This window comes from Stegostoma tigrinum, chromosome 49, assembly GCF_030684315.1.
Source record: "Stegostoma tigrinum isolate sSteTig4 chromosome 49, sSteTig4.hap1, whole genome shotgun sequence".
NCBI lineage: Eukaryota > Metazoa > Chordata > Chondrichthyes > Orectolobiformes > Stegostomatidae > Stegostoma > Stegostoma tigrinum.
The window spans coordinates 401,889-545,426 of record NC_081402.1 but is presented as its reverse complement, the minus strand read 5'-3'; the positions used below and the strand labels follow the sequence as shown (position 1 = coordinate 545,426).

General features: G+C 44.4%; 8 protein-coding genes and 5 long non-coding RNA genes across 14 annotated transcripts in view; 7 read left to right on the top strand and 6 right to left on the bottom strand.

Annotated features, from left to right (window-relative positions):
- The window catches only part of LOC132207495 (uncharacterized), a 20,331-nt gene extending 7,705 nt beyond the window's left edge, over positions 1-12,626 (bottom strand). Inside the window, exons 1-3 of the long non-coding RNA XR_009443500.1 lie at positions 12,479-12,626; positions 11,405-11,486; positions 1-2,165 (exon numbers count right to left, since the gene is read on the bottom strand). The exon at positions 1-2,165 is cut by the window's left edge and continues 7,705 nt beyond it. This is a non-coding gene — a long non-coding RNA (uncharacterized LOC132207495). The remainder of the gene's footprint in view (positions 2,166-11,404; positions 11,487-12,478) is intronic.
- Positions 12,627-16,376: 3,750 nt separating this feature from the next.
- LOC132207484 (histone H4) lies at positions 16,377-16,698 on the top strand. The gene has a single exon (XM_059643173.1). The coding sequence runs from the start codon at positions 16,387-16,389 to the stop codon at positions 16,696-16,698; it is 312 nt and encodes a 103-aa protein (XP_059499156.1). The 5' UTR covers positions 16,377-16,386.
- Positions 16,699-17,620: 922 nt separating this feature from the next.
- LOC125449968 (histone H3-like) lies at positions 17,621-18,094 on the top strand. Its single transcript, XM_059643168.1, has one exon. The coding sequence runs from the start codon at positions 17,621-17,623 to the stop codon at positions 18,092-18,094; it is 474 nt and encodes a 157-aa protein (XP_059499151.1).
- A 20,752-nt stretch (positions 18,095-38,846) lies between these two features.
- Positions 38,847-41,070, top strand: LOC132207493 (histone H1-like). Its single transcript, XM_059643186.1, has 2 exons — positions 38,847-39,382; positions 40,582-41,070. The coding sequence occupies exons 1-2, from the start codon at positions 38,882-38,884 to the stop codon at positions 41,047-41,049; spliced, it is 969 nt and encodes a 322-aa protein (XP_059499169.1). The 5' UTR covers positions 38,847-38,881; the 3' UTR covers positions 41,050-41,070.
- A 16,949-nt stretch (positions 41,071-58,019) lies between these two features.
- LOC132207494 (histone H1-like) lies at positions 58,020-59,360 on the bottom strand. The gene has a single exon (XM_059643187.1). The coding sequence runs from the start codon at positions 59,319-59,321 to the stop codon at positions 58,683-58,685; it is 639 nt and encodes a 212-aa protein (XP_059499170.1). The 5' UTR covers positions 59,322-59,360; the 3' UTR covers positions 58,020-58,682.
- A 4,976-nt stretch (positions 59,361-64,336) lies between these two features.
- LOC132207490 (uncharacterized) lies at positions 64,337-65,535 on the top strand. Its single transcript, XR_009443498.1, has 2 exons — positions 64,337-64,486; positions 65,185-65,535. It is a non-coding gene; the product is annotated as an uncharacterized LOC132207490 (long non-coding RNA).
- A 3,574-nt stretch (positions 65,536-69,109) lies between these two features.
- Positions 69,110-75,097, top strand: LOC132207481 (uncharacterized). Its single transcript, XM_059643134.1, has 2 exons — positions 69,110-69,154; positions 73,931-75,097. Exon 2 carries the CDS (start codon positions 73,933-73,935, stop codon positions 74,362-74,364), a length of 432 nt encoding a protein of 143 aa, XP_059499117.1. The 5' UTR covers positions 69,110-69,154; positions 73,931-73,932; the 3' UTR covers positions 74,365-75,097.
- A 947-nt stretch (positions 75,098-76,044) lies between these two features.
- On the top strand, positions 76,045-76,549 carry LOC132207480 (late histone H2A.2.2-like). Its single transcript, XM_059643133.1, has one exon. It carries the CDS (start codon positions 76,106-76,108, stop codon positions 76,547-76,549), a length of 444 nt encoding a protein of 147 aa, XP_059499116.1. The 5' UTR covers positions 76,045-76,105.
- Positions 76,550-76,899: 350 nt separating this feature from the next.
- Positions 76,900-77,435, bottom strand: LOC132207479 (histone H3-like). Its single transcript, XM_059643132.1, has one exon. The coding sequence runs from the start codon at positions 77,433-77,435 to the stop codon at positions 76,962-76,964; it is 474 nt and encodes a 157-aa protein (XP_059499115.1). The 3' UTR covers positions 76,900-76,961.
- A 737-nt stretch (positions 77,436-78,172) lies between these two features.
- Positions 78,173-78,680, bottom strand: LOC132207482 (histone H4). The gene has a single exon (XM_059643135.1). It carries the CDS (start codon positions 78,671-78,673, stop codon positions 78,362-78,364), a length of 312 nt encoding a protein of 103 aa, XP_059499118.1. The 5' UTR covers positions 78,674-78,680; the 3' UTR covers positions 78,173-78,361.
- Positions 78,681-82,443: 3,763 nt separating this feature from the next.
- LOC132207485 (uncharacterized) lies at positions 82,444-135,157 on the top strand. 2 transcript variants are annotated; one of them, XR_009443494.1, is made up of 5 exons: positions 82,444-82,553; positions 83,546-83,627; positions 92,872-93,001; positions 103,600-103,815; positions 134,902-135,157. It is a non-coding gene; the product is annotated as an uncharacterized LOC132207485 (long non-coding RNA). The 2 variants fall into 2 exon arrangements; XR_009443493.1 differs by lacking the exon at positions 134,902-135,157 and having other exon boundaries at positions 103,600-105,355.
- On the bottom strand, positions 89,049-98,589 carry LOC132207487 (uncharacterized). Its single transcript, XR_009443496.1, has 3 exons — positions 98,328-98,589; positions 96,887-96,952; positions 89,049-91,552 (listed from the first exon to the last, which is right to left on the bottom strand). It is a non-coding gene; the product is annotated as an uncharacterized LOC132207487 (long non-coding RNA).
- LOC132207486 (uncharacterized) lies at positions 98,601-111,045 on the bottom strand. Its single transcript, XR_009443495.1, has 4 exons — positions 110,865-111,045; positions 110,203-110,323; positions 106,106-106,357; positions 98,601-101,150 (listed from the first exon to the last, which is right to left on the bottom strand). It is a non-coding gene; the product is annotated as an uncharacterized LOC132207486 (long non-coding RNA).
- Positions 135,158-143,538: the final 8,381 nt, after the last annotated feature.

The following is a 143,538-nucleotide window of genomic DNA, read 5'->3' as shown; positions in this document are numbered from 1 at the left end:
GTCCCAACATTCCCCACACACTCGGGAACAGCAGTATGTACCCACAGCACAGCAAATCCCCCAGATTCACATCCCTCTCTCCCTGGGAGAGAAGCCATTCCTCCTTCTCTCTGTTTTCAATCTGTCCCACCCCCTTCTCCTGAAATGATGACCTCTTGTTCCAGATTGTCCCTCATGAGCAAGCATTCTCTTTCCTTCTCCTTTCCATCTTATATCCCTCAGTGAGATTGCCTCTCATTCTTCTAAACTCCAGAGATTACCAGCCGAAACTGCTCAATCTCTCTTCATAAGACAAACCCCTTACCTCAGAAAATGAATTGGACAAAATCACCTTGTATTTGAATAGTATACTGGATGTAGAACACACATCTCAAAGTGAGCTAGCCATAGTGGCGGAGAGGTCTCCAGCACAAAAAAAAAGGCCCACTGCGTCTGTGCTAGTCAAAAACAACCACCTCACTATTCTCTAATTCCATTTCCCCAGCACTTAGCCCATTGCCTTGGCATCCCAGCTGCACATCAAAATCCTTCTTCAATGTGATGTGGGTTTCTGGCTTTCCCATCTTCACAGGTAGCGAGTTCCAGATTCCCTACCAGTCTCTGGGTGAAAACGTTTTCCCTCACTGGTCCCTCCATCAAGGAGGAAAAGTTTCTTTCTGCTTACCCAACCAATGGTCCCTCATCATTTGATAGATCTCAATCATGTCCAGCGTCTCAATTTCCTCTGCTCGAAGGATAAAGAACCCCAGTCTGTCCAATCTCTCTCCATCAGTGACACACTCCAGCGTCTAAGGCAACATCCTGGTAAATCTGCCTCTACACCCTCTCCCCGTGCATTTAGATACATTTTGTCATTAAAATGTCTTTTCTTTTATTTACAGCTCACTGTGATGTTGCATCAGGCAGGAAACACCGAAGTTATTTTGCAGTGAAAAAGCTGGCAGTTCATTTTTAATCAGCAAAGTTACGTTTTTAGCAGGGCTCATGTAGACTCACTGTTGTCACATTACAGAGAGAGAGAGAGAGAGAGAAGAGCAACAACAATTGTTTTACTGTCTAACCTGAGGGTCACCACATCTAAGGCATAGGGGAACGATCATTCACAGCAATCTCAACCAGTGCAGAAACTAAACCACATGTTTTCAGCACAATCAGACAGTCAACTGAGCTAACCAAGCCCTACATGGGGAAAACACTGGGCAACACAATGGCTCAGTGGTTAGCACTGCTGCCTCATATTGTCTGTGTGGTTTCCACCGGGGGCTCCAGTCCTCTCCCGTTGTCTACAGATGTGCAGGTTAGGTGGATTGGTCATGCTAAATTGCTCATAGTGTCCGGGCGTGGTAGATTAGGGAGATTAATCATGGGAAATGCATGGTTACAGGGACAGTTAGCAGCACGGGTCTGGGTGGAATGTTCCTCGGAGCGTAGGTACAGACTTGATGGGCCAATGGCCTAATTCTACACTGTAGGGAATCCACTACTGTCAATGTTTAGCTCAATAGTGCGGGGCAATTTATTCTGATCTGAGCACTGCACTTTGATAAGATTCACTTTCAATTTCAAACTAATCGGGAGGTAATATCTAATTCTGTCAGACGTCCAGGGTATACTCCGAGGACTTGAATTTGAACCTTGCTGTGTCAGGTGATGGATTTTGAATTCAACTTTAAACAAAACAGATCTGGAGTTAAGACTCGAATGATGACCATTGTCAGGAACAAAGAACCATCTGGTTCATTAGTGAAGACTGACATGAGAATGTATTTCTTCTCTAAGGGAGCTAGGAATCTTTGGTACTTCTTGCCACAGAGAACATGTGTATTTGTGGCAGCAGGGGGAAGGCAGATTTAAGGCTGGGATTGACAGTTTCTTAATTAGCCGGGAATCAAAGGAAAGGGCAGGAAATTGGACATGAAGAATGGTGTATCAACCACAGTCCTATTGAATGGTGGAGCAGGCTCGGGGGGCCATTTGGCCAACTCCCATACCTGTCTCTGATGGCCCTTATGAGAGTGAAATTTGCCGTTCTTACCGGGTCTGCTCTGTCCATGACTCCTACCCTTTTGTGAACTCTTCATTGCCTTCAGGCCAAGCAAGTCAATCCATTCAAGGACATTTTGAGACTGTCATCCACTTGCCACCTTGGCAGAGCTGGTCACATTCTGTTCAGAGTACAGAGAAATAACATTAGTCATCGTCAGTTTTAGGCTTGTTCCAATTGTGTGCTTTTCTCAGAGGAATTGGTCTGTGTAATAAACCATCATGTTCACAGCTCATCCTGCACACTCTCACTGTTTTCCAGATAAAGTTTGTTATTCTCACGCCCAAGACCCTCTGTCCCCCACGCTCACTGTCTGCCCTCTCTGTGCCCATATGCTCACCACCTGCACCCTCTGAATTTCCAGCTCGTAGACTTGACACTGAAATGGTTCACCCAGTTTAATATGGATCAGCGTGAGGTTACCCGTTTTGGGAGCAAAACCAGGAAAACAAATTGTTATCCAAAAGGTGACAGATAGGGATGTGGGGATGCAATAAGACCTGGGAGTACCTCGTACACCAGTCACTGACAGTGAGCATTGCAGCAGCCGTAGACACTGAAGAAGGCAAACAGGATGGTGGCCTTCATAGCGAGAGGGTTTGAGTCCAGGAGCAGGGCTGTCTTGCTGCAACTGTACAGGGAGAGACCACATCCTGCAGTATTGTGTGTGCAGTTTGGGGCCTCCTTCTCTGAGCAAGGGTGTCCTGGCTATGGAAGGAGTGCAGCAGAGGTTTCCCAGACTGATTCCTGGGATGGCAGGACTGATGGATAAGGAGAGACTGGATCGATTAGGATTATATTCACTGGAGTTTAGAAGAATGCGGGGTGATCTCATAGAAATCTATGAAGTTTTAACAGGGCTTAACAGGGGTAAACACAGATATTGCTGATGACCAGAGTAGGGAGCGAGGGTGCGTGAGTCCAGAATCAGGGAGTCACAGGCTAAAAGAGACAGGGAAGGACTGAGACGGGGACAAATGTCTTCACCCAGAGGGATTCTTTGTCACAGAAAGTGGCCGGGGCCAGAGCAGTGAGTGTTGTTCAAGTAGTTGCATGGAGTTCTTCGGGATGAAATAGCTTGTGCAGCCACATCATAACATCCCAACTCCTGTACTCAGTGTTGGAACTGATGAAGGGAAGTGTGCCAAACTTGCTGTCCACCTGTGACCCCACTTTATGGAACTATGTGCCGACACCCCTTGATCCCTCTGTTTGACAACGCTCCCCAGGGCCCGACCATTAACCTGCCCTGGTTTGCCTCAGCAAAAATACAACACCTCTATATTTATCTAAATTAAACTCCGCCTGCCAGTCCTCAGCCCGTCGGCCCAGTTGATGAAGTTCCCGTTGTACTCTGAGATAACCATCCTCACTGTCCATGAGGCCATCAAGTTTGCTCCTGCTCCTCATTTACTATGTTTCTGTATTGTCCTATTTTCAGGCTGACCAAGCAGACCAGCAACCATCCTGCATCACATACACCACCCCGAGGCACACAGATATGTGAGGGGATGAAGAACCAGGTCAAGATGAAGAAGGAAACGTTTACGCCAACCTTCCATGGACATTGTGTGACAGCACAGAAGAATCCCTTCAAAGCTTCACAAATTGATGGATAGCAATTGTTCCTTCCAGCAAATAAGGGGGAGAAGGAAGAGAGGACAGAGGAGTGTCAAGTTTCTGCAGCTGACAAATGGCTCAACTTTGTTTCCATTCATTCAGCCAGACATCAATTCTAAACATGAATTTGCCTTGAGAAACCATCTGAATAACTGTCTCTCACATAACTCTGAGTGAGCCAATTTCTCCTGCTGTAGCATGACCTGGCCCTTGATGGCAGGGGTTTGAGATTTAGTGTTGTCCATTCCTAACTTGAGTATCCATTTGATCTCCTGGTCAGTGGGTCAGGGCAGATGAGCCAATGAATTGAATCTACTCTGCATTTATTTTTTAATTGTGGTGAGCTATTATTGGAGGTGTGATTATTCTCCAGCTCAATCCACATTACCCTCTACTTCATCATTTTCAAACATATATCCAGCTCTCTCCTCATACCTCATATGGAATCCACCTCCACCACTCTCCCAGGCAGCGCATTCCAAGTCCGAACAACGGTCCGAGTAAACATGTTTCTCCTCATCTCACTCCTAGCTCTCTTGGTAACAATCTTGAAATTCTGACCCCTGGTTACTGACATAGTGGAAAACAGAGTATTCTACTTTACCCTCTCAAAGTTCTTCATAACTGTGAACACCCCCATTTGTGTCCCCTCTGCTCCAGGGAGAATAAGCCTGGTTTCATTAATCTTTCTTCGAATGTAAAATCCTTCATTCCTGCTGTCATTCTACTAATCTACTTTAAACCATCTCCAGAGGGTTCTTCCTTAAATAAGGTGCCCAGAGCTGAACACATAGTCTGAGCAATGTGGTCTCAATAATTTGTAGAGATGTAGCATTACTTCCTTGCTTTGAGACTCAATGCCTCTATTTTTAAACTCAAAGATCCTTTGAAACTGCTTCACAACTGTTTCAAATTGCCTGGCCACCTTCAGAGAACGATGCACATGAACCTGAAAGATCTCTCTGTTCCAATATTCCCTTTAAAGCTGTACCATTGAGCTTGTATTGTTTCTTTGTATTTTTCTTTGCAAAATGCATAAGCTCATATTTTTCTGCATTGAAATTTATCTGGCAGGTTTCTGCTCATTTGGCCAATTTGCCAATGTCCCTGTGAAGTCACTCAGTATCATCCTCACAATTCACTCTTCTCCCTGGCTTAGTGTCATCTGTACATTTAGAGATTTTATCCTCAATACCCAACTCCAAACCATTTCTATAATCAATATATTTATCTACATACACCTGTCAGTTTCTCTTATGTAAATGTATGACTGTATTTACCAGCCTGTACCTGTAGTTTCTGCTCTGAGAATTGAGAATGACAATACTAATCTGTATCTGTCAGTTTCTGTTGTGTGAATATGAGTTCCCAGTCTATGCCTCTCTGTTTCTGCCTTGTCAGTGTGTAAATGTACTTATCGAAGTACACCTGTCAGTTCCTGCTCGGTGAATGTGAGAGTGCTGTTCCCAACATGTACCTGTGAGATTCTGCTCTGTCAATAGGAGAGTCTAGTTAACAGACTATACTTGTCAGTTTCTGCTCTGTGAAACTGGGAGTGTAGTTATCATTGTGTATGTCCATTTTAGCTTTGAGAATGAGGGTGTAGTTATTCATCTCTCCCTGACAGTTCCTGCAACGTGAATGCATGACTGACATTAGCAGGAACCAACAGAGACTGATAACTACAGTCACACCTTTACATTGTAGTCAATGTGTTGTCATAACTTGTGTGTTTCTGCAATATGAACAAGTGGGTGTAGTTATCCATCTGTACGTGTGAGTTTCTCCTCATGTATCAAATTGGCTAAGTCTCTGAAGGCCAGTAATATTCTCTGTGACTGTACGAAAAGGCTGGGTCTTAATCTCTTCTGCATTGTGTGATTTAGGAGTTGAGTGTCAGTCCATGTGGTAGGTGAGGGGGTGGAGAAGTTGAGGACATGGGGTGATAACAGGAGGGGAACTGCTTTATTCTGAGAACCATTCTGATGAATGGTCACATATTTCCGATTTGGTCAGGCAGTCTGAGATCTGTGGTACCACTGATTAAACTGTTTGTTTCTCACCAAAATCAGTAACACAGATATGGTACAGCATAGAGGCAGACCATTCAGCCCACTGTCTCTGTACTGGGATTTTTTAATGCATCAATTCCACAGTAATTGTTAGGAATGTGAACTTCATCTACTCACTGTCAGTGTCTATTTGTAAAGGCCAATATGACATTAGTTCTGTGGGTATCTGACTTTTCGTAACGGCAGTTTTGATATGTTTCCCACAGTCTCAGGGAGAGTATTTGGATCTCATTCTCGTATGTTCAGTTGTGGTTTCTGTCGGAGTAGTAAACTCTGTAAATAAACTCTTTTCACTTGTACTTAACTGCATTGCATTTCAGTCTCCATTTGTTTTTACACTGTGCGTGAGGTGGAGTGTGCAGTAGAATCTGTCTGTCACTACTGGGCACTGTAATAGTCCAACATCTTCAGGTGTAATCAGAGATTTTGAGAGTCAGTTCATATCTGGAAATTACTGTGAGGCCATACTTCATTCTTTTCCTTTTAGCATCCACTGGCTGTGTGTGAGAGAGAGTTTTCCCTCGTGCTGCCAGTCTGTATCTCAGTTCCCGTCTCCTGCAGTGAAACGGAAACCTTCGAAGATCTTTAATTGTTGGTGCCTGTGGGAATCATGTGCAAGTGAAAGGCAACACACTGCTACAGAAGGGATTCTGTGCTGTTCCTCAGATTCAAGACTCGAAACACAATAGACCTTTGTAACTTGTATAGCACAGAGTTGAACAGGGAGTAATGATATAAAGTGTTGACTGTCAGAATAACATCAGTTTCTTTTTCAGTGTGTAGTGCTATGCTTTTCTGAATAATGTTAAAGTAGCGATCAGTATAAACTGTGAAAGCAAACGGCAGTGAACAATTCATCTGCACTGCAGCTGACTGACCACAGTGTCGCTTGTACAGAAAAGCGAAATGGGTAATTTATTCCCTGATGGAGACAGGACATTACCCTGCTCTGTGCCATGATGGTGGAAGCAATTAGTGGTGCTCTTGTGTTGTTCTATGTTAAGGAAGTGGAAAAGGAATTTTATTTTCTGTCATGCAGTGCAGCAGATTTAAACTGTGAAATTCAATTTATTCAACAATCAACACTGTTCAACTCTGCTTTGAAACAAAATGAGTGTTTCACAAACCTACCAATTTTGTCTATTTTTATTTTGTGCACTGCTTTGAAGGGTAACTACTTGATTAAATTGATTTTTGTGAAAACTGTATTCAGACATCTTGCTATTTCTCTGTAATACATCCTAGGGAGGGCCAGGAGGAGTGCCAGGCTCTTTGTAGAAAATTGAGATTAATTTTGCAAGAGGTGCTAGAGGTTCTTGCTGGACTGAAAAAGACAAAGCAAATTCTATTCCTGAAAGGTGAAGAAAAGAAGAATGATGTTGTGATAAAGGTGGGGTTGGCAGCTCCTCTGCTGCTATCATACATTTTATGTGAATGAAATGTTGAATGGATGGGATGAGAATTCCCGGTGCAGACTCAATAATGTGAAGGACTGCAGGCTCCTCTGACAATGGTTTTTTGAGTAGAAATCATTCCAAAATGTGACAGTTGCTGTTGCTTTCAACGTGTTTGGTACTGCATGGCTATTATATGTTGGAACAGTATATGTATTAGACTGACAGAGAGAGAGGGGAGGGCGTGAGCGGAGTGAGAGCGTATATTAACAATTCTCTCGACGTCAGGCTTTGGCACCCCTCAGCCTCCTCTACTCCAAGCAATATAACCCCAACCTCTACAATCTCTCCTTGTAGATACAGTCTCCAGCTCTGCCAACATTCTGGTAAATCTCCTCTCCACAGCAATTACATCCTTCCTGTAATGTGGTGACCAGAACTGCACACAATAGTCCGGCTGCAGCCTCACCAGTTCCGTATACAGTTTCACAGTTATATCCCTACGTTTGTATTCCATACCACTGTCAATGAAGGGGAACATTCTACATGCCTTGTTTACAATTTGAAATGCCCATACTGCTATCTTTAGGGACCTGTGCACCTGCATGCCAAGGTCTCTCACTTCATCTACCCCTCTCAATATATTCTCAATAGTTTTCGATTCCCATTTACTGTTTGAGCTTCCAGGGTGCATTATCTCACACTTATCAGAGCTGAACTCCATCTGCCACTTTCCTGCCGACTCCACTAATCTATACCATTTTGCATCTTACAATTATCCTCTACAGTACCCACTACATGGCCAAGTTTGTGTTGTCTGCGAATTTCTCAAATAAGCCCACCACATTCAAGTCCAAATCATCAACGCAGAAAACAAACAGCAGGGGTCCCAACACTGAGTCATGCTGAGCACCACTTGCAACAGCTTTCTATTCACAAAGGCAGCAATCAACCATTACATTTTGTTTCCTGTTACTGAGCCATCTTTGGACTCGTATTCCCAGAGGCTTTTACTTTTTGGACCAGTCTACCATGTGGAACCTTGTCAAATATCTTACTAAAATCCATACAGATGCCATCCAATGCACTTCCCTCACACATTCACATCACATAAACTGACAAGTACAGACTGATAACTAAACTGATGTACCTACATTGTAGAAACTGACAGAGACTGACTGATAAATATGTTTACATATTCACACAGAAGTAATTAGTTACTGCCTATTTCTGCGATATGAATATGAGCTTATTTATCAATCTGTTTAGATTAGTTCCTGCCATGTGAATGTTTGAGTGCAGTTTTCAGTTATCTGTCAGTTTGTGTACTGTGCATGTGAGAGTGTAATAAATAATCTCTAGTTGAAAGCATCTGCTACTTCACAACATGAGTATAATTATCAATCCTGTACCTGTTAGGTCCTGCTCTGTGAATGCATGAGTGCTGAGATCAATCTATTCTTGTCCTTGTGCTCTGTGAAATATAGTTTTAAATTTGTCCCTGTCAGTCTGATATGTGACTGCACGAGTGTATTTACCACTCTGTACCTGTCAGTTTCAGGTCTGGGAAGATGTAAATATAGTTATCAATTACTTTTCTGTCAGTTACTTCTTTGTCAATATGCAAATGTTGTTAGCTGGAACTAACAGCTAGCAATTGATATGTTAATATGGGAGTGTAGTTATGGATCTGTACCTGTCAGGTTCTGCTCTTTGAATAGGAGTTCAGTTATCAATCTATGCCTATCAGTTTCTGCTCTGTCATTATGGGAGTATAGTTATCAATATTTAATTGGCAAACTCTGTTCTGTGAAAATGAATTTAGTTGTTCAAACGTACTGGTCAGTTTATGCCAAATGAGCCTGGGCGTGATATTTTTATTCTGTCCATGTCAGTTTCTGCTATGTGCATATGTCAATGTCATTATTATTCTGCACCTGTCAGTTTCTGGTTTGTGAATGTGTGAATGTGAGGATTTAGTTATACATCTGCACCTGTCAGTTTCAGCTAAAAGAATGAGAGTTTCACTGACGATTTCTGCCTGTCAGTTTCTGCTCTGTCAATACGTGAGTTTAACAATCAGTCCATCCCTCTCAGACTGCTGTGTGAATATATTTGTGTCATTATCAATCAGTACACTTTCAGCCTCTGCTTGGTGAATATGTTTGTGTAATTCTCAGTCTATTGCTTCCAGTTTCTGTTATGTCAATATATGAGTTTAGTTATTCAGTTTAGTTATTAACTGAATACCTGTCAGTTTCTGCGGTGCGAATACGTGCATGTCATTGTCAATCACTACCTACGGCAGGAGATTAGCGTAGTTATTGGTCTATGCCTGTCAGTTTCTGCTCTGCGCATCGGTGAGTGAAGTTACCAAATTGTCCCCATCAGTTATTTGAAATCAAGACTGTTACAAACAATCATTCTGCTCTTGGAATGTGTGATTTTATCCACCAATTTCCATCTATGAGTTTCTGGCTTTGAATAGGCGAATATATTTATCAATGTGTACCAGTCAGTTTTTATTCTGTGAATTTGCATGTAATAACATTATTCTTCCTGTCAGTATCTGCAACATAAATGAGAGAGTGCATTTCCCCAATTCTCCCAGTCAGTTTCTGCTGTGTGAATGGCCAAGTCAAATTATCAGTCTATGCCTGTTAGTTTCTGTTATTTGAATGTGAGAGTGTCATGATAAATCTGTACCTATAAGTTTCTGCCATGTGAATATGTGTTATCATCATCAATTTTCTTTTGTGTGTTTCTGGAAGGTGAATGAGTCAGTGTAGGTATCAATCCGTATCTGTCAGTTTCTACTGTTGTGTATCAATGTGCCTTGATTCTCTTGCAGCCAGTAATATTCTCTGTGACTATGCTGATATAGCAATAGGGTGTTGAGTCTGGGTCGTAATAACTTCGGCATTTCGACACTTCTGAGTTCACTATCAGTTGGCAGGATCGAGGAGGGGTCATAGAAGTGGGACTGATTTCGTCTGAGAACCATTCAGAATCAACAGTTTGCATGCTGAATGAGGGTTTTATATACCGTATCAGATGCTGATTCTCTGTCTCAGCACAGGATTTGGTTTTTCAGGTTTCCGTAGTATCAATGGAGACATTTTGATTCATATTTGTATTGGACATTGTTCGTGCTCTTTCATTAAAAGTTTTGTTCTGCACCTGTCTGTCTATTTCTAGATTATATTTTTATACTAAATACTCTATACAACAGAATGTCATTTACTTCATCACCAGGATCAGAATCAAGAGGAGGTGCAGTGCGGAAGCAGACCATTCAGCCCACTGTGCTTGCACTGGGACGTTCTATTCTGCATACTAGTTTCCAGTAATTGTTGGAATTGTGAACTTCTTCCACTCACTGCCAGTGTCTGTTAGTGCAAATGTGACTTTAGTTCTCCAGTTCTCAGCCTTTGAACAGCTGCAGTGCTAGCTTTGTGATGTCTGCAACCATCTCAGATACAGTAGATATCCACTGACCCTGTATGATTGAGGGATTAATTTCACATTGACATTTGTCCCTACCATGAGGACAAACATGATTGTGCTGGAGGGAAGGTCGAGACGAACATCAAGCCCTTTGTAGAAAATTGAAAAAAAATTGAAAGAGATACACAATGTTTCTTGCCGGACTGAAGAAAGAAAAAAAAGAAATATTAACTCCTGTAAGGTGAAGAAATGATAAGGGTGAGGATAGCAGTTCCTCTTCACCCTCAATACATTCATGGAAACAGAATGCTGGCTGATTGGGATTAGTGATGTTCACTTTTTAAAATAAAAATGGTGCAGACCCAATGGGCTGACAGGCCTTTCTCTTGTGCTGTAGAGTTCTATAACTTGAGGGGGTTAGCAGCGATCATTTTGAGTCTATTATTTTCTATGATTTGCAGTGAACACAGAACGATTTGGTTGTTCCACATTGTAACATACACCTTCAGTCAGTGAGAGTGTGTGAGAGAGAATTATTCGAAGGACTAATTCTGTCCTTCTCAGTCACTGATAAAGTTCATATAAACATGTTTCATCCATTTCAGTAACTCTTGGTGCACAGGTTCATCCCATTTCTGTTCTTAACATCTCACTGAGATATGACTGTTGAAACTATGTTACAGCATGATCTATTTGTTTGTCTTGATTGTAAGCTTGAAAATGCCCTTATTCAATGCAGATTTAAGGCTGTTCCTGTGTGTCTATTTCGGATGACCAATCAGTCTATCCATCTTCAAAACTTGTGTCAACGTCAGTGGGCTACATACCTGCTGATTATTAGAAGTAACTGGTCAGACTTGGCTTTGCACCGAGGAAATACAACATCATCCTGGTCCTTCAAGTATTTGCCTGGAGGAAGTCAACATACACAAAGTCTGGCCGTATTGAACTAATCAACATAACATTAAGTTCATAATCATTGGGACGTGTGTTTGTTTTTAAGAGAAGAAAACTAGCAATTTGAACAGAACCAGAGGCCTTATTCCCTGTTCTCCAGAGCTGCTCCTTGTCTGGGGATTCTAATTGCACTTTTATTCTGAAATAATTCAAAACCAACTGAGTGAGGTCCAGAAACTGAGCAACAACTGTACTTTCATACATGGGGCTAACCGAAGAAACAGGCATGCATACACAGTTCAATATCCAGCTCCCAACGCACCAACTTAAAAGGAAGCACAAAGGGCGCTATTTTGAAGGTTTCAGGTGAGAAATTTAACCTGGTGACTCAATTACCTGGCCTTTTCAGGGTTATAACATGCCTCTAGTCTGTGTTTCCACTGTTCACGGCACTATGTCCAAAAACAGCGCGAAACTGAAGACGAACAACGAATTTCCATCAATGACTATCACTCTCTTCTATCCGCCCCCCTTCCCTTCTGTGCAAGAGGGACAGATACTGTGCCAGAGACCTGCACCCGACAGCAAGCCCCCGGTAAGTCGTCCCCCACAACAGTATCCAAAACGGTATACTTGTTTTTCAGGGGAACGACCACAGGGGATCCCTGCACTGACTGCTTTCTTCCCCCGAACAGTTACCCAGCTTTCATCACGCTCAGGAGTAACAACTTCCCTGAAACATTTAGATTCATTTTTTGTACTGGACATTGTTAGTTTAGAGGAAGAAAAGCACAAGACTGACCCCCAGCAGCTTCTTGCCGTTGGGTCTCCAGGCCCACACACAGCCCGAGAAAGGCCTCTCTCTCCCCACCCCCAGGCCGCTCTCTCCAAGTTCCGGGACCAGTTCCTGCTCCGCTCGGCCTCTTACCAACAGCCCCCGGTTCTCCCTGAACTGAGCCCGAATCAATGCCAGTCTCGGAGCCCCCTCTGTGTCCCAGACTCACATCTCGATGCGTTGCTAGAAGGAGCCTGCTGTTCCCTCGCTTCCCTGGGCGCTGGTCTCTCCATTGCGGTCTCTTTCAAACAAACCTCTTCCACTCACTGAGTAAATGCTCCTCGATGGCAGCGATGGTGGGGGGGAAGGGCCTCACGCATAATTGCTCCTCTCGGTTGTGTGACAAATGGAAATGCAGGGTTGCTGAGAAAGGGCGGTGTGGACTTTTATTTGGGCTGAAGTGTCTGTTTCCATATTGTAGGGATTCTATGATGATTCTATGAAGTGTGCTGCAGATTAGGCGCATAATTGTGAACTATATGCCAATGTTTTGCTCTGCTCATGTCACCTCCCCTACTGTTTTCATATGGAATAAAAGTTAGAGCATAATTTTGAATGCTCCTGTTTCCTCCCGCAGTCCAAAGGTGTGCAAGCTAAGTGGATTGGCTATGCTAAATTGCCCAGGGACGTTTAGGTTCGGTGAGTTAGACGTGGGAAATAAATGGTAGGGGAATAGGTCTGGGTAGGTGCTCTTCAGAGGGGCGATGAGGACTTGTTGGGCCAAATGGCCTGGAGCGATTCTACGTGTGGCAGCATCTTCGAAGGAAAAAGAAACAAAATTAAAACTCTGGGTCCAGTGACCTTTCCACAGAATTGATCGTGGCTGGGAAAACGACAGTTTCTATGCAGATAAAAGGGGATGGTGATGGGGTTTGGAATAAATGATATGATAGAGCCTAAACAATGAGAAGAACATTTGGACAGAGTTGATAATGATCATGCGGGGAGGTTGAATAGTGGTTAATGGGAACTACTAGTGGGTGGTGGATAATGGCAGGGTATGTGGTAACAAGGCCTTGTGAGGGGTAGAGTTTAGGCCCAAAAATTATTGATCTCGATATTGAGTCCAGAGGGCTGCCGGGTCCCCAAGTGGAAGATGAGGTCTTGTTCTTCTAGCTTGTGTTGAGCTTCAATGGAACTCTACAGCAAGACAGAGACAGAGATTTGGACTGGGAACGGGGTGGTGCATTAAAGTGGCAGGCAACAGGAAGTTGAAAGTCTTTTTTGCAAGCAGAACATAGATGTTCTGCAAAATGATTACCCAGTCTATGCTTTGTTTCACAACTGGGTGCTTTAAGAGAATTTGGGCAGTCTTTGTTACTGGGCAAGAATAATACAGACTTTTCAAAGAAAAAAATGCTGGATATGGGCACCACCAACTGGTCTGAGCATTGATTGGCCCTCCTGAAATGCCCGTGAGAAGGTGGTAGTGAACTGCCTTCCTGAACCATTGCAGTCTCTGAGCTGTAGGTCGGCCCACATTGCCATTAGTAAGCGAATTTGCAGGGTTTTCACCAATTGACACAGACTGAATGGCCAATATATTTCCAGGTCAGGATGGTGAGTGGCTTGGAGAAGATCTTGCAGGTCATGCAGTTCCCATGAACCTGTTGCCGCTGTCTTTCAAGATGGAAGTCATTGTGGGTTTGGAAGGTGCTGTCTAATTTCATATTTGAGAGAGTGGATGTTTGTGAATGTGGTGCCAATTAAACAGGAACAGCTTTTTCATGGATAGTACCTTGCTTGCCGTGAGCAGTTGGAGCAGCACTAATACAGGCAATGGGGTCTATAGAGGGGAAACCTTTACACTCCTGACTTGAATGTTGGAGATTTTGGACAGGTTTGAGAAATCAGGAGGTAAGTTACTTGCTGCAGTATCCATCGCCTTGGGCCTGCTTTTGTAGCCACTGCATTTATCGGGTGAGTCCAGTTCATTTTGTCCTTCATGGTAGCTCCCAGGATGTTGATCGTGGAGGATACAATGATGCTGAGGCCCAAGTCAAAGGATGCCTTACTGCACGACTCTGTGACACAGTTTTACACTCACACACTGATCAGACTTGATATAGCCTCCATCCACCCTAACAGCAAGCTCCATCACTACAACCCCAAATCTCTCTGGTATTGTTTAGGTGAATGTGAGTGATGGTGAACAGAATTGGACATGTAGCACTGACCCTGAGAACAACCCTCCTGTATTACAGTGGGGCAGTCACTGTTCCTTCCCCTCGGGGAAGGTCTGCCCGGGCACCCAGACACCTTGACCAGTGGTTAGCTACATCCTCCATGCTGAGAAACTCCATGGTCTGTGTGTCTCTGTTTAGTGGAGAACAGCTGATCTCTGGTTGGGATTGATTTTGTACTGTTCACTGTCAGAGCAGGAGGAGCAAATACAATTGGAAACGCTCACTGAAGCGAAGGCCAAGTTGAAAACCAAAGTGACCAAGAAAGCAGCAAATAAATGAACCTGTCGGTGCAACATGTAACCACCTGAACCCAAAGGCTCCTGTCAGAGACACTGACATCTCTCAGGAGAGAGCTGGGCCCGGATCAAAGGATCCCTGTCCCGGTTCCGAGTGGAGATATGGACATTAATTCATTTGAATAACTCAAAGCACACTTTCTCGGCTTCATTTACACCCAGCTCCTCTCGCACGTTCGACAATCAATCAGTGTGCGGTTCCCCCTCTCATTTTCACTGACCATCAGTTCAGGTGCAGTTGCAGTTCATGAACAAAAACAAAGTTACTGGAAAAGCTCAGCAGGTTTGGCAGCATTATGGAGTGGAAAAAAAAGAGTTAACGAATCGGGTCCAGTGACCCTTCCTCAGAACTGAATGCAGATAGATAAAGCTGAGGCCTTTGCTGAGTACAGATCATTCAGCACCGGAGAGCAGAAGGTTAGGAGGGATGGTGAATACCCGACGGGAGGTGGGGAGTTTGGCGGAGGGGATAGAGTCAGAGGGAAGGGATGGAGAGGTAGTTTCCAGACAGCCATGGGTTTTTTTTTGAGTTGGTGCATCTTGTGGGCCTTATTGCCTGAAAGGAAAAGAAACAAAAGTTCCTTGTTCGCACGACGAATGAGGCGGAGGTTGAAGTGAAACTGCGGAGTAGTGCAGCCCTGAGCCAGTGTGTTACGATGCTGTTGGAGAGAAAGGTTGAGAGTATGCATGTGCTGTCGCATCGCACCGAGGGTGGATCTCAGGATGTGGCCACAGCAGCTGTCCGTGGAACGTGGAACATCGTGGTGGTACCTATGATCCTGGGAGGATTCAAAACATGAGGGATGAAACTTGAGTTGGAAACCACATGGGTGAGCCTGAGTCGGAGGCAGTCATTGAGGAATGTGATATGGCTGTGGAAAGTGATATGGCTGGATGAAGGGTCTCAGCCCAAAATGTCAGCTTTTGTGCTCTTAAGATGCTGCTTGGCCTGCCGTGTTCATCCAGCCCCACACTTTGTTATCATGGCTGTGGGAAAGTCAGTTTCAGTTCCTGTCCATTTCTATTTCACATAGTCAGGGAGGGAGTAACCCAGGCGCAGAAACCCCTCTTCTCAACACAGTCCCCAAGAAATGATTTTGTCTGATTCAGCTGGAGCAATGAAAACTGACTTTGTCGGATTCTACAGCATCTGCAGTTCCCGCTATCTGTGAAATGGAAGCTGACATGCTGTCTTCTGAAAGAAAGGGCGGGGCATGGGCGTTTAATTTTTTCACAACTGCTTTGAAAAGGGTCTAGGCCTGAAACGTCAGCTTTTGTGCTCCTGAGATGCTGCTTGGCCTGCTGTGTTCATCCAGCTTCACACTTTATGATCTTGGATTCTCCAGCATCTACAGTTCCCATTATCATTGTGTTCACTGCCCTTGAGGAGAAAAGGTTTAGTTCCAGATCCAGTTGGGGGCGGGAGTTAGCTGGAGGCGGAGCTGGAGATTTCTCTGTCTGTCACTCAGTTTCCTGCCCGGGCCGCCTCTCACTCTCTGTCAGCTCTTTCTCAGTCAGGTCGGGGCGGGCTGTATAAAAAAGGAAGGAGAGGCAGCTCGGCTCTCATTCGGCAGTGATTGCAGTGAAGAAGCGTGATGTCGGGAAGAGGAAAAGGAGGCAAAGGCCTGGGAAAAGGCGGAGCGAAGCGGCACCGCAAAGTGCTCCGTGATAACATCCAGGGCATCACGAAGCCAGCCATCCGGCGCCTGGCTCGCCGTGGCGGGGTCAAGCGCATCTCGGGCTTGATCTACGAGGAGACCCGCGGGGTGCTGAAGGTTTTCCTGGAGAATGTGATCAGGGATGCGGTGACCTACACTGAGCACGCCAAGCGCAAGACGGTTACTGCCATGGATGTGGTGTACGCTCTGAAACGCCAGGGCCGCACTCTCTATGGGTTCGGCGGCTGAGCAAATCGACCCTTTTCCAGCGAACCCAAAGGCTCTTTTCAGAGCCACCCAAATCCTCCGATTGAGAGCGGAGACCTGAGGACGGAGAAGGCAATACATAGGAAAGGTGCAGCGCCTCTTAAATTTTGTATCAACCCCTTTAAGGAAATATATTAACTTCGTGTCCCGCGTCACAGGAGAGAGAGAGCGCGGATTTTCAAATTATACAGTCTGCAGTAACGTTTTATAATCAAGATATCCGCACACTACAGATAGAGGTTTCACGGCCATTCGAGATGTTACTGTTCTGCCGCTGGTTATGTCAGATACAAATGGAGCGGCCGGTTCCGTCATTCGACCATGGCTGATCTGTTTTTCAACCCTCAACCTTTCATCCTCTTTCTCGTCAATACCCGTCTATCAATAATATTACCAGCTGTCCACGCCAGGAATAATAATTTACTCTGCCCGTAATTTTGGGCCCACGCGCTAATGATACATATTTCAGTGTTTGTACTTCATTGACGCTCCCAGCAATGAGAATTTGTTCAGCTTTGATTCTGGTAGCCGTGCCGATGTTTTAGTGGCGTGTTCATTCTCCCTGCCTGTTAGAGACACATCAGGAAATGATTCAGAACCCTCTCCGCGCTGACTGCAAGAAATTTTGTAAAGCACAAGATATAGTCTTAGTTGCAGAAGCATGGGACTTTACATTTTATTATTACTTAAGGTCAGGCTGAAATCGGCGGGCGATTTGAAATGAACCAATCAGCCTCTGACAAATATTTTACTGCTTTTTCTGTCCTTCAGTGGCTGTTTCTCAGTGGGTTGAGGGACGGGACTGTATCCAATCCCAGCTCTAGGGCGGGCTCTCCATTCCCTGAGTAGGCAGCGCCGCAGCAGGCTCAGCATTGATAGCAGCCGCCTTTGTGTGTTGCAGAGAATGGCCAGAACCAAGCAGACAGCGCGCAAATCCACCGGAGGGAAAGCTCCCCGCAAGCAGCTGGCGACCAAAGCGGCCCGCAAGAGCGCTCCGGCCACGGGCGGAGTGAAGAAGCCTCATCGCTACAGGCCCGGCACGGTGGCTCTGCGGGAGATCCGCCGCTACCAGAAATCCACCGAGCTGCTGATCCGCAAACTGCCGTTCAAGCGCCTGGTGCGGGAGATCGCTCAGGACTTCAAGACCGACCTGCGCTTCCAGAGCTCGGCCGTGATGGCCCTGCAGGAGGCCAGCGAGGCTTACCTGGTGGGGCTGTTTGAGGACACCAACCTGTGTGCCATCCACGCCAAGCGAGTCACCATCACGCCCAAAGACATCCAGCTGGCCCGGCGGGGAGCGTGCCCGGCCCTGCACATTCACCCCGAGAGACACAACGGCTCTTTTCAGAGCCACAAAAGTATCCAGAGAGAGCAGTAATCGGTAGGCACTCTGACGTCTCGTCAAAGTAAACCGACAGCATGCTATTGATGTCGTGTCTCAATGCCACAGCTGTTACAGAAACATAGTGCATCTCTCAGACCCGATTATTGCCCTGAGTTGTGAATCAGGTCTATAAATGTCCAGTAATCACACCACAGTTCAAGCGCTGCACCTGACATTTTGCAAATTCCGATTGAAACGCGTGCGCCAATGACTCGCGTCCGGCCGCTGTTCTAGTTTTATTTCGGTTCAGGCGAAAACGAGAGGGATAGTTTTGCCTATTTAGACTCCCGTGTTTGCACATGAAATGAAAATTCTTCAACCAGCAGTGTCAGTCTAGCTGCTTTCACTGATGTTGTGAGTGGCTCTTAAAAGAGCCTTTGGGTTGTCAGGTTAGTTAACGGTCTCTTCATTTTTTAGTGGTGCCGCCTGCGGCGGTTTTCTTGGGCAGCAACACGGCCTGGATATTAGGCAGCACCCCGCCCTGAGCGATGGTCACCCCTCCCAGCAGCTTGTTGAGCTCCTCGTCGTTGCGCACGGCCAGCTGGAGGTGCCTGGGGATGATGCGGGTCTTCTTGTTGTCCCGGGCCGCGTTACCGGCCAGCTCGAGGATTTCAGCCGTCAGGTACTCGAGCACCGCAGCCAGATAGACCGGCGCTCCGGCACCCACACGCTCAGCATAGTTACCCCTTCTCAGGAGCCTGTGAATACGGCCCACCGGGAACTGCAGGCCAGCCCGGGACGACCGGGACTTCGCCTTCGAGCGAGCTTTCCCACCACTGCCCTTTCCTCTCCCAGACATTCCAACACTCTGACAGACACTTGCACACAAAATGCTGTAATGCGGCCACATCCCGCCCTCTTATACCTTCGGGAGGAATGGGGCTGCGGCCATTGCTGATTGGGCACATTGTTCAGTATCTCCTAATGTCATTTCAATGCCCAATCAGATATCTGCTTCCCTCACCAATCCGGAGCGGGCCCGGGGAGGAGGCCGGAAAATCCTGGCGCCAAATCATCAACCGCTTTCTTTCAAACTCGGAAAGCCCGCCAATACTTTCAAAACGGGTGGAAGTTTTACAAAAACAATGCGTTCATACTTCAGATAATATCCTTCACACCATTTCTGTCTGATTCTCCGGCCTAGTTGAATCCGTCTATTCTTGATCTTGAAGTTTTATTTGCGACTAAAACTTAAGAATAAGCGGAAGGGGGAAAGAAAAGCCCGCCGAAAGTTATTCTCTTCACAGATTGAGTTTAATTTACATCAGCACCTGGATATCATGATAAAAGTATCACACAACTGTTTCTTTCGCGCTGAGCGCATTACTGCTTTAAACAATATTTTACAATCGCGCTTCCTGTTGCACAAGATCAACAATATTTCCACTTTTGCGATGCCGGTCTGGTTCTGTTCTTCCTTGATCTCGGTTCACTTGAAAATTTTTCCGCCGACAGCAGAAAAGCCTCATTTATAGCTTTCTGCAAAACGGGATAGAACCCGCGGGGAGATTTGAAAATAAAACAAAATTCCTCTGCGTGGAAACGGTAGGAAAATACCGGCTCCAAATCATCAACCGTTTTCTTTCCGATTTGAAAAAGCCCGCCAACGTGGGCAAGACGAGGAAGAGGTTTTACAAGGATTTTTGCGTCAATGGTTACGATTTAATTTCCTTTCAGTTAAAAATGTTCACTTCACATAATCTCTCTATTTGACTCCCTAAGCAACACCGTTTTCAGAAAATATTGTAAAATAGCCCTCACTTATTGTGCTGGATCAGTCTTTCCTGTCGGTCTCGGTTCATTTTGAAAGTCTCTCACCGACAGCAGAAAGCCCCACACACTGCAAACTGAAAAAAAATCGGATAAATTTCCTTACAGATTTGGAAATTGAAAAAGGAATCGCACCACATTTTATTAATGAGACTCAAATAAGAGATCAGAATTTTTCGTTCGCATGGGTGAAATCCAGCGTTCATACCTCATTGGGACAAATTGGAAAATCATGTAGGATAGGGGAGTTTTACAAAGAGGATTCAACAGTTTAATTTTCCTTTGAGCTTAATTCACTTTCACATTACAACTGAACGCTGACATATTTATAAAAAATTACGCAACTTTTTTTTCGGGTTAAAACTTGAAGTTGCCCTCCCTCATTGTCCTTGAGCAGACAGTTTCACACTGGGGACTGCAATCCTGGTTCTGGCTTTATCTCAGCTCATTTTGAAAGCCTCTCACTGACGGCTGAATCCTGAATGTCAGGTATTCTGCAAAATCTGTTCGTGGGACTCGAGCAATTAGTTTTCTTTCCAGGGGGTGAAATTCCTGATCAAGGGGGAAATAATAACGAGAACACATAGGAGTTGCTGAAAAAAATGACGCAGTGACGATAAATATGCTTTCTGTACAGGGAAGGAAGAGAGACTGGGTAGGAAGGCGAACGAAACTAACGGACAGAGGGTCAGGGACCGCACGTGAATTTTTAGAACGTTTGTGTAAACAAAGATAAAGATTAGACATTAATCATAGATACCGAGAATCATTTTTGCAAACTTAAAATGGTCCAACTGCTTCATTGAAATTGTGGATGGCTCTTAAAAGAGCCTTTGGGTTTTGGACGTGTTTTTCTCAGCACAGTGTGGGGTCTCACTTGGAGCTGGTGTACTTGGTCACCGCCTTTGTACCCTCCGACACGGCGTGCTTGGCCAGCTCCCCGGGCAGCAGCAGCCGCACGGCGGCCTGGATCTCCCGGGAACTGACGGTGCTGCGCTTGTTGTAATGGGCCAGGCAGGAAGCCTCCCCCCGCAATACGCTCGAAAATATCGTTGACGAACGAGTTCATGATGCTCATGGCCCTGGAGGAGATGCCGGTGTCGGGGTGAACCTGCTTCATCACTCTGTAGATGTCGATGGAATAACTTTCTTTCCGGGCCCTTGTGCTCTTCTCGCCGCCCTTCGCTGGCGCCCTCTTCACCACTTTCTTCGCGCCTTTCTAAACAACTTGTCCTTTCTCCTCCTCCACCATTGCTGCACTCAATGTCAGACACAGAATAAGGGGAAACGGGCCCGGAGCTCGCTTTTTATTGTCTGAGTGCGTCAGCAATGCTAATGAGGGATGGGGGGAGAAGCCTTGATCGTGATTGGGTAGTTTACAAGATAATAAAGTGTGGAGCTGGAAGAAAACAGCAGGACAAGCAGCATCTCAGGAGCACAAAAGCTGACGTTTCGTGCCTAGTCCCTTTACCCTTCAGAAAAGGTGGAGGGTGAGAGCGTTCTAAAATAAATAGGGAGGGGTTGGCGAATCAAAGATGGATACAGGAGAAGGTAGATGGAGAGGACAGGAGAGTTGCAGTGGGATAGAGATCCCCCGAGGTTTGTCTGGATTCTCCAGCATCTGCAGTAACCATTATCTCTGATGCAATTTTAACTTCACTGCGAAGTGTCTTCCAAGGATGCCTACCCTGAAAAAGTCACCATCCTCCCTCCAGAATAAAAGCATGGACACTTTTCTAAATGGGCAGAAAATTAAGAAGTCTTAAGTGCAGAGAGACTTGGGAGTTCTACTCCAGAATTCTCTCAAGGTGAACTTGGTGGTTGAGTCAGTAGTCAGGAAGGCAACTGCAATGTTGTCATTTATTTCGCAAGGACATGGGCCCCATATCTCAGGAAGGATGTGCTGGCCCTGGAGCAGGTTCAGAGGAGGTTCACAAGGATGGTCCCAGGAATGGAAAGTTTAACGTATGAGCAACGTTTGAGGATATTGGGATTGTACTCCTTGGAGTTCAGAAGAATGACAGGGGATTGAATCAAAACTTAGACTACTGGATGGCTGGACAGAGTGGATGTTGGGAAAATGCTTCCATTGGTAGGAGAGACTAGAACCCAAGGGCACAGCCTTCAGGTGAAGTGAAGACCTTTTAAGACCTTTTAGAACACAGAGATCAGGAGAAACGTCTTCAGCCAGAGAATGGTGAATCTATGGAATTCACTGCCACAGAAGGCTGTGGAGGTATTGAGTGCATTTAAGGGTGAGATAGATAGGTTTTTGATTATCAAGGGGATCAATGTCACAGAGAGAAGGCAGGAGAATTGGCTTAAGGATCTTCTCAGCCATGAATGAATGGCAGAAAAGACTTGATGGGCCAAATAGCCTGATTTCTGCTCCTATGTTTTATGTTCTTATAGTAATACAGTATGGACATGGGCCCATCTGCCCAAACTGGTTCATGATGACCATGGTGCCCAGTTAGTTCCAGTTGCCCACATTATATCCATCTAAATTGCTCCCATCCATGCACCTGTTCAAATGTTTTTTTTTTAAATATTGTTATTGTACCTGCCTCAACAACTTTCTCTCGCGGCTGATTCCACATGTGCTGCACTCTCTCTGTGAAGTTGACACCCCTCAGGTCCTTCTTAAATCCTTGCCATCTCACCTGAAACCTATGCACTCCAGTTTTCAATTCCCCAACCTTGGGCAAAAACAAACACGATATGCATTTATCCTGTCTATGGTCCTCACGATTTTATACAACTGAATAAACTCACACCTCATTCTCCTCCGTTCCAAGAAATAAAGTCCTATCCTGGCCAACATCTCCCTGTCACCCAGGCCCACTAGTCCTGTGTACATCTTCTTTCAACACTTTCTAGTTGGACTATGTTATTTCTACAACAGGGTGACCAAAACTGTACACAATACTCCAAGTGTGGTCTCACCAATAATTTATACAACTGTAACATAATGTCCCAACTCTATACTAAATGCCTCGATCAATGAAGGCCAGCATGCTGAATGCCTTCTTCAGCACCCTGTCCACCTGAGACACTGCTTGAAACAAACTACGTACCTGTACTCCTTGGTCCCTCTGTACCACATCACTGCTCAGGGACCTTGCCGTTTACTGCACAAGGCCTACTTTAGTTTGACATTCCAAAGTGCAACACCTAACACTTATCTGCATTGAATTGCATTTTCCAATCTTTAGCCCACGTCCCCATCTGATCAAGATCCCTCTGTTATTTTTCATAAGCCTCCCCACTATCAATGATACCTCCTAACTTTGTATCATCTGTAAATTTACTCATCAAACTTTGCACATTCACATCCAGATCATTTATGTTAATAACAAATAACAAAGGTCCCAGCACCAATCCCTGTGGCACACCACAAGTCACAGGCCTCCAGTCCGAGAAACAATCTTCAACTGTCACGCTCTGCTTTGGGCCATCAAGCCAATTTTGAATCCAATGAGCTAGCTTTCCACGTTCAAGTGAGCCACAACACACTGCAGCGTCCCGGAGTTTCACAAAGCCAAGGAAGAACACTGATAGTGTCTTTAGAAATACAGTTACCCAAAATGCATTGTTCGCAGATGCTACACAACTGATGAGAACAGGAAGACACAGCACATCCAGTGATAGTAGTCACCAGACTATGCACTGAGGGTGTGAAATAACCACCAGGTTACACTATCCCCGAAGAATCATGATAGCCCACGAACTGACAGCTGCTGTTGTGAATGAAGGATCCAACATCCACAATTAGCAGAACCAACGCTATTTACAAGATAGCATGCAAATACTGCCAAATACCTTCGCTAAGGCAAACCGGTAGGAAACTAGCCACCAGGATTCACGGGCATCAACTCGCTGCCAAACGTCATGACCAACTATCACTCATCTCAATGCACGTGGATGAAGAGGGACACCAATTCGACTGGGACAACGTAGCCATCAGAGGACAAGCCAGCCAAGGACACGCACGAGAATTCAAACTAGAACTCCATTCACAAACATGTCCAGCTGGATACCACACACCAACCAGTAGGAAACAAATCTGCAAGTGATGCTCACCACCCCAGCAAACGGAGGCACATAAATAGCAAGAAGCACAGAATACCAACGTTTCATTCATGGTGCACTGATGATGTTATGTAGTATGGTGATGAAATGTCTGAACAAACGTACAAGCTCAGTGAGCAACTCAACAGCAGCGTACTTCATGAACTAACCCTGACATTTCTGTGAAAGCGATTATCAACATGTATCTGTCAATTTCCGCAATTGGACTGTGACTGTGATCAGACTCTGTCAGTTTCTGCTTGGTCGCCATGTGAGTGCAGTTATCAGTAAGGACCTGTCAGATTCCGCTCTGTGAATGAGAGGAATTATCAAACTGTACCCGTCAGTCAGTTCATGTTGTGTGTAACTGGGAAGGCTGATTCCAGCATCTGCAGTTCTTGCTATGTCCAAGGTTATTCTCAATCTGTTCCTGTCAAGTTCGTCCATTTGAATATGTGCATGTAAGCAATGTGCACCTATCATTTGCTTCTCTGTCAATTTGCGAGTCCAGTTACCAAGATGTACCTGTGAGAATCTACTCTGAATATTTGAGTACAGTCAGCAATCCGTGCCCGTCTGTCTGTGGATTTGTAATTGCAGTTCGAAGTTTGTACCTGTCACTTTATGCTCTGTGAAATTGGGAGTGTTGTCATCGATATATTCCTGACAGTTTCGGTCTCTGTGAATATGAGTGCAGTAATTAATATGTGCATAATAGTTTCTATTATGTGACTATGTGAACATTTTTAATCAACCTTTTACTTGCAGTTTCTGAAGTATTAATATGGTCAAATACCATTTTTTTCATCTGACCCTTCAATATGAATGCGTGAGGTTAGGTATCCACGCGTACGTATTCTACTCCTAAAAGTGGATTAGTTGTCAGGCAGCCAGTAATAATTAATCACACCTCCACTGATTAATATGTGGAGTTGATATTAGAGTAATTCTATGCAGATTTCCTTCAATTCCTGAGGGTATACTTTGGACAAGGATTCAGTACACCCATCTTCAGAAGTGGTGAAAATGTCAATGGGTTATGATTGGTGAAATCTGTGAACTGGGTATTTTGAATGGAGAGAGAAGCAAAATAGAGTGGCATTCCTCCGTGTTGTTTTATTGTCGGTTTGAACATGTCTGACTGGAAATTAAAGCTCAACGTGTGTCTGACTCAATCTGCTCTGTGACTGTGGAAAGGATGTTCTCTGCTGTGACAGTGGGAACATAACTGCTGTTTGAGAACAATCCTACGATAAAGGTAGAGATGGGAGTTCCGCTGCCACCATGATACATTTATTGAAATTGAAAGCTGGCTGAATGGATGTAGAATTATTGGCCTGTTGTTTCTAAGCAGTGCAGACTTGATGAGACACAGGACTGTTTGCTGTGCTGTAGTTGCCTACAACAATATATTATGTGAGAGATAATCATTTTGTATATGATATGATTCAGTTAACTGAAATTTAAATGGAACTCCATAACTGTCAGCCCTTGGGTCTTTACTTATGATGTTCGTATTTTGAACTAGTTCTGAATCAATCAGTACCTGTATCTGTCAGTCCATCCACATGGAAACAAAGCAGAGTAATATTACAGGTCCCGTCACACTTCTTCACAACAGAGGTTCAACTTCACAACACCCATTTCTATACTCATATCCCGAAAGACTTGCTGAGATTTTGCAGCAATGTCTACTTTTGTTTCCGATTTCCAGCATCTGCGGTTCCGTGGTTTTTCGCTTTGTCAGGAAAATGTGTTTGAAGTTCTCATGATTTATTTGTTATGTTTATATATGGGATAACTATTTATCAAAGGAACAATTCTGTCCCAATTCGTTACTGGTAAACTAAAATGAAGTGTCACTCTCAGCACAAAACCAAATTTGTTGGAAAAGGTCAGCAGCTCTGGCAGCATCTGAGAGTGCAGTTATCAATTTACACTTGCTGGTTTCTCTGATGTGAACATATGAATGTAATGATCAATTTATGTCTGACAGTTTCTGTGGCATGAATATTTAAATACAGTTATCATTTTGCGCCTGTCAGTTTCTTCTATGCGAATGTAATCATCGATCCTTACCTGTCAATTTCAGCTTTTGTCAATGTGAGCGTAGTTATCATTTTGTCCTTGTCAGATTCTGCTCTGCTAATATGAGTGTAATTATCAAATTTTACAGTTCTGAGGAAGCATCACCAGACCTGAAACATGAACTGATTTTCTCTTCATAGATGCTGCCAGACCTGCTGAGCTTTTACTGCATGTTCTGATTTTGCACCTGATTTACAGCATCCACAGTTCTTTTGTCTTTTTTTATATCAGATTTTACCTTTCAGTTGCGGAAAATTAAATGTGTGAATCCAGTTGTCAATCTACGTCAGTTTCTGCTCTTCAATGAGTGTCGTTATCAATTTTCTGTCAAATTCTGCTTTGTAAATATCTAAGTGTAGTTATCAAACCGTACCTGTCAGTTTTTGCTACGTGCTAGCATGACCGTATTTACCAATCTGTAACTTTCAGTTTCTCCTGTGTGTATCTGTGTGCAGTTATTAATCTGTTAAAACAAGATGCAGAGCTTCAAAGAGTTGTGAATGAATACATTTATTTATACATACCTGTTAACTTTGGTTTTGTGAAGAACCGGGTGTAGTTATTGATCTGAACTGGTCAGTAGCTGTCACATGAAGATGGGAGTGTAATTATCAACCTGTCCCTCTCAGTTTCTGCTGTGTCATATGTGAGTTTAGTTGTCAATCAATACCCATCCATTCCTGCTTCATGAATGTGGGAATGCATTGCAAAAAAACATCAAATTCTTCTGTGAATGTGAAAATGTAGATCACAATCTCTACATTTTTATGATGTGTGCATACATTTATCATGCTGCACCTGTCAGTTTTTTTGCATTCTGAATGTGTGCATAATTGTCATTGTCCCTGCCATTTTCTGACACATGAATACAAGAGTGTAGTTATCGACATACAAAGAACAAGGAGAACAAAGAAAATTACAGCACAGGAAAATGTCCTTCGGCGCTCCAAGCCTGTGCCAATCGAGACCCTCTGTCTAACCTGTCATCTAGTTTCTAACGGTCTGTGTCCATTTGCTCCCCGCCCATCCATGCACCTGTCCAAATATATCTTAAAAGACGCTAACGTGTCTGCATCTACCACCTCCGCTGGCAACGCGTTCCAGGCACCCACCACCCTCTGCGTCAAAAACTTTCCATGCATATCTCCCTTAACCTCTCCTACTCTCACTTTGAACTCAGGACCCCGAGTAATTGAGTCCCCCACTCTGGGAAAAAGCTTCTTGCTATCCACCCTGTCTATACCCCTCATGACTTTGTCGACCTCAATCAGGTGCCCCCTGCATCTCCATCTTTCTAATGAAAATAATCCTAATCTACTCAAACTCTCTTCATAGCTAGCACCCTCCATACCAGGCAACATCCTGGTGAACCTCCTCTGCACCCCCTCCAAAAGCATCCACATCCTTTTGGTAATGTGGCGGCCAGAACTGTACACAGTATTCTAAATGTGGCCGAACCAAAGTCTTGTACAAATGTACTATGACCTGCCACTCTTGTACTCAATACCCCATCCAATGAAGGAAAACATATCATATGCCTTCTTGACCACGCTTTCGACCTGCGTTGCCACCTTCAGAGAACAATGGACCTGAGCACCCAGATCTCTCTGTTCATCAATTTTCCCTAGGACTTGTCCATTTACTGTATAGTTCGCCCTTGAATTAGATCTTCAAAAATGCATCACCTCGCATTTGCCCGGATTGAACTCCATCTGCCTTTTATCTGCCCAACTCTCCAGTCTATCTATATTCTGCTGTAATCTCTGACAGTCCCCTTCACTATCTGCTACTCCACCAATCTTAGTGTCATCTGCACACTTGTTGGTCAGACCACCTGCACCTTCCTCCCACTCATTTACGTACATCACAAACAACAGTGGTCCCAGCACAGATCCCTGTGGAACACCACTAGTCATAGGTCTCCAATTTGAGAAACTCCCTTCTACAACTACTACTACTACTATTCTCTGCCTCAGTGATATGTGATTGTCACTTTCTTCTCTATGGCTGTGAGAGCGTATTTTCTCACTTGTGCCAGTCACATCCTGCCCTGTAAATCTGAGAAACTAATTATTAAGCTATACCTGTCACTATCTGATTTGTGAATGCATGTTTCATTCTCTCCCTGTCAAGTTTCTGTTGTGTGAATGTGCAAGTGAAGTTATTGATCGGTGACTGTCAATTTCAGCTGAATATTGCACTTTCAACATCTGCAGGCTTTCTTTGATGTTCAAATATCTGCTCATCAACATGAATATGCAGCTGTGTGTGTAAGGGGCTGTAAGTGAAACTGTCAGTGTTTATACCATTCTCTGGCTCGAGCAGTGCGGCTGAAGTTTGAGTATGTTCCACAATATTCATTCTATGCCATGGTTTATGTTTTACTCTAATTTTGGTCAGACTGTGGTTTGAATGTGTTGAGTTTAATGTTCACATTTTTGTTGCAAGTTCGCTGTACGAATCATTCTTAATTGTAAGTCAAAAACTTGGTATCTGATGAATATATGTTATTTTCTGTCTGTTTTCAGGTCAATATTTAATTTCTTTCTGGTAGATTAAAGGCTTCATATTCAGCAGTGGGTTCTGCTATTCAGTTTGAGGGGCAAACAAATTCAAAGGCAATATAGGTTTCAAACTAACCTTGTCCTGCTTTGCAATTCCTCCAGTTTGTACAAAAGTGAAAAAAAAACTTCAGTTACCTCTCTCAGTCGAAGACACGGTGAGATATTTGGAGGTACAATGAATCTCTGGTTCAATCTACTACTTGGACTATTTCATGGGAATTCAGCATGTCAAAAAATTCATACAAATTTTTGATGATTTCACCAACAAATGATACTTAATTTATGACTATCGCCATTACCATATGTTTAAATCTTACAGGGACTGCATGGAGATTGAAGAACTGAGCTCACTTTTTGTTCTGTTGTCTATTGCATAGAAGGCTATCTCTCTGACCTGAAATCTGAGAGTAGAAATCATGTTTAGTGTTACATGTTCTGGGGCTTGAAGTGTACATGGTCTTCACGGCTGTTAGATGTTGAGGAATGTGTGTTGGAACGGTGCATGTATGTATGTGGAATACATTGTAAATCACTCAGTAGGGGGGGCGTGTATGTGTGTGCGTGCATGTGCAGTTTATGTTGTGTGCTCTCAGAACCATTCTATGCCTCGCATTTGGAAGTCACATGATTTAAATTGTTCTCTCCGTGCCCAGGACTTCAATTTGTCAAAACAGAGACACAGTGCTGCTCAGTAACCGATAATGTGAATGTTTTCTTGTGTGTCTGTACTCACACAGTGCTTCACCTCTGGTTGGTGTAACTATGTAACAGCATGAACTATTGCTTCACCTTGACAGTAACTTTAAAAACATACTTACTAAATGCAGAATTACTGCAGTTCCTCAGTGTCTGTTTCAGATGAAGATTCAGTCTGTGACTTTTCAAAAATGTTGTAAATGACTATGAATGGCTATGAATGAAGAAAATTGTTGCAACTGTGGAGGTGTGCATTGGGCAAAGAGAGAAAACAAACGATTTGTATTTTGTTGGTTCTATTTGACTGTTAGCTTGAATGCATATCACTGGAAATTGAGTTCAACGTGTCCTGACTCAAACTGCTCTTTGCCTGCGCAAAGGAACCGTGCTGACAGCGGTAACATACCTGCAGTTTGTGAGAAGCAGCTGCTCACACTTGGCTTTGTGCCAAGGGAATGATACACTGTCTTGCTCCTTCATGTATTTGCCTCGAAGAAAACAGAAGAGAAACATTCTGTAAATCAGCATCATCCAAGCTTGACAACCTCAATCAGATTAACGTACGTTCCGTTGATAATTATGAGGATGTTTCTTTTCTTCAACTTCAACAGACAATGTAGCAGAGCTCCAAAAGTTTGTAATTTTAAATAAATCTATTGGACTGGAGCACATAATGAGACTTCTGTCTTTTCTTTGAAACCATCAGTTCAAACATAGGTCTGATTCCATTTTACCTTGGAGGATTGCTTTCTTCATATATACATTTCAATCCCAATTGAGTGAAATCCAGAAACTGAACAACAACTGCACAGCTCCATCTGAGATGCTACCCAAAGATGCTGTAACATTGACACAGTTTGTGTTACCAGATCCCAACACTAACTGTTGAAAACAACAATGGACACTACTTCAAATGTTATTGCTCGAGAAATATAATCTGTTGACTCCGATCTATGTCCTTTACAGGATTCTTATACGTCCATAGTCTTGTCTGTGTTTCCACTTTTAATTGTACAATGTGAAACAGTGGCCAAACAAGGAGCATTTGGGCAGGGCCAGCATTGGCATTCACTGCTTTTCCCAATAATTCCAAACAACAGACATCAGTGGGTCATTCCCGAATTCCCTTCTCTCCCACTGTGAGCAAAGCAACTGGGCTGTGGGGAAAAGGGCAGAGGATGTTTCAAGCTGAGGCATTGGCCCTTTGTGGAGCTACAATGGAGCTCTTTCCCAGGGCATTTTAATAACTCCATGCCTCCAGCTCTCTCAGAATTTAATGAGCAATATTAGCGCTGGCCAAGTCGAAGAGGAACGGAATGGCTGGCAGCTAAGCTGCTTCTCTAGCACTGCTGAATATGACTGACAAGTGGTTAAACAGAATGTTAAATGCTGGACCAGGCTTTTTTCAAAGACACAACGGTACTTTTGAAAAGAGGTTATTCCGAAGCAAAAGGGAGCATCGCACAAACACCGGCTGCAAGAAGATTTGTTCGAGACAGTTTGAAGATTTGCAACAAACATTGAAGGGGACAGTAAATTCTGCAATAACAAACCGATGAACTAATGGGATTAAGGCTCATAAAAAAATCTACAGGTCAAACAGGTTCACTAAAATTGATAAGCAATTGATTTCAGTCCATTCAGCGAAAGGATGTTGTCCCATTAGGTGAACAGAGTGAGTTAGGGTTAGGGGTATATATCATCCCGAAGAATGTCGGCCCAGCTCATCATGAAAACAGCAGATAACTAATTGCTACAAGATGGAGTTGTTTCTTTGAAATTATTCACAATATTAAGAAATTGGTTCCAGTTAAAGATTCTTCAGACAGATTTCAATGTAATTCTAAATATATGTATGTAATAAAATACAAATATTACGAAAAGCATGACGTGAAAAGATGCAAATATAGACATGAAAGTTAATTAGTCTCTGAAAGCTTTCCTCTGTCATTAAAGGAATGCCTGGCACATCCTAGAAGAAACAAATGCTCACAATTCATTCGCTAAAAGAGTGCTAAGAGGACGGGTACACGTAAAACTTCACAAGGAACTCACTCGAAAATCAAATTATTATCATGAATCTTTTTGCAATTCATAAGAATCAACTCAGCGATAGCAAGACCTGCCAATGCAGCAGTTAGAGATAACACAACGTGGAGCTGGAGGAACACAGCAGGCCAGGCGGCATCAGAGATGGTGGAAAGTTCAAGTTTTGGGTCAGGACTCCTCTTCAGAAGCATCAACTTTCCTGCTACTCTGATACTGCTTGGTCTCCAAGTAGGAACTGTCTTTTTTTATTACAAATCAGACAGTGGGAAAATAAGACAAGTAACAGAATTTAATAGAGACAGGAAATTAATACAATTGACAGCAGAATTCAAGCAGGCCTGATAGGTAAGCAATTCTGGGGCATGACTGAAGGTGTACGGCCAGTAACTTTGAAAAGTAAATTAATAGGATGTATGGAAAGATCCCAGGGCCTGGTGATTACATTGCCTGTTAAACATTATGAGATTGTCGTGAACCTTGGCCTGGCTATTGGAGGGCCCAGCTTCAATTAGGAGTTTCAAAGGTTTGGTCGTATACAAAGGGGGAAGGGCACAGCGTTCGTGTTGTATTGGATTACTGTAACACAAAATGTATAATACTGTATTCCTTTGAGAGAGTCAGAGCGTCATCAACCTCTCCTTTCCAATGTGAGCTAAAGATTCATGGGGTAACTGCATCAACAGGAGGGGGGGTGGTTGCGGCTCTCTCCCTGCGTGATCTGGTGACTGGTTGACAAGATACTGCCATGGGCATGAATTCTGCCTGCCCCGAGTGACATCACCAACCCAAGGAAACCTAAACAGACAAATAGAAAGCAGGACATAACACCAGCGCCTCATCGGAGGCTCACTGATGATGTTACCGAGAATGGTGACGAAACGTCTGAAAACTAACCTTCCAGCTCAGCGAGCAAACTCACCTCCAGATATTCCTAACATTTTGTAGAAACTGGCATGCAGAACAGATAAAGAGTACAAATGTTCTCGTGTAAACACAACGGGCTGAATGGCCTGCTTCTGTCCTGTACCAGGTCTATATTTCTGAGGCATTTCCATTTATCCATCTGTTGTATAGTGTATCAGGATAAAGATATCATGTAGAAATGGACAGACAAGCTTATTTTTTCTTTTGAAAAAGCTGGCCCAGTAAGTCAGCGTGGGCTGTTTCCTCTTTTAGGGCTCAATGGTATCACTGAGATACTTAGTTTTACTTCATACTGGGATTTTTAAAAATTATTTATTTGGAGAATTTTATTCTGTATCTGACAGCCCATGCTGCATTCTCCACTTGTCAGGCTTTGGCAGAGAAAGTGCATTTGCATTTCACATTATTTCATTTCTGTGTCTTTGTATGGGACATTATTCATCAAAAAGATAATTTTCGTCCTAAATAAAAACTCAAAGAACTTCAGGTGATGCAAGTCAGAAACAAAAATGGAATTTGCTGGAAATGCAAAGCAGGTCTGGCAGCATGTGAAGAGAAATCATAGTTAACTTTTCAAACACTTCTTCAGTTCTGCGCAAAGGTCACTGGATCTCAAACATTAATTCTGATTTCTCTTCACAGATGCTGCCAGGCCTGCTTAGCTTTTCTAGAAAATTCTGTTTTTGTTTATTATTTCTGCCCTCCTCAGTCACTGATAATATCAAAAGTTTCCTTTCCTTCTATATTTTTACTCAATACCTACTCCATATATCGTCATTTTAACTATGTAAAAACTTGATCTGTTGGTATCAGATAAATGGAACTGCAGATGCTGGAGAATCCGAGATAACAAGGTGTGGAGCTGGATGAACACAGCAGGCCAAGCAGCATCGTAGGAGCAGGAAAGCTGACATTTCAGGCCTAATCCCTACATCAAAAACATCAGCTTTCCTGCTCCTATGATGCTGCTTGGCCTGCTGTGTTCATCCAGCTCTTCATCCAGATCAGTCTGTATACCTAGATCATAACGTTAAAAGGGAAACACAACAGGCACTATTTCAAATATTTTACTGGAGACTCTTCATCCGGTGACTGCTATATTCTCCTTCGCGGGATTAGCCCATTTGTATACACTGCTTTATTTTGACACGGTTTAATGCAAACTCGCAACAAACAGCGTGAAACAGCAGCCAAACAATTAATTTCCATCAGTGTTTAGAAGACTAAAAATTTCAAGACTGACCCGCAGTAGCAGCTTCGTGCCGCTGCGTCACCCTCAGCAGGCCCACACACAGCCCGAGAAAGGCCTCTCTCTCCCCGCCCCCAGGCCGCTCTCTCCAAGTTCCGGGACCAGTTCCTGCTCCGCTCGGACTCTTACCGACAGCCCCCGGTTCTCCCTGAACTGAACCCGAATCAATGCCGGTCTCGGAGCCCCCCTCTGTGTCCCAGACTCACATCTCGATGCGCTGCTGGAAGGAGCCTGCTGTTCTCTCGCTTCCCTGGGCGCTGGTCTCTCCATTGCGGTCTCTTTCAAACAAACCTCTTCCACTCACTGAATACATGCTCCTCAATGGCAGCTCAACGGAGAGCCTCACGCATGCGCTCCTCTGGTCAGCAATATGAGCAATGGGAGGGTCACGCATGCGCTGCATTCCCCAATGAGTCCCAGCCACAAACATCAGTTGGCTCCTTCCCCAATTCCCTCTGCTCCCAGTTTGAGCAAAGCGAATGGAGGCTGTGGGGGAAATGGCATAAAATGTTTCCATCTTGGGCATTGGCACGTTGTGAAGCTCCAATGGAGCTCATTCCCGGGTCATGTTAATGTCTGCCTCCCCCCGGTTTTCTCACAATCTGGTGGGGAAGCGGAGAAGCTGGCAGCCGTTCGGCCCATTTTAAAACCACTGTGATATTTCATTCTGCTGGCCTTCGTCCCACATTGACTCTGTCAAGGTCACACACAGAGCGATGGAATAAATGCGACATTATTACGAAGGCAGAATGTAACTGTGGTGCGGAGTCTTGCGGCGCAGCGGTAGTTTCCCTATTCCTGGGTCAGATGGGCCGTGCTAAAGCCACACCCGACCAGAGGTGAAGACTCATATCCCTGGGCTCGATGCAAATACCAGTTTGGAGTTGATGACTGATTTTATTCTCAGTCTGCTGCAGACAGAAGCCTTGTGATGAATGTGTTGCCGCAACGAATGACCCAGCTGTTTTTTTCTTGTTTGCGCATTCCTGGGACGAAGATGTCTCTGGCTTGTCCCAGCATTTATTGCGCGTCCCTCGTTGCCCCCATTGAGAAGTTGGTGCTGAGCCACCTTCTTAAATAGTTCTGGTCCATGTTCTGCCCACATTGCAGTTCGCAGGCAGTTCCAGGGTCTTGATTCAGAGACAGTGAAGGTAAGGGGACATATTTCCAAGTTAGGATGGTGGGTGACTTGGAGGGGAACGTCCCAAGTATCAAGGTCGTGTTCCTCCACATCAGCTGCCCAAGTCCTTTTAAATGGATGTATTCGTGAGTATGGATGGTGGTCTTTTTACAGTCTACAAAACTGTCATTTTACAGGGCTATTTAACACGGTTTCTGATACACAGAACAGGCGTACAAATTGTGAAGAAAATCAACTCGAAAGAAAAAAAAACAAGTCTCTGAAGCTGGAGAACATTTCAAAGTCAGGACAGAAGGAAATACAAATGTATTGATTATGACAGCGAAAAGGAGGAAATGTGTACGCCTGCAGAAGCCTTAAAAAACTAACAGTTAATGTACTGATAAATATGGAAAATGAGAATTGAAATAAAACTATGTTGGCTTACACAAATGTACATCCGTTACAATCAAAAAGAGGGGACTCCATTGTGGGGAATAAAAAATGGCTATCCAACTCTCTACTTTTGTTCTTTGTTCACAAAGGAAGACACACGTAACACACTCGGAATGTTGGTCAAACAGAGTTTAGTGAGAGAGAGAAACTGAATCAAATCAGTACTATTCAGTAAATTGTGTTGGGTAAATTCAAAGGATTGAAGGCTGGGAAATACCAGCGCCTGATAATTTATATCCCAGAGCACTTAACACAGTAGCCTTCGAAGTAATGCATGTTTTGCTCGTCATGCACCAAAAAGCTACAGGCTGGCCAATAATTTCCAAAGATTGGAGTGCAGCTAATGTAAGCAACCTATTTGAAAAAGGAGGTAGCGATTAAACTTGGAATTTTAGAGTAGTCAACCTGAATGAAAAAAAATGCAGATAATTTGGGATAAAACGTCAGGATGAGGCAGAGTCGGCATGGATTTGAAAGGCCTGTTCCTCTGCTGTTCTGTTCTATGTTGCCAGCTTGAAAATTTCCTGGAGTAGAAATGGCAAAGATGAGGTGTTAATTATAATTAACAAAAGCTTTCTAACAGAATCCCACATAAGACATTAGCATGTTAAAATGTAAAGCATTGAGAATGACTAAATAAAACTAGCTGGATAACAGGAAATGCAGAGGGAATGAATGATCATTTTCTCAATGGCAAGCTGTGACTAGGGGTCATGGCAAGAATCAGTTTTCGAATCAAAGCTCTTCACAATGTATTCACAATGGTTAGATGGGGGAAATAAATGTAATATCTCCAGAATTATTGATGACACAAAAGTGGGTTGAATGGTCAGCTCTCAAAGAGGAAGCATTGATTGTGAAGAAGTCGAGTCAGTGGGCAAATGCATATCAGGCACTGAATAATGTGGATGAATGGAAAGGTATGCACTTTGGAAACAAAATAAAAGGAAGGCAGGCCATTTTCTGAAAGTTGGGAAATGGACACCGTGGAATTTGGAACGACACCCGGGTGCCCACGTAAAGCAATCACTGAAAGTAAGCATGTTCATGCAGCAGGCAGTGAGGAAGGCAACTGGTATGTGTGTCTTCATGGAGAGAGAATTTGAGTACAAGAGAAAGGATAAATTATGACAATTTAACAGGGCATCTGTCAGACAATTCCAAGAATACTGACAGCAGGTTTGGACTCCTTATCTGAGGAAAGATGGTGCTCCTGTGAAGGTAGTTTTTAATGGGAAGATTGCTGGGATGGAAGGCGAGGCTGAATTGGTTGTGACTGTATGCACTGAAACTCAGATGAATGAGGGACTGTCTGAGAAATCTGTAAGACACTGACAGGCCTGAACAATATAAATACAAGAAGAATGCTTCTGATGATAGGAGTCATATTTTTCAGAGACAGGATAGGCCATTTAGGGCTGAGATGGTGATGATTGTCTTCATTCAGAGAGTGGTGTGCCTGTGGAATTCTCTGCCACAGAAATCAGCCATGCCCAACACATTGTATGATTTCTAAAATGAGCTGGGTACAGGCCTTTTGGACAAAGGGAGTCAAAATAAAATTGGCTGAATGACGAGAGACTAAGAGTGAAGATGGAGGTGATAATGGGAACTGCAGATGCTGGCGAATCCACGTTAATAAAATGTGAGGCTGGATGAACACAGCAGGTCCAGCAGCATCTCAGGAGCACAAAAGCTGATGTTTCAGGCCTGGATGATGGAGGGTTGATTTTCAGACTGGAGGCCTGTCACCTGTGGTGTTCCACAAAGATTGGTTCAGGGTCCTCTTTTGTTTGCCATTTGTATAAATGATTTGAATAAGAATAGAAGGCACGGTCAGCACATTTTGTGGATGATAACAAAGTTGGTAGCATAGACAGGAGTGGAGAAGGTTTCCCAAGATTTCAAAGGAATCTTGATCAAATCAGCCAATGGGCTGTAAAATGGCTGATGGAGTTCAATCTGGATAAATGCACGGTTTTGCATTTTGGTACAACAGTAGGCCTTATATGATTAATGGTTGGGCCTTGGGTAGTGTTGTAGAACAGAGGGATCTAGAATTCTTTGAAGTCTGCATCACATCGCAACAGGATGGTTAAGAAGGTGTTTTGCACGCTTGTCTTCGTTACTCAGTCCTTTGAATTTAGGAGGTAGGCCGTCACTTTGAGGTTCGAAGGGGCATTGGTGAGATCACTTCAGGAATAATGCGATCAGTTCTGCTCGGCCAGTTAGAGGAAGGATGTTATCAAGCTGGAGAAATTTGAGAAGAGATTCACTGGTAATTGCAGAGTATGTAAGGCTCGAGTTAAAAAGAAAGGATGGATAGGGGTCTAGGCCCGAAACGACAGCTTTCCTGCCCCTAAGATGCTGCTTGGCCTGCTTTGCTCATCCAGCTCCGCACCGTGTTTTCATGGATAGGCTGGGGCATTTTTTCACTGGAGAGCAGGATGTTCAGAAGTCACATTCTCGAAGTTTATAAAATACTGATGGGGTGAGACAGAGTTAATGGTCGTTGACCTTTGCCTGGGATGGAGGGATTAGAAAACCAGGGTGGACATTTTATTGTAACAGGCAAGAGATTTAAAAAAAAAGACACGAGAGGCATTTTTTAACATAGAACATGGAAGAATGTGGAATGAACTTCCTGTCAAAATGGTCTATGTGGCTATAATTACAATAAAACGACATTTGGATAAGTGCGTAAGCATGACAGGCTTGAAAGAAAACAGGTCAGGGACAGGTAGATGGAGCTAATTCAGTTTGGCATTATACTCGGCATCCACTGATTGGACTGAAGGGTCTGTATCCTCACTGTATGACTCTGTATGAGAGAAAAATAACAGAGACTGGTCATTGAGTTGGATGATCTGCCATTTTCATGGTGAGTGGGAGGAGAGGTTTGAAGGGCCGTTTGGCATTAGTTGGGCCAGTTGCTATTCTTTACGTTTCTATGACTGTGATTCCCAGAAACGATGTTGAGTATTGTCACCGGAATGAAAAAAAAACAGACCTGGGTGATCAATGTAACTTCAAACCAGATGATTGGCTCTTGCAGCTGAATCTGCAGCAGAGCGAATCTCCGGCGCACAGACCTCGGAGAGTTTAACAATTACTGAGGAGAAAAATTACAACTAATTCCCTGGGTTCCGGATCAAAGGCTGAAAGGAGGAGAAATTACATCCTTCCACAGGTACATTTGGAGATATTTCTGGCCTGTGACAGTATGGATGTGAATATGGAGTAAGAGAGACTGTAGATAAAGGGCGGGGGGGTCAGTCACACGTAACTGTGTTTGTGTGTCCGCTCGTATCATGACATTTCCGCGTGTCTCTTGTACAAATCAAAAAGATTTTCATTTCAACTCATCCCCCTGCTCCTCCACTAAACCCCAAAGATAGAATTCAAGGCAATATATTTGTTGATTTCAAGATTTCAGTCTGAAAGTGATGATAAGGCCAGCGCTCAGCTCAGAGAGGGCGATCAGTGCAGCAGCAAAATGCATTTAACTCGACAATGGAGCCGTCAATTGGAGTGAAAACTGTTCTGCCGCAAACCTTCCCATAACAGGGTCAGGAGAGATCGAGACTGGCTCTCTGGAGATGCGGAATTGCAGAGGAATTGGAGAGTTTCTGCCGAGAGAGAAACACAGAGAGGCAGCAGGAGCAGGGAGCTGAGGGCAGGTTGTCTCCGCGCCGTCCGCTCGCTGCCTTTAAGTTGCTCAGTGCCGCCACCAGCAGCTTCATTGCTGACCCAGTTCAGTCTGACAGAGAGAGATTCAGCGCAGAGTTTCCGACATGAGCGACAGTGCAGCCGCCGAAACGGCCCCTCCAGCCTCCGCCAGCACCAAACCCAAGCCTCCCAAGAAGAAGAAAGCGGCGGCTCCCAGGAAGAAACCAGCCGGTCCCGGGTTGGGCGAGCGGATTGTGAAGATTGTCGAGGAGAACCCCGATCGGAAGGGGATGTCTCAGGTCGCTATAAAGAAGGCGCTGCAGAGAAGCGGGGTCATTGTGCAGAAGCAAAATGCACAGATCAGGATGGCTATCAAGAGGTGTCTGGCGAAAGGCTCCCTGGTTCTGGTGAAGGGCCAGGGCATCTCCGGCTCCTTCAAACTCCCAAAGAATCCAATCAAGACAAAAGTGGGAAAGAAGGCGAGACCCGCAGCAGCCGCCAAGAAAGCAGCCGTGAAGAAAACAACGGCCAAGAAGGTGGCAGCCAAGAAATCCCCAGCCAAGAAAGCAACTGGCAAGAAACCGGCCGGCAAGAAGGCAGCAACGCCGAAGAAAGCGGCGAAGAAAGCAGCGCCGAAGAAAAAGACTCCCGTGAAGAAGGTGATAAAGACCAAGAGCCCCAAGGCTGCAAAGCCGGCCCCGAAATCGGGGAAACCGAAGGCCAAGCCCAAAGCGAAAGTGACGAAGAAAGCAGCAAAGAAATGAAGCAGTCGGTGTAACATGTAACCACCTGAACCCAAAGGCTCTTCTCAGAGCCACCCAAACCCGCCGATTGAGAGCGTAGACCTGAGGATGGAGAAGGCAACACACAGCGAGTGTGTAGTGCACTTCAGGTGGTTGTTTCACATTTTTAGTGACTCTTAATTTTGCACCAATCCATTACAAAAATACACTAATTTCGTGTCCAGTGTTAAAGGAGGGAGAACAGTCAGTGAGAGCGGCGACCTCAGCACAGGAAAGGCAGTGCACAGAGAGGGTGTAGTGCAGTCCTCCAATTGTAATTCCGCTCTGATGTCCAATTTTACACATTGCCGTATTTCTATTTCATTCCTCCCAGTAATGATATTCCGTTCAGTTTTCATTCAAGGAACCATGCGGATGTTTTAATGGCCTGTTGTTCCACTCAGTCTGTTCCAGTTTTCAGACTTATTATAACTGGGTGAAATAAAAATGAGCCGAGAAATTGAGATTGTGTAACTTCATTAGCGTACACTATTGGCTTTGAAAATGCTTAAATCGGCGGGTTTTGTTTAGATGCACTAACGGGGTGAAAGGCGGGTTGATCAGTTTGTCAGGGCTGTGTGAAAACCCCGCGCATTCCTCCTGCTTCTGAGAGACAAATCAGGCAATGGCCCCGCGCCTTCTCCGCGTTAACTGTGAGTTTGTTGTAAAACTATCCCACAAAGTACAGATTTTATCGTCGTCTGACATTACTTTACCTTTAAATATTTATCCTAAAATCAGGAAAACCGGCGGACTTTTTTGAAATGGACAAACTGTCATTTCAGGTGAACCAATCAGACTTCAACAATTGTTTTACTGCCTTTTCTGGACCTTCTCGGGGCTGAGGGACGGGACTGTATCCAATCCCAGCTCAAGGGCGTGCTCTCCACTGGTTTAAATGGGCAGCGCCGCAGCAGGCTCAGCATTGATAGCAGCAGCCTGTGTGTGTGTTGCAGAGAATGGCCAGAACCAAGCAGACAGCGCGCAAATCCACCGGAGGGAAAGCTCCCCGCAAGCAGCTGGCGACCAAAGCGGCCCGCAAGAGCGCTCCGGCCACGGGCGGAGTGAAGAAGCCTCATCGCGACAGGCCCGGCACGGTGGCTCTGCGGGAGATCCGCCGCTACCAGAAATCCACCGAGCTGCTGATCCGCAAACTGCCGTTCCAGCGCCTGGTGCGGGAGATCGCTCAGGACTTCAAGACCGACCTGCGCTTCCAGAGCTCGGCCGTGATGGCCCTGCAGGAGGCCAGCGAGGCTTACCTGGTGGGGCTGTTTGAGGACACCAACCTGTGTGCCATCCACGCCAAGCGGGTCACCATCATGCCCAAAGACATCCAGCTGGCCCGGCGGGGAGCGTGCCCGGCCCTGCACATTCACCCCGAGAGACACAACGGCTCTTTTCAGAGCCACTCAACCGTCCAGAGGGAGCAACAATCTGTCGGCGCTGTTGTTGACTTTGTTACGCGCCCGTGTTTTTTCTACATTTTACAGTGGCGTCGGCTTTTATATTAAAAAAAATTCAAATTGGCCGAGGAGTGAGTTTATCACTTTAATTAAAGACAAAACGCATGTTGCTGTAGGGAAGTTATAAATTGATCGCAGTCCATAATTGAAACCTGCCAGTTTACAGGAGATAATAAAATGTGAGGCTGGATGAACACAGCAGGCCAAGCAGCATCTCAGGAGCACAAAAGCTGACGTTTCGGGCCTAGACCCTTCATCAGAGAGGGGGATGGGGGGAGAGTTTACAGGAGATTTGAGTGAAGGTAAAGCGCCTCCCTGCCCATGCCTCCATTGGTGTTACCGCAGCTCTCACTGAACACGGCTGGGAAGGTGGGCGGGAGAAACAATTGGCGCCAAATCACCAACCGCTTTGTTTCAACATTCAAAACCCCGCCAATATATAGAGGGCTCAGAGTAGAGATCACACACTTTGCCTCATGCCCCACAGCCTGTTTCGGTGGATGCTATTCGGAGCAAAACCAGAAGTTGCTGTTTAAAAAAAAAACTCTGCAGGTCTGGCAACATCTCTGAAGAAGGAAAAAAATCGGAGTTAAGTTTTCGAGTCGCCTGACCCTTCCTCAGAACTGCAAGGGTCGCCGAAGCTGAAACGTTAACTCTGGATTTTATTTTCTTCACTGCTGCCAGACCTGCGGAGCTTTTTCAGCGACTTCTGGTCTTGTTCCTGATTTATAGCATCAGCTGTTCTTTCCATGTTCCTCGGAGAGTCGTTCAGGCTCGAAACATCATTTCCTGCTGTGTCGAGATTCCACGCAAGTTCATCCCGGTCCATGTATCAAGAGGGCACTGCCTTTAGTCAATGTTTATAGTCTCCATCCTTTTTTTTGCAAAAGCTACCCTTCTGTTATTGCAGTTAGGCAGTAGGTCTGAGTTTTTAGCCCTGTTCATTTTGAGGGCTGTTGCTGGGAGTAGAGGGGCTGGGCTATGAAACTGGCAGATAGTTTTGGGCATAGATCAGGTGAATCGCAAGGATCTTTTCCCTGGGGTGATCCAGTTAAATCTGGAGTGGGGTATATTTTTTAATGTGAGTGTCGGAAGTTGTAAAAAGGACAAGAGCAGCAACTTTTTTTAGACAGTAATTTGTCTGTTGAGTGTACGCCTTTAAAACTTGAAACAGATGTCCATGAATAGGAAAGGTTTGGAGGGATTTAGGTAAATTGCAAGCAAGTGGGTCCAGTTTGGCAGGACCCAGCTGGACTGAAAGATCTGTTTCCATGTTTGTCTCTATGTGAACAATATTCCGGCTTGGATTGAGATGTTGCAAGTTACTGTCACAGCACAGCAGAAAGTCTCTGCAGCTACATAGTCAAATCTCTCATGGATTTTTGGAGAAGGAAGAATAAGGTGTAAAATATCATTATCCATGGAAGTCAAATAGGAGTTAACCAAGTGAGGAGCTGGATGAACACAGCAGGGCAAGCAACATCTTAGGAAGACAAAAGCTGATGTTTTGAGCCGAGACGCTTCATCAGAAAAGGGGGATGGGAGATGCAGTTGTTTGTTGGAAACCGAGCGTCGGTGTTCAGCAAAGTGGTCCCCAAGCCTCCACTTGGTTTCCCCAATGTAGTGGAAGCCACAATGGGTACAGCAGACACTGTATACCACTTCGGAGAATGTGCAGGTGAACATCTGCTTGATGTGGAAAGTCCTCTTGGGGCCTGGGATGGGGGAGAGGGAGGTGGTGTGGGGGCAAGTGCAGCACTTCTGCGGTTGCAGGGGGAAGTGCTGGGTGTGGTGGGTTTGAAGGAGAGTGTGGAGCGGACAAGGGAGTCGCAGAGAGAGTGGTCTCTCCGGAAGGCAGGCAAGGTTGGGGATGGAAAAATGTCTTTGGTGGTGGGGTCGGATTGTAGATGGCAGAAGTGTCGGCGCTCACCCACCAGTCGCAAAGCATTTTAACTCCCTCCTCCCATTCCTCAGACAACATGTCCAACCTGGGCCTCCTGCAGTGCCAGAATGATGCCACCCGAAGGTTGCAGGAAGAGCAACTCATATTCTGCTTGGGAACCCTGCAGCCCAATAGTATCTATGTGGATTTCATGAGCTTCAAAATCTCCCCTCTCCCCACTGCATCCCTAAACCAGCCCAGCTTGTCCCCACCTCCCCAACCTGTTCTTCCTCTCACCTATCCCCTCCTCCCACCTCAAGCTGCACGTCCATTTCCTTCCTACTAACCTCATCTCACAACTACCCCCTCCCCCTGACCTGTCCATCCTCCCCGGACAGACCTATCCCCTCCCTACCTCCCCACTCTCACACTCCTCTCCACCTACCTTCTCCTCCATCCATCTTCAGTCCGCCTCCCTCTCTCTCCCTATTTATTTCAGTTCCCTCTCCCCATTCCCCTTTTCTGATGAAGGGTCTCGGCCTGAAAAGTCAGCTTTTGTGCTCCTGAGATGCTGCTTGTCCTGCTGTGTTCATCCAGCCCCACACTTTGTTGTCTCAGATTCTCCAGCATCTGCAGTTCCCATCATGTCTGACTTAAATAGGAGGTATTTGTTTTGATTGCCAGGGGTGAAGCACATGGTTTGTACCCCACTAGGGCTTGTTACCCTTGGAAATAGAGTATTAAAAAGCAACTTGAGAAAACAGAAGTAGCTAAACGATGAGTTACTGGAGTTCATTATGTTCTCTCTCCCTTTTAGGTGTGACTCCACACTCACATCACTGATATTGACTGCTAATGGCTGCCTGGGCAATTACAGGTGGGTTAACCCAGCCAGTGGTGCTCATCATCTGATGAACAAATTCAAACCGCATTAATCTCTGTATTTATAATAAATGTAACATGCATGCAGGCTTCAGGGTATTGATGATTAGGATTGAATATCTTTCTAGTGATGAGGCCTGCTCACAAGCTGCTTGACGCATGAGGGGTTGACAGTAAATATGCCAGTTTCCCACATATTGATCAAGTGAGTCAATGGCAGCATGGCTCAGTGGTTAGCACTGCAGCCTCACTGCACCAGGGACCCAGGTTCGGTTCCAGCCTTGGGCGACTGTGTGGAGTTTGTCCGTTCTCCCCATGTCTGCATGGTTCCCCTGCGGGTGTTCCGGTTTCCTCCCGCAGTCCAAAGATGTGCAGGCTAGGTGGATTGGCCATGCTAAATTGCCCACAGTGTTCAGGGGTGTGTGGGATGTTTCAAGGGGCAGTGTGGACTTGTTGGGCCAAAGGGCCTGTTTCCCCACTGTTGGGATTCTCATCTAAATTCAGCAATGTGTGTTGTTTTTAAAGTAAGTGCTCTTTTCGTACTGAGGCAGAGACAGATGTTCAACGTGAAATGATTGCCATTCAAAACTGCTCGGAAAGAATGTGTGAATTGACAATATCTTTGCAACACACCTTCTCTTCACAAAAAAAATGTTTTGAAACTGGATCCTGATAAGAAATTGCCATTTTTGTTTTTGTTTAATTATCTCTCAATGCATACAATGTAGCTGCATTAACCGCCACTGAACTGAAACCTCCAACTGGCCCATTAGCTCATTATCACATCTTGTACAATAGTTTCTTTTGGGGGGTCCGGGGGGTGGGGAACAGGGGTGGTTTTTTTCAACCTTTTGAAAATAAGAATACATCTTGTTTAATTTCTGTTTCAGCATTTGGTGCTGATGGTATCGGAAGGAGAATTTGGTGAGTACATTGAGAACAGTAGTTGGGAGGTCTTGTTGCAGCTGTACAGGACATGGTTTAGAACATTGTTGGAATAATGCATTCAATTCTGGTCTCTCTGCTATCGGAAAGACAAGCATTTGATTAGATTTATTGTGACATGTTCCTAAATAGTGAATGGTTTTGTTGGCAAGCAGTATTGCCAGATCATAGTCAGTAAGCACATACAGGCCATAATGTGAAAAATGGAAAGGATAAGGCATACAAGTTACACTCAGGATATGTGCAAGGCAAGATCAATGCTTTTGAAACTTAAAATGTCTATTCGTCAGTCTAATCATGGCAGGGAAGAATCTGTTCTTGAACATGTTGGTGTGGGTGTTCAAGCTTCTGTATCCTCTGTCTGATGGAAGAGGTTGTAGGAGGGCATTACTGGGGTCGCATGGGTTTTGATCTGTCAGGCTTCGCACAGCAACAAGAGCCCATGATTGGGAAGTTGGCTCCTGTGATGGAGTGGTGTGTGAACACAACCTTCCATAGTTGCTCGTGGAACGGGACAGAGCAGGTTCCATATCAGGCCTTTCTGAACCCAGACAGTATGCTTTCTATGGTGCATGAGTAACATGCCAAATACATGAGCTGCCTGAGGAAGAAGAGGCCTTTTTGTGCCTTCATTGGCATTGCATCTATGTGGGAAGTCCCATGAAGGATGTTGGTTATTGTAACTCTTGGGAATTTGACACCCTCAGCACCCTGCTCTGTTGATGGAGGTAAGGGTGTGCTCTGCTCTCTTCCTTCTGAAGTCAATTATAAGTTCTTTTCTTTTGTCAATACTCTGTTTTCTTTTTTATTATTACACCATGTCACCAAACCCTCCATCTCCTTCCTGTCATCTGAATCATCATTATTTGTTATCCATCCTATCATAGTGGTGTCAACAGAAAACTTATAGGTGGCATTCATTCGGAATTTGACAACAATAGTGAGTATACAAGGAGTACAGTAGGGACCTGAGAATGCATTCTTGAGGGTTGCAGTGTTTGAATGTTATCACAGAGCAGATGCAGTTGTCTATCTTCTCAACTGTGATCTGTGTTTCAGGAAGCTGAGGAGACTTGCACAGGGTGGAGCCAAGACTGAGGTGTTAGTTTTGAGATCCATCAGAAAGGGATAATGGTGTTGAAGGCTGAGCTGTAATTGATTAGCAGTCGCCTGATGTAAGTGGCCTTGTTGCCCAAATGTTCCAGGGAGATTGCAGGGCTGGGAAAATGGCATCTGCTGTGGGCCTGTTACATTAGTGGGAAAATTGCAAGGGATTGAGGCAGGCTGAAAGTCAAGAGTTCAAGTGGGCCATGACCAGCATCTCGAGGCACTTCACGATTTTGGATGGCAGAGCCACTGGGCAGGAGAGATGAAGGCACATTGCATGTGGTTTTAGGTACTGGGATAATGGTGGTCTTCTTTAACCAGGTGCAGAGTCCAGCTTGTAGGAGGGAGACAATGAAGATGTCAGTGAGTACCTCCCCATAGAAATTAAGTGCACAGTTGGTGCTTCAACTTTCCTTGGGTGTTCTCACCAGGAAGACAGATCTGACAACTGCAGTGACCAAGAGAACAGGTGCATTGGGGCCTGGCGGGGCAGGGGACACCATGCTGCTGGTATTCTGCGTAAACCAAGTGTAGAGACCATCAGGGAGGGATCTGTGTTTGTCCACTGTCTTGCTTTGCTCACTTTGCTTCATTTTGTTTACTGTGTGGTGTTTGGCCTTTGCCCACAGGTGGGGGGGACTCCATGTGGTTGGTTGGGGCCACTAAACTGGTCCTGCCTCTTGGTATCTTTGATGGATTTGCCAAGGCCTTCTCCTCTGAATTTTCTGAAACAGTCCTGGTCGTCCCCTTTTTGATGCTGCACTCCTGGTCTCCAGTAGGGAATGGATTAACCAGTTCATCCAAGGCTTCAAGATGGGGAACAGTCAGACTGACTTGAAACTTTTTACTTTAAGCTTAAACGTTCATAAGAGATTTGTAAGGGGTTCAGCTTCAGGGAGAAGCTGTATAGGCCAAGGCTACTTTTCCCTGGAAACATGTAGGCTGGTGGGTGACCTTAGTGTCTTTGAGGCTTTCCTCTGGATGCTCTGGTTGCCTCCCATAGTCCAAACATGTGCACTTTATGTGGCATGGCTACGCTATGTGCCCATTGTGTCCAGGGAAAGACAGTGACAGGGATGTAGAAGGGGACTTGGTTTGGGAGAGGTGTTCTCCAGAGGCTCGCTCGGGCCTTGAATGGCCTACTTCCACACCGTGGGGATTCGAAAATACCAAAGGCAGGAAAATGACATGCACCCGAGATTAATGTGCAGAGAGTCAGTGGCCGTTCATTATCAGAAGCAAATGACCCTGCAACGTGCTGTCCTGAGTCACTTCAGCTTTCTCTAATGCGATTAAGGGAGATGTGTAATTGGCAGTGAACGACAAGCAGTGGGACTGGAAAACGCATTTGTAAAACGATTATTCTGTTCTCCAATTATATTACAATTTGTAACTTATAATAAGCTCATGCTAACTTCTTCCTGCTCAGTGGCTGCCAGCTCTGAGTGGAAATATTACCGAATTCAGGAGCAGTAGGATGGATTTCATTTTCTATCGAACTGTGACAACATGATCAATGAGTGATGTGATTGAAATTTGACCTTGCAAAGTCCCAGGCTCTGTATATTTAAAATTAAATCAATCGAACTGAAACGAGGTCTGAGACTCTTTCACTGATGATGTGTGTGGCTCTTAAAAGAGCCTTTGGGTTGTCAAGTTTATAAACGGTCCCTTCACTTTCTAGTGGTGCCTCCAGCGGCCGTTTCTTGGCAAGCAGCACGGCCTGGATATAAGGCAGCACCCCGCCCTGAGAGATGGTCACCCCTCCCAGCAGCTTGTTGAGCTCCTCGTCGTTGCGCACGGCCAGCTGGAGGTGCCTGGGGATGATGCGGGTCTTCTTGTTGTCCCGGGCCGCGTTCCCGGCCAGCTCGAGGATTTCAGCCGTCAGGTACTCGAGCACCGCAGCCAGATAGACCGGCGCTCCGGCACCCACACGCTCAGCATAGTTACCCTTTCTCAGGAGCCTGTGAACACGGCCCACCGGGAACTGCAGGCCAGCCCGGGACGACCGGGACTTCGCCTTCGAGCGAGCTTTCCCACCACTGCCCTTTCCTCTCCCAGACATTGCCACAATCTGATAGACACTTTCACAGAGAATGCTGCAATGCGGCCACATCCCGCCCTCTTATACCTTCGGGAGGAATGGGGCTGCGGCCATTGCTGATTGGGCACATTGTTCAGTATCTCCTAATGTCGTTTCATTTTCCCAGTCAGATATCTGCTTCCCTCACCAATCCGGGGAGGAGGCCGGAAAATCATGGCACCAAATCATCAACCGCTTTCTTTCAAACTCGAAATGCCCGCCAATATGTAACGAAATGTCGGACGTTTAACAGAATAGAATGCACGAATTAATTTACTTTTAGATTATGAATGTATATTTAACTTCATCTCCCTTCCCGCATTCCCGAACCGAGTGCAATGTCCATTTCTGACCTTGAATCGGATTTTCTGCAAGCGGCAAAAAGAGGCCAAAATCTGCACTCTGCACCTGATTATTCATTTCGCATTTCAAAAACACCTCGATATATTGATAAACCAATCGATAACTTTTCGTTTTTAACCGGGTGAGCACATTAATCATGCGCACCGTCTTTAGACAATATTTTAAATTGCCTCTCCCCCCAGGGAACTCATCGGGTGACAGAAAGAAATACAAACACATAGAAATTGCTGAAAATAACTTTACACTGTCAGGCCTGTTATGCTGAGTACTGTCATTAAAGATTTGATCTATATGGGTTTACACATGTGGTCCAATTCTATGTTTGTGTTGTGAACCATGTCTCCAGGAATTCCTGTAAATGTCTATATTTGGCTTAAGCTGCTGTGGTTACTGTATCCAACAAAAACAAAAGGTGCTGGAAAAGCTCAGCAGGTCTCACAACATCGGTGAAGGGAAAAACAGAGTTAGCCTTTTGGGTCCAGTGACCTTTCCTCAGAACCAGTTACTGCTGAGCTGCAGAGCTTTTCCAGCAAGTTTGTTTTCTGTTCCTGATTTACAGCATCACAGTTCTTTGTTTTTAATATGGTTACTTCATCCCATTTCAACTGATGGCCTTCATTCTCTGAATGTATCACATATTCAGACAATAAAGGCCATCAGGTTAACATGGGACAAAGTAACCATGGCAGCCCAAGCTAAACACAGACACGCACAGGAATTCCTAGAGGCATGGTTTTCCATCCATACTTCAAATCAACAAGATTATAGAATCGGACTCCATAAATGAAAACTCATACAGATCAAAACCAGAAATGACAGTGCTCACCATAATGGACCACACAGTATAAATTCCACGGGGTGTGGAATAACATTGACTCATTGGAGGCTCCACTGATGATGCCACAGAGCGTGGTGATGAACTGTATGAAGAAAAGCAAGCCAGCTCAACAAGCAAGTCAACATTATCCACTCTCCGAGCTGCAGATCGTGCAAAAAACTTTAAATGCTGAACTTTGTTCGAACTGGGCAGGTGTGCATTGTGAATGGTGGAACAAAAAACAATAAACTTGTATTTCCTCTGTTTTGTTTGAACAAATCTCACTGGAAATTGACCTCAATGTGTGTCTGACTCAATCTGCTCTGTGACTGTGGAAAGGTTGTTCTCTGCTCTGACAGCGGTAACATACCTTCTGTTTGTTAGAAGCAGCTGGTCACACTTGGCTTTGTACCGAGGGAATATCACTTTCTCTTTGTCCCTCAAGTATTTACCTGGCGGAAGACAGAAGAGAATCCTCCTGTAAATCAACATCAGGCAAGTTTGATAATATTTCATTGATCAATGCAATGTTCAGTTAATAATCATTACAATATTTAATTTCAAGCCAGGAATCTGAACAGAATTAGGTGTTTGATTCCACCCTTGCTCTGAGCTGCTTCTTTGTCTTGCGATTTTCCTTTTTATTAATTCCATATCAATTGAGTGAAGTCCAGAAACTAACTAAGTGTCCAGATCCATGAATGGGACTACACAATGCGAGTGTGTCTGTGGATATGAGTTTATTTGTTGATCTATTCATGTCTCACACAAGCTGAGCCTTTGTTAAATTACTTATGATTTCACACAGCAGAGACTGACGGGGACCAGTGAGATTCTGCTCTGTGTTTATTTGAGAAGTTATCAAATTGTACTTGACCGTGATATTTATTTTTCCCCTTTGTGAATATGAGAATGTCGTTCTAAGTCTTTACCTGATTGTTTGTGATGTGGGAATATTCATGTCAGTGTCTGCAAGGTGAGTGTACTTATCCATCTCAGCCAGTCGTTTTCTGCTGTCTGAATGAGAGAGCAGGCTTCAAACTTTGCTTCTCAGTTTCTGCCATGTCAACACATGAGCTTGGTTTTTCATCTTTACCTGTCAGTTCCGAGCTTTGAATGTGTGGGTGCAGTTGTTAACATAACCCTGAATGTCTCTGCTTGTAAAAATGCAACCATATTCATTAAATCATACTGTCATTTTCAGACATGTGAATATGAAAATGTAGTTATCAGTCTGTGATTGTCAGTTTCTGTTCTGTAATTATGAGAGTGTGCTTTTCAGTGCGCACCAACCAATTTCTGTTGTACGGATACGATTGTCATTATCAATCCGAACCTTGTCAGTATCTCACCAGTGAATATTCTTGTGTAATTATCAGGATTATACCTGTAAGTTTCTGCTGTGAATTATTAATTAGTTATTACCTTCTGTCCATCAGTTTCTGGTTTCTAATGTGTGAGTGCATCTATCAATTTGTATGTGCCAAATTTTGCAATGTGTCTTTGTGCATACAGTTATCAATCCGCTCCTGTCAGCATCCTAGGTTTATGAGGGTGCAGTCACCAATCTATTCCGTCACTTTCAGCTCAGTGAATTTGAGAGTGTAGTTACCAATCCATAACTGTCAGGTTCAACTCTGTGAATGTGAATAGAAAAGGTAACAGTCTGATAGCATTGTTGTTGGACTATTATTACAGAGAGCCAGATGTTATTCTGCGACCGCAGTTCAAGTCACATCAAAGCAGATTGTTGAATTAAAATTCAACAATCTGCTAAGAAAAAAGTTGACTGACAATTCTCCACAAAATAAATCTGGTCCTCTAACATCCTTTTGGGAACCAAGTCTCCCATCCTTCCCTGGTCTGGCCTACATGTGATTCCAGATTCTCAGCAATATGGTTGGGACCGAACTGCCTTCTGTGCCTAATTAAGGATAGTCTGTGACACACACGTCCCATCAATAAATTTTCAAAAAAAGAAACATGTCGGAATGCAGTTATCAATCTGTCTCTTCCAGTCACTGTTTGGTTAATGTGTTGAAAGTTATCATCCTGTACCTGTCAATTTCTGCAATGCCCATAACCAATTTTACTTGCTTTACAATGTCACCATGACAGAACTGATCTGTCAGTTTCTGCGAAGAGTGTATTTATCAAATTGATCCTGTCAGTTTTTGCTTTGTCAATCTGAGTGCAGTTATTAATCAATACCTGTCAGTTTCTGCAAGGTGAAAGTAAGAGTTCTGTTATGAATATACACCATCAGTTTCTGCTCTGAAAGTATCGAGAGCATTTATCGTGCTGACACCATCAACTTCTGCTCTGTAAATCCGAGTGCAGTTATTCATCTGCACTTGTCAGTTTCAAGTTTGTGAATGTGAGTAATTAGCATTCTCTCCCCATGTTTCTTTTCCGTGAACATGAGTTTAGTTTTCCTTCTGTCCTTGTGGAGGCGAGGGAACTTGGGGAAATAAATATGGATGTCTTGAAAACAGTCCACATGACGTAACAGGTGGTGTTCGAGGCAGAAAAAAAAACCCCAAAAGGTGGCTAAATCGCCAGGACCCAATCAAGTTTTTGTAGATTTTCAGGACATCGGGATTTGCGGGAAGCTACGTTGATAATTTGAACAAATGACATTGTTTTCTTGCTTTCTTATAACATTTTGTAGGAAGGATCATCCCATCCCTGTCACTGACCTGCAATACAAATGTGCGGCTATGGCTATCAAATCTGTACACTCAGTTTCTGTTACGTGAATGAGAGGGTGCAGTTATAAATCTCAGTTTCTGCAGTGATAATGCGAGTGTCATTATCAGTCTGTCAGTTTCTGCTATATCCATATGGGTTTAGTTATTATCAATACATGTCAGTTTCTGTCATATAAATGAGTGAGTGTTATCAACCTGCCCCTGACAGTTACTGTAATGCAGGTGGGTGACTGTAGTTATCAAGCTGTAGCTCTCTGTTACTGCCATGTGAATGAGTGCAGGTGTGCACCTACACCATCAGTTTCTGATGGTCAATGCACGTGTAGTTGTCATTTCTACACCTGTTTGTATTTGCTTGTCAATCTGAGTTTAGTTATCGATCAGTTATTGTCAGATTCTGCTGTGAAAATGTCTGATTGTTTAAACTGACAGGTACAGTTTGATAACTAATGTGAAACTGGGAGTTTTATTATTAATCTGTTTCTGTCAGTTTTTGCTGTGTGGATATGATAGATTTGTTACCAAAAGTTCTGTCAGTAACTACCGCGTGAACGTCTGGGTCCACTTACCGGTCAGTCCCTGTCAGTTTTAGCTCTGTGTGTGTCTGAGTGTGCAGTTATAAGTCTGTAACTGGTAGTCTCTGTTAAAGGACTATTTCAGGGCATTTATCAATCTTTGCCTATCAGCCAGTGAGTGTGCTGTGAATGTGCTTAGCAATTTGGATTTGCCAGTCCTGGTATAGAAACATAAGCAATTGCTCCTTGTCAGTTTTGCTGTATGTGTTAATGAGTGGAGTTAGAAATCTGTACATATAATGTTTCTACCACATGAATAAGAGTACAGATGTCAATATTTGTCTGTTTCTGCTCTGTGAATATCGAAGTATAGTTATCAATCTGTATATGCCAGCTGCTGCTTTGTGAATCTGTGGATTTAGTTATCAGCCCACGCCTGTCAGTTTCTGCTTTAAGAACATAGGAATGCAGTTATCAATCTGTACCTGTCAGTTATTGCTCCATGCATTTGTTTTGTACAATGGATTGCGTAATGTAAAAGCAAAAGGTTTTGTAACTCTAACAGTGCAGAGTCTAACTGACAGAAATTATATCAAGGGCTGTTCTTCAAGATGACATCAGCTTTTCTGAGTGCATAGTAACATAATTTTGTGAATAATGCCGAGGGAATAGATTGATGTGGCATCCCTTTCCTTCGAGTCTAAAGGAAAGGGGCAATGAACAAATCAACTGTATTCAGCTGAATGACCACGATGTTCCTGCTACAGGGAAGGGTATTGGCTAATTCACTTAATTATTCTACCACGGATACGACATAACCCTGCTCTGATGTGTGATGGTGCACAACATCAGCAATACTCTTACAATGCACTGTGGTGGGGATGAAGAAAGAAAAAGGACTTGTATTTTCTGTCTTGGAGTGGAGAAGATTTAAACTTATTGAACATGGTCAAACTCCTTGTGAAAAAAAAAATTGACAATTACAAGATTTAGTTTAACAGATCATTCTTCATTGCTTTAAATGGTGATTACATCATTAACGTGAAGAAACAGCATTCTGTTTTCCTGCTCGTTTCTGCAATATTTCATTGCGAGGAGCAAGTGACACAGGAAAACTGTTTAACTTAGTTGCCAAATTCACTTCAATGCTTCCCCCACTCCAAAAAATAAATTTTGCAAGACAGATGGAGAATATGGTTTCTATTCCTGAAGGTGAACACGTTGAGAATCACGTTGTGATAAAGTTGGGGGTTGGCAAATCGTATACTGCCACGACACACTTATTGAAATGGAATGCTGGCTGAATGGGATTAGAATTGTCAGGCACTTGTTTTTGTCTATTAACAACCCGATGGGCTGAAAGGTCTTCTTTGCTGTTTTGTAGACACACTTGCTTTTCTTAAAAAAAAAAGCTGTAAACATTTTGTATCTATTTGCTTCTGTTATCTGCAGTGTGTATGGGTATACATTGTTGTTAGTCTTTGTATGTTGCGTTGATACAATGAGCATATTTGGGACTCAGTCAGCAGCTTTGTCTGTGTGTCTGCAATGTGCTCAGTAGTGATTTGCTACTTGTCAGTAACAGTACTTGTCACATGTTGTTGTTGTTCAAACTATGTAACATGATGTCTTTCTTTGCGGGGGTAACAAGGTGTAGAGCTGGATGAACACAGCAGATGAGCAGGAAAGCTGACTTTTCTGGACTGGACCCTTTTGTCAGAAATGGGGGAAGAGAAAGGGACTCTGCAATAAATAGAGAGAAGTGATGAGATGACAACGAAAAGGTGGATAAAGGACCAGATGGCCAGTCAAGAAAGGGCTGGAGCCAGTAACACTAAGTGTAGGGAGGGAGTTCGGATGTGGGTTGAGGGAAGGCTGACAGGTCAAGCAGGCAGGGATAAGGTTAGTAGGCCGGAAGTGCCGGCGGGGGTTGGTCAGTGAGGTGGGAGATGCAGATTGGTCAGAGAAAAGATGGACAGGTCAAGGAGGCAGGGATGGGTTTGGGATGGAGAGATTTTGAAGCCCACATTTAGAACATGGTGCTGCAGGGCTGCCAAGTGAAATATGTGGTGCTATTCATGCAGCCTTCCGGTGGCAACATTGTGGCACTGGAGGCGGCCTGGGATGGATATGTTGTCCAAGGAGCGGGAGGGGGTGTTGAAGTGGTTCATGACTGGGAGATGCAGTCGTTTGTCACAATGCGAGTTTAGGTGTTCAACAAAATGGTTTCCAAGCCTCTGCTTGGTTTCCCAAATGTAGAGGGGGCCACATCAGGAGCAGTGGATACAATGCACCGCATTAGCGGACATATAGCTGAACATCTGTTTGGCGTGGAAGGTTTTCTTGGGACCTGGGATAGGGATACGTGGAGAGAGTGAGCGGGAGAGCGATGTTGGGGCAGGTGTCCGTTTCCTGTGGTTGCAGTGTAAAGTGCCGGGGTGGTGGGGCTCGTGGGGAGTGTGGAGTGGTTGCGGGAGTCAGAGAGAGCAGTCCCTCTCGAAGGTAGATAGGGGTGAGGAGGGAAGAGTGTCCTTGGGAGTGGGGTGAGATTGGAGGTGGCAGAGGAAAATGTGTTGAATCTGGAGTTTGATGGAGTGATACATGTTGAAAAAGGAGATTCTGACTTTGTTGTTATTGTCGAGAGGGGGTCCAAGGGACGAGTTGCAGAAACGAGAACGATGAGGTTAAGGGCATACTCAGCCACTGTGGAGGGGAAATGGCTGTCCTTGAAAAATAAAGACAAAGACATCGGCAATGACCGGGAGTGGAATGCCTCAACTCGGGAGCAGATGAAGCAGAAACAAAGGAATTGGGAATAGGGGGGGATGGCATTCTTTCAGGAAACTAGATGATGAGTGGTGTATTCTAGGTAGCTGTGGGAATCGGTTGGTTTGAATTAGATACCAGTTTCCAGGTGGTTGCCAGAAATGGAAACAGGGAGGTCCAGGAAGGAGAGAGATGTAGCAGAGATGGTCCAGGTGAATGTAAAGTTAGGGTGAAAGGTGTTGGTACAGTAGATGAACTATTTGAACTCCTTGTGGGAGCACGAGGTGGCACTGATACAGTCATTGATATAACGGAGGAAGTGGGGGGGGGGGGAAGATTGGAGTTGAGATAATTGGAGATAGTTCGGTGGGGCAGGGTTACGCAGAGGCAATGGGTCAGCAGGGGCAGTCAGGTTTGTGGATTTTGGGAATAAGGCAGAAACAGTTAACATGGCATTGGGGAAAGATGAGGTCAGAGGCTGTTGCTGGGAGGTTACCGGAGGTGCTGAGGTTGTGGATGGTCTGGAAGATGATGTTTTGGTGATCGGAACAGGGTCATGATCAAGGGGGTGGTAGGAGGAGTTTCTTTCTCTCTCTCTCTCTCTCTCTCTCTCTATCCGGTTTGAGACATTATACCATACCCTTCCTAAATGTAAACTTGGTTCAGTTCCTAGATAATAAAATGTGAGGCTGGATGAACACAGCAGGCCAAGCAGCATCTCAGGAGCACAAAAGCTGATGTTTCGGGCCTAGACCCTTCATCAGAGAGGGGGACGGGGGGAGGGAACTGGAATAAATAGGGAGAGAGGGGGAGGCGGACCGAAGATGGAGAGTAAAGAAGATAGGTGGAGACAGTGTTTGCAATGGGAGAGAGATTCCCTGAGGTTGGTCCGGAGGGAGGAGGGTAACTTCTTCAGGTTAGGCATCCCTGGAAGAGGCTTCGCAGTGAGGTTAAAATAGTATCAGAGATAATGGGAACTGCAGATGCTGGAGATTCCAAGATAATAAAATGTGAGGCTGGATGAAGTTACCCTCCTCCCTCCGGACCAACCTCAGGGAATCTCTCTCCCATTGCAAACACTCTCTCCACCTATCTTCTTTACTCTCCATCTTCGGTCCGCCTCCCCCTCTCTCCCGATTTATTCCAGTTCCCTCCCCCCATCCCCCTCTCTGATGAAGGGTCTAGGCCCAAAACGTCAGCTTTTGTGCTCCTGAGATGCTGCTTGGCCTGCTGTGTTCATCCAGCCTCACATTTTATTATCTTGGAATCTCCAGCATCTGCAGTTCCCATTATCTTTGATTCAGTTCCTGTTTGAGTACTTTCAACATTTGCATGTGTTCAGGGAGAACCGGGGACTGTCGGTAAGAGGCGGAGCGGAGCAAGAACTGGTCCCGGAACTTGGAGAGAGAGTGGCCTTTCTCGAGCTGTCTGTGGGCCTGCTGAGGGAGACACAGCGGCAAGAAGCTGCTGGGGGACAGTCTTGTGGTTTTTAGTCTAAAATGTGAATGTTAATGGACTATGAATGACATTAACTAGAACTAGCATGATGTCAATTGACAATGGAAACAAAAAAAAGAAACTTGCCTTTCCTCAGTTGTACTTGGTTGGTTTTCTTCGACAAGTATCTGGAAATTGAGCTCAATATAAGTCTGATTCAATCCACTCTGACTATGGGAAAGCTATTCTCCATTCTGATCATGGTAACATGCCTGCTGTTAATTAGAAGTAACTGCTCACACTTGGCTTTGTACCGAGGAACTATCGCATCAACTTGTTTCTTTGAGTATTTGCCTCGAGGAAGACAGAAGAGACATCTCCTGTAAAACAACATCAGCCAAATTTGATATCAAACAGATTAATGTATATTCAGTTCACAGTTATTAGGGTGTTTCTTTTCTTGAACTTCGCCTCTCAAAAGGAGCAGAACTCCAAAAGCTAATGGAATTACATAAACCTGTTGGACCACAACATTGTGTCCTGAGAGTTCTGCCTTTTCTTTAAAGGCATCAATTCAAACACAAGTCTGATTCCATTCTTACATCGAGCTGCTCCCTGGCTGAAGACTATTTTTTAAAATATGTAACTCGATACCAATTGAGTGAGATTCAGAAACTGAGCAATAATTGCACAGCTCCACCTAAGGTGCGACATGAAGATGCTGCACAGCTCATTACCAGACCCCAAAACAATGCGTTGAAAACAAACAACAGCCGCTACTTCAAATGTTTTCCCCGAGACGTATAATCTGTTAACTCCAATCTACGTCCTTTACAGGTCCCCCACCTCCCCGCAACTCGCAGCTAATAGCGTGAAACAACAGCCAAAACAGTGAATTTTCAGTGTTTAGAAAACTAAAAATTTCAAGACTGTCCCACAGCAACAGCTTCTTGACGCTGTGTCTCCCTCAGCAGGCCCACACACAGCCCGAGAAAGGCCTCTCTCTCTCCAAGTTCCGGGACCAGTTCTTGCTCCGCTCCGCCTCTTACCTACAGCCCCCGGTTCTCCCTGAACTGAGCCCGAATCAATGCCTGTCTCGGAGCCCCCCTCTGTGTCCCAGGCTCACATCTCGATGCGCTGCTGGAAGGAGTCTGCTGTTCTCTCGCTTCCCTGGGCGTTGGTCTCTTTCAAACAAACTTCTTCCACTCACTGAGAAAATGCTCCTCAATAGTAGCGCTGAGGGCGGGGCTCACGCATGCGCTCCTCTCGTCGGCTGCCAGCGTTTTTGGCGTTAGGTGGAAGGAACGCGCATGCGCTGCTAACGCCATTTTTTTTTTAAACCGAGCTGGCCCAGAGCGCGGACAGGACACGGGATCATTGCCTGATCTGTCTGCAACAGGCAGGAGGAAAGCGCGGGCTTTCATACAGCCCAGGCAAACTGATCAACCGGCCGCATAACCGTGGGTAATCAATCTTATCAAACCCGCCGAATTAAACATCTTCAAAGCGATTAATTGCAAAATCCCTTTCTTTGCGGGACATGTTTATTTCGCCCAGATTGTAAGCATTGCGAACACAATTTGTAATTACTGCCTGAAAGGTCTTTCGAAGGTAAATGGAAGGAATACACTGTTAAAACCGCCAGAGGTCCTGTCATCAAAATTAAGCAAATTATCATTCCTGGAAGAGTTAATGAGATGCATATACTGCATTATGTAACATTTGTGTCTGGGCAGAATTACACGTTGTGGAATGAAATAACCAGATGCAGCACCAGTGACCCTCCCCATGTGATACCTTCCCCAGTCTCAGTCTCCGCTCTCGGAAATGCGATATTTGAGTTCCTCGAATCAATTCAAGTTTATGCTCTGTCTGCACTCGGAACCGGGACAGGGATCATTTGACATCTAGACGGAACTGCAGATGCTGGACAGTCTGAAATAACAAGGTGTAGAGCTGGATGAACACAGCAGGCCGAGCAGGAAGAAAGATCTGGGTCCGAAACGTCAGCTTTCCTGCTCCTCTGATGCTGCTTGGCCTGTTATGTTCATCCAGCTCTGCACCATGTTATTCTAAGGGATCATTCGATCCAGACTCAGTTCTTTCCTGAGAGATGTGGGTGGCTCTGAGAAGAGCCTTTGGGTTCAGGTGGTTACATGTTACACCGACTGCTTCATTTCTTTGCTGTTTTCTTCGTCACTTTCTCTTTGGGCTTGGCCTTCGTTTTCCCCGATTTCGGGGCCGGTTTTGCGGCCTTGGGGCGCTTAGTCTTTATCACCTTCTTCACGGGAGTCTTTTTCTTAGGCGCTGCTTTCTTCGCCGCTTTCTTTGGCGTTGCTGTCTTCTTGCCGGCCGCTTTTTTGCCTGTTCCTTTCTTGGCTGGGGATTTCTTGGCTGCCACCTTCTTGGCCGTTGTTTTCTTCACGGCTGCTTTCTTGGCGGCTGCTGCGGGTCTCGCCTTCTTTCCCACTTTTGCCTTGACTGGATTCTTTGGGAGTTTGAAGGAGCCGGAGATGCCCTGGCCCTTCACCAGAACCAGGGAGCCTTTCGCCAGACACCTCTTGATAGCCATCCTGATCTGTGCATTTTGCTTCTCCACATTGACCCCGCTTCTCTGCAGCGCCTTCTTCATAGCGACCAGAGACATCCCCTTCCGATCGCTGCTCTCCTCGACAAACTTCACAATCCGCTCGCCCAACCCGGGACCGGCTGGTTTCTTCCTGGGAGCCGCCGCCTTCTTCTTCTTCGGAGGCTTGGGTTTGGTGCTGGCGGAGGCTGGAGGAGCCGTTTCGGCGGCTGCACTGTCGCTCATGTCGGGAACTCTGCGCTGAATCTCTCTCTGTCAGACTGAACTGGGTCAGCAATGAAGCTGCTGGTGGCGGCACTGAGCAACTTAAAGGCAGCGAGCGGACGGCGCGGAGACAACCTGCCCTCAGCTCCCTGCTCCTGCTGCCTCTCTGTGTTTCTCTCTCGGCAGAAACTCTCCAATTCCTCTGCAATTCCGCTTCTCCAGAGAGCCAGGCTCGATCTCTCCTGACCCTGTTATGGGAAGGTTTGCGGCAGAACAGTTTTCACTCGAATTGACGGCTCCATTGTCGAGTTAAACGCATTTTGCTGCTGCACTGATCGCCCTCTCTGAGCTGAGCGCTGGCATTATCATCACTTTCAGACTGAAATCTTGAAATCAACAAATATATTGCCTTGAATTCTATCTTTGGGGTTTAGGGGAGGAGCAGGGGGATGAGTTGAAATGAAAATCTTTTTGATTTGTACAAGAGACACGCGGAAATGTCATGATACGAGCGGACACACAAACACAGTTACGTGTGACTGACCCCCCGCCCTTTATCTACAGTCTTTCTTACTCCATATTCACATTCATACTGTCACAGGCCAGAAATACCTCCAAATGTACCTGTGGAAGGATGTAATTTCTCCTCCTTTCAGCCTTTGATCCGGAACCCAGGGAATTAGTTGTAATTTTTCTCCTCATTAATTGTTAAACTCTCCGAGGTCTGTGCGCCGGAGATTCGCTCTGCTGCAGATTCAGCTGCAAGAGCCAATCATCTGGTTTGAAGTTACATTGATCACCCAGGTCTGTTTTTTTTTCATTCCGGTGACAATACTCAACATCGTTTCTGGGAATCACAGTCATAGAAATGTTAAGAATAGCAACTGGCCCAGCTAATGCCAATCGGCCCTTCAAACCTCTGCTCCCACTCACCATGAAAATGGCAGATCATCCAACTCAATGACCAGTCTCTCTTTTTTCTCTCATACAGAGTCAGAGACAGAAGGACACAGACCCTTCAGTCCAATCAGTGGATGCCGAGCATAATGCCAAACTGAATTAGCTCCATCTACCTGTCCCTGACCTGTTTCCTTTCAAACCTGTCATGCTTACGCACTTGTCCAAATGTCGTTTTAATGTAATTATAGCCACATAGACCAATTCAACAGGAAGTTCATTCTACATTCTTCCGTGTTCTATGTTAAAAAAATGCCTCTCGTGTCTTTTTTTTAAAAAATCTCTTGCCTGTTACAATAAAATGTCCGCCCTGGTTTTCTAATCCCTCCATCCCAGGCAAAGGTCAACGACCATTAACTCTGTCTCACCCCATCAGTATTTTATAAACTTCGAGAAGGTGACTTCTGAACATCCTGCTTTACAGTGAAAAAAAGTCCCAGCCTATCCATGAAAACACGGTGCGGAGCTGGATGAGCAAAGCAGGCCAAGCAGCATCTTAGGGGCAGGAAAGCTGTCGTTTCGGGCCTAGACCCCTATCCATCCGTTCTTTATAACTCGAGCCTTACATACTCTGCAAATACCAGTGAATCTCTTCTCAAATTTCTCCAGCTTGATAACATCCTTCCTCTAACTGGCCGAGCAGAACTGATCGCATTATTCCTGAAGTGATCTCACCAATGCCCCTTCGAACCTCAAAGTGACGGCCTACCTCCTAAATTCAAAGGACTGAGTAACGAAGTTAAGCGTGCCAAACACCTTCTTAACCATCCTGTTGCGATGTGATGCAGACTTCAAAGAATTCTTTATCCCTCGGTTCTACAACACTACCCAAGGCTCAACCATTAATCATATAAGGCCAACTGTTGTACCAAAATGCAAAACCGTGCATTTATCCAGATTGAACTCCATCAGCCATTTTACAGCCCATTGGCTGATTTGATCAAGATTCCTTTGAAATCTTGGGAAACCTTCTCCACTCCTGTCTATGCTACCAACTTTGTTATCATCCACAAAATGTGCGGACCGTGCCTTCTATTCTTATTCAAATCATTTATACAAATGGCAAACAAAAGAGGACCCTGAACCAATCTTTGTGGAACACCACAGGTGACAGGCCTCCAGTCTGAAAATCAACCCTCCATCATCCAGGCCTGAAACATCAGCTTTTGTGCTCCTGAGATGCTGCTGGACCTGCTGTGTTCATCCAGCCTCACATTTTATTAACGTGGATTCTCCAGCATCTGCAGTTCCCATTATCACCTCCATCTTCACTCTTAGTCTCTCGTCATTCAGCCAATTTTATTTTGACTCCCTTTGTCCAAAAGGCCTGTACCCAGCTCATTTTAGAAATCATACAATGTGTTGGGCATGGCTGATTTCTGTGGCAGAGAATTCCACAGGCACACCACTCTCTGAATGAAGACAATCATCACCATCTCAGCCCTAAATGGCCTATCCTGTCTCTGAAAAATATGACTCCTACCATCAGAAGCATTCTTCTTGTATTTATATTGTTCAGGCCTGTCAGTGTCTTACAGATTTCTCAGACAGTCCCTCATTCATCTGAGTTTCAGTGCATACAGTCACAACCAATTCAGCCTCGCCTTCCATCCCAGCAATCTTCCCATTAAAAACTACCTTCACAGGAACACCATCTTTCCTCAGATAAGGAGTCCAAACCTGCTGTCAGTATTCTTGGAATTGTCTGACAGATGCCCTGTTAAATTGTCATAATTTATCCATTCTCTTGTACTCAAATTCTCTCTCCATGAAGACACACATACCAGTTGCCTTCCTCACTGCCTGCTGCTTGAACATGCTTACTTTCAGTGATTGCTTTACGTGGGCACCCGGGTGTCGTTCCAAATTCCACGGTGTCCATTTCCCAACTTTCAGAAAATGGCCTGCCTTCCTTTTATTTTGTTTCCAAAGTGCATACCTTTCCATTCATCCACATTATTCAGTGCCTGATATGCATTTGCCCACTGACTCGACTTCTTCACAATCAATGCTTCCTCTTTGAGAGCTGACCATTCAACCCACTTTTGTGTCATCAATAATTCTGGAGATATTACATTTATTTCCCCCATCTAACCATTGTGAATACATTGTGAAGAGCTTTGATCCGAAAACTGATTCTTGCCATGACCCCAAGTCACAGCTTGACATTGAGAAAATGATCATTCATTCCCTCTGCATTTCCTGTTATCCAGCTAGTTTTATTTAGTCATTCTCAATGCTTTACATTTTAACATGCTAATGTCTTATGTGGGATTTGGTTAGAAAGCTTTTGTTAATTATAATTAACACCTCACCTTTGCCATTTCTACTCCAGGAAATTTTCAAGCTGGCAACATAGAACAGAACAGCAGAGGAACAGGCCTTTCAAATCCATGCCGACTCTGCCTCATCCTGACGTTTTATCCCAAACTATCTGCATTTCTTTTCATTCAGGTTGACTACTCTAAAATTCCAAGTTCAATCGCTACCTCCTTTTTCAAATAGGTTGCTTACATTAGCTGCACTCCAATCTTTGGAAATTATTGGCCAGCCTGTAGCTTTTTGGTGCATGACGAGCAAAACATGCATTACTTCGAAGGCTACTGTGTTAAGTGCGCTGGGATATAAATTATCAGGCATTGGTATTTCCCAGCCTTCAATCCTTTGAATTTACCCAACACAATTTACTGAATAGTACTGATTTGATTCAGTTTCTCTCTCTCACTAAACTCTGTTTGACCAACATTCCGAGTGTGTTACGTGTGTCTTCCTTTGTGAACAAAGAACAAAAGTAGAGAGTTGGATAGCCATTTTTTATTCCCCACAATAGAGTCCCCTCTTTTTGATTGTAACGGATGTACATTTGTGTAAGCCAACATAGTTTTATTTCAATTCTCATTTTACATATTTATCAGTACATTAACTGTTAGTTTTTTAAGGCTTCTGCAAGCGTACACATTTCCTCCTTTTCGCTGTCATAATCAATACATTTGTATTTCCTTCTGTCCTGACTTTGAAATGTTCTCCAGCTTCAGAGACTTGTTTTTTTTTCTTTCGAGCTGATTTTCTTCACAATTTGTACGCCTGTTCTGTGTATCAGAAACCGTGTTAAATAGCCCTGTAAAATGACAGTTTTGTAGACTGCAAAAAGACCACCATCCATCCTCACGAAAACATCCATTTAAAAGGACTTGGGCAGCTGATGTGGAGGAACACGACCTCGATACTAGGCACGTTCCCCTCCAAGTCACCCACCATCCTAACTTGGAAATATGTCCCCGTACCTTCACTGTCTCTCAATCAAGACCCTGGAACTACCTGCGAACTGCAATGTGGGCAGCACATGGACCGGAACTATTTAAGAAGGTGGCTCAGCACCAACTTCTCAATGGGGGCAACTAGGGACGCGCAATAAATGCTGGGACAAGCCAGAGACATCTTCGTCCCAGGAATGCGCAAACAAGAAAAAAACAGCTGGGTCATTCGTTGCGGTAACACATTCATCACAAGGCTTCTGTCTGCAGCAGACTGAGAATAAAATCAGTCATCAACTCCAAACTGGTATTTGCATCGAGCCCAGGGATATGAGTCCTCACCTCTGGTCCGGGTGTGGCTTTAGCACGGCCCCTCTGACCCAGGAATAGGGAAACTACCGCTGCGCCGCAAGACTCCGCACCACAGTTACATTCTGCCTTCGTAATAATGTCGCATTTATTCCATCGCTCTGTGTGTGACCTTGACAGAGTCAATGTGGGACGAAGGCCAGCAGAATGAAATATCACAGTGGTTTTAAATGGGCCGAACGGCTGCCAGCTTCTCCGCTTCCCCACCAGATTGTGAGAAAACCGGGGGGAGGCAGACATTAACATGACCCGGGAATGAGCTCCATTGGAGCTTCACAACGGGCCAATGCCCCAGTTTGAAACATTTTCTGCCATTTCCCCCACAGCCTCCATTCGCTTTGCTCAAACTGGGAGCAAAGGGAATTGGGGAAGGAACCAACTGATGTTTGTGGCTGGGACTCATTGGGGAATGCAGCGCATGCGTGACCCTCCCAATGCTCATATTGCTGACCAGAGGAGCGCATGCGTGAGACTCTCCGTTGAGCTGCCATTGAGGAGCATTTATTCAGTGAGTGGAAGAGGTTTGTTTGAAAGAGACCGCAATGGAGAGGCCAGCGCCCAGGGAAGTGAGAGAACAGCAGGCTCCTTCCAGCAACGCATCGAGATGTGAGTCTGGGACACAGAGGGGGGCTCCGAGACCGGCACTGATTCGGGCTCAGCTCAGGTAGAACCGGGGGCTGTTGGTAAGAGGCGGAGCGGAGCAGGAACTGGTCCCGGAACTTGGAGAGAGCGGCCTGGGGGCGGGGAGAGAGAGGCCTTTCTTGGGCTGTGTGTGGGCCTGCTGAGGGAGACCCAGCGGCAAGAAGCTGCTCCTGGGGGGCAGTCTTGAAATTTTTAGTCTTCTAAACACTGATGGAAATTAATTGTTTGGCTGCTGTTTCACGCTGTTTGTTCCGAGTTTGCATTAAACCGTGTCAAAATAAAGCAGTGAATACAAATGGGCTGATCCCGCGAAGGAGAATATAGCAGTCACCGGATGAAGAGTCTCCAGTAAAATATTTGAAATAGTGCCTGTTGTGCTTCCCTTCAATAGTTCCTGTATTGGGAGCTGGATATTGAACCGTGTAAACATTCCATTCGTGGATCTGGTTAGTTTTTGTATATTAATAGTTTTAGAATTTTGCTCAAAGAAAGAGGAGGAACCCAGGTCAATTGTGTAACTGGGCCCTTTTCTGTGTGATTTGTTGGCTTTAAAACCAAGAATTATCATGAGTATTCACGAAATTTTCTATTGATGAGTTTTTGATATTTTGAAACTCGGTGGATGTTGATTTACAGCAGAAATCTCTTTTGCCTTTCTCCAGGCAAATATCTGATGTGCCCAGGCAATGTCATATTTCCGTGGTACTACACCAAGTGTGACTAGCTGCTGCTACTCACAGCACGTACGTGACCAGTGTCAGAGCGGAGACTGTCCTTTCCACAGTCGCGGTTGAAGTAAGACTTGCGTTGAACTCAATTTCCAGAAAGAAACAATCAAACCAGCGATCAAATGCCACCAACGAAATACAAATGTAACTTTTTTCTCTTGTCAGTGTAAACTAGGCCAGCTCCAGTAAAGTGCATCTTTAACAGCCCATTGTCATTCATAGCATTTGAAGAGGATAGATTGAATTTATGTCACAAATATACTCTCAATAAATACATTGAATGCACATTAAGTGAGGGTATTTTTAACGTTATGATCTAGGTAGACAGACTGATCACAAGGTGTAGAGCTGGATGAACACAGCAGGCCAAGCAGCATCATAGGAGCAGGAAAGCTGATGTTTTTGATGTAGGGATTAGGCCTGAAATGTCAGCTTTCCTGCTCCTACGATGCTGCTTGGCCTGCTGTGTTCATCCAGCTCCACACCTTGTTATCTCGGATTCTCCAGCATCTGCAGTTCCATTTATCTGATACCAACAGATCAAGTTGTTACATAGTTAAAATGACGATATATGGAGTCGGTATTGAGTAAAAATATAGAAGGAAAGGAAACTTTTGATATTATCAGTGACTGAGGAGGGCAGAAATAATAAACAAAAACAGAATTTTCTAGAAAAGCTCAGCAGGCCTGGCAGCATCTGTGAAGAGAAATCAGAATTAATGTTTCAGATCCAGTGACCTTTGCGCAGAACTGAAGAAGTGTTTGAAAAGTTAACTATGATTTCTCTTCACATGCTGCCAGACCTGCTTTGCATTTCCAGCAAATTCCATTTTTGTTTCTGACTTGCATCACCTGAAGTTCTTTGAGTTTTTATTTAGGACTAAAATTATCTTTTTGATGAATAATGTCCCATACAAAGACACAGAAATGAAATAATGTGAAATGCAAATGCACTTTTTCTGCCAAAGCCTGACAAGTGGAGAATGCAGCATGGGCTGTCAGATACAGAATAAAATTCTCCAAATAAATAATTTTTAAAAATCCCAGTATGAAGTAAAACTAAGTATCTCAGTGATACCATTGAGCCCTAAAAGAGGAAACAGCCCACGCTGACTTACTGGGCCAGCTTTTTCAAAAGAAAAAATAAGCTTGTCTGTCCATTTCTACATGATATCTTTATCCTGATACACTATACAACAGATGGATAAATGAAAATGCCTCAGAAATATAGACCTGGTACAGGACAGAAGCAGGCCGTTCAGCCCGTTGTGTTTGCACGAGAACATTTGTACTCTTTATCTGTTCTGCATGCCAGTTTCTACAAAATGTTAGGAATATCTGGAGGTGAGTTTGCTCACTGAGCTGGAAGGTTAGTTTTCAGACGTTTCATCACCATTCTCGGTAACATCATCAGTGAGCCTCCGATGAGGAGCTGGTGTTATGTCCCACTTTCTATTTGTCTGTTTAGGTTTCCTTGGGTTGGTGATGTCACTCGGGGCAGGCAGAATTCATGCCCATGGCAGTATCTTGTCAACCAGTCACCAGATCACGCAGGGAGAGAGCCGCAGCCACCCGCCTCCTGTTGATGCAGTTACCCCATTAATCTTTCGCTCAGATTGGAAAGGAGAGGTTGATGACGCTCTGATTCTCACAAAGGAATACAGTATTATACATTTTGTGTTACAGTAATCCAATACAACACGAACGCTGTGCCCTTCCCCCTTTGTATACAACCAAACCTTTGAAACTCCTAATTGAAGATGGGCCCTCCAATAGCCAGGCCAAGGTTCACCACAATCTCATAATGTTTAACAGGCAATGTAATCACCAGGCCCTGGGATCTTTCCATACATCCTATTAATTTACTTTTCAAGTTACTGGCCGTACACCTTCAGTCATGCCCCAGAATTGCTTACCTATCAGGCCTGCTTGAATTCTGCTGTCAATTGTATTAATTTCCTGTTTCTATTAAATTCTGTTACTTGTCTTATTTTCCCACTGTCTGAATTGTAATAAAAAAAGACAGTTCCTACTTGGAGACCAAGCAGTATCAGAGTAGCAGGAAAGTTGATGCTTCTGAAGAGGAGTCCTGACCCAAAACTTGAACTTTCCACCATCTCTGATGCCGCCAGGCCTGCTGTGTTCCTCCAGCTCCACGTTGTGTTATCTCTAACTGCTGCATTGGCAGGTCTTGCTATCGCTGAGTTGATTCTTATGAATTGCAAAAAGATTCATGATAATAATTTGATTATAGAGTGAGTTACTTGTAAAGTTTTACGTGTACCCGTCCTCTTAGCACTCTTTTAGCGAATGAATTGTGAGCATTTGTTTCTTCTAGGATGTGCCAGGCATTCCTTTAATGACAGAGGAAAGCTTTCAGAGACTAATTAACTTTCATATCTATATTTGCATCTTTTCACGTCATGCTTTTAGTAATATTTGTATTTTATTACATACATATATTTAGAATTACATTGAAATCTGTCTGAAGAATCTTTAACTGGAACCAATTTCTTAATATTGTGAATAATTTCAAAGAAACAACTCCATCTTGTAGCAATTAGTTATCTGCTGTTTTCATGATGAGCTGGGCCGACATTCTTCGGGATGATATATACCCCTAACCCTAACTCACTCTGTTCACCTAATGGGACAACATCCTTTCGCTGAATGGACTGAAATCAATTGCTTATCAATTTTAGTGAACCTGTTTGACCTGTAGATTTTTTTATGAGTCTTAATCCCATTAGTTCATCGGTTTGTTATTGCAGAATTTACTGTCCCCTTCAATGTTTGTTGCAAATCTTCAAACTGTCTCGAACAAATCTTCTTGCAGCCGGTGTTTGTGCGATGCTCCCTTTTGCTTTGGAATAACCTCTTTTCAAAAGTACCGTTGTGTCTTTGAAAAAAGCCTGGTCCAGCATTTCACATTCTGTTTAACCACTTGTCAGTCATATTCAGCAGTGCTAGAGAAGCAGCTTAGCTGCCATCCATTCCGTGTCTCTTAGACTTGGCCAGCGCTAATATTGCTCATTAAATTCTGAGAGAGCTGGAGGCATGGAGTTATTAAAATGCCCTGGGAAAGAGCTCCATTGTAGCTCCACAAAGGGCCAATGCCTCAGCTTGAAACATTCTCTGCCCTTTTCCCCACAGCCCAGTTGCTTTGCTCACAGTGGGAGAGAAGGGAATTAGGGAATGACCCACTGATGTCTGTTGTTTGGAATTATTGGGAAAAGCAGTGAATGCCAATGCTGGCCCTGCCCAAATGCTCCTTGTTTGGCCACTGTTTCACATTGTACAATTAAAAGTGGAAACACAGACAAGACGATGGACGTATAAGAATCCTGTAAAGGACATAGATTGGAGACAACAGATTATATTTCTTGAGCAATAACATTTGAAGTAGTGTCCATTGTTGTTTTCAACAGTTAGTGTTGGGATCTGGTAATACAAACTGTGTCAATGTTACAGCATCTTTGGGTAGCATCTCAGATGGAGCTGTGCAGTTGTTGTTCAGTTTCTGGATTTCACTCAATTGGGATTGAAATGTATATATGAAGAAAGCAATCCTCCAAGGTAAAATGGAATCGGACCTATGTTTGAACTGATGGTTTCAAAGAAAAGACAGAAGTCTCATTATGTGCTCCAGTCCAATAGATTTATTTAAAATTACAAACTTTTGGAGCTCTGCTACATTGTCTGTTGAAGTTGAAGAAAAGAAACATCCTCATAATTATCAACGGAACGTACGTTTTTCTGATTGAGGTTGTCAAGCTTGGATGATGCTGATTTACAGAATGTTTCTCTTCTGTTTTCTTCGAGGCAAATACATGAAGGAGCAAGACAGTGTATCATTCCCTTGGCACAAAGCCAAGTGTGAGCAGCTGCTTCTCACAAACTGCAGGTATGTTACCGCTGTCAGCACGGTTCCTTTGCGCAGGCAAAGAGCAGTTTGAGTCAGGACACGTTGAACTCAATTTCCAGTGATATGCATTCAAGCTAACAGTCAAATAGAACCAACAAAATACAAATCGTTTGTTTTCTCTCTTTGCCCAATGCACACCTCCACAGTTGCAACAATTTTCTTCATTCGTAGCCTACTGTCATTTCCAACATTTTTGAAAAGTCACAGACTGAATCTTCATCTGAAACAGACACTGAGGAACTGCAGTAATTCTGCATTTAGTAAGTATGTTTTTAAAGTTACTGTCAAGGTGAAGCAATAGTTCATGCTGTTACATAGTTACACCAACCAGAGGTGAAGCACTGTGAGTACAGACACGCAAGAAAACATTCACATTATCGGTTACTGAGCAGCACTGTGTCTCTGTTTTGACAAATTGAAGTCCTGGGCACAGAGAGAACAATTTAAATCATGTGACTTCCAAATGCGAGGCATAGAATGGTTCTGAGAGCACACAACATAAACTGCACATGCACGCACACACATACACGCCCCCCCCCCCCACTGAGTGATTTACAATGTATTCCACATACATACATGCACCGTTCCAACACACATTCCTCAACATCTAACAGCCATGAAGACCATGTACACTTCAAGCCCCAGAACATGTAACACTAAACATGATTTCTACTCTCAGATTTCAGGTCAGAGAGATAGCCTTCTATGCAATAGACAACAGAACAAAAAGTGAGCTCAGTTCTTCAATCTCCAATGCAGTCCCTGTAAGATTTAAACATATGGTAATGGCCATAGTCATAAATTAAGTATCATTTGTTGGTGAAATCATCAAAAATTTGTATGAATTTTTTGACATGCTGAATTCCCATGAAATACTCCAAGTAGTAGATTGAACCAGAGATTCGTTGTACCTCCAAATATCTCACCGTGTCTTCGACTGAGAGAGGTAACTGAAGTTTTTTTTTCACTTTTGTACAAACTGGAGGAATTGCAAAGCAGGACAAGGTTAGTTTGAAACCTATATTGCCTTTGAATTTGTTTGCCCCACAAACTGAATAGCAGAACCCACTGCTGAATATGAAGTCATAAATCTACCAGAAAGAAATTAAATATTGACCTGAAAACAGACAGAAAATAACATATATTCATCAGATACCAAGTTTTTGACTTAGAATTAAGAATGATTCGTACAGCGAACTTGTAACAAAAATGTGAACATTAAACTCAACACATTCAAACCACAGTCTGACCAAAATTAGAGTAAAACATAAACCATAGCATAGAATGAATATTGTGGAACATACTCAAACTTCAGCCGCACTGCTCAAACCAGAGAATGGTATAAACACTGACAGTTTCACTTACAGCCCCTTACACACACAGCTGCATATTCATGTTGATGAGCAGATATTTGAACATCAAAGAAAGCCTGCAGATGTTGAAAGTGCAATATTCAGCTGAAATTGACAGTCACCGATCAATAACTTCACTTGCACATTCACACAACAGAAACTTGACAGGGAGAGAATGAAACATGCATTCACAAATCAGATAGTGACAGGTATAGCTTAATAATTAGTTTCTCAGATTTACAGGGCAGGATGTGACTGGCACAAGTGAGAAAATACGCTCTCACAGCCATAGAGAAGAAAGTGACAATCACATATCATTGAGGCAGAGAATAGTAGTAGTAGACGGGAGTTTCTCAAATTGGAGACCTATGACTAGTGGTGTTCCACAGGGATCTGTGCTGGGACCACTGTTGTTTGTGATATACGTAAATGAGTGGGAGGAAGGTGCAGGTGGTCTGACCAACAAGTGTGCAGATGACACTAAGATTGGTGGAGTAGCAGATAGTGAAGGGGACTGTCAGAGATTACAGCAGAATATAGATAGACTGGAGAGTTGGGCAGATAAAAGGCAGATGGAGTTCAATCCCTTGCAGATTTGTTTCTTAGTGTTTGGTGTGTGGTGTCCAGCTAGACATGTTTGTGAATGGAGTTCTAGTTTGAATTCTCGTGCGTGTCCTTGGCTGGCTTGTCCTCTGATGGCTACGTTGTCCCAGTCGAATGGGTGTCCCTCTTCATCCACGTGCATTGAGATGAGTGATAGTTGGTCATGACTTTTGGCAGCGAGTTGATGCCCGTGAATCCTGGTGGCTAGTTTCCTACCGGTTTGCCTTAGGGAAGGTATTTGGCGGTATTTGCATGCTATCTTGTAAATAGCGTTGGTTCTGCTAATTGTGGATGTTGGATCCTTCGTTCACAACAGCAGCTGTCAGTTCGTGGGCTATCATGATTCTTAGGGGATAGTGTAACCTGGTGGTTATTTCACACCCTCAGTGCATAGTCTGGTGACTACTATCACTGGATGTGCTGTGTCTTCCTGTTCTCATCAGTTGTGTAGCATCCGCGAACAATGCATTTTGGGTAACTGTATTTCTAAAGACACTATCAGTGTTCTTCCTTGGCTTTGTGAAACTCCGGGACGCTGCAGTGTGTTGTGGCTCACTTGAACGTGGAAAGCTAGCTCATTGGATTCAAAATTGGCTTGATGGTCCAAAGCAGAGGGTGACAGTTGAAGATTGTTTCTCGGACTGGAGGCCTGTGACTTGTGGTGTGCCACAGGGATTGGTGCTGGGACCTTTGTTATTTGTTATTAACATAAATGATCTGGATGTGAATGTGCAAAGTTTGATGAGTAAATTTACAGATGATACAAAGTTAGGAGGTATCATTGATAGTGGGGAGGCTTATGAAAAATAACAGAGGGATCTTGATCAGATGGGGACGTGGGCTAAAGATTGGAAAATGCAATTCAATGCAGATAAGTGTTAGGTGTTGCACTTTGGAATGTCAAACTAAAGTAGGCCTTGTGCAGTAAACGGCAAGGTCCCTGAGCAGTGATGTGGTACAGAGGGACCAAGGAGTACAGGTACGTAGTTTGTTTCAAGCAGTGTCTCAGGTGGACAGGGTGCTGAAGAAGGCATTCAGCATGCTGGCCTTCATTGATCGAGGCATTTAGTATAGAGTTGGGACATTATGTTACAGTTGTATAAATTATTGGTGAGACCACACTTGGAGTATTGTGTACAGTTTTGGTCACCCTGTTGTAGAAATAACATAGTCCAACTAGAAAGTGTTGAAAGAAGATGTACACAGGACTAGTGGGCCTGGGTGACAGGGAGATGTTGGCCAGGATAGGACTTTATTTCTTGGAACGGAGGAGAATGAGGTGTGAGTTTATTCAGTTGTATAAAATTGTGAGGACCATAGACAGGATAAATGCATATTGTGTTTGTTTTTGCCCAAGGTTGGGGAATTGAAAACTGGAGGGCATAGGTTTCAGGTGAGATGGCAAGGATTTAAGAAGGACCTGAGGGGTGTCAACTTCACAGAGAGAGTGCAGCACATGTGGAATCAGCCGCGAGAGAAAGTTGTTGAGGCAGGTACAATAACAATATTTTTTTTAAAAATTTGAACAGGTGCATGGATGGGAGCAATTTAGATGGATATAATGTGGGCAACTGGAACTAACTGGGCACCATGGTCATCATGAACCAGTTTGGGCTGATGGGCCCATGTCCATACTGTATTACTATAAGAACATAAAACATAGGAGCAGAAATCAGGCTATTTGGCCCATCAAGTCTGTTCTGCCATTCATTCATGGCTGAGAAGATCCTTAAGCCAATTCTCCTGCCTTCTCTCTGTGACATTGATCCCCTTGATAATCAAAAACCTATCTATCTCACCCTTAAATGCACTCAATACCTCCACAGCCTTCTGTGGCAGTGAATTCCATAGATTCACCATTCTCTGGCTGAAGACGTTTCTCCTGATCTCTGTGTTCTAAAAGGTCTTAAAAGGTCTTCACTTCACCTGAAGGCTGTGCCCTTGGGTTCTAGTCTCTCCTACCAATGGAAGCATTTTCCCAACATCCACTCTGTCCAGCCATCCAGTAGTCTAAGTTTTGATTCAATCCCCTGTCATTCTTCTGAACTCCAAGGAGTACAATCCCAATATCCTCAAACGTTGCTCATACGTTAAACTTTCCATTCCTGGGACCATCCTTGTGAACCTCCTCTGAACCTGCTCCAGGGCCAGCACATCCTTCCTGAGATATGGGGCCCATGTCCTTGCAAAATAAATGACAACATTGCAGTTGCCTTCCTGACTACTGACTCAACCACCAAGTTCACCTTGAGAGAATTCTGGAGTAGAACTCCCAAGTCTCTCTGCACTTAAGACTTCTTAATTTTCTGCCCATTTAGAAAAGTGTCCATGCTTTTATTCTGGAGGGAGGATGGTGACTTTTTCAGGGTAGGCATCCTTGGAAGACACTTCGCAGTGAAGTTAAAATTGCATCAGAGATAATGGTTACTGCAGATGCTGGAGAATCCAGACAAACCTCGGGGGATCTCTATCCCACTGCAACTCTCCTGTCCTCTCCATCTACCTTCTCCTGTATCCATCTTTGATTCGCCAACCCCTCCCTATTTATTTCAGAACGCTCTCACCCTCCACCTTTTCTGAAGGGTAAAGGGACTAGGCACGAAACGTCAGCTTTTGTGCTCCTGAGATGCTGCTTGTCCTGCTGTGTTCTTCCAGCTCCACACTTTATTATCTTGTAAACTACCCAATCACGATCAAGGCTTCTCCCCCCATCCCTCATTAGCATTGCTGACGCACTCAGGCAATAAAAAGCGAGCTCCGGGCCCGTTTCCCCTTATTCTGTGTCTGGCATTGAGTGCAGCAATGGTGGAGGAGGAGAAAGGACAAGTTGCCAAGAAGGGCGCGAAGAAAGTGGTGAAGAGGGCGCCAGCGAAGGGCGGCGAGAAGAGCACAAGGGCCAGGAAAGAAAGTTATTCCATCGACATCTACAAAATGATGAAGCAGGTTCACCCCGACACCGGCATCTCCTTCAGGGCCATGACCATCATGAACTCGTTCGTCAACGATATTTTCGAGCGTATTGCGGGGGGAGGCTTCCTGCCTGGCCCATTACAACAAGCGCAGCACCGTCAGTTCCCGGGAGATCCAGGCCGCCGTGCGGTTGCTGCTGCCCGGGGAGCTGGCCAAGCACGCCGTGTCGGAGGGTACAAAGGCGGTGACCAAGTACACCAGCTCCAAGTGAGACCCCACACTGTGCTGAGAAAAAACACATCCAAAACCCAAAGGCTCTTTTAAGAGCTATCCACAATTTCAATGAAGCAGTTGGACCATTTTAAGTTTGCAAAAATGATTCTCGGTCTCTATGATTAATGTCTAATCTTTATCTTTGTTTACACAAACGTTCTAAAAATTTACGTGCGGTCCCTGACCCTCTGTCCGTTAGTTTCGTTTGCCTTCCTACCCAGTCTCTCTTCCTTCCCTGTACAGAAAGCATATTTATCGTCACTGCGTCATTTTTTTTCAGCAACTCCTATGTGTTCCAGTTATTATTTCCCCTTTGATCAGGAATTTCACCCCCTGGAAAGAAAACTAATTGCTCGAGTCCCACGAACAGATTTTGCAGAATACCTGACATTCAGGATTCAGCCGTCAGTGAGAGGGTTTCAAAATGAGCTGAGATAAAGCCAGAACCAGGATTGCAGTCCCCAGTGTGAAACTGTCTGCTCAAGGACAATGAGGGAGGGCAACTTCAAGTTTTAACCCGAAAAAAAAGTTGTGTAAGTTTTTATAAATATGTCAGCGTTCAGTTGTAATGTGAAAGTGAATTAAGCTCAAAGGAAAATTAAACTGTTGAATCCTCTTTGTAAAACTCCCCTATCCGACATGATTTTCCAATTTGTCCCAATGAGGTATGAACGCTGGATTTCACCCATGCGAACGAAAAATTCTGATCTCTTATTTGAGTCTCATTAATAAAATGTGGTGCGATTCCTTTTTCAATTTCCAAATCTGTAAGGAAATTTATCCGATTTTTTTCAGTTTGCAGTGTGTGGGGCTTTCTGCTGTCGGTGAGAGACTTTCAAAATGAACCGAGACCGACAGGAAAGACTGATCCAGCACAATAAGTGAGGGCTATTTTACAATATTTTCTGAAAACGGTGTTGCTTAGGGAGTCAAAGAGAGAGATTATGTGAAGTGAACATTTTTAACTGAAAGGAAATTAAATCGTAACCATTGACGCAAAAATCCTTGTAAAACCTCTTCCTTGTGTTGCCCACGTTGGCGGGCTTTTTCAAATCGGAAAGAAAACGGTTGATGATTTGGAGCCGGTATTTTCCTACCGTTTCCACGCGGAGGAATTTTGTTTTATTTTCAAATCTCCCCGCGGGTTCTATCCCGTTTTGCAGAAAGCTATAAATGAGGCTTTTCTGCTGTCGGCGGAAAAATTTTCAAGTGAACCGAGATCAAGGAAGAACAGAACCAGACCGGCATCGCAAAAGTGGAAATATTGTTGATCTTGTGCAATAGGGAGCGCGATTGTAAAATATTGTTTAAAGCAGTAATGCGCTCAACGCGAAAGAAACAGACGTGTGATACTTTTATCATTATATCCAGGTGCTGATGTAAATTAAACTCAATCTGTGAAGAGAATCACTTTCGGCGGGCTTTTCTTTCCCCCTTCCGCTTATTCTTAAGTTTTAGTCGCAAAAAAAACTTCAAGATCAAGAATAGACGGATTCAACTAGGCCGGAGAATCAGACAGAAATGGTGTGAAGTATATTATCTGAAGTATGAACGCATTGTTTTTGTAAAACTTCTACCCGTTTTGAAAGTATTGGCGGGCTTTCCGAGTTTGAAAGAAAGCGGTTGATGATTTGGCGCCAGGATTTTCCGGCCTCCTCCCCGGGCCCGCTCCGGATTGGTGAGGGAAGCAGATATCTGATTGGGCATTGAAATGACATTAGGAGATACTGAACAATGTGCCCAATCAGCAATGGCCGCAGCCCCATTCCTCCCGAAGGTATAAGAGGGCGGGATGTGGCCGCATTACAGCATTTTGTGTGCAAGTGTCTGTCAGATTGTGGCAATGTCTGGGAGAGGAAAGGGCAGTGGTGGGAAAGCTCGCTCGAAGGCGAAGTCCCGGTCGTCCCGGGCTGGCCTGCAGTTCCCGGTGGGCCGTATTCACAGGCTCCTGAGAAGGGGTAACTATGCTGAGCGTGTGGGTGCCGGAGCGCCGGTCTATCTGGCTGCGGTGCTCGAGTACCTGACGGCTGAAATCCTCGAGCTGGCCGGTAACGCGGCCCGGGACAACAAGAAGACCCGCATCATCCCCAGGCACCTCCAGCTGGCCGTGCGCAACGACGAGGAGCTCAACAAGCTGCTGGGAGGGGTGACCATCGCTCAGGGCGGGGTGCTGCCTAATATCCAGGCCGTGTTGCTGCCCAAGAAAACCGCCGCTGGGGGCACCACTAAAAAATGAAGAGACCGTTAATTAACCTGACAACCCAAAGGCTCTTTTAAGAGCCACTCACAACATCAGTGAAAGCAGCTAGACTGACACTGCTGGTTGAAGAATTTTCATTTCATGTGCAAACACGGGAGTCTAAATAGGCAAAACTATCCCTCTCGTTTTCGCCTTAACCGAAATAAAACTAGAACAGCGGCCGGACGCGAGTAATTGGCGCACGCGTTTCAATCGGAATTTGCAAAATGTCAGGTGCAGCGCTTGAACTGTGGTGTGATTACTGGACATTTATAGACCTGATTCACAACTCAGGGCAATAATCGGGTCTGAGAGATGCACTAAGTTTCTGTAACAGCTGTGGCATTGAGACACGACATCAATAGCATGCTGTCGGTTTACTTTGACGAGACGTCAGAGTGCCTATCGATTACTGCTCTGTCTGGATACTTTCGTGGCTCTGAAAAGAGCCGTTGACTTTCTCGGGGTGAATGTGCAGGGCCGGGCACGCTCCCCGCCGGGCCAGCTGGATGTCTTTGGGCATGATGGTGACTCGCTTGGCGTGGATGGCACACAGTTTGGTGTCCTCAAACAGCCCCACCAGGTAAGCCTCGCTGGCCTCCTGCAGGGCCATCACGGCCGAGCTCTGGAAGCGCAGGTCGGTCTTGAAGTCCTGAGCGATCTCCCGCACCAGGCGCTGGAACGGCAGTTTGCGGATCAGCAGCTCGGTGGATTTCTGGTAGCGGCGGATCTCCCGCAGAGCCACCGTGCCGGGCCTGTAGCGATGAGGCTTCTTCACTCCGCCCGTGGCCGGAGCGCTCTTGCGGGCCGCTTTGGTCGCCAGCTGCTTGCGGGGAGCTTTCGCTCCTTTGGATTTGCGCGCTGTCTGCTTGGTTCTGGCCATTCTCTGCAACACACACACAAGCTGCTGCTGTCAATGCTGAGCCTGCTGCTGCGCTGCCGACTCAGGGAATGGAGAGCCCGCCCTAGAGCTGGGATTGGATACAGTCCCGTCCCTCAACCCACTGAGAAACAGCCACTGAAGGACAGAAAAAGCAGTAAAATATTTGTCAGAGGCTGATTGGTTCATTTCAAATCGCCCGCCGATTTCAGCCTGACCTTAGGTAATAATAAAATGTAAAGTCCCATGCGTCTGCAACTAAGACTATATCTTGTGCTTTACAAAATTTCTTGCAGTCAGCGCGGAGAGGGTTCTGAATCATTTCCTGATGTGTCTCTAACAGGCAGGGAGAATGAACACGCCACTAAAACATCGGCACGGCTACCAGAATCAAAACTGAACAAATTCTCATTGCTGGGAGCGTCAATGAAGTACAAACACTGAAATATGTATCATTAGCGCGTGGGCCCAAAATTACGGGCAGAGTAAATTATTATTCCTGGCGTGGACAGCTGGTAATATTATTGATAGACTGGTATTTACGAGAAAGAGGATGAAAGGTTGAGGGTTGAAAAACAGATCAGCCATGGTCGAATGAGGGAACCGGCCGCTCCATTTGTGTCTGACATAACCAGCTGCAGAACAGTAACATCTCGAATGGCCGTGAAACCTCTATCTGTAGTGTGCGGATATCTTGATTATAAAACGTTACTGCAGACTGTATAATTTGAAAATCCGCGCTCTCTCTCTCTCCTGTAACGCGGGACACGAAGTTAATATATTTCCTTAAAGGGGTTGATACAAAATTTAAGAGTCGCTGCACCTTTCCTATGTATTGCCTTCTCCGTCCTCAGGTCTCCGCTCTCAATCGGAGGATTTGGGTGGCTCTGAAAAGAGCCTTTGGGTTCGCTGGAAAAGGGTCGATTTGCTCAGCCGCCGAACCCATAGAGAGTGCGGCCCTGGCGTTTCAGAGCGTACACCACATCCATGGCAGTGACCGTCTTGCGCTTGGCGTGCTCAGTGTAGGTCACCGCATCCCTGATCACATTCTCCAGGAAAACCTTCAGCACCCCGCGGGTCTCCTCGTAGATCAAGCCCGAGATGCGCTTGACCCCGCCACGGCGAGCCAGGCGCCGGATGGCTGGCTTCGTGATGCCCTGGATGTTATCACGGAGCACTTTGCGGTGCCGCTTCGCTCCGCCTTTTCCCAGGCCTTTGCCTCCTTTTCCTCTTCCCGACATCACGCTTCTTCACTGCAATCGCTGCCGAATGAGAGCCGAGCTGCCTCTCCTTCCTTTTTTATACAGCCCGCCCCGACCTGACTGAGAAAGAGCTGACAGAGTGAGAGGCGGCCCGGGCAGGAAACTTGAGTGACAGACAGAGAAATGTCCAGCTCCGCCTCCAGCTAACTCCCGCCCCCAACTGGATCTGGAACTAAACCTTTTCTCCTCAAGGGCAGTGAACACAATGATAATGGGAACTGCAGATGCTGGAGAATCCAAGATAATAAAGTGTGAAGCTGGATGAACACAGCAGGCCAAGCAGCATCTCAGGAGCACAAAAGCTGACGTTTCAGGCCTAGACCCTTTTCAAAGCAGTTGTGAAAAAATTAAACGCCCATGCCCCGCCCTTTCTTTCAGAAGACAGCATGTCAGCTTCCATTTCACAGATAGCAGGAACTGCAGATGCTGTAGAATCCGACAAAGTCAGTTTTCATTGCTCCAGCTGAATCAGACAAAATCATTTCTTGGGGACTGTGTTGTGAAGAGGGGTTTCTGCGCCTGGGTTACTCCCTCCCTGACTATGTGAAATAGAAATGGACAGGAACTGAAACTGACTTTCCCACAGCCATGATAACAAAGTGTGGGGCTGGATGAACACGGCAGGCCAAGCAGCATCTTAAGAGCACAAAAGCTGAGACCCTTCATCCAGCCATATCACTTTCCACAGCCATATCACATTCCTCAATGACTGCCTCCGACTCAGGCTCACCCATGTGGTTTCCAACTCAAGTTTCATCCCTCATGTTTTGAATCCTCCCAGGATCATAGGTACCACCACGATGTTCCACATTCCACGGACAGCTGCTGTGGCCACATCCTGAGATCCACCCTCGGTGCGATGCGACAGCACATGCATACTCTCAACCTTTCTCTCCAACAGCATCGTAACACACTGGCTCAGGGCTGCACTACTCCGCAGTTTCACTTCAACCTCCGGCTCATTTGTCGTGCTAACAAGGAACTTTTGTTTCTTTTCCTTTCAGGCAATAAGGCCCACAAGATGCACCAACTCAAAAAAAACCCATGGCTGTCTGGAAACTACCTCCCCTTCCCTTCCCTCTGACTCTATCCCCTCCGCCAAACTCCCCACCTCCCGTCGGGTATTCACCATCCCTCCTAACCTTCTGCTCTCCGGTGCTGAATGATCTGTACTCAGCAAAGGCCTCAGCTTTATCTATCTGCATTCAGTTCTGAGGAAGGGTCACTGGACCCGATTCGTTAACTCTTTTTTTTCCACTCCATAATGCTGCCAAACCTGCTGAGCTTTTCCAGTAACTTTGTTTTTGTTCATGAACTGCAACTGCACCTGAACTGATGGTCAGTGAAAATGAGAGGGGGATCCGCACACTGATTGATTGTCGAACGTGCGAGAGGATCTGGGTGTAAATGAAGCCGAGAAAGTGTGCTTTGAGTTATTCAAATGAATTAATGTCCATATCTCCACTCGGAACCGGGACAGGGATCCTTTGATCCGGGCCCAGCTCTCTCCTGAGAGATGTCAGTGTCTCTGACAGGAGCCTTTGGGTTCAGGTGGTTACATGTTGCACCGACAGGTTCATTTATTTGCTGCTTTCTTGGTCACTTTGGTTTTCAACTTGGCCTTCGCTTCAGTGAGCGTTTCCAATTGTATTTGCTCCTCCTGCTCTGACAGTGAACAGTACAAAATCAATCCCAACCAGAGATCAGCTGTTCTCCACTAAACAGAGACACACAGACCATGGAGTTTCTCAGCATGGAGGATGTAGCTAACCACTGGTCAAGGTGTCTGGGTGCCCGGGCAGACCTTCCCCGAGGGGAAGGAACAGTGACTGCCCCACTGTAATACAGGAGGGTTGTTCTCAGGGTCAGTGCTACATGTCCAATTCTGTTCACCATCACTCACATTAACCTAAACAATACCAGAGAGATTTGGGGTTGTAGTGATGGAGCTTGCTGTTAGGGTGGATGGAGGCTATATCAAGTCTGATCAGTGTGTGAGTGTAAAACTGTGTCACAGAGTCGTGCAGTAAGGCATCCTTTGACTTGGGCCTCAGCATCATTGTATCCTCCACGATCAACATCCTGGGAGCTACCATGAAGGACAAAATGAACTGGACTCACCCGATAAATGCAGTGGCTACAAAAGCAGGCCCAAGGCGATGGATACTGCAGCAAGTAACTTACCTCCTGATTTCTCAAACCTGTCCAAAATCTCCAACATTCAAGTCAGGAGTGTAAAGGTTTCCCCTCTATAGACCCCCTTGCCTGTATTAGTGCTGCTCCAACTGCTCATGGCAAGCAAGGTACTATCCATGAAAAAGCTGTTCCTGTTTAATTGGCACCACATTCACAAACATCCACTCTCTCAAATATGAAATTAGACAGCACCTTCCAAACCCACAATGACTTCCATCTTGAAAGACAGCGGCAGCAGGTTCATGGGAACTGCATGACCTGCAAGATCTTCTCCAAGCCACTCACCATCCTGACCTGGAAATATATTGGCCATTCAGTCTGTGTCAATTGGTGAAAACCCTGCAAATTCGCTTACTAATGGCAATGTGGGCCGACCTACAGCTCAGAGACTGCAATGGTTCAGGAAGGCAGTTCACTACCACCTTCTCACGGGCATTTCAGGAGGGCCAATCAATGCTCAGACCAGTTGGTGGTGCCCATATCCAGCATTTTTTTCTTTGAAAAGTCTGTATTATTCTTGCCCAGTAACAAAGACTGCCCAAATTCTCTTAAAGCACCCAGTTGTGAAACAAAGCATAGACTGGGTAATCATTTTGCAGAACATCTATGTTCTGCTTGCAAAAAAGACTTTCAACTTCCTGTTGCCTGCCACTTTAATGCACCACCCCGTTCCCAGTCCAAATCTCTGTCTCTGTCTTGCTGTAGAGTTCCATTGAAGCTCAACACAAGCTAGAAGAACAAGACCTCATCTTCCACTTGGGGACCCGGCAGCCCTCTGGACTCAATATCGAGATCAATAATTTTTGGGCCTAAACTCTACCCCTCACAAGGCCTTGTTACCACTTACCCTGCCATTATCCACCACCCACTAGTAGTTCCCATTAACTACTATTCAACCTCCCCGCATGATCATTATCAACTCTGTCCAAATGTTCTTCTCATTGTTTAGGCTCTATCATATCATTTATTCCAAACCCCATCACCATCCCCTTTTATCTGCATAGAAACTGACGTTTTCCCAGCCACGATCAATTCTGTGGAAAGGTCACTGGACCCAGAATTTTAATTTTGTTTCTTTTTCCTTCGAAGATGCTGCCACACGGAGAAACCGCTCCAGGCCATTTGGCCCAACAAGTCCTCATCGCCCCTCTGAAGAGCACCTACCCAGACCTATTCCCCGACCATTTATTTCCCACGTCTATCTCACCGAACCTAAACGTCCCTGGGCAATTTAGCATAGCCAATCCACTTAGCTTGCACACCTTTGGACTGCGGGAGGAAACAGGAGCATTCAAAATTATGCTCTAACTTTTATTCCATATGAAAACAGTAGGGGAGGTGACATGAGCAGAGCAAAACATTGGCATATAGTTCACAATTATGCGCCTAATCTGCAGCACACTTCATAGAATCATCATAGAATCCCTACAATATGGAAACAGACACTTCAGCCCAAATAAAAGTCCACACCGCCCTTTCTCAGCAACCCTGCATTTCCATTTGTCACACAACCGAGAGGAGCAATTATGCGTGAGGCCCTTCCCCCCCACCATCGCTGCCATCGAGGAGCATTTACTCAGTGAGTGGAAGAGGTTTGTTTGAAAGACACCAGCGCCCAGGGAAGCGAGGGAACAGCAGGCTCCTTCTAGCAACGCATCGAGATGTGAGTCTGGGACACAGAGGGGGCTCCGAGACTGGCATTGATTCGGGCTCAGTTCAGGGAGAACCGGGGGCTGTTGGTAAGAGGCCGAGCGGAGCAGGAACTGGTCCCGGAACTTGGAGAGAGCGGCCTGGGGGTGGGGAGACAGAGGCCTTTCTCGGGCTGTGTGTGGGCCTGGAGACCCAACGGCAAGAAGCTGCTGGGGGTCAGTCTTGTGCTTTTCTTCCTCTAAACTAACAATGTCCAGTACAAAAAATGAATCTAAATGTTTCAGGGAAGTTGTTACTCCTGAGCGTGATGAAAGCTGGGTAACTGTTAGGGGGAAGAAAGCAGTCAGTGCAGGGATCCCCTGTGGTCGTTCCCCTGAAAAACAAGTATACCGTTTTGGATACTGTTGTGGGGGACGACTTACCGGGGGCATGCTGTCGGGTGCAGGTCTCTGGCACAGTATCTGTCCCTCTTGCACAGAAGGGAAGGGGGGCGGATAGAAGAGAGTGATAGTCATTGATGGAAATTCGTTGTTCGTCTTCAGTTTCGCGCTGTTTTTGGACATAGTGCCGTGAACAGTGGAAACACAGACTAGAGGCATGTTATAACCCTGAAAAGGCCAGGTAATTGAGTCACCAGGTTAAATTTCTCACCTGAAACCTTCAAAATAGCGCCCTTTGTTCTTCCTTTTAAGTTGGTGCGTTGGGAGCTGGATATTGAACTGTGTGTGCATGCCTGTTTCTTCGGTTAGCCCCATGTATGAAAGTACAGTTGTTGCTCAGTTTCTGGACCTCACTCAGTTGGTTTTGAATTATTTCAGAATAAAAGTGCAATTAGAATCCCCAGACAAGGAACAGCTCTGGAGAACAGGGAATAAGACCTTTGGTTCTGTTCAAATTGCTAGTTTTCTTCTCTTAAGAACAAACACACGTCCCAATGATTATGAACTTAATGTTATGTTGATTAGTTCAATACGGCCAGACTTTGTGTATGTTGACTTCCTCCAGGCAAATACTTGAAGGACCAGGATGATGTTGTATTTCCTCGGTGCAAAGCCAAGTCTGACCAGTTACTTCTAATAATCAGCAGGTATGCAGCCCACTGACGTTGACACAAGTTTTGAAGATGGATAGACTGATTGGTCATCCGAAATAGACACACAGGAACAGCCTTAAATCTGCATTGAATAAGGGCATTTTCCAACTTACAATCAAGACAAACAAATAGATCATGCTGTAACATAGTTTCAACAGTCATATCTCAGTGAGATGTTCAGAACAGAAATGGGAAGAACCTGTGCACCAAGAGTTACTGAAATAGATGAAACATGTTTATATGAACTTTATCAGTGACTGAGAAGGACAGAATTAGTCCTTCGAATAATTCTCTCTCACACACTCTCACTGACTGAAGGTGTATGTTACAATGTGGAACAACCAAATCGTTCTGTGTTCACTGCAAATCATAGAAAATAATAGACTCAAAATGATCGCTGCTAACCCCCTCAAGTTATAGAACTCTATAGCACAAGAGAAAGGCCTGTCAGCCCATTGGGTCTGCACCATTTTTATTTTAGAAAGTGAACATCACTAATCCCAATCAGCCAGCATTCTGTTTCCATGAATGTATTGAGGGTGAAGAGGAACTGCTATCCTCACCCTTATCATTTCTTCACCTTACAGGAGTTAATATTTCTTTTTTTTCATTCTTCAGTCCGGCAAGAAACATTGTGTATCTCTTTCAATTTTTTTTCAATTTTCTACAAAGGGCTTGATGTTCGTCTCGACCTTCCCTCCAGCACAATCATGTTTGTCCTCATGGTAGGGACAAATGTCAATGTGAAATTAATCCCTCAATCATACAGGGTCAGTGGATATCTACTGTATCTGAGATGGTTGCAGACATCACAAAGCTAGCACTGCAGCTGTTCAAAGGCTGAGAACTGGAGAACTAAAGTCACATTTGCACTAACAGACACTGGCAGTGAGTGGAAGAAGTTCACAATTCCAACAATTACTGGAAACTAGTATGCAGAATAGAACGTCCCAGTGCAAGCACAGTGGGCTGAATGGTCTGCTTCCGCACTGCACCTCCTCTTGATTCTGATCCTGGTGATGAAGTAAATGACATTCTGTTGTATAGAGTATTTAGTATAAAAATATAATCTAGAAATAGACAGACAGGTGCAGAACAAAACTTTTAATGAAAGAGCACGAACAATGTCCAATACAAATATGAATCAAAATGTCTCCATTGATACTACGGAAACCTGAAAAAACGAATCCTGTGCTGAGACAGAGAATCAGCATCTGATACGGTATATAAAACCCTCATTCAGCATGCAAACTGTTGATTCTGAATGGTTCTCAGACGAAATCAGTCCCACTTCTATGACCCCTCCTCGATCCTGCCAACTGATAGTGAACTCAGAAGTGTCGAAATGCCGAAGTTATTACGACCCAGACTCAACACCCTATTGCTATATCAGCATAGTCACAGAGAATATTACTGGCTGCAAGAGAATCAAGGCACATTGATACACAACAGTAGAAACTGACAGATACGGATTGATACCTACATTGACTCATTCACCTTCTAGAAACACACAAAAGAAAATTGATGATGATAACACATATTCACATGGCAGAAACTTATAGGTACAGATTTATCATGACACTCTCACATTCAAATAACAAAAACTAACAGGCATAGACTGATAATTTGACTTGGCCATTCACACAGCAGAAACTGACTGGGAGAATTGGGGAAATGCACTCTCTCATTTATGTTGCAGATACTGACAGGAAGAATTATGTTATTACATGCAAATTCACAGAATAAAAACTGACTGGAACACATTGATAAATATATTTGCCTATTCAAAGCCAGAAACTCACAGATGGAAATTGGTGGATAAAATCACACATTCCAAGAGCAGAATGATTGTTTGTAACAGTCTTGATTTCAAATAACTGATGGGGACAATTTGGTAACTTCACTCACCGATGCGCAGAGCAGAAACTGACAGGCATAGACCAATAACTACGCTAATCTCCTGCCGTAGGTAGTGATTGACAGTGACATGCACGTATTCACATCGCAGAAACTGACAGGTATTCACTGATAACTAAACTCATATATTGACATAACAGAAACTGGAAGCGATTGACTGAGAATTACACAAACATATTCACCAAGCAGAGGCTGAAAGTGTACTGATTGATAATGACACAAATATATTCACACAGCAGTCTGAGAGGGATGGACTGATTGTTAAACTCACGTATTGACAGAGCAGAAACTGACAGGCAGAAATCGACAGTGAAACTCTCATTCTTTTAGCTGAAACTGACAGGTGCAGATGTATAACTAAATCCTCACATTCACACATTCACAAACCAGAAACTGACAGGTGCAGAATAATAATGACATTGACATATGCACATAGCAGAAACTGACATGGACAGAATAAAAATATCACGCCCAGGCTCATTTGGCATAAACTGACCAGTGCGTTTGAACAACTAAATTCATTTTCACAGAACAGAGTTTGCCAATTAAATATTGATAACTATACTCCCATAATGACAGAGCAGAAACTGATAGGCATAGATTGATAACTGAACTCCTATTCAAAGAGCAGAACCTGACAGGTACAGATCCATAACTACACTCCCATATTAACATATCAATTGCTAGCTGTTAGTTCCAGCTAACAACATTTGCATATTGACAAAGAAGTAACTGACAGAAAAGTAATTGATAACTGTATTTACATCTTCCCAGACCTGAAACTGACAGGTACAGAGTGGTAAATACACTCGTGCAGTCACATATCAGACTGACAGGGACAAATTTAAAACTATATTTCACAGAGCACAAGGACAAGAATAGATTGATCTCAGCACTCATGCATTCACAGAGCAGGACCTAACAGGTACAGGATTGATAATTAGACTCATGTTGTGAAGTAGCAGATGCTTTCAACTAGAGATTATTTATTACACTCTCACATGCACAGTACACAAACTGACAGATAACTGAAAACTGCACTCAAACTTCACATGGCAGAAACTAATCTAAACAGATAGATAAATAAGCTCATATTCATATCGCAGAAATAGGCAGTAACTAATTACTTCTGTGTGAATATGTAAACATATTTATCAGTCAGTCTCTGTCAGTTTCTACAATGTAGGTATATCAGTTTAGTTATCAGTCTGTACTTGTCAGTTTATGTGATGTGAATGTGTGAGGGAAGTGCATTGGATGGCATCTGTATGGATTTTAGTAAGATATTTGACAAGGTGCCACATGGTACACTGGTCCAAAAAATAAAAGCCTCTGGAATACAGGGCAATGTGTTGAATTGCGTCCAAAGATGGCTCAGTAACAGGAAACAAAATGTAATGGTTGATTGCTGCCTTTGTGAATAGAAAGCTGTTGCAAGTGGTGCTCAGCATGGCTCAGTGTTGGGACCCCTGCTGTTTGTTTTCTGCGTTGATGATTTGGACTTGAATGTGGCGGGCTTATTTGAGAAATTCGCAGACAACACAAACTTGGCCATGTAGTGGGTACTGTAGAGGATAATTGTAAGATGCAAAATGGTATAGATTAGTGGAGTCGGCAGGAAAGTGGCAGATGGAGTTCAGCTCTGATAAGTGTGAGATAATGCACCCTGGAAGCTCAAACAGTAAATGGGAATCGAAAACTATTGACAATATATTGAGAGGGGTAGATGAAGTGAGAGACCTTGGCATGCAGGTGCACAGGTCCCTAAAGATAGCAGTACGGGCATTTCAAATTGTAAACAAGGCATGTAGAATGTTCCCCTTCATTGACAGTGGTATGGAATACAAACGTAGGGATATAACTGTGAAACTGTATACGGAACTGGTGAGGCTGCAGCCGGACTATTGTGTGCAGTTCTGGTCACCACATTACAGGAAGGATGTAATTGCTGTGGAGAGGAGATTTACCAGAATGTTGGCAGAGCTGGAGACTGTATCTACAAGGAGAGATTGTAGAGGTTGGGGTTATATTGCTTGGAGTAGAGGAGGCTGAGGGGTGCCAAAGCCTGACGTCGAGAGAATTGTTAATATACGCTCTCACTCCGCTCACGCCCTCCCCTCTCTCTGTCAGTCAAATACATATACTGTTCCAACATATAATAGCCATGCAGTACCAAACACGTTGAAAGCAACAGCAACTGTCACATTTTGGAATGATTTCTACTCAAAAAACCATTGTCAGAGAAGCCTGCAGTCCTTCACATTATTGAGTCTGCACCGAGAATTCTCATCCCATCCATTCAACATTTCATTCACATAAATGTATGATAGCAGCAGAGGAGCTGCCAACCCCACCTTTATCACAACATCATTCTTCTTTTCTTCACCTTTCAGGAATAGAATTTGCTTTGTCTTTTTCAGTCCAGCAAGAACCTCTAGCACCTCTTGCAAAATTAATCTCAATTTTCTACAAAGAGCCTGGCACTCCTCCTGGCCCTCCCGAGGATGTATTACAGAGAAATAGCAAGATGTCTGAATACAGTTTTCACAAAAATCAATTTAATCAAGTAGTTACCCTTCAAAGCAGTGCACAAAATAAAAATAGACAAAATTGGTAGGTTTGTGAAACACTCATTTTGTTTCAAAGCAGAGTTGAACAGTGTTGATTGTTGAATAAATTGAATTTCACAGTTTAAATCTGCTGCACTGCATGACAGAAAATAAAATTCCTTTTCCACTTCCTTAACATAGAACAACACAAGAGCACCGCTAATTGCTTCCACCATCACGGCACAGAGCAGGGTAATGTCCTGTCTCCATCAGGGAATAAATTACCCATTTCGCTTTTCTGTACAAGCGACACTGTAGTCAGTCAGCTGCAGTGCAGATGAATTGTTCACTGCCATTCACTTTCACAGTTTACACTGATCGCTACTTTAACATTATTCAGAAAAGCATATCACTACACACTGAAAAAGAAACTGATGTTATTCTGACAGTCAACACTTTATATCATTACTCCCTGTTCAACTCTGTGCTATACAAGTTACAACGGTCTGTTGTGTTTCGAGTCTTGAATCTGAGGAACAGCACAGAATCCCTTCTGTAGCAGTGTGTTGCCTTTCACTTGCACATGATTCCCACAGGCACCAACAATTAAAGAACTTCGAAGGTTTCCGTTTCACTGCAGGAGACGGGAACTGAGATACAGACTGGCAGCACGAGGGAAAACTCTCTCTCACACACAGCCAGTGGATGCTAAAAGGAAAAGAATGAAGTATGGCCTCACAGTAATTTCCAGATATGAACTGACTCTCAAAATCTCTGATTACACCTGAAGATGTTGGACTATTACAGTGCCCAGTAGTGACAGACAGATTCTACTGCACACTCCACCTCACGCACAGTGTAAAAACAAATGGAGACTGAAATGCAATGCAGTTAAGTACAAGTGAAAAGAGTTTATTTACAGAGTTTACTACTCCGACAGAAACCACAACTGAACATACGAGAATGAGATCCAAATACTCTCCCTGAGACTGTGGGAAACATATCAAAACTGCCGTTACGAAAAGTCAGATACCCACAGAACTAATGTCATATTGGCCTTTACAAATAGACACTGACAATGAGTAGATGAAGTTCACATTCCTAACAATTACTGTGGAACTGATGCATTAAAAAATCCCAGTACAGAGACAGTGGGCTGAATGGTCTGCCTCTATGCTGTACCATATCTGTGTTACTGATTTTGGTGAGAAACAAACAGTTTAATCAGTGGTACCACAGATCTCAGACTGCCTGACCAAATCGGAAATATGTGACCATTCATCAGAATGGTTCTCAGAATAAAGCAGTTCCCCTCCTGTTATCACCCCATGTCCTCAACTTCTCCACCCCCTCACCTACCACACGGACTGACACTCAACTCCTAAATCACACAATGCAGAAGAGATTAAGACCCAGCCTTTTCGTACAGTCACAGAGAATATTACTGGCCTTCAGAGACTTAGCCAATTTGATACATGAGGAGAAACTCACACGTACAGATTGATAACTACACCCACTTGTTCATATTGCAGAAACACACAAGTTATGACAACACATTGACTACAATGTAAAGGTGTGACTGTAGTTATCAGTCTCTGTTGGTTCCTGCTAATGTCAGTCATGCATTCACGTTGCAGGAACTGTCAGGGAGAGATGAATAACTACACCCTCATTCTCAAAGCTAAAATGGACATACACAATGATAACTACACTCCCAGTTTCACAGAGCAGAAACTGACAAGTATAGTCTGTTAACTAGACTCTCCTATTGACAGAGCAGAATCTCACAGGTACATGTTGGGAACAGCACTCTCACATTCACCGAGCAGGAACTGACAGGTGTACTTCGATAAGTACATTTACACACTGACAAGGCAGAAACAGAGAGGCATAGACTGGGAACTCATATTCACACAACAGAAACTGACAGATACAGATTAGTATTGTCATTCTCAATTCTCAGAGCAGAAACTACAGGTACAGGCTGGTAAATACAGTCATACATTTACATAAGAGAAACTGACAGGTGTATGTAGATAAATATATTGATTATAGAAATGGTTTGGAGTTGGGTATTGAGGATAAAATCTCTAAATGTACAGATGATACTAAGCCAGGGAGAAGAGTGAATTGTGAGGATGATACTGAGTGACTTCACAGGGACATTGGCAAATTGGCCAAATGAGCAGAAACCTGCCAGATAAATTTCAATGCAGAAAAATATGAGCTTATGCATTTTGCAAAGAAAAATATAAAGAAACAATACAAGCTCAATGGTACAGCTTTAAAGGGAATATTGGAACAGAGAGATCTTTCGGGTTCATGTGCATCATTCTCTGAAGGTGGCCAGGCAATTTGAAACAGTTGTGAAGCAGTTTCAAAGGATCTTTGAGTTTAAAAATAGAGGCATTGAGTCTCAAAGCAAGGAAGTAATACTACATCTCTACAAATTATTGTTGAGACCACATTGCTCAGACTATGTTTGTGTTCAGCTCTGGGCACCTTATTTAAGGAAGAACCCTCTGGAGATGGTTTAAAGTAGATTAGTAGAATGACAGCAGGAATGAAGGATTTTACATTCGAAGAAAGATTAATGAAACCAGGCTTATTCTCCCTGGAGCAGAGGGGACACAAATGGGGGTGTTCACAGTTATGAAGAATTTTGAGAGGGTAAAGTAGAATACTCTGTTTTCCACTATGTCAGTAACCAGGGGTCAGAATTTCAAGATTGTTACCAAGAGAGCTAGGAGTGAGATGAGGAGAAACATGTTTACTCGGACCATTGTTCGGACTTGGAATGCGCTGCCTGGGAGAGTGGTGGAGGTGGATTCCATATGAGGTATGAGGAGAGAGCTGGATATATGTTTGAAAATGATGAAGTAGAGGGTAATGTGGATTGAGCTGGAGAATAATCACACCTCCAATAATAGCTCACCACAATTAAAAAATAAATGCAGAGTAGATTCAATTCATTGGCTCATCTGCCCTGACCCACTGACCAGGAGATCAAATGGATACTCAAGTTAGGAATGGACAACACTAAATCTCAAACCCCTGCCATCAAGGGTCAGGTCATGCTACAGCAGGAGAAATTGGCTCACTCAGAGTTATGTGAGAGACAGTTATTCAGATGGTTTCTCAAGGCAAATTCATGTTTAGAATTGATGTCTGGCTGAATGAATGGAAACAAAGTTGAGCCATTTGTCAGCTGCAGAAACTTGACACTCCTCTGTCCTCTCTTCCTTCTCCCCCTTATTTGCTGGAAGGAACAATTGCTATCCATCAATTTGTGAAGCTTTGAAGGGATTCTTCTGTGCTGTCTCACAATGTCCATGGAAGGTTGGCGTAAACGTTTCCTTCTCCATCTTGACCTGGTTCTTCATCCCCTCGCATATCTGTGTGCCTCGGGGTGGCGTATGTGATGCAGGATGGTTGCTGGTCTGCTTAGTCAGCCTGAAAATAGGACAATACAGAAAGATAGTAAATGAGGAGCAGGAGCAAACTTGATGGCCTCATGGACAGTGAGGATGGTTATCTCAGAGTACAACGGGAACTTCATCAACTGGGCCGACGGGCTGAGGACTGGCAGGCGGAGTTTAATTTAGATAAATATAGAGGTGTTGTATTTTTGCTGAGGCAATCCAGGGCAGGGTAATGGTCGGGCCCTGGGGAGCATTGTCAAACAGAGGGATCGAGGGGTGCAGGCACATAGTTCCATAAAGTGGGGTCACAGGTGGACAGCAAGTTTGGCACACTTCCCTTCATCAGTTCCAACACTGAGTACAGGAGTTGGGATGTTATGATGTGGCTGCACAAGATATTTCATCCCGAAGAACTCCATGCAACTACTTGAACAACACTCACTGCTCTGGCCCCGGCCACTTTCTGTGACAAAGAATCCCTCTGGGTGAAGACATTTGTCCCCGTCTCAGTCCTTCCCTGTCTCCTTTAGCCTGTGACTTCCTGATTCTGGACTCGCGCACCCTCAGCCCCTACTCGGGCGGCCAGCAATATCTGTGTTTACCCCTGTTTTGTCCGTTAAAACTTCATAGATTTCTATGAGATCACCCCGCATTCTTCTAAACTCCAGTGAATATAATCCTAATCGATCCAGTCTCTCCTTATCCATCAGTCCTGCCATCCCAGGAATCAGTCTGGGAAACCTCTGCTGCACTCCTTCCATAGCCAGGACACCCTTGCTCAGAGAAGGAGGTCCCAAACTGCACACACAATACTGCAGGATGTGGTCTCTCCCTGTACAGTTGCAGCAAGACAGCCCTGCTCCTGGACTCAAACCCTCTCGCTGTGAAGGCCACCATCCTGTTTGCCTTCTTCAGTGTCTGCGGCTGCTGCAATGCTCACTGTCAGTGACTGGTGTACGAGGTACTCCCAGGTCTTATTGCACCCCCACATCCCTATCTGTCACCTTTTGGATAACAATTTGTTTTCCTGGTTTTGCTCCCAAAACGGGTAACCTCACGCTGATCCATATTAAACTGGGTGAACCGTTTCAGTGTCAAGTCTACGAGCTGGAAATTCAGAGGGTGCAGGTGGTGAGCATATGGGCACAGAGAAGGCAGACAGTGAGCGTGGGGGACAGAGGGTCTTGGGCGTGAGAATAACAAACTTTATCTGGAAAACAGTGAGAGTGTGCAGGATGAGCTGTGAACATGATGGTTTATTACACAGACCAATTCCTCTGAGAAAAGCACACAATTGGAACAAGCCTAAAACTGACGATGACTAATGTTATTTCTCTGTACTCTGAACAGAATGTGACCAGCTCTGCCAAGGTGGCAAGTGGATGACAGTCTCAAAATGTCCTTGAATGGATTGACTTGCTTGGCCTGAAGGCAATGAAGAGTTCACAAAAGGGTAGGAGTCATGTACAGAGCAGACCCGGTAAGAACATCAAATTTCACTCTCATAAGGGCCATCAGAGACAGGTATGGGAGTTGGCCAAATGGCCCCCCGATCCTGCTCCACCATTCAATAGGACTGTGGTTGATACACCATTCTTCATGTCCAATTTCCTGCCCTTTCCTTTGATTCCCAGCTCATGAAGAAACTGTCAATCCCAGCCTTAAATCTGCCTTCCCGCTGCTGCCACACATACACATGTTCTCTGTGGCAAGAAGTTCCAAAGGTTCTTATCTCCCTTAGAGAAGAAATACCTTCTCATGTCAGTCTTCATGAGTGAACCAGATGGTTCTTTGTTCCTGACAATGGTCATCATTCGAGTCTCAACTCCAGATCTGATTTGTTTAAAGTTGAATTCACAATCCATCACCTGCCACAGCAAGGTTCAAATTCAAGTCCTCGGAGTATACCCTGGACGTCTGACAGAACGAGATATTACCTCCCCATTAGTTTAGAAATTGAAAGTGAATCTTATCAAAGTGGAGTGCTCAGATCAGAATAAATTGCCCCGCACTATTGAGCTAAACATTGACAGTCGTGGATTCCCTACAGTGTAGAATTAGGCCATTGGCCCATCAAGTCTGTACCTACGCTCCGAGGAACATCCCGCCCAGACCCGCACTGCTACCGTGTCCCTGTAACCATGCATTTCCCATGATTAATCTCCCCAATCTACCACCCCTGGACACTATGAGCAATTTAGCATGACCAATCCACCTAACCTGCACACCTTTAGACAATGGGAGAAGACTGGAGCCCCCGGTGGAAACCACACAGACAATATGAGGCAGCAGTGCTAACCACTGAGCCATTGTGTTGCCCAGTGTTTTCCCCATGTAGGGCTTGGTTAGCTCAGTTGACTGTCTGGTTGTGCTGAAAGCGTGTGGGTCAGTTTCTGCACTGGTTGAGATTGCTGTGAATGATCGTTCCCCTATGCCTTAGATGTGGTGACCCTCAGGTTAAACAGTAAAACAATTGTTGTTGCTCTTCTCTCTCTCTCTCTCTCTCTGTCTCATGAGACAACAGTGACTCTCTTAACCGCCGACTAAAATTGTAACTTTGATTAAAATTTAACTGCCAGCTTTTTCACTGCAAAATAACTTCGGTGTTTCCCTCCTGATGCAACATCACAGTGAGCTGTGAATAAAAGAAAAGACACTAATGACAGAATGTATCTAAATGCACGGGGAGAGGGTGTAGAGGCAGATTTACCAGGATGTTGCCTTAGACGCTGGAGTGTGTCACTGATGGAGAGAGATTGGACAGACTGGGGTTCTTTATCCTTAGAGCAGAGGAAATTGAGACGCTGGACATGATTGAGATGTATCAAATGATGAGGGACCATAGATGGGGTAAGCAGGAAGAAACTTTTCCTCCTTGAAAGAGGGACCAGTGAGGGAAAACGTTTTCACCCAGAGGCTGGTGGGGAATCTGGAACTCACTACCTGTGAAGATGGGAGAGGCAGAAACCCACATCACATTGAAGAAGGATTTTGATGTGCAGCTGGGATGCCAAGGCAATGGGCTAAGTGCTGGGGAAATGGAATTAGAGAATAGTGAGGTGGTTGTTTTTGACTAGCACAGACTCAGTGGGCTTTTTTTTGTGCTGGTGACCTCTCCGCCACTGTGGCTAGCTCACTTTGAGATGTGTGTTCTACATCCAGTATACTATTCAGATACAAAGTGATTTTGTCCAATTCATTTTCTGAGTTAAGGGGTTTGTCTTATGAAGAGAGATTGAGCAGTTTTGGCTGATAATCTCTGGAGTTTAGAAGAATGAGAGGAGACCTCGCTGAGGGATGTAAGACGGAAAGGAGAAGGAAAGAGAATGTTTGCTCATGTGGGACAATCTGGAACAAGAGGTCACCATTTCAGGAGAAGTGGGTGGGACAGATTGAAAACAGAGATAAGGAGGAATGGCTTCTCTCCAAGGGAGAGAGGGATGTGAATCTGGGGGATTTGCTGTGCTGTGGGTACTACTGCTGTCCCTGAGTGTGTGGGGAATGTTGGGACACTGAATAAATTGGAAGAGGAGACACACAGATTTGTAATTAATGATGGCTGAATGGAAGTGGGGGCAGGAAACTGGAGCTGAGGCCAAGATGGGTCAGCCTCGCTGTATTGAAAGGGGCCGCCAGCACCCAAGAGGCTGAATGGTCTTCTCCTGCTTCTAGCCCATAAGTTGTATTGGTCATTCAGTTGCCTGCGCACATTTTAGTTTGGGTGGTACATACAGTAGGGACAGAAAGCTCTTATTCTGAGGTGCTAAAGTGTGTAATCCATTACAGGTCACTCAGTAAGAGTGAATCTAAGAACCATATGATAACGGAGCAGAATTCGGCCATTTGGCCCATCAAATCCGCTCCGCCATCTGATTGTGGCTGATATGTTTCTAAATCATATTTTCCTGCCTTCTCCCCCTGATCCTTGATCCCCTTACCATTCAAGAACCTATCTATCACTGTCTTAATCACTCAATGACTTGGCCTCCACAACCCTCTGTGGCAATGAGTTCCACAGATTCATCACACTCTGGCTGAGGAAATTCCTGCTCATCTCAGTTCGAAAGGGTCACCCCTTCACTCTGAGGCTGTGCCCCTCATGTTCTAGTGTCTATCCAGGCATCTCAATATTCTGTAAGTTTCAATCAGATTACCCCTCTTCCTTCTAGACTCCATTGAGTACAGACACACAGTCCTCAACCACTCCTCATCAGACATGACCTTCATCTCTGGGATCTTGTAAATCTCCTCTGGACCTCCCTACAAGGCCAGCACATCCTTCCTGAGATACAGGGGCCAAGTCTGCTCACAATATTCCAAATACGGTCTGACCAGAGCCTTATACATCTTGAGCAGTCAATCTCTGCTGTTGTATTCTAGCCCTCTTGAAATGAATTCTAATGTCACATTAACTGCCAAATGAACTTGCATATTAACTTTAAGAGAACCCTGAACTAGGACTCCCAAGTCTGTTTGTGCTTTAGATTTCCGAAGCCTTACCCATTTGGAAAACAGTCAATGCCTCTATTCCTACCCAAGTGCATAACCTCACACTTTTCCCCCCATTGTATTCCACTTGTGATTTCTTTGCCCACTCTCTGAGCTTTTCCAAGCCCTTCTGCAGCCTCTCTGCTTCCTCACCATTACCTGTCCCTCTACCTAACTTTCTGTCATCAAAGAAATAGGAGATGACAAAGCTCGCCATGCGAACGATGATGGACCCAGAGTGAATGGCCCCAGTGACCAAGGCCAAAAGGAGCCACTCTCAGACATTAAGTTGTTGTATTAGGGTAGTAAGCAGTGCCCAAACTTTCGGCGCCCCCTCAAAACAAGATGAACAATATCGCAGGCCAAGCAGCATCTCAGGAGCACAAAAGCTGACGTATCGGGCCTAGACCCTTCATCAGAGCTCTCTGATGAAGGGTCTAGGCCCGATACGTCAGCTTTTGTGCTCCTGAGATGCTGCTTGGCCTGCTGTGTTCATCCAGCCTCACATTTTATTATCTTGGAATTCTCCAGCATCTGCAGTTCCCATTATCTCTGAACAATATCACAGTTAGCCATCAGTGTCTGTTTCCCTCTTCCAATTCTCATTACCCTGTTGTCAAATTAATGGACATTGATGGAATTTGACAATGATTTTGGTGATTTGCAAACACTATTGTGATTAATAAATTTTAGATAAATTCAAATCACATAAAAAGATTCGAGTGGCTTGGGCAGGTCTTTGTTCCAGGCTTTAAGCAAGAGGAAACCAGTGATATTAAAAGTGGCTGGGTTTTCTGAGGGTCGTGATGAACCAGAGAAAATCTCCACTTCCCCTGAGCCAGAAATGTCATAAAAATAAACATAATGTATCCTTTACCAGTGTTTCTTGTCTTTGGGATCGTGATGACCGAGCACACCAAACCACCATCCATCTTGGTATCATCTATAATCAGAAACAATAAGCAAAGAGAATTGAAGGGTTAGAGAACAGAATGTTAAAATGACAGCAAAGGCCGCCTCCAGATTAAAGACGGAGAGATAATTAAGGTCAGAGAGCCAACCCGGCAGGAATATAAACCGAAGCTGTTGGCAATGTACAGACATTTCTCACAGCAGGTCACAGAAAGGTGACTCAACAACACTGAGTCTGGGAAATTGACAATGGAAATAATGAGATATCCAATGAATTCCATGGATATTTTGCATAAACATTCAGTACAAAGTGCGCACCTACCATCCCAGAACAAGGTAACAATACGGAAATGGAAGGGACAGGCCTGGGAAGTTTCAGTAATTTTATTCAATCATCTGGCATGGGCATCACCCACATTTATCACCCAGTCTGTCCACAACTGCCCCCTTGAGAAGGTGGTGGTGAGTTGCCGCCTTGAACCACTGCAGCCCACCTGCTGTTGGTAGACTCTCAAAGCCCTTCGGGAGGTAATGCCAGAATTTTGACCGAGTAACATTGAAGCAGTGGCTGATATATTTCCAAATCGGGATGGTGAGTGGCTCAGAGGGGAACTTGCAGGGGGCGATATTCCCCATATATCTGCTGCGCTTCTAGACGGATATGGTTATGGGTCCGGAAGGTGGTGGCTGCAGGGTCTTTGGTGAATTCCCGTGGTGCACCTTGTTGGATGCACACACTGCTGCTACTGAGCGTCAGTGGTGGAGGGAGTGGTGGCTTGTGGATGTGGTGTCAATAAGCAGGGGCTGGCTGCTTTGTCCTTGGATGGTGTCAAGCTTCTCACGTATTGTTGGAGCTGCACCCATTCCAGGCAAGTCGGGAGTATTCCTTCACACTCCTCACTTGTGACTGAGATACTTGAAATGACTCAATCAGGGCAACTTCTAACCATATCACCTCCAAAGGAATGAAATCATGAAATATCAAGGTGTAGAGCTGGATGAACACAGGAGGCCATGCAGCATCAGAGGAGCAGTAAAGCTGATGCTTCGGGCCTGGACCCTTCTTCAAAACCTTCTTCTGAACAAGGGTCTGGGCCTGAAACGTCAGCTTTCCTGCTCCTTTGATGCTGCTTGGCCTGCTGTGTTCATCCAGTTCCTACACCTTATTATCTCAGATTCTCCAGCATCCGAAATTCCTATGATCTCATGAAATATCAATTCTGTTTTGCCTTCCTGTGGTCGACACCTGTGTGTCCCCTACAATTTACAAGTTGAGCCAAACCCATCTCAAGCAACCTCCCTCAGACAAACGGAAAGCCTTTGTTTTTCCGCTGTTTAATAATATTTCTCTGACTTTGCTCCACTGCTCTAGAATATTGAGGTTTGTGAACAAAATGAATGTTTACCATCGTGCGTCCCTGTGTTTGTTACAGAACTGTACACGGCTCCAGCACAGCTTGTCACGAAAGGGTCAAAAGAAAAGACAGAGAATTGTCATCAGCAGCAAACAGTCAGTCCCCAGGTGGCAAATAATATCTGTCCTTGATGAGTTTCTCCAACAATTTTCGTGTTTCTTTTTAAATCTGATATTCATTGACTGAAGAAAGCTAATGGAATGCTGGCCTTTATATCCAGAGGATTGGAGGACAAGGACACAGAGTTATGCTGCACTCGTACAAAACTCTGGTTAGACCCCACTTGGAGCAGGTCTGGGCACCACACCAGCAAGGACAGATTGGCCTTGGAGGGAGCACAATGTAGGTTGACAAGAATGATACCTGGACTTGAGGGGTTAAGTCATGAGGCGAGATTAGACAAATGAGCCTGTTTTCTGTCAAATTTCAAGTTTAAGGGGTGACCTGATTGAATATATTAATAGGAAAAGACAGGGTGGATAAATAGAATCTATTTCCACTGGCTGGGGTTTCTGGACCTACGGACGGTGTAGCCTGAGAATTAGGGCCAGACTGTTCAGGAAAGATGTCAGGAAGCACTTCCACACACAAAGGGTGGGAGAGGTTTGGAACTTGCTCCCACAAACAACAGCAGATGCTGGATCGGTTGTTAATTTTCAATCTGAGAGAGAGAGAGGGAATTCTTTTGTTCAGCTAATGTATTTAGCGGATAAACACCAAAGGATGGTATATGGCAGACCATTCTCAAGGAAATCAATGGCCCAGTCCTGACTTTTTTTTTGTACGAATGTTCAACATTCATAAATCAGGAAGAATCTGCAGTTACGAAGTGTCATTTTCATGCACTGGCACAATTACAGATTTGAAATACTTCCAGATGTTTTATTTTCATACACTCCAGATCCTCACCACCTTCTGGGGCAAACAGTCCTCAAATCCCCTTCTACGCCTCTTACCATTCACCTTAAAATGTTGGCCCCTCTTCTTTTGTCATTGACCCTTCAACTGAGGGGATCAGCTGATTCCTATCACCCTCGCCCATGCCCTTCATAAGAGAGTCAGTGAAACCAACCTTCAGTCCAACTCGTCCATGCTGACCATGTTCCTAAACTAAACTAGTCACACCTGCCTGTGTTTGGCCCATATCCCTCCAAACCTTTCCAATTCATGTACTTTTCCAAATGTCTTTTAAATGCTGTAACTGTACCAACATCCACCACATCCTTTGGAAGTTCATTCCCTCCATGAACTGTTCTCTGTGTAAAACAAAAATTGCCCCTTATGACTTTTTTTTTAATCTTTGTCCTCTCGCTTTAAGAAGAACCCACGTTTTAAACTGCCCAACCTGGAGAAAAGATATCTGCCATTCTCCTTATACATAGCCTTGTTATTTTATGAACCTGTGTCAGGTCACCCGTCACCCTCCTATACTGTGGTGAATATAGTCCCAGCCTAATCCATCTCTCCTTTTAACTCACCCTTCCATTCCCACCAACATCCTGATGCATCTTCTCTGAACCCTCTCCAGATTAACAATATCCTTCCTGGAACAGGACAACCAGAACTGGACACAGTACTCCAGAAGAGGCCTGAACAACATTGTGTACAACCACAACATAATGTCGGAACTCCTATACACAATGGTCTGAGCAACGAAGGCAAGAGTGCTCAATGAATTCTTAACCACCCTGTCGACCTGTGACTCAATCTCCAAAGAATTATGTGCCTCAACCCATCGGTCTCTGTTCTACAAAACTACCCATTTTACATACCTCTGTCATTTCCGTCTTCCTCAACAATCTTCTCTGCTGTAAAGAAAACAACCCACACTTCGCTCCATCACTTACAGAAAAAAGATTTGTTTCTGTCGGTCTTCCCAATCGGATGAATACCAGTTCGAACAATGACCAGTACATGATATTGTAGGATCGGTAGCTCACAGATTCACACACTCACCATTCAGTTGACTTGGCCCAATCTCTGCATAATTGAAATCTCTTGTGCGTCTGTCTTCAGTCATGTCCTCAGCTCGATTTCCCATCACCTCGCTTGGAAGGAAGTATTTTCAGATTGTTGCCCAGGCAAGTTTCAATTCCACTTGCCACAACGATTCACAATCTTCTACCCCTTTTGAGAGAAGCCATTTGTTTTCACTTCTGCTTTTGATCTGCCCCACCACTTTCTCCTGAAGCAATGACTCTCTTGTTCTCGATTGCCCCACATGAAGAAAGATCCTCTCTCCATCTATTTTGTCAATTCTCCCCTTCAGCATCTTCTATCCGTCAGTTTAATCTCTTCTCATTCTTCTAAACTGCAGAGAAACTGTTCAATCTCTCTTCTAAGGCAAACCAGTCATTTTTGGAAATGACTGAGTGAATCTCCTTTGAACGGCCTCCAATACAACTACAACCGCCTTCATGTAAAGAGACCAAAATTCTCCCAGTCTCTCCTGACAAAGCTCACATTTCATTTTGGCCATCAATCCAGTGAAATTGCTGTGAACTCTCTCCAATGCAACTGCTTTCCTCCTCATGTCAGGGGACCAAAGGACTATACAGTACTCCGGATGCAGAAATCCCAATACTTTGTACATTTGAGAAGTTGCACAACACCAGGTTATAGTCCAATTAGTTTATTTGATATCACAAGATTTTGTCACACTACCCTTTTGTTAGGTGAAGCGATGGAGAGGCATAGACATAGAATTTATAGGCAGAAAGATCAAAAGATCATACAAATGCTTTGAGTGGAGTCTCAAATAATTAGTCTCTTCAGGTGACGAGTAGTTTCAGAGTATTCATAGGACGTCAGCAGCTGAATAACAAGCAAAGGGATGAGCTAAAATCTGATAAAATGAAGCAGCGAGATAATTGCAAAAACTTAAAAATATGGTGGAGCTGCAAACAAATGAATGGAATAACATGACAGGTACAAGAGTCACATGCCAAGGGTTTAACCAAAGTAATAAGTAAACTAAAACTGTATAAACTAATGGAGGTAGAGAGATCATACTAATTTATCAAGGTGGTTGTGTCAGAACAGGACAGTGAAGAACGTTTCACAAATACAGAACTACGGGTAGGGTTACACATAGCCTGCCATGACCCAAGATCACGGTTGAGGTCGTCTTCATGGGTATCGATCTTGGCTGGCAGTTTCTGCTCGGCGATTCTGCATTGTTGTGTATCTCGAAGGCCCCCTTGGAGGATGCTTGCCTAAAGATTGGGGGGTGGGGGCGGGGGGTCACTGAATGATTCTTAATATCATAAAAGTCAACACTTTCGATCACCTGCAGGGACTTATTATTGACACTCCACTCAAAACCTTCATATGATATTTTGATCTCTCTGCTACAAATCCCGTGTCTGTGTGCTTCTCCTAAAGCTTGTGATTCCAAATAAATCTGTTGGACACTGACCCAGTGTCACGTGACCTCTGACATTGTCCACCCCAGTCGAACACCAGCACCTCCACTTCATTGTACGTTCCAAGCAACACTCCCCTACGTTTATGCTCGATTCCTTTAGCAATAAATGACTTTCTTATTACTTGCCGAAGCAGCATGCTAGATTTCTGAGATTCATGCTCAAGGACATTCGAATCTCTCTGCACTAATAAATTATTAATTTTCTCTCCCGTTCGGATGGTAAGTTGCCTTTTTCAATTCTTCTGACTACAATGGATAACCCCATCATTGATGTGACTGAGCCACACACATTTCAGTGTCAGATGGAGGGTGTCCTCAATTTGATCTGTTTTGCTTTCAATTTGCAAATGAGTCAGACACAATAGTACATTTGCCACAATGTAAAATTGTTGGGTATGCACCCCATAGCGATTTTCGCCCCATTTGCACTGTTCTTGAAACCTGTTACAAGTCGCTAACCACCTTACTATCTTACCTCTGCTGCCGGGATCTGCTGGAAGAATCAGGTGGAGAAAATAAGAGAGAGGAAAAAAAATGGGAATGTTTTACTGTAAATATTTGGCTTCACCTGTTTGCAAATGAATTTGTTTTCCTCAACTGATGCGCAGGTAGCAATAATTCCAATTTTAATCTTTAATTTACATCTGTGCTGACCATTCTTCTGAATATGGCGCATTACTTTGTCTGTCTTCCCTTGTATTTCCATCTGCTGCTCATTCAGCCTGCTCACACCCTCACAAAGTACATTCACTTGTGGCACATGGACGTCACGGGCTGGGCCCAGCATTTATTGCCCCTGTCCCTACTTGACGCCTTGAGAAGATCGAGGGTAGCTGACTTCTTGAACCGCTGCAGTCCGTGTGCTGTGTGTAGATGCACAATGCCCTTAGGGATGGAATTCCAGGATTTACTGACCCAGAGACACTGAAGAAATGACTGATATATTTTAAAGCCAGGATGGGAGTGGCTGAGAGGAGGATTTGCAGGAGGTCGTGTTCCTGTGCATATGCTGCCCTTGGCCTTCTAGATGAAAATGGCATGAGTTTGGAAGGTGCTGTCTCAGCATCTCTGGTGAAGTTCTCCAGTGCATCTTATGGATGGTACACACTGCTGCTGCTGAATGTCAGTGGTGGAGGGATTCAATGCTAGTGAATGTCATCCCTGTGAATGTGTGTGTGTGAGAGAGAGAGAGAGAGAGAGAGAGAGAGTTCTTGTCTATGAGAAAGTGCGTGTGTTTGGAATACCTTGCCACAGAGAGCTGTGTGGGTGCAGAGTCCTTGTGTATATTAAAGGCTGAGACAGACAGATTCTTGATCAGTCAGGGAATCAAGGGAAAGGGCAGGAAAGTTGCTGTGAGGAATGTCGGATCAATCATTATCCTGTTGGATGGTTGAATAGGAGATACTCTTGGACAATCTCAGTTTGATCAGCTTGTCAAGAATCTAGTATCTAAATTCAGATTTGAGAATCCTTTTTACATGGGGAGGTGGAGACACAGCGGTATTGTCGCTTGACTATTATTCCAGTGGCCTGGGTTCAAATCCCACCATGGAAAATGGTGGAGTGATAATGGGAACTGCAGATGCTGGAGAATCCAAGATAACAAAGTGTATAGCTGCATGGACACAGCAGGCCAAGTAGCATCTCAGGAGCACAAAAGCTGACGTTTCGGGCCCGAAACGTCAGCTTTTGTGCTCCTGAGATGCTGCTTGGCCTGCTATGTTCATCCAGTTCTACACTTTGTTATCATGGAAAATAGTGGAGTTTGAAATCAGTTCATAAAAATCTAGAATGAAAGAGTCTGATGGTGACCGCAAATTCATTGCTGATTTTCAGGAATAACCAACTAGTTCACTAATGCCCTTTCGAGAAGCAAATCTGCCATCAATACTTGGTCTGGCCTGCACGTGACTCGAGATGCACCGCAATGTGGTTGACTCTTCACTGCCCTCTGTGCAATTAGGCATGGGCAATGAGTGCCGTCCCCAGCCAGCACCACTCACAGCCCAAGAAAATCTGAAGAGATAATGGGATGGAATATCAAGGTGGCAGGTTAGTCGTCCGTTTTAATGCAACACAAAAAATAATGCGGATAAAATGAAGATTGGCCGGGTGATTGACAGTGAGGAGAAGGTGTCAGTTTACAGGACAATTGGTCAGATGGGGTTGAACCCTGATAAATGGGAGGTGATGCACTTTGGCAGAAGGAAGACAAGGAAGTACTGAATGAAAGGCAGGGCACTACAAAGCTCAGAGGAACAGAAGGATGTGAGGGTGTTTGTACACAGATCCCTGAAGGTGGCAGGACATGTTGATAGGGCAGTTAAGAAGGCACATGGGACACTTGCCTTTATCAGTCAAGGTACAGATTGTGAGAGCAAAGAGGTGATGTTGGAGCTGGACAGGACTTTGGTGAGACTTCAGCTGGAGCACTGTGTGCAGTTCCAGTCTCCAGACTATAGGAAGGATGTGATTGCACTGGAGGGGGTGCCGAGGAAATTCACTAAAATGTTGCCTGGGATGGAGAATTTAAACAATGAAGAGAGGTTGGATAGGCTCGAGATGTTTGGAGTAGAGAAGGCTGAGGATAGGCCTGACAGAGGTAGTGTAAGGTTATGAGGGGCATTTACAGGAGGGATAGGAAGCTGCTGGTGCCCTTGGTTGAAGGGTCAATAATAAATGTGGGTAAGGGCAGGAGGTTTCGGGGGAGATTTGAGAATTGCTTCACCCAGAGAATGATGGGAGTCTGAAAAGCATGACTTTGGAGGATATTTCAGGTGAGACACTGAAATAAACTCTACAATGTTCTTGGTCAACCAACTGTTATGTCATAGTATTTAAGACTGTTATCCTTGGTGGGGGGGAAGTAGGATTAGTTTAGCTAGGTTCGTGCAGATTGATGGGCTGAAGAGTCTCTTCTGTACCATCTATAACTACAGCTCTATGACTCATTCGCTTGAGTAAAGGGGAGAGAAGCTAAACTAACTTGAAAGTGAAAGTAGGTGATTGATTCTGCTCAACAGGATCTCGCTCTCTGTGTCATAACAGTGAGCACACGGTGGGAGATGGTGAAGCTGGTTTTCCACTGCTTCTATCATCACCTGAGCCCTCAGCAATGTTTGGGATGTGACAGGGAGTACAACATGACCCTGGAAAGGACTTGGCCAAATATCAGAAGAGGCCCAGTTTAGAATGAGGCCCAGTGGAGGATGTGGGCCAGTATGGGACGTAACCCAGTGCACAACATGTCCCAGTGTAGGATCTTCTTTTAACTTAGCATGTGGCTCAGTGTAGGAAGTTTCTTAGTGTAGGATGTGTCTCAGTTTAACATGAGGCCCAGGTTAGAAAATTTCCAAATTTCAAATGTTTCGCAGTGTGGATGTGGCCCAATTTATGATGTGGCAACACAGTGTGGAGATGGAGGAACACCACAGGCCAGGCAGCATCAGAGGAGCAGAAAAGTTGACTTTTTGGGTTGGGACCCTTCTTCAGAAATTGGGCAGGTTTAGGGAGCTGGAAATAAATAAAGATAGAAGGGATGGGATTTGGGAAAGGTAAGAGGGATGGTGATGGTTTGATGCAGGTCGGGAGTAGTGGGGATTGGTCAATGGGATGGGTGGGGGTGGATTGGTGGGAAGGAAGATGGACAGGTTTAGGATGTGGCACAGTTTAGGATTAACCCAGTTTAGTGATGGTCCAGTTTAAGATTAGCCCAGTGTAAGATTTCGCCCCGTTTAGGATGTGGCCCAGTTTAGAATGAAGCCCAATGTAAGATGTACCCTAGTTTGGGTTGTGGGTGTGTTTATGACGAGTCCCAGTTTATGCTCAGGCCCAGTTTAGGATGAGGCCCAATACAGGATGTTTTGCATGTTGTGATTTTTCGCAGTTTATGATGAGGCCCAGGGCTAGCATGAATCCCAAGTTACATGTGGCCCAGTTTAGGATTGGACCCAGCGTAAAATGTGGCTCAATTTATAATGGGGGCCAGTTTGTAAAGAGCCCAGCCTGGTCAGCGAAGTGGTTAAATCTCTCTGCAGCAGGTGGGACTTGAAACCATGTCTCAGATCAGTCGTGTATCTGACTGAAAGGCAAAGCAAACTCAAAGGGTCGAATAACCGACTCCTGTTCCAATTCCTTCTGGACCCGATGGTTAAAGTTAAAATCTGGAGAGGGCAAGAATTCATGCATTTGGGAAGTGGGATCAAAAGCATCTCTGCGTCACCGTGACCTTTGGGACTCGATGAATCGAACAGCGTGCAGTATGATATACTGCGTGGTCTCTCTGCAAAAAGGGTTGTAGTTCGACACAGAATACGGACATCAGCACTCAACGTTTACGTACCAATAGTCGCCACTTCCAACGGTTTACTTCTTGAGGAGCGACTCACTAAGTAGAATCTTTGACACAGGTAAGAGCCTCCAGTTTTTCTGTCAGCTCTTTTATTAAATTCACTAGATATAGCCTCATAATTGTTGTTTTTATACCAGGAAGCTTTTATATATGTGTTCCTGTACCAACACTTCAGAGTGAACCATTGCCCTTCTTTGATGATGCCATCACTGGGATTAGTTATAACTACTTCTGGGTAATGGCCTGCAGAAGAAAAGCAGTAGTTATTTCCAACAAGCAAAACTCCAATCGAAATGTTTCACTCTTCATCACAATTAATGCATTTGCTGTTTCTATCCAATGCAAAAATACACAGTTGGTCAATTAATCAGTGATTCTACTCTCCACAGCCTGCCCAATACCAACAAGGCACAAGTTAGGAGTGAGGGAGTACTCCCGACTTGCCTGGTTGGGTGCAGCTCTATTAACACTTGAGAAGCTTGACACTAACCAGGGTGAAGCAGACCCCACTTGATTGGTACCACATCCACAAACATCCACTTTCTCCACCACTGACGCTCAGTAGCAGCAGTGTCTCCCATCTACAAGATGCACTGCAGAAATTCACCAAAGATCCTCGGGCTGCACCTTTCAAACCCACAATTACTTCCATCTAGAAGGACAATGATAGCAGCTACATGGGAAGACCACTCCCTGCACATTCCCCTTCAAGCCACTCACCATCCCGACTTGCAAACATATCAGTCATTCCCTCAGTGTTGCTGGGTCAAAATCCTGGAATTCCCTCCCTAGGGACATGGTGGGTCTACCTACAACATGTGGGCTGTGGTGGTACAAGAATGCAGCTCACGACCACCTACTCAAGGGGCAACTAGGGTTAGGGGCAATAAATGCTGGGCCGAGCCAGTGACACCCATGTTCCATCAATAGAAGCTACCTTCAATGGGACTCCATCTCCACAAGGACTGTGTCGTGGTCACTCTCACCGATACTGTCAAGGACAGATGTATTAACAACTGACAGATCAGTAAGGATGAGGTCAGGTATGATTTTTTCCCTCCTGTTGGTTCCCTCACCACCTGCCGCAGACCCAATCTTGTAGGAACGTCTTTTAGGATCTGACCAGCCCGGCTAGCAGTGCTGCTGCCGAGCTACACTAGGAGGTGGGCAATGAAATCTGTGCTTCATCTCAGTGTCTTTCAACATGGAGGTGTTACTGATTCATCAGCCAAGGGAGGGCGGTACGTGGTAATCAGTAGGAGGGTTCCTTACCCGTGTTTAACCTGAAGCCACGAGGCTTCACGTTATCCGGAGTCAAGATGATACCTGCCAATGTAACTGCTGCCTGACTGCATACCACTGCAGCATCACCTCTTCTGGGTCTGTCTTGCCGGTGGGACAGGACATATCCAGGGACGGTGATGGTGGTACCTGGGGCATTGACAGTCAGGTATGATTCGAGGAGTCTGACGGTGACCCTCCCAATTTTGACACTGGCCCCCAGATGTTAGTGAGGAGCTCTTGTCCTGGTTTCTTTTGAGGGAGAGATTGAATGAGAAGGGTTGAGCTCGCTGGTTAAGACCACTTAACCAAACAGCTTGAGGGGTTTTGGGTTTTATGTTTTACAGCCTGAATGGGTGTGGCCAGCTCTCACAAGGCAGAATTTCTGGGTTTTATTTAGTAGCATCTGAAGCTATGGGGGTCTCAACAGACTTGGAAGCTTGAAGAAATGTCTCCTGGCTGCTACTCTCTCTGAATTTTCTCTCTATGTTTACTGCTCCTGGATGGAAAGAACTGCCCATGAGAATCTGTGTCTGAATTTTCCTTTTATTTTGCCAAGGGGTGTGTTAAGGGGATGTTACTGTCTTGAAAGAGTTTATTAGAAATGTTTACTGCATCAATTATTCTGCAACATTTCCAATATAATTGTTATTCTTAAGTCCTCTTTCTTTTGTTGCATTTTAACTGCAGTGTTTAAATAAATTGCGTTTTGCTTAACATATAGTTATTTGACCAATCACACTGTATCTGAAACCAGCACTTTGTGTTTGCTTTTATAAATAAGAAAATTTAGCATCTAGGCTCCTTTCTAAAACTATTTGGAGGGGGTCTGGTCTGGTCCATAACAGACTGATTAATAACAAACATTTATCTTAGGAAGAGAGATTGAGCAGTTTTGGCTGATACATTCTGGAGTTCAGAAGAATGAGAGGAGATCTAACTGAGGGACATAAGATCCTAAAGGGAGTGGGGGAACTGACAACGAAAATAGGGAGAAGTTTTCTCTTCAAGTGGGACAATCGAGATTGAGAAGTCACAATGTCAGGATAAGGGGCTGGAGCAGATTGAAAACAGAGAAGAGGAGGAATGGCTTGTCTCAAAGGTTAGGTGGGCAGGGGAGCATGATTCTACCCTGCCCGTCTCAGGACTGTGCCAGGAAATGGGAGCACCTGGAGAAAAATTGACACACACACAGGGAGAATGTGCAAACTTTACACAGACAGTCACCTGAGGCTGAAATCAAACCCGGGTCCCCAGCGCTGTGCAGCAGCAGCAGCGCGAACCACTGAGCCACTCTGCCACCCACTGAGCCTGTTCCACTATTCAGTGGGCTCACACCATTGACTTGTGTCTGGCTCCTATTCCCTTATTACCTTAAGCAAAAAAACTCTGTCAGATTGAAAACTACGCCTGTGGTTTGTATAAAATAGAGACCTAAACCTCGATCACACTTTGCATGCAATCATTTAATGTAACATTTTCAACTTATCATGGGCGTCCAAATACGAAGTGGTTCTTACTGTTAAAAGAAAGAGAAATTCCCATTACATCTGTGAATGTTCTCATTACAAACTCTGCGGAACGATGCACACCCCCACGCGATCATGTGTCATTTGTTTGTAAAGGGGAACCTGCTGTTTGAAATACTGTAGCTACAGGTTTTGGGGCAGGAGTTCTGCCTGTCGAAGGGGTACATGGTTTTTTTTTGCTCCAAGTTTGTACATTTGCTTCAGAAGCACAGGAGCCCATGAGGGGATCCTTGGACAGACATCCAAATGGAAAGCTGAGTCCGGAATGTCAGAATGGAGCTGGGTAATACTTTGCAATGGGGAACGGAAGAGAAAGTGGGAGAGCTTTAACCGAGAGGTGAGAAGGAAGGGTCCTGGGGATGGAGCTTCAATGAATGAGGATGCCTGTCCAATCTGTTCAGATCAATAGCTTGGATCATCTCGCAATAGAGTTCTAGAGTCATACAGCATGGAAACAGATCCCTTACCCCAACTCATTCATGGCAACCAGATTTCCCATAATAAACTAGTCCCATATGCCTTCAATTGGCTTTGCAAATCCCTTTAGCACCCTCTCTAATTTAATAATATCCTTCCTATAGCAGGGCTACCAGATTTGTACACAGTAATCCAAAAGGGGCCACACCAATGACCTGTACAATGGCAACATAACGTCTCAACTCCTGTTATCAATGGTCTGACTGATGAAAGCAAGATTGAAATCTGAATGATGGTACATAATCAGGAATGCTCACTTTAATACGATAGACTCTCACAGTACTGGAGAGGCATTTCGATCCATCCAGACTATACCCACCAAAAATAAAGGATTTTCCCAGTCACGACGGGGCAGTCCAGAACCGGGGGAGAAGGGGTGACAGTCTAAAGGGAATGGGTTAGGAGTGAGATGAGGAAAAATGCCTTCACCCATAGAGTGGGGAGCGTGTGGGATTCTCTACCACAGTAAGCTGTCGGGTCCAAAACATTGAATGAAACTCCATCTCTCTCTCGCTCTGTCTCTCTGTCTCACTCTGTCCTGTCACCATCCCACTCTCTCGTTCTCAATTCTGTCATCATCCCTTTCTCTCCCTTCACCCTTCCCCCATCTCTCTTTCTCTCCTTCATCTCTCCCTCCTCGCTTCCAGAAATTTTAACTGCAGGCTTGAAAACGTGAATCAGTTTGAATTACTTTAACTCCCCCTAACAGCACAGCCCTGGCATCTCATTCACACGTGATTAATCTGGGAGATAACTGCACACAATGTTTCATTTGTATATAAATATGTAACAATCACTTACAGAAAATGAGTCGGGAAAACACCTTCACATGCATCGCGTGGAATCCAAATGTAAAGTCAACCTCACTGTCTCTGGGAGGGTAAATACTTCAGGAATTCAATTAATTTCACCTCCAACTTTCCTGATAATGAAAATAAATGGGATCGTGGTTTCAATGAGCAGAGAATGAGGCCACTCGATTGTGGATATTTGTGATGTGTGACGATCCATCTCCCTAAAAGTATTACAAACTAGTTTATCCCACCTCCTACTTTACCCACAATTTTCTCCCTTTAATTGAAGCAAGTGAAAGGAAATCATCAAACAGAATCATACAGCACAGAAACAGACCCTTCGGCCCAAGCTGTCCATGCCAATCAGATTTCCTATACTATTCTCATCCCATTTGCCTGTGTTTGACCCATATCCATCTAATCCATGTACCTGTCTTTTACATATTGTGCCCACCTCTACACTTCCTCTCGTAACTCAATCCATACCCACACCAACCTGTGTGAAAAAGTCGTATCCTTCGCTCAGCATTTAAGGCATTTCTGTTTCATTCATTAGCGGGTTTGTCACAATGATCAATCTCTCCAATCAATTCATCAAAAAGACAGTGAGTTGCCCCCAGTTTTCCATCCCCTTCTCTCCCAGCAACAAGCTGGACAAATATGACTTACCTGTGCATGGCCTTCCCAAAGTGTACATGACCTCGAGGGACCCACCCCACCCCAGGAACCAGCAAAGTAATCTAAAGGGGAAGATTAGGTTCTGGCTTCTTCAGATCAGTCTGCAGCTCTGAATCTCCGTCAGAGAGAACAGGAAATGACACTGACCACGCAGAGACAAGTCAAATGGACTGCCTGCAACCGAAACACAAAGAAAAAGGAACTAAACTTTACCAGTTGACGCAGCATGCTTCTTATCTGATAGAAACATTTGCCAGGAAGGAAAGCAGACTGATGCAGAGTCAACACACTCAAAACCTTAACTCTCTCTCTCTCTCTCTCTCTCGCTCTCTCTCTCTCTCTCTCTCTCTCTCTCTCTCTCCACAGATGTTGCCAGACCTGCTGAGTTTCTCCAGTGCTCTCTGTACTGGTTTCAGATCTCCGGAATCCTGCACTGTGTTGCTTTTGGAACCGTACAAAGTGTGTTGTTTGTTTCAGACACCAGTGGCCCCACTCCTGGTGAAATTGTGTCCTCTGCTGTTCGAGGAAAGAGGAAAGAAGGGGCTAACACAGAAATATTTCTGCGACAACAAGATGTGGAGCTGGATGAACATAGCAGGCCAAGCAACATCAGAGGCAAGCTGACGTTTCAGGTCTGGACCCTTCATAAATTGTGTGTGTGTGTGTGTGTGTGTGTGTTTACCTGATGAAGGGTCTAGGCCCGAAACGTCAGCCTTTGTGCTCCTGAGATGCTGCTTGGCCTGCTGTGTTCATCCAGCTTCACACTTTATTATCTTGGAAGCCAGATAATTTGGTGAAATAAATAGTGATATCTTCTTATAAATTCCCACATTACAGCGGATGAGATGTTGGATTCCTTAAATGAGTTAACGGTGGAAAAATCCCCAGGACCTGATCAGGTGTACCCTGGAACTCTGTGGGAAGTGACTGTTGTGCCTCTTACTGAGCTACTTGTGCCATTGAGTTTGGCTAACGTGGTGTCACTGCTGAAGAAACATGGTCAAGAAAGTCCACGGAGCTATAAATGAGTGAGCTTGACATCAGTGGTGGGCATGCTGTTGGAGGAAATCCTGAGGGACAGGATTTGGATGTAATTGGAAAGGCCAGGATGGATTAGGGCTGGTCAATATGGCTTAGTGCATGGGAAATCATATCTCACTAACTTGATTGAGCTTTTTGAAGAAGTAACAAAGAGGATTGACAAAGGCAGAGCAGTCCATGTGATCTATTTGGAGTTCGGTGAGGCATTCAACAAGGTCCTGCACGGTAGGCTGGTTAGTGAGGTTAGATGACGTGGAATACTGAGGGAACTTTCTGGATACTGAGGGATATTTTCTGAGGTTCTCTACCCGGGGATTTTTAAGCTGCCAGTGTGATTCCTAGATATGAATCGTTCTCTCCCTCTCTCTCGCCGTTCCTGTTTCTGCCTTTGATAATCTCTCTTTCTGCCCTGCACTCATTGCAGCCATTTCAAGCTTGACTTTCAAAGTCCCTGGGTAAAATCACAGGTAATCTGATTGCTCTGTCCTCTGTGATGCTGCGCAAGTGTTCATTATCTGCTTGAGCTCCAGAAACTAACATTCCTGCTGTTTCAGTGTCTAAAATACCTCTCCCTGCCTCTCCTCCTGTCCCTCTTTTGCCAGTGGATCTCTTTCTTTCGCTGCTGCAGTTGTATGATCCTGCCCCACACAAATCACATATTACTCTTCATTATGCCAAGTGTTTAAGGAGAATTTCACATTCAGGGTTTTAACGTCCTCTTTGGGGAGTCCTGTCTGTTCGACACTCACGATGGGAGGGGGGGCTAATGTGTTTGTATGAAACCCCAAGGCCCCAGTAACTTTAATGCTAGGATTTAAAATTGTTTGAAAATAGCAGAGCCGCAATCCGACGGGATTCAATGAACCAGAGGCACCTAAAAAACCAGGGCCCCCCAGAGCAAATCAAACCTCAGGGTAATAAACAGTCACAAATCACTTGGACCCCATAGGGTGTGGCCTGTCGAACAGGCCTCAGGCCAATGCCTGCCCCTCCTCTCTGGGGGAAATTTCTGTCCAATGGAAGGATTTCTTGCCCTGTCGGTCTTGAGCAAACGAATGGAGCTGCAGCTTCTCAGGCTTTGGATCCGAGAACAAAGAAAAGAAGAGAACAAAGAACAATACAGCACAGGAACAGGCCCTTCAGCCCTCCAGGCCTGTGCCACCTCATTTTTCCCTTCCATACAAACACTGCCCTCACATACAGGATCCATATCCCTCAATTCTTTCCCTGTTCCGGTATTTGTCCAGGTACTACTTGAATCCTGCAATTGTGTCTGCTTCCGCCATCTCCTCTGGCAGTGAGCTCCAGGCACTCAACATCCTTTGTGTGAAAAAATTGCTCTGCACATCTCTTTCAAACTTGCTCCCACCTCACAAATTGAAACTGTATCCCCTGGTAATTGACACCTCTACCTTGGAAATAGCCTCATACTTTCCAATGTTAGCAATGCCATTCACAATCTTATGAAATTCTGTGAAGTCGCCTCTCAACCTCCTGCGTTCCAGTGAAGACAAACCCAGTCCATCTATTCTTTCTTCACGGCTAAAAATCCCCATACCAGGTAACGTCCTGGTGAACATATTCTGCACACTCTCCACAGCATCCATATCCTTCTGGTAGTGTGGTGACCAGAACTGTCCTCAATGTTCCAAGTGTGGCCCAATGGAAGTTCTATAAAGCTGCAGCATACCTTCCCTGTGCTAACACTCAATGCCCCTTTCAATGACGTTAAGTGTGCTGTCAGCCTTTTTTCCACCTTATCTACCTGAGCTGCCACCGTCAGTGATCTGTAGACCTGCACAACCAGATCTGTCTGCATGTCAGCAATCCTCAGGGTTCTGCAATTTACTGTTGAATTTCCACCTGTCCGTGATCTTCCAAAATGCACCACCTCACTTTTGTCCAGATTAAGTTCCATCTGGAATTTTTCTACCTTTTCATGCCTCCAACTGATCTATATCCTGTTGTATCCTCTAACAATCCTCCTCACTTTCCACAACTCCACCAATTGTTGTATTGCCATGAAACTTACTAATTAGACCAGCCACGTTTTGCTCCAAATCATTTATCTAGACCACAAACAGCAGAGGTCCCAGCCCTGATCCCTATGGAACACCACTATTCACAACCCTCCATTTTGAAAAGCTTCCTGCCACTGCTCCCCCCTGTCTCCTGTGACTAAGCCAGTACTCTGTCCATATTGCCAGCTCACTGTGAGACTTCACCTTTTGTCCCAGTCTGCCATGAGAGATAATGTCATAGGCTTTACTGAAGTCCATGTAGACAACATCAACCGTTCTTCCCTAATCAATCACCTTTGTCACCTCCTCAAAAAATTCAGTCAAGTTAGTGAGGCGTGACTTCCATCGCACAAAGCCATGCTGTTTATCACCAATTCGTCCATTTGCTGTGAAAAATGTACAGGCCTTGTCCCTGAGAATCTTTTTCACTGATTTCCCTATCACTGATGTGAGGCTCACGGACCTGCAATTTCCTGGATTATCCCTGCTACTCGACTACAATGGGAGAACATTGGCCATTCTCCAAACATTTGGGCCCTCATGTGTGGCCAAAGAGGATACAAAGATGCCTGCAATGCTGCAGCAATTTGTTCTCTTATATCCTTCAATATTCTGGCATAGATTCCATCAGGACCCAGGGACGAATCTACTCTCATACTTTTTCATACTCACAAAACATCTTCCTTTGTGACAGTAACTTGGCTTTGAAATTTGACCCTCCACACCTTGAGATCATCCTCCACCAATTTCGTCTCTTTTCTGAATACCAACACAAAGTACATGTTTAGGATCTCACCAAACTTTTCTGGCTACACACATAGGCTCCCTCCTTTGTCCTTGCGTGGGCCAACCATTTCCCGGCTACCCCCTTGCTTTTTATATAGTATACAAGGGCATCAGATTCTCCTTAATACTGTTTGCTCATGACTTTTCATGATCCCTTTCAGCCATTCTAATTCCTTGTTGAAGTTTTTTTCCCGATTTTCCTTATATACTTCAAGGGCTCCATTAGTTCCCATCCTCCGGGACCTTATGTATGCTTCCATTTTCTTTTTGACCAAAGTCATAACATCTCTGGTTACCCAAGGTTCATGTTACTTGCTGTACCAATCCTTCATTCTCACAGGAACATGCTGCTCCTGAACTTTTATCAATTGTCGTTTGAAATACTCCCATACGTCCGATATGGGTTCCCATCAAACAGCTGCAACCAGTCCAAATCCTCCAGTTCCTGCCTAATATTGTTGTCGTTCACTTATCACCGTGTTAACAACTTCACTGGAGATCTGCTGTTATCCCGACCCATGAGTATCTTAAAACTCTCATAGCATTATAGTGTTGTTTCTGATGTTGATGTGGTCCATGTATATGACTGAATTCAGGCTATTTGAGAGCACATATTGATGGAGTAGCATAAAGTGAGATGAGGTAAGGTTGGCAGTTTCCTTCCTGGATTAGTGGGGATTAGTGAATCAGAGAGTGTTTTATAAAACATGATTTCATGCTCATCATGAGATTTTTATTGAACTTCAAGTTCCACCACTTGCCATGGAATGATTCGAATCCAGGTCGTCAGAACGTTACCCAAGGCTCAGGATTCATTTTCCAGTCACAATTCCATAATGCATTGGAATGAAACTTATTAGAAGGAAATCAATTTAATAGGGATATTGTGCTGAGAAAATGAATGAGATTAAAGCTCAATGAATTCCCAGAGCCTGATTATCTGTGTTGGAGAGTCCTTCCTGAGGTGGCCTTAAAAGTAATCGCATTATCTGTGTTGGAGAGGTGGCCTTAAAAGTAATCGATGCATTGGTGGTTGTCTTTCAAGTTCTATAGATTGTGGAGGGGAGTTAATGTAACCCCAATGCTCTGACCTGAGGTGCCCAGTAAAGCCCATCTTCCCGCCATTGGGAACCACAGGTACCCATCACACCACAGCTTCAGGAAATCGGGAGCAGCGACACTCTGTCAGTCCCTCTGTCAGACTCAGCACTGAACCCTGATGGCTTTGTTCTCATCCCGATGTTACTGGAGCTGGAAGATCTCCCCCAGGCAGGAACAAAGCAGCTACCACAATGCAGAGAGTATCCAAACCATGGGGTTTCAGAGATTCCCTCAGTGACAAGACTTGGTGAATGGACATTGGGTAATTCTGTAAATGTTTAAACTGAGTGTTAAAATTTCCAGTGTTACTGTGTGTAGCTTTGAATCTATGACACAGTGTGTTACCACATTGGCTAACCTGGGCAATGTCAAAGCAGGTGTCTGTTTCTGCAGGAGTACGGGATACTGCACCTCAGCAGCTACAGGAGATGGTCGAGATTATGGATCGATGGGCCTTTTATTTTTTCAGGGGGAAATGGCAGCTGTTCCTCCGGCCTGGGTATTCTGCTGCAAGGAGGCAACTTCCCCATCTCTGAAGTTAAGGAGGTGGTGGGTGGGTGCCTCCTTGCAGCAGATGTTAGAGATTAATTAACATGTTCACCCCCAACTGCTGCTGGCAGTGTGGGCCGGTCATTCTAGCCGGAGACTCCAACTGTGACATTGATGTGGACGGATGACCCAGAGGGGCTGACAGTGAGCTGGAATCCATGTCCAGATTCCTGGCAGAAATAGTTAAAGTCCAAGTTGCATGACGTCTCTAGCACCTCTGCAAATGAAACGCACCGTAGATACACCTAGTTGCAGCCAGACAGGTCTATCGGCTCAAGGATAGATTTCCTGCTTGCATCCCACACATTCTCAGTCAGGCCCATTGACATCCAGCCAGTGTTGTTCTCTGATCACTGCCTCCTGCCGTCTCACTATCACCTCCATCCAGTGGGCAGGCAAGGGAATACAGAAGCTAGAAGTGTGAGGCACTCTCTCTGTTGTTGTACATGGGCAGGTCTGGCCAATCCTCCAAAACTGTGCTGTTTCTGTCACCTGAGCCATCTTTCCCTCCATCTGGAGGCCTAAGATAAACCATGATTTATGCAGATGTTCAGCAAGGTAATTCTAAAGCTGAGGCTCTAGGAAGTTGAATGTCAGGCTGTCGATGATGGAACAGCACAAATTGTGTTGAGAGGCTGGAATTAAAGGAGTTCATGTGCCTCGAGGGGCTATGAGTTGGACATTGTCAGGGGATGTGCATGGGTGTTGCAAGGTCAGGGAGGGATTTGAAAGCCAGGACAGCAATGTGAAAACCAAGGCACTGCTTAACTGTGAGCCATTGTAGGTCAGAGTGCGCAGGGAAAGATGGGTGAATGGAACTTGGTGCGTGTTAAGACAGAGTCAACGGACTTTTAAATGATGCCATGTTAAAGAAAAGGAGAACTTGAAAGGCCAACTTGATATTCATCGGAATGGTCATGTTCAGAGTTAATCAATGCGGTAGGGTTTCAAAACTAACGGACTTACCTGGGGCCAAATGTTATGGATGTGAAAATAAGTAGACTTTGTGACATCAGGCCTATGTGGCCGGAATTTAAACTCTGGGTCAAAATAACAACTGGTACAACGAAAACTGGTAGCTAGCAAGCAGACCTCCTTTCAAGGGCCAAAGATAATGGCTTCGTTCTGTACAAGATTGAATAGATGGAAACTGTCCGGTTATGTAGAGACAGTGGAAGAAATGAATGAGGAGGTGGTGAGATAGATCTGGGCATTGCCACCATGTATGTGGAAAGTGCAGTGCATTCACATGATATTGCTCTGGGGCAGTGTTCAGATGAAAAAAGGAGTGGGATTTTACTGATTTGGCCAGACCTAGGTGATTCACACCCAAGGCCATGCTGTCAAAGATTTGTGGAAGCCAGCAAAACTGAACTTGACTGTTGGCAGTTAATGTACAGCATTTCAGATGTCACTTGATCCTGCAGATAGACTCCCTAGAATCTGCTTGTCAAATGATTTATATGGCTAAAAGGTTCAAGTATGAGTTTGCGCTGTGGAACTCATCTCAAACTGAAACGCGCCAGTTTTTATATCAAGATTTGGAGAAAGTATTAGTTTTTTGAAGAATGTTCCGATACAGAGAGAGACTAATAGTTTCCTGAGAAATCGTGGGGCATTGGCCAGGAAGTTAAACAAACAGTGGGGGGGAAAACAAACTTGACCTGAATCCTATGTTAAGTATATAATGGATTTGTTCCACAGTGAGGATTTCAAAAGATATTCTCATTTTTAAGATTAGACACGCGGGATAATTTGGGTAGGATGCACTTCTTGAAGGGACCAGAAAGGTACAGAATTATCCATTAGATGTGAAAAATTTGAAATGAAGACAAAACTTTTTGAGGCTGGGGTGGGGAAGAAATGAAGGTCCAATTTTGCTCATTCAACCTCTCCCATGACAAAATGCACTTGTAGTGTCTGTAAGATTGGTGACGGCACTTAAATGAAGAAAAAGCAACATGGACATTTCTTCTGCTGTACATAAACCATGAACATTCAATCTCTTGGCAAGGATAATGTGACAGGGCATTTGAAAAGCCAAGTTATTGTAATTTGAATTAAGAGATCAGGCTGTAGAACCTGAGATCAATCTCAGAATAAAATGTAACAACAGCGATAGATGAGGAACCTCTTCACTCACAGAGAGGTGAACTTTGTAATTCTGTACTCTAGAAAATGTGGCGCCTCAGCCAAGAAGTATGCTCAGAACAGGGATTGACATGCTGGGGTAGTCAGTGAGGCACTATTAATGTGACAGGATTAGTAATCCGGAAGCCTGGGACAATGCTGTCGAGTATAGGCTTAAATTCCACTGTAACAGCTGATGGAATTTGAATTCAGTTCAATATAATTTTGGGGTAGGTGGGAATGTGGAGCTGAGATTGCAGTCAAGTCAGCTACGACCTTATTGAATGGTGGAGCAGGCTTGAGGGGGCCAGTTATCCAACACATGCTCAAATTGATATAATCATAAATAAAGCTGGTCTCAGTGATGGTTACACTGTCACTGTTACACTATTCACCGTTATAAAAACTTGACTCATTCACTGATGTTCTTTAAGAAAGGAGCTCTGCCATTCTTATTTGATCTCACCTCCATATGACTCCAGATCCACAATAATGTGGTTGACACTTAACTGCACGCTGAAATAGTCAAACAATTTGGAGGAACTATGGATGGGCAGCAAATACTGTCCTTGCTATTCCTGCTCCTTGTTGCTCTGACCCTATATGCTCTAACATATTAACCAATTTCCTCTTTGAATCCTTTTGAGGAGCAGTGTATATTTTGTATCGCTTGGTGATTCTCCAAGTATCTGATGCATTTGGCATAGTTTCTTCTATCTTCTAAATGTGAGCTCCTTCCAGTGTTTAACCTTTTTAAGGTAGGCAATCGTTCGCGAACCTTTTTGATTGAATGCCTTCATATTAATAGCAATCACTAACCTATCTATTATTAATTGCATATTCATAATACAAAGGGCTACATGTAAAGAAGTGTTCTAATCATCTTTTTAAAAAGCTACTTCCTGACGGCTATCATGGAGATGAGATTAAATTCCCTACAGTGTGGAAACAGGCCCTTCAGCCCAAGAAGTCCGCACCGTCCCTTGCAGCATCCCACCCAGACCCAACGCCCGATAACCCAAACACACCCCTGAACACTATGGGCAATTTAGCATGGCCAATCTACCTAGTCAGCACATCTTTGGACTGTGGGAGGAAACCGGAGCACCCAGAGGAAACCTACGCAAACATGGGGAGAATGTGCAAACTCCACACAGTCAGTTACCTGAGGCTGGAATCGAACCCGGTACTTGGTTCTGTGAGGCTGCAGTGCTAAGCACTGAGCCACTGTGCTGCCCCGATGTATGTATTTGCTTCTAACTGTGGTATCTGTCAGTCCCTGGACTGGTGTTTGATAAGGGCACTCATAATGTATGCTCTTCTATTGTTAGCCTCATAAATCAAGAAAAGGGCTGGATCCTTTTATATATTTTTAACATCACTAGATAGTTGAGAGTTTCAAATTGCAACAATTAAAAATCCATGACAGATAAAAGCATTCCAGAATTGTTTCGACTTGGTGATAAATAGTGAATATCTGTTCTTGACTGCAGCTTTCCAGCCTATCAGTGCAGAGAGGCATTGCTTCGCAAGGTTGGATGAGGAATATTACTGTTCCAATTAGTTACATTTAATTTATCACCATTGAAGCTCGTGTTAGTTAGTATGCTTTTTTTCCAATATATTTAATCTAAAGTTATGACAGATGATTTGGTTTGTAGATCTACCTAATTGAGGTATACAAGATAATGAGAGGCATAGATAGAGTTGATAGCCAGAGACTATTTCCCAGGGCAGAAATGGCTAGCACGAGGGGTCATAGTTTTAAGCTGGTTGGTGGAAAGTATAGAGGGGATGTCAGAGGCAGGTTCTTTACACAGAGAGTTGTGAGAGCATGGAATGCGTTGCCAGCAGCAGTTGTGGAAGCAAGGTCATTGGGGTCATTTAAGAGACTGCTGGACATGTATATGGTCACAGAAATTTGAGGGTGCATACATGAGGATCAATGGTCGGCACAACATTGTGGGCTGAAGGGCCTGTTCTGTGCTGTACTGTTCTATGTTCTATGTTCTATGTTCTATCTCCAATTACCTCTCTACTGTAGAACCCAGTTTTGAAACAATTGATATGAGGCACTTATTGTACTGTCACTGATGCTGTCATTATACTACCAGAGTATGGCTGTAATGCTGAATTACTTTAGCCTGCCTTCATGAAGCAGTGCAATCTTTCCGAGATAAGGATGAGGGGAAGGTGCACATAAAAGACTAATTGATTTATAAAATTGAGATTCATGGAATATATCGGTCACTATGAAATTTGGTTAAAAAAGATGGCTGAAGGACAGAAGCAGCAAGTGATGGTAAATAGATTAGAAGATCGCTATTAGCAGTTTCCCAAGTATTAGGACACTGATTTTTGGAGATAGATACATGATTTGAATTTGGGAATATGGCGTACAAAAGGCCCTTCAGCCAATCAAGTCTATGCAAACCTAACTACACTAATCCCACTTTGCAGCACTTGGAGAATAACCTTTAATTTCACGTGCTCATCCCAGTACCTTGTTAAAAGTTGTGAGCTCTCTTGTCTCAACTACCCTTCTGTGTAGTGCATTCCAGACTATCACCACCCTCTGGGTAAAAATATTTTTCCTCAAATCCCCTCTATATCTCCTGCCCTTCACCTCATAATTGTGTCTCCTTGTTATTGACCCTTCAACTAAGGATACGGCTGCTTGCTAACCTTGCCCCTCCTAATCTTATGCACCTCAGTCACGTCCCTCCTCAGCCTTCTCTGCTCTAAATAGAACAACCTGAGCTTATCCAGCCAGTCTTCATAGCTAAAGTGCTCCACCCCAGGTAATATCCTAGTGAATAATCTCTGCACCCCCTCCAATTCAATCACGTCCTTCCAACAGTGTGGTGATGAGAACTGCACACAGTATTCCAACTTTGGCTTTACCAAAGTTCTATACAATTCCAACGGAACCTTCCAGCTGACACCATTTGTGCCATGACTGATAAAGGCAAGTTCTCAATACGCATTCTTAATCATCCTGTTAACCTGTCCTGCCACCTTTCAAGGTTCTGTGGACAAGCACCCCATGATCCGTCTGTGTCCCCTAAGCATCCTAGTGCCTTGCCATTCATTGAGTACCTCCGTGTCTCGTGACTTCTTCCGATGTGCATCACCTGATATGTTTCAGGATTAAATTCTGTCTGCCACTGATCTGCTCATTGGACCAACCCATCTATATCTCATTACGTTATATATATCACGAACAGTGAGGGACCCAATATGGAACATTGCAGTACGCCATTTGACACAAGCTTCCAGTCGCACAAACAGCCTTCTACGTCTGTGCTCTGTCTCTTACCACTATGCCATTTTAGAACTACCTTGCCGTAATAGCAGGTGGTGCCAGATGTGTTTACCTTTATTATCAGTCTCACATGTGGGACCTTGTCAAAGGCGTTTTTGAAATCCATACAAACTACATCAGCTGCAATATAAGCATAGAGCACAGAAGCAGAAATAGACCTTTCAGTCCTTTGAATCTGCTCTGCGATTCAAAGAGACCATGGCAGAACAGTTAATTCTCAAGTCTACTTTCCTGCCTTTTCCCAATATCCGCTGTCTATCTCAACCTTAAATTTACTTAATGACCAGCCTCAATAGTCTTTTGTGGCAACGAATTCCACAGATTTGCAACCCTCACAGGGAAGAAATTCCTCCCAATCTCTATCTTAAATGTGTGACCCCTTATTCTGAGATTATGCCCTCTGGTCCCAGACTCTCCCACAAGGGGAAACAAACTCTCTGCATTTAACCTGTCAAGAATCTTGTAAGTTTCAATAAGGTGGCATCTCATTCTTCTATATTACAACGAGAACAGACTCAATCTTCTTAACCTCCTGGAACTCATTTGAACTTCCTCCACATACTTAGATATGTGTCCCAAAACTGTTCTCAGTGTTACAGCTGTGATCTGACAATTGCCTCGTACAATTTTAACAAAACCTCGATACTTTTATATTCCATTCCATTTGCCTTCTTCATTACCCAATGAACTTGGATGCTTGCTTTTTGTGATTCGTAGACAAGAATATTTAAATCCCTCTGTTCTGTAGCTTTCTTCAGTCATTCTCCATGAAATAATAGTCAGCTTTTCTATTCTTCCTGCCAAAATACATTAGGTCACATTTCCCTTCATTATATTCCATCTGCTAAGTTTTTGCCCATTTGCTTAGCCTGTCAATATCCCTCTGCAGACTTTTTTGATTAATCCTTACTAATTGCCTTCCCACATGGTTTTGTGTCATCAGCTACAGTATATTCTCTTTCCTCATTCAAGGCATTAATGTATTTTATAAATAATTGTGTCCCCACTACTAATCTGTGCAGTGCTCTGCGAGCTGCAGGTTGCCAGTCTGAAAATGCCTCCCTTGTCCCAATTCTGTCTTCTATGAGTGAGCCAGTCCTCTGTTCATGGTAATATACGACAGCAACATCATGGACTGTTATCTTATTAAGCAGCCTAATGTGTTATAGCTTATCAAAACCCTTGTGAAAATCTGTGCACCTACATACCTCGCAAAATTGTATCAAAATTGTGAAGTGTGACCTCACTTTGATGAAGCCATGCTGATCAAACCTTGCATTTCCAAGTGGAGATTAATTCTCTCCTCCAGAATTTCCCCAGTTGTTTCCCTCCCACTGATATGAGATTCATTGGTCTGTAATTCCTGGTGTATCTCTCTCTCTCCTTGAAAAATGGTACCACATTAGTTGTCCTCTACCAATTCCCCTGTAGCCAGAGAAGAATTGAAAGTTTGGGTCAGAGTCCCCGTAATTTCCTCTCATCTCTCATTGCGGCATACGATACAAGCCCTTCAGACCTAGAGAATTATTTACTTTTAGGCCTGGCAAAGCCTCACTCCCTATGTCAAGTACCTGCTCAAGTACCTCAGTCCCTGTCCCCAAGTTCTCTACCTACATCTTCCTCCTCTTGAATGTAGACTAAAGTGAAACACTCTACCAGTGTCCTGTACAATATAAAGTTTGCCCCCCGACCCTAATGGGCCCCATTCTTTCTCTGGTTATCTTCTTCCCCTAAATGTACTTGTGAAATATCTTGGGATCTGTCAAATTTTATTTTCATGTTTTTTCATGCCCCTGCTTCCTCCTAACTGCTTTAAGTTCCCTCTGAGCTTTCTATACTCCACTGAGGCCTCCATCATTTGCTCCCTTTGTACCTACTGAAAGCCTTTTTTTTTGTTCTTAACCAATTCTGAATATTCCTACACATCCAGGGTTCTTTGTCTTGTTATTTCCAAATTTCATCCCAAAGGAAACATGTTGGGCCTGTGCTTTCCACATTTTCTTCTCAATCACACTTACAATTTCTGCTGTAGAATTTGCCAGACATAGCTGAACCTGGTCTACTTTGGTCAGATCCTGCTTTATTTTAATAGCATCTGCCTTCCTCCAATCCAAAATTATTTTTTTTGCAAACTACCATTTTCTTTTTCATAACAGTGGCTGTTATCACTAAATTCTGCCCACTACCACCTTAAACACCTTGGCAACTTTGTTCCCAAGAATTAGATCTGGGACTGGACTGTCCCTTGATGGACCTTCTATATGTTGACACAATAAACTCTGCTGAACGCGTATTTAGAAATCCAACTCCTCTTTACACTATGCACTTTACACTCGATAACAAGGTGGACATTATTTTAAAAAGAAAGGTTTAGAGGGGATTAGAGGAAATCCTTTTTCATCCAGAGGGGTCTGAAATGCACTCTCTGGGATTATAGTTGAGACGGGAAATCTCAGAATCTTTAAAAAGCACTTGACGTGTCATTACGTTCAAGGCTATGACCTAGTGTGTTGACAGTGGGTCTCGTGTATATAGTAGTATATCCTTGATAGCGCAGACTCAGTGGGTTGAAGGGCCTCATATATTGTATGATTCACTGATTACGACTATCTCAAACAATGTTGAGGAAGTTGAAATCCCCTGGTATAGTTACCATCTTATTATTGCACACCTCAACATGAGCAATACAGCGTGAAGTTCCAAAATTTACCACGATTGCCAAGCTTGCAGGAGCCCAAACAATGAGGATGATTCCGATCAGCTGCAATAGGCCAACAGAATGGGAAATGACATGGCAGGGAGAGTTCAATACAGCAAACTGTGAGGGGATCTGGGATACAGTGTGGTTTAGTCAGCAGTGGCCCCCCTCCTGAGTCAGAAATGTTGGTGTGATTCTCACTCCGAGACAGAAGGACCCAGTATTCAGTGCAGGAAAGCAAACTTGTGTGGTAATGAATCCTCAGCCTGGATCGACGGGTTAGGTTAGTGGCAGATATATCTACAAGATGAAAAGATGATAATTGCAAAGAGTGGTGATCTTTGCTCACTGTTCTGAGTTCGTGTCACTAGACCCGAAACGTTAACTCTATTTTTCCCTTCACGGATGCTGCCAGACCCACTGGGATTTTCCAGCAACTTTGCTCTTGTTGTTGTCGTTGATCAACTTGCATTGTGTTATCCCATATAAAATGGGAAATGTCCAAGGAAAAAGAAAACGATGCATGAGGTGAAGCAGTTTAACTAAAGGGATAGTGGCAAACAATAAATACTCGAAAGACATTGTTCCAAAGAGTGTGTGAGGACTGAAAAACCCAGGAATGTAGGGGTCATAAAGCCATAAAATGAAGGAATGGAAGTAGGCTTTTTAGCCCATTGAATTTGCTTCACCATTCGATCAGATCATGGCTATCTCTGTTTTGAATATTCTTAGTCACCCAGCTTCAACAGGCCTCTGGAGTAAACAATTCCACAAAATCAAGCCCTCAAAGGAAATAAATTCATCTTCATACCTGACTCAAATATGCCACGCCTTATTCTGAGATGATGCTCTTTGGTCGTAGATTCTCCTACAAGAGGAACCAAACTTTCTGCATCGACACTAACAGGTCCCCTAAGAATCCTGTATGTTTTAATAAGGTAACCTTTTACTCTTCTAAATTCTAAAGAGTACAGGTCCAACCTATTTGACCTCCTTAGGAAGAAGATCTTTCTGTACCTAGAATCGACTTAGTTAACCTTCTCTAGACTGCCTCCAATGTTGAGATTTCTTTCCTTTGGTAAAGGGCCAAAACTATTTGCTGTGTTTGAGATGTGGTCTGTCTCATACTTTGTATTGTTTTAGCAATACTTCCCTCTTCTTTTATTCCATTCCTTCTAAAGGCCAGCAGGACACCTCCTTGTTAGTTGCTGAGCATGGTTGCTAACTTCTTATGATTCATGCACAAGGACCTCCAAATTCCTCCTGGACTGCAGCTTTTTGCAATCTTTTTCCATTTTAATAACATATAGCTCTTTTATTCTTCTTGCCAAAGCACATAACCTGACATTTTCCACATTATATTCCATCTGCCAAGTTTGTGGCCATTCACTTTACATGGAAACCTAAGAAGTAGAATGAGAAATGGGCCATTTGGCCCTTCAAACTTGCTTTATCATTCATTATGAATATATCGAATCACCCAACACAGTCGCCTGTTCCTCCTTTAACCTTATATCCTGTGATCCACTTAGTTCCAAGTGCTAAACCCAAACTCCTTTTTGAAACTGTGCAATGTTTTAGCATTGATTGATTTCTGTGGTAGTGAATTCTGTAGGCTCATCAGTCTCTGGGTGAAGAAATATCTCCTCATCTTAGTTTAAGGGTATGAAGAATGACTGTGACTCCTTTGTTCTGTACATCCCTGCCATCAAGAACATCTGCCCTCCATTTGACTTGACTGGTCCTGTAAGAATTTTAAGCTTCGATGAGAAGCCCCTTCATTCTTCTGAATGCCAGTGGTATAATCTTATCTGACGCAACCTCTCCTTATATGCCAGTCTGCCTTCCAGCAATCAGTCTGCTAAACCTTTGCTGCACTGTCCCTAGAGCAAGAGTGTGCTTCCTCAGATAAAGAGGCCGAAACTGCACGTAATATTCTTGGTATGTAATTGCAGCGAGACATCCCCACTCCTGAATGCAAATTCTCTCACTATGAAGGCCCTTCTGCTATTTGCCATCTTTACTTCTTGCTGCACCTGCATGCTTACCTTCAATGACTGAAGTACAGGTTTGCCCAGATCTTATTCTACATATCCTTGTCTTAATTTATATCCAATCAGGTAATGATCTGCCTTTCCGTTTTTGCTCCCAAAGTAGATAATCTCACATATATCCGTGTAATACTGTATCTGTCTCACATTTGCCCAGTCATTCAGCTTGTCCCAATGACACTGAAGCATCTCTGCATCCTCCTTACAGCTCACCCTCTCATCCAGCTTTGTGTCATCTGCAGATGTGGAGATAGTGCATTTGATTCCTTCATTTGAATAGGTGGGTAGCCGGAGTCTGAGCACAGATTCTTGTGACACACCACCTGTCTCTGCCTTTGGAAAAAAACATTTATTCCTATCCTTTGATACTTGCTGACCAGTTTTATTTCCATCTCAATATACTACGGCAATCCCATGGGCTTTAATTTAAAGCACTAATCTCTTATGTGGGATTTTGTTCAAAACCTTCTGAAAGCCCAAAGAAACCACATCCAGTGGTTCCCCCCTCATCAACTGAATGAATTACATCCACAAAGAATCCCAAAAAACTGTCAAGTGTGATTTCCCTCTGTCCCTTTCATAAATCCATGCTGTCCCTGTTTGATCTTGCCACAGATCAGCTGTTAAATATTTTACAGTAAAGAGACCTGAAATTCCTCCACCCAGCGAATCCATTGTTCCTGGTATTATGGCAAGGTGTGGGAATGTCCTTCATCGCCTGAGGAGCCTGGTACCGCCAGAGAAGCCGGGTTTCAAAACTTATGAAGAAATAGTAGGAGTAGTGGCAGCTGAGAGATGAGCACCAACACAGACTCACAACTGCCATTGGTGTGAAAGAGCACTTCACTCAACAGCAAATTGTTGGTATAAATTAGTCATATGCAGAAACTGCGGCAATAAAGGGCCCATTGAATGGGTGTGTTTGAGAAAGAAATATGAACAGAGTACAGCAAAAGTACTGAAAGTGAAGAGTAGGAAAAAAACCTTCATGTAACAATGACAGCATGGATAATCTGCTAGTTTCACTGGGAGGACCATGGCTGGAAAAAAAATCAAACTCAGTTGGGTTGAACTGAGTTGCTTGTCAGATGCTGAAACTGATTCATTGCAAAATTCTAAAGAAGCGTGCCATTATTTTCATTGGGATCTGGGAAACATGGAGAAGACCTCTGTGGAATTGAAAATCAAGTATGAGAGTCCAGCAAAATGTTGCAAGGCAGGATCAGTGCCTCGTGCAATCAGACTAAAGGTTGAGGCAGAATTAAACCTACTTGACAGGGCTCAGAAAGGATTTCCAACGATGTTGCCAGGGTGGAGGATTTGAGCTATGGAGAGGCTGAATAGACTACTTTTCCTGCAGTTTTGGAGGCTGAGGGGTGAACTTGGAGGTTTATGAAATCATGAGGGGCATGGATAGGATAAATAGCCAAGGCCTTTTCCTTCGAATAGGGGAGTGAAAAACTAGACGGCACAGCTTTAAGGTGAGGGGGGAAAGATTTAAAATGAACGTAAGGGGCAACGTTTTCCAAGCAGAGGATGGTGTGTGTATGGAATGAGCTGCCAGAGGAAGTGGTGGAAGCAGGTACAATTAGAATATTTAAAAAGCACTTGGATGGGTACATGAATAGGAAGGGTTTAGAGGATATGGGCCAAATACTGGTAAATGGGATTAGATTAATTTAGGATATTCTGTTTGCGTAGATGAGTTGGACCAAAGTGTTCTGTTTCCATGCTGTATGCCTCGATGACACTATGACCATAATTGAGTGTCACTGGTCAAGATGGGAATCCTTGAATCCAAAAATGATTGGCCCACACCTATCATTCCACTGCTAGATGGAGTATACATCTGCGCTGCTTACAAGTTCACTACTAATCCAGCATTATGTGCTGAGCAGTATGCTTTGCCTGTAATCGATAACCTACTTGTTGGACTAGCTAGAGGTCTGCTTTTCAGTAAGATTGAACTTAGTCAAGTCTATCTCCAGATGAATAGAGATCCTGAGTAACGGAAATACTTGATTATTGTAACACGTAAAGTAGTATTCAATAACAAGAGATTTCCATTTGAAATCCATCTGTGCTTGGATTATTCTAACATGCCATGGATCAGATTTGAAGTGGATTGAACGGAGTCCAGTGTTACCAAGACAATATTTTATTCACAGGGAGAACCTAAAAAAGAGCATCCTCAGAAGTTAGATTTGAAGAAGTTGTGAAAAATGACTGTGATTTTTTAAAATAATTTCCGTACAATACTAAGGCCATATCATTGATGCCGTGGGATTATACAAGTCCCCCTCAAAAGTAAAAACTGAAGTTCACTGTGGGATGCTGTAAATCAGAAACTTAGGAGAGAATGCTGAAGGATTTTAGTTTACCTTTGCGAAATGAGTTGACAACAAACAGCCCTTATGTAGACATTTTCTACTTTGAGCAAGTAGGGAATACTCTGGCAACGGTAGGACAAATTAAGGGAGACAGTCAAAATGACCCACTAGTACGTGAGTGGTGGGTGTAGTACTGCAAAGGGAGCAACTGGAACTGAAACCATATGTCACGTGGAAGCTAGAACTATCTATACAAGGAGGAGGTCTCCTGTGGGGAATGCGGGTCATCACTCCACCACAGCTAAGGAAACGCATGTTAAAGGTCATTAACTTCGGATTGTTGGACTCAAAGCATTGGCTTTGTTTTTTTCTTCACTGATGCTGCCAGACCTGTTCAGTTCTTTTGTTTCATAATAAAGCTTCTGCTTTTGAACATTTCAGCCTCCTGGTCGTTCTTGGAACTGAATAGCCTTCCCACTTATTTTTATGTCATCTGCAGACCTGGCAATAGTACGTTTGCTTCAAGTATATAAGTCAGTAATATTTTATTGACAATAATTATGGATCTAGCACTGATCCCTGTGGTACTCCATTAGTTACACCTCCCTTCAGCCCAACTAACACTTCCGCCATCTACGATCTGACCCCACCACCCAAGACATTTTTCCATCCCCACCCTTATCTGCCTTCCGGAGTGAATCCCTTGTCCACTCCACACTCCCCTCCAATTCTACCACACCCAGCACCGACCCCTGCAACCGCAGGAAGTGCTACACTTGCTCCCACACCTCCTCCCTCATCCCCATCCCTGGCCCCAAGATGACTTTCTATATTAAGCAGATGCTCACCTGCACATCTGCCAATGTGGTATACTGTATCCACTGTACCCGGTGTGGCTTTCTCTACATTGGGGAAACCAAGCGGAGGCTTAGGGACCACTTTGCAGAACACCTCCGCTCGGTTCGCAATTTCGTTAGAGAGAAGAAGGTTGAGAGGTGACTTAATTGAAACATATAAAATAATCAGAGGGTTAGAGCCTTTTTCCTAGGATGGTGACGGCGAGCACAAGGGGGCATAGCTTTAAATTGAGGGGTCAAAGATATAGGACAGATGTCAGAGGTGATTTCTTTACTCAGAGAGTAGTAAGGGAATGGAACGCTTTGCCTGCAACGGTAACAGATTTGCCAACTTTAGGTACATTTAAGTCGTCATTGGAGAAGCATATGGACGGACATGGAATAGTGTAGGTTAGATGGGCTTCAGATCAGTATGACAGGTCGACACAACATAGAGGGCCGAAGGGCCTGTCCTGTGCTGTAATGTTCTATGTTCTATAAACAACTGCACCTCCCAGTCATGAACCATTTTAACTGCCCCTCCCATTCCTTAGACGACATGTCCATCATGGGCCTCCTGCAGTGCCACAATGATGCCACCCGAAGGTTGCAGGAACAGCATCTCATATTCCGCTTGGGAACCCTGCAGCCCAATAGTATCAATGTGGGCTGCATAAGTTTTAAAATCTCCCCCTCCCCCACTCCATCCCAAAACCAGCCCAGCTCGTCCCCTCCCCACACTGCATCCCAAAACCAGCCCAGCTCATTCCAGCCTCCCTAACATGTTCTTCCTCACACCTAACCCCTCCTCCCACCTCAAGCCACACCTCCATTTACCACCTACTAACCTCATCCCGCCTCCTTGAACTGTCCGTCCTCCACGGACTGACCTATCCCCTCTCCACCTCCCCACCCATACTTTCCTCTCCACCTATCTTCTTCTCTATCCATCTTTGGTCCGCCTCCCCCTCTCTCCCTATTTATTTCAGAACCCTTTCCCTCTCTCTGATGAAGAGTTTAGGCCCAAAACTTCAACTTTTGTTTTCCTGAGATGCTACTTGGCCTGCTGTGTTCATCCAGCTCCACACTTTGTTATCTTGGATTCTCCAGCATCTGCAGTTCTCATTATCTCTCCCTTCAGCCCAACTGTCTATTTGCTATTATTTGACCAATTCTGAAAACATGCTAACATACTATCCCAAAATTATGTGCTCCTTTCTTATGTTAGGCAAACTTAGGGCGATATTTTTTCAAGTGCCATTTTAAAATCCGAACACAGCACATCTACTGGTTCTGTTTTATCCATCCTGTCTGTTACTTAGTCAAAGAATTTTTAAAAAATTGACAGGCACAATTTCCCCACCATGAAGCCATGCTGACTTTGAACATAGAACATAGAAATAACAGCACAGTACAGGCCCTTCGGCCCTTGATGTTGTGCCGACCTGTCATACCAATCTCAAGCCCATCTAACCTACACTATTCCATGTACGTCCATATGGTTATCCGATGACGCCTGAAATGTACCTAAAGTTGGCGAATCTGCTACCATTGCAGGCAAAGCGTTCCATTCCCTTACTACTCTCTGAGTAAAGAAACTACCTCTGACATCTGTGCTATATCTTTCATCCCTCAATTTAAAGCGATGCCCCCTCGTGCTCGCCGTCACCGTCCCAGGAAAAAGGCTCTCCCTATCCATCCTATCTAACCATCTGATTATTTTATAAGTTTCAATTAAGTCACCTCTCAACCACCTACTCTCGAATGAAAACAACCTCAAGTCCCTCAGCCTTTCCTCGTAAGACCTTCCCTCCATACCAGGCAACATCCGAGTAAATCTCCTCTGCACCCTTTCCAAAGCTTCCACATCCTTCTTATAATGCGGTGACCAGAACTGTACGCAATACTCCAAGTGCGGCCACAACAGAGTTTTGTACAGCTTTGCTTGATCATATTATCTACTTCCACGGTTATGGACTAGACCAAATCCCCAACACATATGTATCAAGGAGATAACCTAGACTCCAACTTTTATTTAAAGACAAGTCTAAGGTGCTGTGTTCCAGATGCAAATCGATTAGGCACACCACTCAGCTTTCAGCAAAACCACTATCCCCCCAGTTAAAATGCAAACAAAAGAAAGAAGAATTGAGATTAGTTTAACTCTACTGGAAAACTTAATTGAATAATATATTACTTAACTACCAAACAACAACTGTTCCAAGATAATAATATCCCATAAACACACCTTGGCAAAGGCAAAGCCAGTAAAACAGATTCTCACATGATTCTGGTAGCAGAAAGAGAACCCCTGCTTTTAGCTGTAACACAGAGAGAGGTTGGGGGTTGGGTCGGGGTGAGAGAGAGAGATATATAGCAGCTTCTACAGCCAACTTCAAACCTCAACAACTGTCAAAATCTAAACTAAAACCTTGGTTCTGTGGGAGCCTGACATGACCCATTCATACTGAGATAGTAGGAACTGCCGATGCTGGAGAATCTGAGATAACAAGGTGTAGAGCTGGATGAACACAACAGGCCAAGCAGCATCAGAGGAGCAGGAAAGCTGATGTTTTGGATCGAGACCCTTCTTTGGAAATTACCCGTTCATGCATGCTGCTTTTCTTGTTTCAACTTCCAAAAAATAAAACCCCAAGGCCTCTCGAGCTGTTTATTGGTTTCGAGAAGAACACAAGCCAGGACAAAATACACCTCTTAAAGCCATAGTATTGCCAGACCACATGCCCTGCTGTTGCATCTTTTATAACAGACTGCAATATTTTCCCAATGAGAAGTTGCCTCTTTTTTGTCATCCTCCCTTTTCATATCAAGTTGTTACATTAGCAGTATTCCCATCTACTGCTTGAAATGTTCCAGATTCCCGGGATATTTGGAAGATGACTGTCAGTGCATCCAGTATCTCTGTAGCTACATCTTTTAATATCCTAGTGCAGGGTACATCAGGTCCAGGATACCTATCGACCTTTAACCCCATTAGTTTCCCGAGCACCTTTTCTCTGGCGATATTTCCTGTCTGCTTTTTGTACCTTGTTAAGTAAGTAATTTTGAGATTGTATTTGTGCCTTTTGCTGTGAAGACTGACATAAAGTATTTATTTGCCTCATTTGCCATTTCCTGATTCCCCATTATTATTTTTGAAGGCTCCATTCTTTAAGGGATCTGCGTTCACTTTGACCTCTTCCTTCCTTTTCATTTGTTTAAATAAGCTCTTATTGTCTGTTTCTTTTCTATTTCTCGGCTTTGAAATCTTTCCTTATTTCTGGTTTTCCACTAAACTTGGGCACTGACTGTTGAATTGGCAAAACATTGGAGAGAATGCTGAGGATATGGAAGTTTTGGCCTGATAAATATTACTCAACATGGTGCTGTTGCCCCAGCTCCTGCTCAGGTCTCTCCCAGTTGAAATGCCAAATAGGAGCCTGCCCATGCTCTCCACAGCTGCCCTGCAGCATTAAATGGCTGGAGGCAGGACATCAGGAGCCCTCTTGGATGGAAGTTCTACCTTGTAGAACTCCTGGCCACTTAGAGCTCAGAAGAGTCTGAAGTTGCTGATGGCTGGAGGGCGGGTCCCCGACGAGAGGTACGGAGTGGTCAAGGGTTGTTCGGGGTTGTTGAAAGGTTGGATGAGAGTTTAAGGGTGTGAAGTGCCGAGGATCAGGCCAAGGGGCCTGTGAATGAGGTTCCCCTACCAACTCACGTTTTCTAGGCTGGATTATGCATCTAAAGCTGACTGCCTTTCTGATTGACATCTATCTCCTTAGGCAATAGAGGGGATCTCTTAAATTGCCATCAATTGGTCTCAGCAGGCCAAAGGATAGGCAGGCTGCTTGACAGTTCCCCAGAACTTCCACACATATACACACAGTGCCCTCCAGATTTTCTTCCCACCTTCGTATCTGTGGGATGGGGCTGTATAATTGAGCTCATGCATTGCTAAAACAAAGAAGTTATCCTGAACCTTGAAATAGGACTGGAATGATGCAGCCAAATCTGGTGACTAAACTTCAAGGGTAATAATTTTGGTAGTATTGAATAATAATGATGAAATTTACCCAACGTATTTTAGGAATGTGACATTTTATCAACAAATTTAGCTAATGCTGTTTTCATTGGAGCACAGGGGATTAATAAGTAGTTAATGGAAACATAAAGGATTATGATCAGTTGGGGTAAAATAAACGTGGAAAGGCTGTGTTCCCATGGCTGATGGATGATGTTACAAGGAGAAGGGAATGCATTCATGTTTTGGGGAAAAGATGTAGGGGTTGTAAAGAGGAATTTTTTTGAAGCAGTGAATGTTCATGGGCCAGGATCTTGCTGCCTGTGGAAGGGTTAGAAGCCGAGTAAATCAATGATTTCAGTCACATGAATGCATATCTCTGGGAGCTTCATTCCTCACATTGCCATTAGATTTTATTTATGGAGGTTCTGTTATATTTCGAGTGGTTCGACTGGCATTTGATGTTTTGATGAAGTTTGCCAGATTTTGTTGGCATCATGTGAACTAACATTGAAGTGATACTTGGTTAACTACTAATTGTTTTTGGTAGACACTGTAGAACATACCATATGTATGACAAAATAGCAAAATTACAAGAGAAATCTAGTTCAAAACCTAGGTAACAGAGCACCTTTTTAAAATTAACAAGAATGGGTGATTAACACACTTAATAGCTGTGGCATAGTGTGATTTAAAAGAATGCTGATGACCAGAAGTGAAATATGGGTTGTAAGATCCACTATTTTAAACGGGTAAAGAGCCAATTAGATTGTACTTTGGATTTGGATGTCGTGAGAATGAACATCGGTTGAAAGAGATGGATGTTTGAGGTTAAATTGTTATGAGTCCTGCTTCATAAATATAAAGGAGGGCTTCATAACATATAAAGCTACTGTTCCTCCACCATTGTTCTGCAGAAATTACTGAACCAAACAACAGAATATGACCAGCATCACTGACGGTTCCCTCGTTAGATTTGACATTTTGCATTTGAGAAGGAAATGGCCTGTTTCCATCATTCCAGAGTACTTTTGTGAATCCTTGTATTTATTTCTAGGCTAAATAAAGGAATTAATTTTATTTAATAGCTCCAATAAGTTAAAACTGTAATTGAAGTTAGTTTTCTTCCTCCTTTGTAGTGGATCTGTTGGAGTTGCACACAGCACAACGCGTCTTGGATCAACACAAATTGACACAAAACGAGCAACGTCTAAATGTGACTGAAGTAATCAACTGTTTGACGACCATTTACAATGGTTTGGAACAAAATCACTTGGTCAATGTGTCACTCTGTGTCGACATGTGTCTGAACTGGCTGCTGAACGTCTTTGATACGTATCTATGATTTACACTTTAATGTAGTATGTTTAGATTGTCCTAAGGTGCATGAAACTGCATGCGACGTATTGGATTTTGATATGTACATGATCGGTTAAGTAAATGTGAAGATTGTTGACTGATTAAAATCAATCCGAGTATTGATGACATAAGGTTTCAGTATGTTCTAATTTCATTTTAGTTCAACAGAGAAAGTAGTTGAAAGTTTGAGCGACTTTTGTTTTAAATCATAAAATTGAAACTGATATACTTCTGATTCCATTTGGTCAGATCTGTACAGGATCATGTAGACATCTTGACACTCTGATTGTAATGCTCTTCATGGTGACAAATGTTAGTGCTGGAGAAAGATGTGTATAAAGTACACAATATGAACATCATCCAGTTAATGTCAAGGAATAAACGGCTTTGTGAGGGGCAGGTCATGCCTCACAAACCTTATCGAGTTTTTTGAGGATGTGACTAGAAAAGTTGCTGAGGGTCGAGCTGTGGATGTCGTGTATATGGACTTCAGCAAGGCATTTGATAAGGTTCCTCATGGTAGGCTCATTCAGAAGGTCAGGAGGAATGGGATACAGGGGAACTTAGCTGTCTGGATACAGAATTGGTTGGCCAACAGAAGACAGCGAGCGGAAGTAGAAGGAAAATATTCTGCCTGGAAGTCAGTGGTGAGTGGTGTTCCACAGGGCTCTTGGTCCTTGGGCCTCTACTGTTTGTAATTTTTATTAATGACTTGGATGAGGGGATTGAAGGATGGGTCAGCAAGTTTGCAGATGACACGAAGCAAGGAGGTGTCGTTGACAGTATAGAGGGCTGTTGTAGGCTGCAGCGGGACATTGACAGGATGCAGAGATGGGCTGAGAGGTGGCAGATGGAGTTCAACCTGGATAAATGCGAGGTGATGCATTTTGGAAGGTCGAATTTGAAAGCTGAGTACAGGATTAAGGATAGGATTCTTGGCAGTGTGGAGGAACAGAGGGATCTTGGTGTGCAGATACATAGATCCCTTAAAATGGCCACCCAAGTGGACAGGGTTGTCAAGAAAGCATATGGTGTATTGGCTTTCATTAACAGGGAGATTGAGTTTAAGAGTCGTGAGATCTTGTTGCAGCTCTATAAAACTTTGGTTAGACCGCACTTGGAATAATGCGCCCAGTTCTGGTCGCCCTATTATAGGAAAGATGTGGATGCTTTGGAGAGGGTTCAGAGGAGGTTTACCAGGATGCTGCCTGGACTGGAGGGCTTATCTTATGAAGAGAGGTTGACTGAGCTCGGACTCTTTTCATTGGAGAAAAGGAGGAGGAGAGGGGACCTAATTGAGGTATACAAGATAATGAGCGGCATAGATAGAGTTGATAGCCAGAGACTATTTCCCAGGGCAGAAAAGGCTAACATGAGGGGTCATAGTTTTAAGCTGGTTGGAGGAAAGTAGAGAGGGGATGTCAGAGGCGGGTTCTTTACACAGAGAGTTGAGAGAGCATGGAATGCGCTGCCAGCAGCAGTTGTGGAAGCAAGGTCATTGGGGTCATTTAAGAGACTACTGGACATGCATATGGTCACAGAAATTTGAGGGTGCTTACATGAGGATCAATGGTCGGCACAACATCGTGGGCTGAAGGGCCTGTTCTGTGCTGTACCGTTCTATGTTCTATATTCTAACTGTGCAATTGTGGTATTTTCCAGACTAATTGTCCTTCAGCTTATCTCAGTCAGATTGTTTACTAAACTCCATTTAGGAATAATGTTATGCACTTCACTTAGAAATGTATTAGGACTGTGACAGTATATTGGGGAATCCTTGCAAGCGGAGAGAATTTTATTTTCTTTCAGTCCGGGCTGGATATAATTCTAGGACTTGGAGATGAAAGTCCTGGGTTAAACTTTCAGTGTCCTTCTATACACCCCTAATCACCTCCAATATTTCATTTATATAAAATTGAGCTTCGTCTGCATGAGATGTGTTCCAATATTATATCATTATTGTGACTGTCAATTTTGACATTCTTCATTAGGTGCGTACCCTTCATATTGATTGCAGCTCAAGGTCCTTCTGGATGTCAAAACCAAAATGTTACATTTTCCAGTAAAATTGCAGACATTGAGCAGAAATTCACACTAGGGAGTACTGAAAGGCATGGATTATTTCTCAGTGCCACCCTCATTAATACTTTTTCTACCTGCCAGACAGAAACTAGACTCTCAGAATTACCGAAATGAAATTCTGAGTGGGTGTGTGGTGCTTGCACATTGCTCAATGCTCCTCTGGACCTCCAACTTGGGTAGTAGTCACCAGCATCTGCAGCCACACCCTTCAGTAGCACCCCATCTCCACAGTTTTGACATGTGGCATGTTTCAGCCTCAGCACATCTCACATCTGCTTTCAGTACTCTTCTGTACTTCATTGCTGCATTTTGGATTGCAGCAGCCCCCCTCATTGCAGTGCTACTGCCAGGGCACTTTTATATGCAGGAACAGGCACCCATTCGTGTATTGGGCCATGTTACACATCAGGACACCTTGCTTGAGCTCTCCACTCTCATTTTGTCCCTGCATGAATGCTAACAGCTCCTCTGCCTTGTCTTCATTTGCCTTGTCTTTTTATGGGTTGCCCCCTCTGCCACATCTCACAGACTCATAACACTACGATGTTGATTAACCTTTGGCATCGAGACCAAGCCAGACAGCTTGTCATGTTTGTCAGCAGTCATCAATCAAAGGAGTGGATGTGTTGCCGTTCAGCACCGTGATATGTTGATCTCACACCTGCAGCATGTGCCAGCTGCAGAAGCACAGAACACATTGCATTGTCTCCAACCACATGGTCATGCTTCAGGTTCTGAGGGGAATGGTCTCCAGTCAAGCGAGGCCGTTTCAGGCAGCAGATCTAGGTAACTCCAGGGCATTGTCTGATAGCACTCGAGGGGCGTGGATGCAATCAGTTGGCTGCTCAGGATGACCATGGTCAGGACACTGTCCTCACAGGTTGTGAGAAGTCGAACGTTAGACACCTCACTACCTGTGTTGGCTCTTTCTGCCCTCCTGTGGGCTGTTTTTCCTGGAATGAAACAAAGGGAGGGATTGAGTGAGATGAAATGAGCTGGTGCATTTGTTAGTGCTCATGTATGTTTGGGAAGAGAGGTGAGGTTTCCTGGGTGGGAGCAAGAGGCAAGAGAACATAGAGGATTAATAGCCTTGGGCCCTCAAGTAGGCGAGAGCAAGTGAAGACAGACATTGAATGCTTTGGTGAGAATGGTATTACATGAGCTGTGCTGAAGGGTGGTGCAGAATTAGAGAGAGGGTGAATGTGAGGTGGCACAGACCAATGAGGCTCTTCTTCTGTTGGAGCAGAGGTCACTGATCTTGCAGCACTGCTGGATGGTTCTTTTGGTGGTTGAGACTGCATTGGCACTGGACAGCCTTGGATCAGTCTGGCCGAGTCTTGTATCGTGGCCTCCTGTGCTTGTCCTTGGGAAAGAGGACAGTTCTGCACTGCACCAATCGATCCACCAGGACCTCCCTAACTGTAAAGTAAGGTGCTAATTTCCCCTTTCCTGCCCTGTCTGGGACAAATGCTATGAACTGTACAAGGCAGTTCTGGATTCTGAGCAATTTACTGGTCCACAATAGCCTTCAAACATTGCACGAGTGCCAGTAATACCGGGATGGTCCAGTTACTTTGAGTGGAGAACTAACTAGCGTCGGCTGAGAGAGGCACTATAGGAGCATTGTTGCCAGTTATTGAATAGGTTTGCCACAACAGAGTGAGAAAATTTGTTCGGTGTTTTGGAGAGCTACTGTCCTTGCAGTGCAATAAAAATGACACTGAACTGATTCATTCCAGTGTTTTAGACGTGAAGATTTAAGAACAGAATTAGACCATTCAGCCCATTGAGTGGGATCTATCATTCTCAATCCCATTCTCCTTTGTCCATACTAAGCAAGAACATATCTATCTATGCCTGAAATCCACTCTGACTTGGCCTCCACAGCTTTCTGCATCAATGAGTTCCACAGATTCACAACTTTCTGACTGAATAAATTCCTCCTCATCTCCATCCTGAAGGGTGGTCCCTTTGACTCTGAGGCTGTGCCCTCAGGTCCTGGTCTCTCCTACTCGTGGAAACATCATCTCCATGTGCACTCTATCCAGGCCTGAATTACCTTCAGTGTGACCCCCTTCGTCCTTCTAAACTCCGTCGAGTACAGACTCAGAGTTCTCAGCTACTCCTCGCATGACAGTCCCTTCATCCCCAGGATTATGTTTGAGAACTTCCTCTAGAACCGGACAAAGGCCAGCACGTCCTTCCTTAGAGAGATGGCCAAAAACTGCTCATAATATTTCAAATGCAATATGACCAGAGCCTTACACAGCCTCAGCAATACATCTCTGCTCTTGTATTTTTGCCGTCTTGAAATGAATGCTGACATGACATTTGCCTTCGCAACTGCCAACTGAACTTGCATGTTAAAAGAATCCTGAACTGGCGCATCTTTGTGCTTCAGATTTCTGAAGCCTTTTCAGATCGACATGATTGCAGAATGGAGTCAATAAAAAAAATTCCATCTGATATTCAACATTAATTTTAAGTTTAGAATAACAAGCTCACAAGAAAGTTGACCTAGTTTTAGATATCACTTGGGACCACAGACTAACAGACAAAGGAACAAAGCAAGACGACTCTGCGATTTGATGTAGAAACTCCTGACACTCCGAAGCCTGCAGCCTTCCTCCAATTCTCAAGTCAGAAGTGTGTCAATGATGGTGCAGACCCAACAACACTGAAAACAATCTTGAGTCTAGACCAAAGCAGCCCCTTGATTGGTGCCGTATCCATTCTCTCCACAGCCAACTCCAAGAGACAATAATGTGTCCATATTCAAGAGGCACTGCCACATTTTTTTGCAACTATTCTTGCACACAACTTTCCAAACTTAGAAAACACATCTTCAAGGGCAAGGACATCAGACATGGTAGCACTAACCCCAGTGACAATCACCTCCAAGCTACTCACAAACTTATTTGGAAATGAATGGTTGTTACTGAGTCAATATTAATAATCTCTTTTGGGACAGCATTGTGGGTCTATGTACAGCAACATGAAGCTGTTCAAGAAGTCAATTTGTGCTGGACAATCAGCAACAGCTATGTCTCATTAAAGAATAAATAAATCGGAAACAAATCCATCTGAGAGTCACAAGCAAATGGGTACTTTTTTTGTTCACTCTGCAGATCGTGGGTTATTACCAATTTTGCTAATGACAAATGAAGCTTTTGTTTGGGTGGGTATTGATAGCAGCTGTCCACAAAATAAAAACAATTGGCATCAGAGATAATGGGAACTGCAGATGCTGGAGAATTCAAGATCACAAAGTGTGAAGCTGGATGAACACAGCAGGCCAAGCAGCATCTCAGGAGCACAAAAGCTGACGTTTCGGGCCGAGACCCTTCATCAGAAAAGAGGGAGGAGGAGAGGGTTGTGAAAGAAATAGGGAGGGGGGAAGGCAGATTGAAGATGGATAGAGGAGAAGATAGGTGCAGAGGAGACAGACGAGCAATAAGGAAGGAGAGGATCAAATATGAAGGTAGACGAGCTAATCATATCAGAAATCATAGGAACAGCTTCTTTCAATACATAAGAAACAAACATGAGGCAAAAGTAGACACTGGGCCGCTCCAAATTGATGCTGGAAGGCTAGTGATGGGAGATAAGGAAGTAGCTGAAGGACTTAATAAGTACTTTACTTCAGTCTTCACAGTGGAAGACATGAGTAGTATGCCAACACTTAGGGAGAGTCAGGGGGAAGAGTTGAGTAATGTAGGCCTTACAAAAGAGAAAGTGCTAGAAAAGCTAAAAGGTCTAAAAATTGATAAATCTCCTGGCCCCGAAGGGCTACATCCTAGAGTTCTGAGGAAGGTGGCTGAGGAAATAGCAGAGGCTTTGGATGTGATCTTTCAAAAGTCCCTGGAGTCAGAGTAAGTCCCAGATGATTGGAAAATTGCTGTTGTAACCCCCTTGTTTAAGAAAGGATCAAGGCAAAAGATGGAAATTTACAGGCCGATTAACCTGACCTCGGTAGTTGATAAAATTCTTGAATCATTGTCAAGGATGAGATTTTGAAATTCCTGGAAGTGCAGGGTCAGATTAGAACAAGTCAGCATGGATTTAGTAAGGGGAGGTCGTGCCTGCCAAACCTGTTAGAATTCTTTGAAGAGGTAACAAGTATGTTAGCCCAGGGAAACCCAGTGGATGTTATCTATCTAGACTTCCAAAAGGCCTTACATAATTGTCTCACGGGAGGCTGCTGAGCAAGGTGAGGGCCCATGGTGTTCGAGATGAGCTACTGGCTTGGACTGAGGATTGGCTGTCTGATAGAAGGCAGAGAGTTGGGATGAAAGGCTGTTTTTCGGCATGGCAACCGGTGACGATTGGTGTCGCAGGTTTTGGTGTCGGGTCCGCAGCTGTTCACCTTATGCACTGATGATCTGGATGAAGGGACCGGGGTCATTCTGGCAAAGTTTTCCGATGATACGAAGATGGGTAGACAGGCAGGTAGTACTGAGAAGGTGGAGAGGCGGCAGAAAGAGTTAAACAGTTTAGCAGAGTGGTCGAGGAAATGGCTGATGAAATTCAATGTGAGTAAATGTGGGGTTTTGCACTTTGGTAAAAAGAATACGGGCATGGACTATTTTCTAAATGGTGAGAAAATTCGTAAAGCTCAAGTACAAAGGAATCTAGAAGTGTTGGTCCAGGATTCTCTAAAGGTTAACTTGCAGGTAGAGTCCGTAATTAAGAAAGCGAATGTAATGTTGTCCTTTATCGCAAGAGGGTTGGAATATAAAAGCAGCGATGTGCTTCTGAGGCTTTATAAAGCTCTAGTTAGGCCCCATTTAGAATACCATGTCCAATTTTGAGCCCCACACCTCAGAAAGGACATACTAGCCCTGGAGCGTTTTCCAGCGGAGATTCACACGGATGATCCCTGGAGTGGTAGGTTTGACATATGATGAACGGCTAAGGATCCTGGGATTGTACTCATCAGAGTTTAGAAGGTTGAGGGGAGATCTAATAGAAACTTACAACATCATGTCTGCCTTGGAAGGGGTGGACGCTAGGAAGGGAGACGAGGACCCGTGGGCACAGCCTTAAAATTAGAGGGGGTAAATTTGAAACGGAAATGAGATGACATTTGTAAAGCCAGAGAGTGGTGGGCTTGTGGAAATCATTGCCACGGAGTGCAGACGGGGCCAGGACGTTGGATGCCTTCGAGGCAGAGATCGACTAATTCTTGATCTCACGAGGAATCAAGGGCAACGGGGAGAGTTCAGGGAAGTGGAGTTGAAATGCCCCTGAGCCATGATTTAAATGGTGGAATGGACTTGATGGGCCGAATGGCCCTACTTCCACTCCGATGTCTTCTGGTCTTAAGTTAAAGGGGCAGACATGAAGCCAGTAGAGGTGAGTGTGGGTGTGGAGGTAGGGAGGGGATAGGTCAGTGTGGGGTGGACGGACAGGTCAAGGGGGCGGGAAGAGGTTTGGAGGTCGGGAATGGGGGTTTGGCTTGAGCTGGGAGGAGGGGATCGGTCAGAGGAAGAACAGATTAGGGGACGAGCTGGGCTGGTTTTGGGATGCGGTGGTGGGAGGGGAGATTTTGGAGCTTGTGAAATCCACGTTGATAGCATTGGGCTGCAGAGCTCCCAAGGCTCAGTTGAGAAAGGACAATAAACACTGGTCAGTCAGTCATACATCCAGCAAAAAACGTTTATTTTTTTTAAAAAAAGGATGCATCTGTTCATCAAGTGGCAAAGCATTATCGAGTTTTGAGAAGATTTGTAGCTCAGGGTTGAGGTACTGGATGTAAGATTGCTCACTGAGCTGGAAGGTTAGTTTGCAGACGTTTCGGCACCATTCCGGGTAAAATCTTCAGGGAGCATCCGGGGAAGCGCTGGAGTTAGGTCTCGCCTTCTCTTTAAGTGTTCCGGTTTCCTTGGGTTGGTGATGTCATTTCCGGTTCCTTTTCTTCGAGGATGGGAGGGGGATTTGGCGCCAACGTGTTCTCCCGAGTGTCGTCTGTGTGTGGCATGAACTGCCAGAGGAGTGGCAGAGGCTGTTATACTCACAGTATTTAGAAGTCACCTGCAGGGACACATGAATAGGAAGGGGCTGGAGGGATATGGGCTCCAGGCTGGCAAACAGAACTAGTCAGTTACGGGGTCTGGTCGGCCTGGAGGAGTTGGACTGAAGGGTCTGTTTCCCTGTTGTACAACTCGACGACTCTGTCTCTCTCTCTCCCATTTTCTCCAAACCCACCCCCCGCCACACACACAATCTCTGTCTCTCCATCTCTCTGTGTGTGCCTCACTCTATGTCTCTGTCTCTCTCTGTCGTCTTGTCTCTGCCACCTCGCTGTGCACTTCTGTCTCTCTCCTCTTTCACTC

Coding starts and splice junctions, on each gene's coding strand:
- LOC132207494 (XM_059643187.1), bottom strand. CDS start 59,321: ATGAGCGACAGTGCAGCCGCCGAAACGGCTCCTCCAGCCTCCGCCAGC.
- LOC132207480 (XM_059643133.1), top strand. CDS start 76,106: ATGTGGCCGCATTACAGCATTTTGTGTGCAAGTGTCTGTCAGATTGTG.
- LOC132207479 (XM_059643132.1), bottom strand. CDS start 77,435: ATGGCCAGAACCAAGCAGACAGCGCGCAAATCCAAAGGAGCGAAAGCT.
- LOC132207481 (XM_059643134.1), top strand. CDS start 73,933: ATGGTGGAGGAGGAGAAAGGACAAGTTGCCAAGAAGGGCGCGAAGAAA.
- LOC125449968 (XM_059643168.1), top strand. CDS start 17,621: ATGGCCAGAACCAAGCAGACAGCGCGCAAATCCACCGGAGGGAAAGCT.
- LOC132207493 (XM_059643186.1), top strand. CDS start 38,882: ATGAGCGACAGTGCAGCCGCCGAAACGGCCCCTCCAGCCTCCGCCAGC. Junction 39,383..40,581: donor CGAAGAAAGCGGCGAAGAAA/GCAGCGCCGAAG, acceptor GCGGCCCGCAAG/AGCGCTCCGGCCACGGGCGG.
- LOC132207482 (XM_059643135.1), bottom strand. CDS start 78,673: ATGTCGGGAAGAGGAAAAGGAGGCAAAGGCCTGGGAAAAGGCGGAGCG.
- LOC132207484 (XM_059643173.1), top strand. CDS start 16,387: ATGTCGGGAAGAGGAAAAGGAGGCAAAGGCCTGGGAAAAGGCGGAGCG.